The 144179-nt window shown below is 44.5% G+C and overlaps 2 protein-coding genes and 1 pseudogene across 2 annotated transcripts; 2 read left to right on the forward strand and 1 right to left on the reverse strand.

Annotated features, from left to right (window-relative positions):
* The first annotated feature begins 8822 nt into the window (after window positions 1-8822).
* On the forward strand, window positions 8823-13264 carry LOC136641846 (glycoprotein-N-acetylgalactosamine 3-beta-galactosyltransferase 1-A-like). The gene is made up of 3 exons (XM_066617932.1): window positions 8823-9030; window positions 10622-11286; window positions 12947-13264. Exons 1-3 carry the CDS (start codon window positions 8823-8825, stop codon window positions 13166-13168), a joined length of 1095 nt encoding a protein of 364 aa, XP_066474029.1. The 3' UTR covers window positions 13169-13264.
* Window positions 13265-19221: 5957 nt separating this feature from the next.
* Window positions 19222-116015, reverse strand: COL2A1 (collagen type II alpha 1 chain). Its single transcript, XM_066618472.1, has 53 exons — window positions 115922-116015; window positions 112056-112282; window positions 108550-108582; window positions 108407-108439; window positions 108158-108211; window positions 105557-105658; window positions 102507-102584; window positions 99792-99836; window positions 99624-99677; window positions 93662-93715; window positions 91200-91253; window positions 90174-90227; window positions 90024-90077; window positions 88126-88170; window positions 87300-87353; window positions 80181-80225; window positions 78663-78716; window positions 74966-75064; window positions 71170-71214; window positions 70856-70954; window positions 69787-69840; window positions 68297-68404; window positions 66219-66272; window positions 65088-65186; window positions 62474-62527; window positions 61752-61850; window positions 61308-61361; window positions 59648-59701; window positions 56349-56402; window positions 55560-55613; window positions 54907-54951; window positions 54663-54761; window positions 53652-53759; window positions 53223-53276; window positions 50341-50394; window positions 47307-47360; window positions 45352-45405; window positions 45130-45237; window positions 42846-42899; window positions 41326-41379; window positions 38488-38649; window positions 38280-38387; window positions 35826-35933; window positions 34101-34154; window positions 32254-32361; window positions 30492-30545; window positions 27424-27531; window positions 26903-26956; window positions 25831-25938; window positions 25032-25320; window positions 23642-23829; window positions 21372-21614; window positions 19222-19368 (listed from the first exon to the last, which is right to left on the reverse strand). Exons 1-53 carry the CDS (start codon window positions 116013-116015, stop codon window positions 19222-19224), a joined length of 4476 nt encoding a protein of 1491 aa, XP_066474569.1.
* Window positions 83681-83802, forward strand: LOC136642417 (5S ribosomal RNA; annotated as a pseudogene).
* Window positions 116016-144179: the final 28164 nt, after the last annotated feature.

The following is a 144179-nucleotide window of genomic DNA, read 5'->3' on the forward strand; positions in this document are numbered from 1 at the left end:
ACCTTTGTTGGCTCTCATCCTCTGAGGACTTAAATGCAATTTAAGTGCATTTGGGCAGGAGATCTGGTCTAGAGGGAGGAGCCTCCGTCTGCCTGAAGATAACATCCACAAGGTCGCCAGTTCGAGGCCACCGGCACCGTGCGACCTTGGAGCAGCTGACAAGCTGAAGCCGAGCTATTCCATCTGCTCTGAGCGTGGGAGGATGGAGGCCAGAATGTGCGACCAGATCAAGAAAGAAACATCTGAATGTTGTGGTTCTTGAAAGATAGAACCTTCTTTCAGTTGTGAAAAACCCTACAGGGATTTAAATAGCTTGCCTATGTAAACCGCCTTGAATAAAGTCTTGAATAAAGACCAAGAAAGGTTGTATATAAATACCTGTTATAATATTATTATTATTGAAGGTTGATGCAGTCTTCATTCATGCTGTTTTGTCATGCACCTGGGCATAATGGGTGGTCATCCTTGCAGGTCCCACTTTTTAGAATAACAATGTCAGGACCCACTGGAAATGATGTCATGGACTGAAGTGACATCATCCAGTTAGGCATCAAACCTAAGCCGTGATCAACCAAAGGACCCATTACACAGCGCACTCATGCTGTTATTTTGCATAGCTCGAAATTCAAACATTCCAGCTCACAAGTCAAAGCAGAATGCAGACTTGAGTCCTTCCACAACCACATAGCCCTTCCCCCTTTCTAGTGTCCCATCTTCCCACCTATACAGGGCAAAGCACCATGCCTGTCTCCCACCAGCAGCCTGCCCAGCAGCTCTGTACCCTGCTTTTTCAGTTCTGTATTTTCAATGGCGGCTGAGCTAGGTGTTATGCGACCCACCTGAAATTGGTTCACGACTCACCTAGTGGGTCCTGACCCATAGTTTGAGAAAAGCTGATCGAAACACCTTGGAGCCTTAAACTACTCATTTGTGCTCTCTTGTTTTTTGACAGATAGTTCAGGGCATTTACTTGAGTACAGAGCTTCCTTCATTTGGCCAAAAGGTGGCTATTGTATGTTTTAAATATGAGTAATTAAGTACCCATTTGGACTGCTGACAGTGTTTACTCCTGTTCTGGGGATTTGCTTGTGTTAACTGGGAAATGATTATGGGTGCAGGGCAGGCAGGCTAATACAAAATGATTCTTGACTCCAAGCATTCAACAATGTCTTATTTTGGGAAGCAAAAACAATACACAAATAGATGCTTCTGAAAGAAATGATGCTTTGTACAGGTATTCCACTGATGGTTTAGCAGATCTTTCTCTATAAGAGAGGGTGGGGTAGCATGAAAAGTCTCCTTTTAACCTTACATACTTGTTTCCCAGGAAAGTCTATCCATCATTCATTCAACCCTGACCCTGCCAGCTCCAGCGTTTGTGTAGAGGTGAGGTTTGGGGTAACTTCAAGCATTGACCAAGTTGGACACAGACAAAAGTTCACGACCATTAGAAGGTTCATCTGGTCAGGCTGACCCCTGAACGCTCTGTACCAGTGGTAATGCCCAATACACCATCTGGGAGTGGGGTGGGTGCTATGGAGGGGGGGAGGCTTGTGCAGGGCTTTCAGCAACCTGCTACTTACATTGGACAAAGATGACCTCCTCCCTGCGTGGACCCCCATCGTCACCTTCTCACTGCTGCCCATTCACTTGCCCCCTTCCTCTGCGGACAAACCACACAGCTACTCATATCCAGATTTGGAACTGCAGAGTTGGGGGAGAAAGGTAAACCCTTCTTCCCCCTCACCCCACTTTCTTAATGAAAATGCACAGGCTGCTGTTGGCACCAACAACAGCTTTCCTTCTAGGGCAAATAGTTTTAGCTGAACAATGACTTTCAACAAGAAAATGGTACTAGGGAAAAGTGCCTCAGAGAGGACTCAAGACAACAAAACACCCATATCCTGTTGCCACTCCCTCGCACCTGGTATTCAGAGATGGGTTACCTCTAAAACTCGCAAGATGCATATAGTCATCATGCCTTGGAACTAGTGATGGACTTTTCCTCCATAAATCCATCCAATCCCCCTTTAAAGGCACCTTGGCCAGGTACCATCCTGTAGCAAGGAGTTCCACAGATTAATCACACACTGGTTAAAGAAATACTGTATTTCCTTTTGTTTGTTCTAACCCTCCCATCAGACAATTTTCGTGGATGTTCCCTGATTCTGGTGCTGTGTGAGAGAGAAAAGAACTTCACTGTATCCATCCTATGCATAACTTTATATATCTTAAATGACCCCTTACCTTGAGAAAGTCTCTGTGACTGCCCCCACACTGCAGGATACAGTGCATACCCCATTGCCATGGCTGCATCAGTGCTGGAAAGTTGGATAGGACTGGGCCTTCAATCGCATCCACCACCACCACCCCAGAACCTTTCTTTCTAGACCAATGGTTCCCAACTTTTAGATGCCCATGGACCACTGAGGCAAAAATTAGAATAGTCATGGACCACATTCAATGCCAGCTATGGATAGTCTCCACCCAATCTGGTGGTCCATGAGGGAGTGCTTGTTCAGCAAGATGCTGGAAGTGATAAAAGGTTATTTTTTCTCCTGAGGCCTTACAGATCATTTCTCAGGGTCTTGCGGACCACCTCCAATCCACAGACCACAGCTTGGGAACCAGTGTTAGAGACTGAACAGCCCCTAACATAACCTTTCCTCGTCCACTAATCATTTTGGTCACTCTCTTCCGCACCTTTTCTGGTTCCACTATATGCTTTTTATAGCTATGGCGATAAAAATTTAACTAGCAACGTGCTCCCGTTTAACCCAGATAGGACACTCTGGTTACAAAAACAGGTAGTGCTAATGGAAAATCTAGAAAGGGGCACACCTTTGTTAACAACAACCAGCTTTGCACCACAGCTTTCTGGAAATCCCCTCTCACTATTCTTCCTTTAAACATGGAATTATTAGCTATTAATCAAATAGTTAAATCACATCAATTTATCTTAGGCATATTTGGCTACTTTTGTGAACTTTTTCGTTGAATAGCAAAATATAAATACTGTTGTTGATGATGATGATCTTGTATTTAGGTTTTTCCCAGTTTTGCTTCCACTCCCCCCCCCTTGCCAGATGTTTCTTTTCAAGTACAAAGCTGGGAAGGATGCTTTCCTTGCTCTCTTCCACCCTTTTCCAGGCAGAGATTCAACAGGAGAGTTCAAGGTTGCTCAGAAGTACCAGGCTGGAGTCTAACCCGGCCCCAAACTGTGCAAAGTGCGCTGCGACACGCCCATGTATAGGGAAAAGCACTCTGCACATGAGCAGGAGAACTCCGATTCTGATCACAGGGATGAGACTGGGCCCTGAGACTCCCGTTAAGCTCCCTGGCTCAGCTTCTCAAGCCTCGTGCCCATGCCTGCTGCTGCCTCCCCCTGGCTTGGCTACCTGCAACCACTGCCCTGAAGTTGATTGCAACAGTCTCCCAGCCTTGCCCTTTCATTGTCCCTCCGTCCAGACAAGCAGAACTCTTACCCCTCTGTCGGGGAAGGGGCGGGAGGAGCCCTCGCACCAATCGAGAGAGGGCATGCAATCTCCCAGCCAATGGGCGCGCTCATGCTGGCCCAGAATGGATACATCTTTAGCAGTTCCTTGTCTCCCGTGCAGAGGCTTAGTGGGGAAGAAGGTGTCTGGAGGAGGGTGAGCTGCTGTTTCCTACACGTTGCCTGGAGCATCCAAAAAGGTAACATAAAGGGGCTTCCTCTATAGTGGACCCTGATTGTGAGGGCTGCCCAAGCCACCAGTCCCTAGACAACCAGGGGGACACTTGATGGCCGTCCCATCCCTTTGCAATCACCATCCTTTCTCATACCTTGCAACTTTGTCCCTGCCTCCCTCCCAATCAGAGGTAAACTGAACTCTTCGGGGGACAGCCTGTCCCTCCCCCCCATCTAAACCTGCCGCCAGACCACGGTGCTCCCCACCCCCAATAACTAGCTCCCCATGATCTACTGTCTCTGGAATCTCCCTAACCTTTTACCCTCGTTGTCGCCTTCTGCCTCCCCCCCCCCCCGCAAGGCTGTAATCCTTTCACTGAACCACACTTACCAGAAAGGAAGTCCCACTGAACTCAATGGTGCTTATTTCGGAGTAGACAAGCATAGCATTGAGCTGAAAGATAAGTACTGTACATCTCTCCCCCCCCCCCCATCACACTGTTGCTTGGGAGAGAAAAAAACAAAACCCCAAACATCTGGATCTATCTTTCCCCAGGAGCATAACCCTTGGAGGCTTAAGCACACTGGAATTCATTCTCTCCTTCGCTCCTTCCCATCCCTGCCCTCTTTCTTTAGCAGCTGCCCTTAATAGCCCAGCCTGGTCATAACAGCAGAAAGCAAGGAGTGGGGATAGCAGTGGGCTTAGATGTTTCATCTCCCTAGTCTGGAACACTGGTTTTGCCCTCTTTTGCCTAAATCCTAGGAGATTGTATAAGATTATCTTTGTCTCAGCCTGCTTCTCTGGAAAAGGAAGGAGGTCCAATTCTGACTGATGTCCTCCATGAGACCCCCCACCCCACTCTGTTCCTTATCCACTCATCCCCAGTTGCTTCTACCTTCCAACTGTTTTGTAAAGGTACCTCTAAATATGTTACTGTAGTTAAAAAATAGGAGATTGACAGCACTATGCTATACATGTTTACTCAGAAGTAAGACCCATTTTGTTCAATGGTGCTTACTCCTAGGTAAGTGTGTTTAGGATTGCAACCTGAATGAGCTGTTCTCAGTGCATCTGATCTGTACTGTGCAAGGGGGAGGGTGCTTCAGTTTCTGCTGACCCATCTTGCGTGACCTGGACTGCTGCCAGAGCGTGCAGTCTGCATCACTGGCTTTTCAAAGTGAATGCAGCAGGAGCCTTCCTATAGCTTGCATTCCTATTCCCTGTAGTGCAGTGGTTCTCAAACATTTAGCACTGGGACCCACTTTTTAGAATCTGTCGGGGCCTACCGGAAGTGATGTCATGACATTATCAAGCAGGCAAATTTTTAACAATTCTAGGCTGCAGTCCTACCCACCCTTACCCAGGAGTAAGTCCCATTGTTAAAAGCATATACACAATAGCCTGTTAAAAATATAGATCTGTCACATTTCCCCAGATGAAGTCACATACCATGGTAACATCAAGTCTAATATATTAAAATTAAAATATTGAAATGAATGGGGACCCATCTGAAATTGGCTCATGACTTACCTAGTGGGTCCTGACCCACGGTTTGAGAAACACTGCTGTAGTGTGTCAGAATGCTGAATTGCGAATCATGGGAGGCATTTGGATGAACTGTCTCCATCAGGGTGCATTTCTGCAGGTAGGTTTAGTGCTGGCTGCCTATGGAGGTGCACGTGAAACCCACACCATGTGCTCTGCAGTCCAGTCTGGTGGCTGTTTCTGGCCCCTTCATGCCTCCAGAGGTGGTGTTTCTAGACAATGCTCTGCAACTTTTTCTTCTGCTTCCTTGATTTGCTGGGACAGTGCCAGTAGTAGGTGTGTCCTTAGAGCTATATTCTGGGTAGTTATATGTGACTTCAGCAAGGTGGCTCTATAAAGTGCCTCCCCCCCCCCCCACAATGTCCTTGTCTGTCACACGGAAGGGCTTGTAAGCTGCTGTAGTCCAAAGTACCCCAGTCTGTCTCTGGGTTAAGAGCCTATGGAGGACATCTATATGCTCAACACCAAAGAGCAAGTGCTAGAAAGGTGTGTTGTGGAACTGTGTGTACAGGAAGCAGTAGATTAGGAATTTTGCAGGGAAGTGGGCTAGGATTGCAGGGATCACTTCATGGACAAAGCTGCCTTGGAAGGGACAGTTGTGTCATGTGGTTGTGTGTTTCAGGGGTACACTCGTAAGACTGCTTTGGTTTTGGGGCTTACTTATCCCATGTGATCATTTCCTCCAATTTTTCAGTAGTGCTTGTAATTTTTAGGGAGCTGCCTTTTTATATGGAGTCAGGCCCCTGTTTTATCAAGCTCTATATTGCTGCTCTCCAGGGTTTCAGACAGGGCTCTTCTCCTGCCCTTCCCGGGGATGCCTTCTTTGTGCATAGCCCCTAACCCAGATTCAGACTCCTGACTCTGCTCATAAGCATTTGAAAGGCTAGAGGAAAAAATTCTGGAAGGGAAGATTGGGAAAGACTGAGGCTGCAATCCGATCCATGTTTTCCTGGGAGTAAGCTCCACTTGCTATAATGGGACTTACTTCTGAGTAGACAGGCATAGGTTTGGGCTCTAATTTGGCTGCAGAGTGTTCTGACTAGTGGCTCCCCTCCATTCTGTGTCGCTTTCTGTTGGGTTGAGTGATGTCCCCTCAGTTGCTATAGAAACCACTTCCAGTGTTATTGCCTTGGCAGCCAGCAGGCTGGGGCTCTCCCTAGCATTTCAATGCTGGGGGGGGAGGGTGCTGGGAAGGGGAATTCATCTGGGAGTGCAGTTCAAATCTAAGCGGTTACTAAACATTTCTCCCTTTTTTCTTTTCTGACGGCAGGATGTTCCAGTCTGATCGAGAGCTTCTCAGTTCCAGTAAGTGGTGGGTTCTCCATTTCAGGGGTTTTTGCCAGGCACTGAGCATGAGAGAGCATAGGGGTGAGTGGTGGCGTAGTTGGAGGGGGGCGGTGCACCTAGTCCTTCAGAATGTAGCTGTATGGCTCCGTTTTGCCCCCCCCGCCGGGAATGGCTCCAAAGGGAGGGGCCGTTTGCCCCCGCCAGACTGGGTGCTCCGCCCCCTCCAGCTACGCCTCCAGGGGTGGGGCAAATATGAGGGCATATGTGAGGCTTAGCAAATGCTGAAAACATGTGAGCTCACCTCCCCGTTGCCCTGCTGTGGAACTGAACAGCTTCTTTCTAAGTTCATGACTGTGTCCTCCCTGAAGAGACCCTTAGTTCTGGTCATGAGGGAAAATATCCAGCTGGCCCAAGTGGGACGCCTTTGCTTGTGTGGGGCAGCTGGCAACCAGCCACTAGTCACCCCACCATCACCCAAAGTGGCCCCCATCCATATTCCGTGGGGGCTTCAGCATAGGTTCCTGAGCATGCGGAGTGGTGTGTATAAACCTCTGGCTCTGCCCAAGTGCTTTCCTAGGGCAGGCCCTGCCCCCTTCTGATCCAGTGAAGCCGCAGGTGAGCAGGGCAGCAACTATGTTCTTAGAAAAGGCTCACTGTCAATATGGGGAAAGGAAGAGATTTCTCTCTGACTTACTCACTCCTGACCAGCTTAGAAGATCCTGCTGTGTCCAGTTGCACTTCATTCATTGCGTTCTCTGTCCCTTAATTAGTACTGTGCTTTGCTTTGGTGCTGGGGAAGGCAAATGAATCTGTGTGTCTAGCACTATCTTTCCCTGCTGCTCTTCCTGATTGCCACTTGCAGCTCTGATACACACCAAAGTGTACAAATAACATAGCATTCTTACTCTGTATCCAACCACAGTCTAGTCCTGCCCCTATTTGTCTCCCAGTGGGCTTGTGTGTTTTTTTCCAGTGGAACCTGCCTTTCCTGACCCTGAGGGCTCCTGTTTTGTCAACCTCTTGGGTTATTAGTTGTTGGAGCCCGGTGGGACTAAAGGATTAATTAGCAGGCGCTTTGATCTGATTAATAATAGATGGTGCTGGATCTTAAGCGCTGCTCTGCTGCTGGGAGAGGCTCACTTGGGCAAGACATCCTTCTGCCCGCCAAGATGGAAGCTGGACTGTGGAGCAGAAAACAACCTAGTGGCTTTAAACTCTTGAAATGTGCTGTGACTTCTGGTCCCTGCTTGCCAGGCATTCCTGCGCTATTGAGGAGCCTGAAGCAGGCTGCATTCAGTTCAAATACATCTGAAGGGGGGGGGGAGAAAAGAACATGAGGTGATATACTGGGTCAAGGCAACGCGGTGACTGGATTACAAGGCATAAAATAGATTTGCTGTCTTGGGTTGTAATTACTGTGAATGTTCAGGAGACCAAGTAAGTCAGGGTGCATCTCTACTGAGATGGAAAGCCTCTGCCCCCCCCCAATACTTGTAGAGTGAGCAAAAGGGAACTTTTAAAAATGATTAATAGCTTTGAGAGCCCTTTTGAGCCAATGTATACATTATAATCTGTGCCTAACGATATTTGTCTTTTGACTTTACTCCCAGTTTATCTAGTTTCTGTAGTGACTGAAGTAGCTTGAGCAGATTAACAATGAACTCCCTAGTTGTCACTGGGTGTGCAGCTGTGTGATCTTGAACCAAGGCTGCTCTACCTTGAATTTAGGAATTTATTGTATAACCATTGGTCATTACAATGTATAAAAGCACATACTACAGTATACACATATAAAACATGCAATAACGTTTCAGCCTTCCAGACACATAAAATGAGACAAAGAAAATTAATACTCAACATGGGTCAGAATCATAAACTATTTAAAATGATTCAAAAGTGAGAAAAGCTTCAACCTTCAGGATCTTACCAACTAGTAAAGAGGACAAGAAAATTTAAATTTAAGGCAACAAAAAATTAGCTTGTATTTTCTTTGCCACAAGGGCAAAGATAGCCACTTTATAGGTGACATCAGGGTCAGAGTCAGCAAGAAGCCAGCAAATCAGAGCTGAGGTGGATCTCTCTTGGAACAGAGCAATAATGTTAAATAAATATTTTGATCTAGGAAGCTCATATAAAGGGCACTTTAGTAAATAGTGAGAAATATCCTCTATTTTACCAGAGTTGCAAATGCAAGTCCTGAGATAATAGGGAGTATTTTTATATCTGCCTTCAGGCTGCTCTACCTTACTTTGCTCTCTTCCCACTTCAGGCCACGTGAAGTATCCTCTCTTTGCAGTTCTTGTCTCCTGACAACCAGGCAGGATGGGATACTTTGGTTCCAAGAGCTCCTTGTTGGCCTTCCACTTGGGCCTCATTGCAGGCTTCATCAGCACCTTCTACCTTGTGGGTAACCTGACACGAGAAGGGACTCCACGCCCAGGCACCCAGCCGCCACACGGCTTCCGAGTGGATACCGAATGGATTGTTGAAAGGTCGGCTCTTTTCAGTGTGGCACACCCACACCTGGCAGGTAAGGACTCGAGAGGGGAGACAGGATGTTGGGGAGAAATCCAAATAGGGCCTTGAGTTGGGCTAGGTCATTTCCCAGATCTGATTTTTGGTGGTGGTGAGCACAAATGTCTAACTATTGATGTTTGTGGACCAGTGGCATAGCTAACGATCGTGTGCCAAGCTCAAAATGTTGCCCCGGAAGTGATGTCACAACCGGAAGTGACATCACACCCAGGTTTTTTAAAAAGTGACAATTGGGAGGAACCCACCTCCTTGCCCCAGCAGCTCACCACCCATTTGCTCTGCTGCCTCCCCCCAGTTAGTGGCATAGCTAAGGTATCTATCTGCAGCCAAGAAGATTTTGTAGCCCCCCACATGACAAAATCAAATTTAATTAAGTTAATAAATAAGAAGTTATTGGTTCCATGCTGAATCATAATAACATCTCATTGGCACTCAGAACAAGCAGTCTCATAGGTCAGTTTGGAGTTAAGCAAATTCACGTTTTGTTCCACAAGTCAGTTGTGTTTTCATTTTCTGGTTAATTGGCCATAACTTTTGATAGAAAACAGATACGGGTTGAGCCTCATTATTCGAGTGGGTTCTGTTCCAAACACTCATGTGGATGGCAAAAAACACACTATAGCAAATCAATTCAAAAAAGTTTCTTTGCTCCGGTGATTTAAAAACAGCCTTGCTGACCGTTGTGATGTAAGGTAAGAGTCATTAAGAAGACAATCCATCAATCAGTTGTCCTCGAAGTGCTTAGAAAGGCCCTTCACTCAGTCCCTCCCTTCACTAATGCAAAGTGATCACCTTTCTTTCACGTGCTCAGGGGAAGGGAGGGGTCCGCTGGGGAGAGAAGCATTGATGGATTGTCAGCCAGCTGCCCTTTCTCTCTCTCTCTCTCTTTAAGGAGGCTGTTGTTAAAGGACTGTTCAGTTTTTTAAACTGATTTTAAAAGGATGCATTTTTCCCCTTCTCCAGGGATCAGCTCATTTGCAGTGGCCATTCAAGTTGAGTCAAATCTGTGTATAAAAAGGCTGGACGTGTATTCCAGTGCCATTTGTTTCATTGCACTCTGCATTGAATTACCTTTTCAATGATATATAACATGATGGTATTATTCATTCATATCAAGATTTACACAGTCTTGGTCACTAGCGTCAAGCTCAGCTTGTTGCCCCCCTAAAGCTTGATGCCCGGTGCAACTGCTACCCCTGCACCGCCTTAGCTACGCCACTGTTGTGGACCCCCTAGATTTTGTGGTAGAGCCTCTGGCAACAATTGACTGATCTGCTATAAAGCCAGAAAGAGCAGGACAGGCAGAAGGGCTTAGAGAAGAGAGGGAGAAGAAACATGGGCCTGGGAAAGCAGGAATAAGGCACACAACTAAGTAGCAGTCAACGGGAAAAGGGACTGGAAGTTAGGAAATTTGGATTTGAACTGGGACAAGGAAGTGGACCTGTGGAATTGCTGAAAACAATTGGAAATTGCCAAGGAACAAGTTGACTTGGTTGGAAATATTTTATGCATAATGAGCCACAAACCCTGTATTGGAAGGGCCTGTGGTGGAAAAGTTTCTAATTCTGGGTCTGTCTGTTCCTCAGGTGAGGAGAGCACTGTGGCTGATGAGCTATATGACAAGGTCCGGATCCTGTGCTGGGTGATGACGAGTCCCAAGAACTTGGAGACAAAGGCCCGTCACGTCAAGGCCACTTGGTCCCGCCACTGCAACGTTGTCCTTTTCATGAGCTCTGAGCAAGATGAGAACTTCCCCACAGTTGGGTTGGAAACCAAGGAAGGCCGGGATCAACTCTACTGGAAAACCATCCGAGCTTTCCAGTATGTGCAGCAGCACCACTTTGAGCAGGCAGATTGGTTCCTCAAGGCCGACGATGACACCTTTGTGGTGGTGGACAACCTCCGGTGGCTGCTCTCCAACTACACTCCTGACCGACCCATCTATTTTGGGAAGCGCTTCCGTCCCTTTGCCAAGCAGGGCTACATGAGCGGAGGTGCAGGCTATGTGCTTAGCAAAGAGGCCCTGCGGCGATTTGTGGCTGGTTTTGACTCCAAGGTGTGCAGCCACACAACCTCTGTGGAGGACCTTGCTCTGGGCCAGTGCATGGAGAAGATGGGTGTGGAGGCTGGAGACTCACGGGACACAGAGGGGAGAGAAACATTCCATCCTTTTGTGCCAGAATCCCATCTCACTGGGAAGTTTTCAAAAAGTTTCTGGTACTGGAACTATTGTTATTACCCCATTGTGGAGGTAAGGAGGCTGGTTCTTGAAGGGCATCATCCATCATAGCAGAGAGAGGGGCTGCTTTTTCCCATTCATATGAATGCAGCCCAGAGAGAGGAAATGCCAGAATATGCCCTCTTGAGAATGTGTGCGTGTCAGTTGCAATTGGCCGAGCAGGCACCTTCTCCACTGAAAGCATCTGTTTAATCCCTGAGCATCTGTTCAGTCTCTGACACACCTGAAGGCCCAGTTGCGGCACACCCATGTGCTGTGGCACACTGGTTGAAAATCTCTGTACTAGAGTAATGTAGCTTTGTAGAATGTCTACTCCTTCCCAGTGCTTTTCTCTATCATCCCAGCAATGGCTACACTTCTGTCCTGCCCCTCCTTCAGGGAACTCAGGAGAGCAAACATGATCCTTCTCCTGTTTTACAATGCTATTTTACAACACAGTTAGGCAGAGAGGGGAGGGAGAGAGAACATCATGGCGGAAGGGGGATTTGAAGCCAGGCCTTCTCTGCTAATCCAGCGTTCTAGCCACTACACTACACCTTGGCATGTGGCTCCTATATAACAGCTGAGGGGAGGCTTTTTCCTAGCTTGCCTGGTACTTTTCCATCCTGAGTTGGCAGTGGCTTGTAGTGCCCTGTGGATAAGCTGGTAAAGTTCACGGCATTGCCTGCCTTGAGCTGCTTTACTCAGAAGGATGCAAGGGGTGGAGCAAGGGGGCTTTTCCTCTTGGGCATATGAGTAAAAAAAAATTAGAGAGACTCGTGGATCATCTTACATGTCCCAAGCTCCTGTTGAAGGAAGTTGGGTCTAAGAAATGTGGAAGGAAAGGGTGCTGCTGCTGTGTTTGGCCTGAGAGCCAGAGCTGGGATTTGGCAACTTGAGGAGGGATTAAGTGATTAGATTAATTGGAGTTTAGCTAATGTTCGCGGTGAGCTGCTGTGGAAGAGAGCCAGCAGGATTGCTTCCAGTAGGGTGTTTGGGTCCCAGGTGACTTTGTTGTTTCTTTCTTGGGGCTTCCCCTGTATGTTGGGAGTTCATTCCTGCACTTAATTGAAAGGACCTACAACATAATTGCATCCATACACACACAGACCTGCTTAAGTTTATGGGTAGTGGTCAGGAAACCATGCTTGGTGCTCACAGCTCTGCCTTAAGCCTCCACCCCTCCACTTGTGTACTGTGTCATTCTAAGCCCATTCCTAGATCCTTTTCACTGTGACTTTTTTGCAATCCCTGGCCAATTTTGTTGAAAGCCTGCCAGAAGCTTCAGTCCCTTGTGTATCCACACACTGCACACTAGAAATCAGCAATATAGTCAGTACAACTCCAGAATGGCCGTCCAATAGTCTCTCCCCCTCTTTTCTGACTCCCATTTTGGTATTGGATCCAACACATGCTCCCTACTGATGGAGTAGTTTGGCAAACAGCTCTGCAAACTCAGTTGTGCTGTCTGGTGAGTCCTCTGTCACAGCATCCAGTCTGAGCCAGAGCATCTTCACTTTTGTCTTCCGCTTCTTCCCTTCTCTATGGTTTATTGCTTCTGCTTTCCATTGCACGTTGAAAAATACAGTAGTTATTTTACTGAGTGAAGTGGTGGTGAAGGGATAGCGTTCCTCAAAGCTAGGTCCCTGCCTTGGGGTTCTTCAGTTAACTTTGACCATCTTCTTCTCCTTAGGGACCTCAGTGCTGCTCTGACCTGGCTGTCTCCTTCCACTATGTGAGCTCTGAGTTGATGTACACCCTGGAATACCTGACCTATCACCTCCGTGCCTATGGCTACCACTATCGCTACCATCCACCTTTGCCTGAGAATGCTGCTCATCTCCAGCCTCACCCACAGGGAGTTCCTCTGGAGAGAACCAATGCTACAGTGCTGCAGGCTGAGAAGAATATGTAGCAACAGCCACCTGGCATGTGACTCTTGAGCAGAGTGGCGCGTGAATCTTGAGCCATCATTTGATGAGACTTGCTGTCAATCATTCCAGTGCCTCAGTACCCCAGGGTCCTGACTATTGACTTGAGCAATGGCCTGAGGACCACAACTAAATGAGAATCGTCTCTGCAGAAAAACAAGAGCTGAATTGGCCTTATTTATTTTCATCTGCCACCATTTGTACATATATGTGTGCTTACCAAACAAGGAGGTTGCATATGACAGAGAACTCATTTTAGATTATTGTGTACTGAGAGAAGTGTGAGATCAGGCCTAACATTGTGTTGCTTTTACCAAAGGAGCCCATTTCCATGTTTGCTCTCATTCCCTTGGCAAACTGGAGACCTGTGCTTAGAGAGTCTTTCTACTCCACTATCTCTGATGTTGAAGTCCCAAACTTTCTGCATGATGTGAGCTGGGCTTGCTACTTGGTATTTTCTCTGTGAGCACTGGAGCAAGGAAAGCTGGTTTTAAAATTATGGAAAGAATTTGGGGTTTGTTTTGACAAACACCTCTTGGAGAACCCAGCAGGCTGTAGAAGAACATGATTCATGCTATTCTTGGGTGAACTGGGCACAGAATGCAATGCATCATTTCAGCCTGAGCAAAAAGGGTCCCAGAGGGGCTTGGATTTTGCGACTTCAGCCAGGATTTTGACTATTCTGCCTTAACAGTGAATGGTTTTATTGTGGTAGAGGGAAACCAGGATCATACCACTGCAAAGAGAAAAGGGGGCACACAGGCTTCATTAATGGTACCTTTTGTAAACTGTTTTGGTTCCACAATGGAGAAGAGGTAATATCCCAATATGATAAACTCTTTGGTAGATCTAAGCTAGTATAGCTTTGTGGTTAAGAGATTGTGCTAATAAGAAGTTTCTGATTCAAGACCCACCTTTGTTATGAGGTCTCAGATGATCTGGGGTAAATCACTCCCTCTTAGCCTCAGCTGCAATATGGGGACAATAATACTTACCTTACAGGGTTGTTGTAAGGGTTACAGCAAGATAATGTATGCAAAGCACTTTGAACTTGCAAAGCAGTAGGCAAGCGTTAAGTGTTGTTTCCATTCCATCACTGTTCCTGTAATTCTTGCCACTGTTGGGCTGCATCTTCTCATGCCATCTACCATTTCAATATGTGCTGATTAGAGAAGGTGAGCTTGTGTAGTGGTGGGGAGAAGAGAAACTCTGTTACAGATTATGCAAATTTGTTACAGCAGAATATGGTTGCTGTGAGCTGTCTGTGTGAACGGCTTTGGACAACCCAGCTCTACATGGATGCTACTGTGTGATGGAAGTGGTGCTGAGGGCCTTGGGGCGAACCCTATCCAACTTTCCAGCCCTGGTGTAGCTGTGCCAACTGGGTTTGTGCTGCATCCTGTGGTGGGAGGGTAGTTATGGAGGCCTCCGCAAGGTAAGGGAACATTTGTTCCTTTGCCTAGGGGCTGCATTGCAGCTGCACCGGGGCTGAAACGTTGGATAGTACTGGGTCCTTGGTTATCTCCCAACTAAGAAAGTGATGATTTGTGCCAGGGTGTACATGTTTATTGACAGAAACACACTTGTTGTATGAGGATAAACAGCATCACTTACTATTGCTGTCTGATTGGATTTAAAGGATATGCAAGGTTTTCCCGCCTCTGGCCTGCAGGGCTAATTCCTTAAGATAATTTGGTGTTCCCAAGTGCCCCCTGGTGGCTCTTGACAGCCCATTATGGCTGCATTAATGCCTTTTTGATGCACAGCCTTTGTTGGTGAAGCTGCATGCTGCTATTTGGTTTTGTGTGCGTGTGTTTTGTTGGGGTTTTTTGAGCTGTTAGAGCTCTTTGTCAGCAGAATAGAAAAAAAAATGTTCAGCGTCATAGATCACAAGGTGAGACTCATATCATTGGCCAAAATACTACCTGTGTTTATAATGGCAGAAGCTGAACAATTCATATTGTTAGCAACTGGTCTTCTCCAAAAGGCAACAGACTTGGGTGAAAGCAATGAAGAAGTGTCCTTGGCATGGTTACAATGACGATGGAGTCTCTGACTTGTCCAGCAACTACGCTTCCCTCCTGATATTGTAGGCCGAACCTGGAGAAAGGGCAGTTGTCAATACATCTGGAGCCAACTTGGTTGTAGTAGGGATTTCCTGGTTGTGATATGGAGTGTCTGAATGTGGCCCCACTCCAATTGTTATGTTTCTTTTTGCCGGGGAAATGTTCCATCAAGTTTCCATAAGCTAAACAAAAGAAATTTGCTTTCCCACCTTCATGTTCACTTATTCACTATCCTCTTACGTGTAGATACTCTGACTCTAAAAAGGAGCAAGGGAGCAACAACAGTGTAACTATACCTGTGTAGCAATATTTGCACATTCTGTGAAGGCTCTAGCTATCATAATTACCCCCCACCCCCACCCCTGATTCTAAAGTCATCATGCTGAGAGTAAAATATCATCAGGACAAGCATTGTTAATCACCTGGATATGTGTGTTGTGGGGCTCCAGAGGTACTTTAAGAGGATTAAGTGCAGGAGATGAAGTGTTGGTTAGCACCCAGAAGAGCAAATATCAGAGGCTGGATGCAAGGTTGGTTAGAGCAGCCATTCTCCATGGGAACTATATAGCCCCCAGGGGAGCCCCGTCACATTTGAAGGGGACTACAGATTGCAAACTGTGAGAAGGGGTTTTATGTTTATCTGTCTGTACTGTATTTGTGTTTGACAGGGGGGCTCTAGAAACTGAGAAAAGCTTTTAAGGGGCTTTTAAGGGGCCATAGACCCTGCCTTCCAAAGATTGAGAATGGCTGGGTTAGAGCACCTGCAAAGGAAGTGGCTCCAGCAATTGTATGGAGCCAACTATGAGTCATGTAGTCAGGACTTTGTCTCTCAGTTCTCCCCCCCCCACCCCCGGCCCAAGATGTTGCAACTTCAAGGAGCCATTTAGTTTATTTTCTTTGCAATTTAATTTTAACCTTATTTATAGCAAAGGAATACTAAAAAAACTGCATTTGTGAAAAATAAAGTTTTATCTTAAATAGATGTGCATGTTTTCAATCCAATTTATAGAGACATTCTGTATCTTGTGATTCTGAAGTAACAGAAAATGTTCAGAAAATTCAAGCTTCCTGATCTCTTACAAAATGTGATTGGTTGAGAATGGTACAGGTTTAAAACCTCTAAAAAGGTTTAAAGTTTCATTTAGGACAGTGTTTCTCAAACTGTGGGTCGGGACCCTCTAGGTGGGTTGCAAACTAATTTCAGGTGGGTCCCCATTCATTTCAATATTTTATTTTTAATATATTAGACTTGATGCTACCATGGTATGTGAGTGCATTTGGGGAAATGTTACAGACCTGTACTGTTAACAAGCCACTATGTATATTATTTTAACAAAGAAAGTAAATGGGACTTACTCCTGGGTAAGTGTGAATAGGATTGTAGCCTAGGATGGTCAAAGAATTTTCTGTTTGATGTCACTTCCGGTCATGACATCACTTCTGGTGGGTCCCGACAGATTCTTATTCTAAAAAGTGGGTCTAGGTGCTAAATGTGTGAGAACCACTGATTTAGGACATTCATATCCCATCTTTCTTCCAAGGAACCTAGTCCAGTGGATGTAGTTAAGCAACTATATGCCAACACCGAAACACTGTAGAGCACATATTCTGCATGCAGAAGGTCCTAGCGTGATCCCTAGCAATACATTCAGGCTCTCAGGTAGGAGGGTAGCTGACCCAATGGTCTGGTTTACTAGAAGACAACTTCAAATGTACTGTACTCTGTACTAGAGGAACAATTCCCTTCTGAGTGGTATGATGTTAAAACTATGCTGGCCTTTGTGTTTTATAAACAATAAATCAGTCAGTTTTAATGTTGTAAACTGCTTTGGTTTTGGTCAACAGAAAAGCTGTATACTAAGCTCATTAGGATAACATGGTTAATCATCTGTGGCAAGGGAAAATTGCTTGTAGTAAGAAAGTAAGTTTTCAGGGATGTTTTGCTCCCTTCTTAGACCACAAAAGACTAAGGGTCCAATCCTATCCAATTTTCCAGTACTGGTGTGGGTGTGTGCTGCATCTTGTGGTAGGGAGGCAGTCAGAACATTTGTTCCCTTACCTTGGGGCTGCATTGCGATTGCACCGCTGCTGGAAAGTTGGATAGGATTGAGCCCAAACATGTGGATGTGAATTAGCAAAAATGTCCTGTGGGTTTCTAACTTTGGATAACTTATTTGAAGGGCTGCGATATGCAAATGCTTTGAAGAACTTGGGGCACAATCCATCCAAGATGAAGCATTCATACATTACTAATGATGTCAATGCAAAGCAACAGAATGCAAACATTCTAAACTCATGCAAGATTCTGCCCTTTAATTTTTATGTCTTTCAGCGTTATGAAAATGAGGCATTTGTTGCTAGAGTTAAAAAGAAAACTTCCTCCAATGCTGAGATGGTCTTGCCAGTTTGGAAGAAGAATTCTTTTGTTTCAAAATCACAAAATAAAAACCACTCTTTTCTCAAATTTTTTGTTTTATTTCTGGTGTTTCAGTTTTTTTTTCTTGAAAATGTTATCCCAGGTAAGATAAACATAATTCAACAAAGATTACATCATAGGGTGAGAATTAATACACATAGAACAAATTCAACAAAGTTGTATTTATTTGGAATAGGGAAAGCATTCTACCTTGAGTGCAAGGGTGAGTGGGTGGAGCAGGAATGAAGAAGAAAATGGCTGATATTGGGGGTGGTCAAGACAGTAGTGAGGCGTGTGTGTGAGTGAGTGATGGCATGGGCTTGACTATGTTTACAAAGGTATTTTACAAATTAACAACTAAGACATTGTTGGATTAAAAAAACAAACCCTACCTGCTCTTTTCCCTCTGCACCCCAAATGCTCTACTCTCCTTTCCCCCCCTCTTGGTTTACAGATTTAACAGTGAAGGAACAGGGAAAAAGAGGAATGAGAGAGAGAGAGAGAGAGAATGAATAAAGGTAGACAATGTGTGGGTTACTCTGCATGCCCAGATCTAGATTGCTAGTCATTGCTAAATTGGTCCCAAAGGAGATAAAACATTTATCTTCTTTCAGATCCATAGAGTTTTGTATTGCTTCACCTGATTTTTTTTTTTAAGTTCGGAACAATGGCTGAACAAACTTGTCAAAGATGTTTAGGAAGAAGCACTAGCTGTTGACCAAGTTCTGGCTCAGGTGAGGGAAACAAGAGCAATGTCTTGGCAGCTTTAGCACCACTGTGTTTGTGGGAGAGGAATGACAATATTTCCCCCCCCCCATCCCGCACCTCAGCTCTTCTATGTCTGGCAGTGCGATCACGTACAAGATCACGCTAAAACAAAAAACGCTTTTGCTTTTTTAGTGTGAGGTAGCTTAAAAACCAGGGAAGTTTGAGAGTTGACCCTATGACTTCATTTTGCTGATGGAAAAAAAGGGAAAAAAGAGGGGGGCGGGGATTAGAAGTCAGAATGATGGACAGAGGCACAATAATAAACAATGATCAACTTGTACTTTCCAATGTAGGCTTTTATATCAATTGATGTTAAAAAATACAGACTTGTTTTACAATAATAGCACCATCTTTAGTATTATACACAGTAATCTTGCTTGTGATACACACTGGGATGGGGCAAGGGGGAAGAATTGGCTACAACCTGTATTTGGGACATCAGCACCTTGGAGGGAAGGGCCCTTCATGCATGTTAATTAGCTTCCTACCTCCACCTGACCCAAGAAAGGTCTTACAGGAAGACAATAAATAAATAATACCATTTGTTGTTTCATTTTTTTTTTCCTTTGCTTGCTTCTTGGTCTGCCCAAGTGATGGCGGCCTCAGAAACTGATAGAAAGTCCAAAATGTAAGCATAAGGATGGGCAGAATTTTGGTAAGGGACGAGAGTTTGGTTCAACTGTTCAGTGCAGAAATCATACAAGTGATTGGGAAGTACTTGGGTCCTTGGGTTGGTTTTGTATGGTACTGTACTGGTTTTTTAAAAAAATAATTTGTTTTTATTATTTTACAAAAAGCACACTGGGCCAATGTCAACACCAAATTCCTGATCGGCTCCACCAATGTCCATAGGTGCAATGTCAATGATGGGCAGGCGTGAGGTTTTCTGAGATCTATATTCGATGATTGTCTTCCCCCATTTGCCAGTGTGTTTCTGGAACAAAGAAAGATGTTTCAGAGGAATTATTTTTTGCTTTACAAATCCAGCAAATTCCCATGTCCAGCACAGAAGGCTTGAAAGAACGAATGTGATTGTAAAACCAGGCAGCTTTAGTCATAAAGGTAAATTTAGAAAAGAGCAAGACCTTCAAAGAATCCATATCAGAGGAGAGTGAGTTATCCTGCCTTGTATATCACATACCTTTTGAACTTTAATCCCAACAACTCATCTGCTCACAGCAGTAAATTTTCTGTGGCTGCCTAATAATACAGTATAGTTTAGCAGAAGGTTTCCTTGCAGGGATGGCTCTAGTTTTTTTTTTATGGGGCCCTCAAACAGGATACCACTCTCACCCTTCTCTGCCCTCTCCCAGTAGCAGCCTACCAGCAGAGCTAATGGAGCCATTTGATGTGGGTCCCACCCTGATTTGAGCCAACACATCAGCGAAACTGTGCCCCAGAGTACCATGCACTGTAAAGGCTGGGGAAGGGTCTCAGGGTTCTCACTAGTCTGGGTATTGGCACCATACAACCTGGCAGATTACTAGTTCCAGCCCTGGTTCCATGGCCTTAAATGCAGCAAAAGCATCGTAGTGAACAGGCAGAAATACCACTGAATTTCCTAAATTATAATTCTATAAAATTAGGATCACCCCCTACTCTTGCACAAGCATTTCTGTATAAAACCTCAAATTCTTGGCTCAGCTGGACTGAGGTTGCAATCCTATCCACATTCCTGGGAGTAAGCTCCATTGACTATAATGGGACTTACTTCTGAGAAGATATGCCTAGGATTGGGCTCTTACTCTCAGAAGAGGGAAATCTGAGTTTTGTTTTAAGGATTTAAAGGGTATGCTCACACCATAAATGTGCACTTATTTAATACCAGCTTCAGTGTCATGGTTCCAGCTAAGGAATCCAGAACTGCAACAGCCAAATATCTCTGGGGAGAGGAAACAACTATGAAACCAGTTTAAGGCTGTAGCATACGTATGCCCCAGAGGAGAGTCGATTCCACCTCTGCAGTGCAGTGAATAAATAACTGCATGTGGATATGAATGAGCCAAATTCAATTCCTTGCATTGCCAGGAAGCATACTAGGTACTCTTCGGTATGTCTGTCCCCCCCTCGGCCTAACCTCTCTCACTAGTTTGAGAAGATATAATGAGAACAACAGATACATTGTAACTAATGCTGAGCTCCTTAAGTAAGACAGGAAAGAAGCCTCCCGTGGTCAGGCGAAAGATGTTGCAGTCTGACCATTATTTCTTGTGGTTGGCAACCTTCAGTCTCGAAAGACTATGGTATAAGCCTACAGCACCCGGTATCCCAGGCGGTCTCCCATCCAAGTACTAACCAGGCCTGACCCTGCTTAGCTTCCGAGATCAGACGAGATCAGACATGTGCAGGACAGCTGCTGTCCAAGTTTTTTTTCCCTCCAAGTTTTCTGTTTTGTTGGGTCTTATGTTAACAAGGAATTAACTCTGCACTGGAGAGCTAACATACCATAGTCTAAAGGGGCTTTGGATATCTTCACTGTGTCATGGTACAAGGACCCAGTTCTCCATGACTTATGTATAATTTAGAACAGTGGCTCCCTAAAGGCTCTCTAAAGTTTGGATCCTTGAGATAGGAATCCCAAAAAGCCAAGGGCACTGTAACAAAGATTGCAGAGATTTAAACCAACTTTGTTTTCTATTGGCTTCAATGTGAATATAGAAGTTGCATGAACTGCAATGTACATCTGGTTACCTGAACTGCCTCCTGAACAAAAATTTAATATACAGAGCAGGAGAGAAACTCAAAAGTGCTTTTCAGAGTAGTGTATGAAAGCATCCTAAGGGGCAGCCTCTATATTGGCAATATTTGATGCTGTCATCCACCAGGAATGGAGAGGTCTGTACATTTTGCACTCTCTAAGTCTCAGATATCATGCCAATTAGGCAGAATCTGCAATGGGCCCATCAACCCCTTGAACATCTGTCCCCACCTACTTACCGTGCAGCCATCCTGCAAGGCACTGTATGTAAACCTGCTATTGCCCTCGGCTCTGATTTCCACATCGTTGGAGCCCTGTATCAGGAGAGCTTTCTTAAGGTTCCCAGAAGCCTCATCCATGTAGGCAATGCTGTTCTTGCAGTGGTAGGTGAGGTTTTGTGAGCCTTCCGTTGACAAGAGGCGGAGGAAGGTCATCTGGATGTTGGCAGTGTTTGGAGCCAGGCTTTCTTCTCCGTAGCTAAACTACAAGGGGACATGGCAGAGATAGAGATGCCTTTAGAAAGTAAGAGTGGAAAGCAAAAAACAGTAGGCAAAAAGACAAAAGTGGGGGTAACAATCTTCAAAGGAAAGCTGAACATTTAGGCGCCAGGTGGATTAATTAAAGATAAGAGTAACTGCTCTGTTGGACTGAGCCAAAATCTATCTAGCCAAGTATTTTGTTTCCATCAGTGACTGCGCTGTGAGTTGCACCAACACGAAGAGGATGCACTTTCTTTACTGTCTGTTCCTAGCAGCTGGAATCTTTCAACTGCTATTTGTCATGATAGTTAAATACACGTTTTGAGGGCACAACATACCTCTGAAGATGAAAGTCTCATTTAGCTGACATGACTAATAGCTGGTGATGGATCTACCCTTCATGAATTCATTTATATATTTTTAATGTCATGTGGAAATCACTACATTGCCTAGCAGTGAATTCCAGACATCATTTATGTGCTGTGTAACACAGTACATCCTGTTGACAGAACTGAACAGATTACCAATCAGTTTCATTAAACGACCCTAACGTTATGAAGATGTCTCTCTTTCCACTCTCTGGGCCTACCACAACTTTAGGCATCATTTTGTTTCTCAATTCCCCCCCCCCCCTTCAAATTAGAGGTTGGAGAATAATCTTGAATCTTGAAATCAGTTGAAATCTTAAAAGGCAAAAATAACAAAATGTCCTAACCGTCCTTATGAGCACAAAAGGAGAGGTCCCCCAAAATGATTAGGGATCAGTGGCTGATCACTATGGGCAAACAAAGTTTGCACCAGGAACCCACTTAAAACCAAAATCAAATCTGGGAAGAGGAGGACTCTTTCCTAAAGTTACAACCTGCGAATCTGCATGCAGTAATGTTCACCATAAAGTCAAATTTGATTTTACATATGAACACAGGTGAAAATTCCCAAAATCAAAATTTGATATTAGAATTTAATGTTAATTAATTTTCAGTTAGTGGAGGGGAGAACAAGATTTTTGCTTTGAATCCATCTATGATAGTACTCAAATTGTGGTGAAAAATGATTCATCCAAAGAAAGTTTTCATTTAAAAAAAAAACTTTTCTTTGCTCTTAAATGCTCCTGGAAATATTTTGAGACCTTCCTTTAAAGGAAGAGATATTTAGGGGGGGGGGGGTTATGAATTTCAGTAATCCAAGTGAAACAAATTCTGGGACGGTCTCACTAAAATCTTCACTCCAAATCTGCAGAATTTCAATGACAGCACAATGTGACCCGGGCCTTGTGCTTACAGAACTCACGATCCATCAGGACAAGTTCCAGGCTGCTGTTATGGCAGTTGCTGTGATGGGGTTCAGGTTGCAGCTGCCAGCAGAATTGGCTGGTGACTGTGGGCACGTGCCAACCATCTCTGGAGCTTCTACTGGAGCAGGTAAATCAGCAGAGGGGGTGTTCCAGAGTCAGTTCGGGGAAGGTCAAGGGCAGGCCAGGAGTGTATATCCACAGCAATGCCAATATCTTATGCTCCCTAGGCTTGGCACACTCCCTTGGTTCCACTCAGATTTATGCCAGCCAAAGACCTAGTACAGATCTGAGTAGACTCATTGCGGACATGGTAGTTGCAGAGAAGGTAAGTAATTTTTTTTAAACTTGCCTCTCTGTCACTGCCTAGTCCCCAGCCAGCCTTTTGCACCCAGTAGAGGCTGTGCCAGCACCACTATACTCTTTGGTCTGGCCCAGGACAGGATTGGTCTGTAACTCTAGCTGGGCCTTTAACATGCATCTGAGTGGCTGAGTGGCATGTCTGAACACTATTATTTCTTCTGAATGTGACATATTCCTAGCATATCTGTTTCAAAATGTCATTGAGAAGTTGTGGTTACTAAGCAACAAGTGTATCTGGGGATAATTGCATTGGATGGGTAAAAAAACTGAAAGGGAAGGTCCTAAATCTAGACACTTGCACACAACTGGATGCTCATCTAGTATTCCATCCACAATTTCCCAGTTGATGGGCCTGGTTCCTTCTAAGGCCACTTACGTGGAAACCTCCATTGATGGTCTCTCCAAACCAGACATGCTTCTTCTCCTTGCTCTTGCTTGTCCACCAGTTCTTCTTGGGAATGCCACTAGGCTTGGGATAGACACAAGTTTCACCCGTTTCCATATTACAGAAAACTTTGATGGCATCCAAGGTGCAGCCCTGGTTCGGGTCAATCCAATAGTCACCTGCCCAATTAAGAAAACAGTAATCAGGATACTCTCTCTCTCTCTCTCTCTCTCTCTCTCTCTGTCTCTCTCTCGCCTATTGGTTTCACCAGGCTTCCTGCACAATGTGACCTCCTATCCTGTAGATACAGCATACCCATCAGATACATAGGCTGTGGACAGGCAAATGGTACATAAGGATCTACTGACAGATCTTTGGGTGTATTTGCAGTAGATTGGCAAGTAAAGAGTTGTGGACTCCAAACTGCTTAACAGAAGAAACAACAAAGAGGTTTCTCCCCTCCCAAATAAGCTGCTGAAACAAACTTGGGGGGGGGGGCAGGAGTAGTTTCTGTAAAAAGGCTGTGACCCAAGTTTAGAACTGAAACTAGATTCTTGATCAGCTGCTATGAAGTAGCCCTTTCCTTAATCAGAAATCCACTCCCCCTGCCACTATTTTGCCCCTTGCTTTGGAAGGTTGATCTTGGGGGTTCTAGGAAAAAACAAAGTCGATCCCACAAACCTGCCATCTGCCCACCCCCTGGCATAGGCAATTATACTATGTTAGAAAAATGGAACATGTAGTGCCTGACTGTAAACAGAAAGCTAATGATTCTGCTTTGCAATCTCTGAGGAATGGAAGTGTGAGTCTCTCAATTTTGCAGCTGTTGCTAGAGGCCAATCATGAACATGCATTCTGCCAATTGCTATTCTGCTTTACTGGTTTACAAGCATATGTTTTATTGATATGTAGACATATTGGTATGAACATAACTCCCATTTAGTTACTAGAGTCATATTTACAGTAAGCATGATAAATACTTTGATCTAGTCTAACTGGTTTTTGCTCTGTTGATATCTTTACAAAAGCAGCACGTTTGGTGCTATGGGAAAGGGATAGTTAGTGTCTCTTCTACCCTCAGTGCAGTGTGTGTCCACTGATTTTAGGGAGAAGCAATATGTTCACAGGCATCTGCTATATGGATTGAACAGTACATCTATGTGAGCCAGCTGATGCTAAAGTATCCTGCACATTTAAATAGTAGACATCAGAAAGGCTAAAACCATGGTCTCAGATCCTGCAATGAGCATCACTCGATATACACTTAGTGATATCAAGTTAGTGATATACACTGCTCCTCCCTGGCTAAGTTATTATGTCACTGAGCAGAAAGTCAGTCTCCCTTACACAGATCACAAATGGCATGCCTCAATACACTCACCACTCTTCCATTCAGGGTGGCAGAGTTTGAGGTCACGGCAGGTACGGGCTGGGTTCTTCTTACTGCCTTCAGGGCTTCGGATACTTTCAATCTGGTTGTTGAGTGACTTCAGGGTGGCGTCGACCTCAGCATCGTGTTGCCGCAAGTTGCCAGAAGCCTGGTCTGATCGCATGTAGCGCATAGGGTCGGGGCCTTTCTCAACCTGACCCAGGCCAGCAAAGGCTGACATGTCAATCCCAGGTCCAGGTGGGCCAGGAGGACCAGGGGGTCCAGGGTTTCCAGGGGGACCCTGTGGGGTTAGGGGAAAGGGGATAGTCCTGTCATCTTTGCTACCAAGTAAAAGCAATTCTCTGCCATGCCACTCTTGTCAGGTTCCACAAACCCTCTCTATGTACTATTCACTCTGCTGACTGCAAAATGGGATAGGCTAGGCAAGCATGGCTTATAACAACATTTCTAGGTTCAAGACCTGCTTTGGGGCCAAGATGTTAGAGTCAATTGCCACTTCATCCTTTCCAGCTCTTTTATTTTTATCCCACTAAAATAATTCAACAAAAATCTTATACTGGAACATGTCCATGGACCACCACCCCACACACAATTCCCACTGATGGAAAAACACAGTCCTCTCTCAGCACAGAGGGCTCTAGGTCATCCTCAAAAGGAAAAAAAAGTTTGGACCACCCTGACACTGAAATTTAAAATTAGCTCGATGGAGAGATTCAAGCCCCACTGCTAAAGCGCACGTGGAGAGTAGATAGCAAGTTGTTTTGTATTTGAAGATTCTCCAGTTACTTACAGCAGGACCAGTTTCTCCACTACGACCACGAGGACCAGGAGGACCAATGGGGCCAGGCATTCCATTAGAGCCATCTTTGCCAGAAGGGCCAACGGGGCCTGGGGGACCCTAAGAGAACAAACATGAGTGAGAACCAGGCTTCAAGTGAATGCAGGTATGCATTACATGGGCTTCTTGACATTACCATATGCAAAATTTCCCAGTATTATGAAGCTGTGAAAAACATAGCAGGTGCTGCCCAAGCCCTAAGCTACAACAACAGGACCCATATATCTTTTCCATCATTGACATTTTATTAAAGATATTTATATACCACTTTTCAATAAGAAGAAGTTTACACATTATGTTGCAGAATAAAAGAAAAAGTGGCCCTCTATCCCAGAGGACTCACAATTTCAGCATGAGTTTCTATGAAGAACATATATATATAGGAGCCCCGTTATAGTCATGTAGGATTCATAATGATAGACTTTCAAATTCCATCAGGCTGAAGTAAAACACAAACACCATCTGATTTTCAGATCTAATTTTCCTTAGAAGAGCTTGTGGTAATGTACAGAATCCAGCCCCCTCTTTACCCTTGTAACAACTTTAAGGGGGAGATTAAGCTGGTAGAACAAGGTCCTCAAGTTTGGGCCCAACATCACATTGTGAGTGAAGATATGAAACTGGAATTCCCCAGTACTTATCAGATACTCTACTACAAGCGTGTGAGGCTGCTGTCTTCTACAGAGTCAGACTGGTCCATTAAGATCAGTATTGTCTGCACTGATCTGCAGGAGCTCTCCAAGGTTTCAGAGAAGGGGGTCTTTTCTAGTCCTACCTGCAGGTGCCAAGGACTGGACCCAGGATGATCTGCATGCAAAGCAGGTGCTCCACCAGTGAGCTACACTCTCCCCACTACACTACACTCTATACAAATACATACAGCTTCTTTTACTGCACAACAGTAAAACTAGAACGCCTGAATACATTCGTTGATGCACCAGATCCAAACACCAGGCTGTAACACTGCCCTGCTTCTTCCCTAATGAAATGAGATTTTCTCATTGTGCCCTTGGGATGAACTTACCCTGGGACCAGAAGGACCTGCAGGGCCAGATGCACCTTGATCTCCAGAAGGACCCTAAGAAAGAGGGGGGAAAAATGGCATCATCATTTCTCAGTCCCTGTACACACTAATTTCATGTGTGATATTGGTCAAATTTGTTGGAGTCTCACCACTGCCCTGCATAAACTGAAGATGCACCCTAGAATACAGTGTATTTTAGGCAAAGACCCATAATGATGGGCAAGCTGTCTTTCTGGGAACTTTGTCCTTCATTCCTAATCTTCTCACTGAGAAACCCTTGATAAGATTCCCCCCAAACTCACAAGTTCTCAGGAACACAATTTGACAACCACTAGATTTATCAGATTCTACATAATAAGTTTTACTAGAGAGAAATATATATTCTTGCATTAAATGTTGATTCTTATTCCTGCTGCAAGTGGTAGGGAGAAAACCTGGAATACCCCTCTGATTGTGGCACTCCTAGAATCACACATCTTGGATTGTATCCTACCCTGTGATATGCTAACATCAAAACTTACAGGAGGTCCAGGGAGACCCTGCAGGCCAGTGAATCCTCTGTGACCCTTCAGACCTCTCTCTCCTGCCTCGCCAGCTTCACCCTTGTCACCACGAGGACCTTGTGGACCCTGGAAAGAGTACAGAAGAAACAATTGGGTCAAAATCATTAACAGAATAGACAGCAATCATATGTGACACATGCAGCAACCTAGGGAAACTTGGTCACATGATAGTGATGTTACTCTGTGCCTTGGTGCCTGTATATTTGATCACTAGCTGAGGATCATTCTGTACCACATGGCATGAATGTTGCTGAATTTCCCTTTGGGCAGCCCTATCCTCATGTTAGCTTGGACAGCATTTCTTGATCCTGTTGGCTTATGCTGATGTCACAATGGGCCTCTGTTACTTCTGCAACTGACTAAGCTGCCTTGCACAATGTTTCCATGGCTTCTATGACATCAGAATTACATGACCTCTGACTGCCTTTGGCTCATCTGCTCCAATGTTTTGCAAACCTTAGGATGAGGAGCTGACCATTTAGGGAACAGGAAAATTCCAGTTCCTATAGGCAACTTTAAACTGAGCATAATGGAGCTGGACCACATTTACTTCACTGGAACAAGATAACGCTGCCCATAAGGTAGGGGTACAGGGGCTCTGGTGCGAAGTCTTCCTTTACAGTTAGTGCAATGAGCTGGATCTTTTATAGTACCCACTATATATCTTGCAAAGTTTGTGGCTCTCTAGTACCTCTAGTGGATGCTGTGTGAAGGTAAAGAGCTTTCATGGGCCTCTAATGTCTAAGGCGATCAGGGCTTACCAACATTTTACAAGTGCTCTGTTCATTCTAATGCCTATGAGCAGGCATTGAAGTGATCAGGAAGAAGTAACATATAAACCACTTTGAATCAAACGATGCTACTTTTCAACTTGTTTGTGTGAGGATTGAACCCTCTTCATTCCATCCAAGAATGACTACATCAGGGGTGCTCAATACGTCCTTCGGGATCGACCGGTCGATCCCGAGGCAAAATCAGTCGATCACGGAGCCCTGTCTGTAGGCACTGACACACACACACACACACACACACACACACACACACACAGAGGGCTGGCAAGCCGGAGTCACCCAGCCGGGCTCCCTCCCCCGAACTCTGCCCCCTCACAGGAGCCCCCGAGCCTGCGAGGCGAGGCTGCTCAAGGCGCGTGAGGATCGCGCTGGCCGCAGGGCGGAGGATGGGGCCGAGGCTGGCCGGGCAGCTCCGGGCGCCTGGCAGGCCCCCTCCTCCGCCCCATGCTGCTGCGGGGCTTCCTTGGGGAGGAGGAGGAAGGAGCGGACCCGAAGGGAGGGGCTCCCCCGCCGCCCTGTCTGTAGGCACTCACACACACAGAGGGCTGGCAAGCCGCAGTCACCCAACCGGGCTCCCCCGCGAACTCTGCCCCCTCGCAGGAGCCTCCGAGCCTGCGAGGCGAGGCTGCTCAAGGCGCGCGAGGATCGCGCTGGCGGCAGGGCGGAGGATCGGGGCTGTGGCTGGCCGGGCAGCTCCGGGCGCCTGGCAGGCTCCCTCCTCCGCACCATGCTGGCTGAGGGGCTTCCTTGGGGGGCATCGGAGAAGGTGATGCCAGAGGAGGAAGAGAAGGAAGCCGCGGGAGTCTGCAGAGCCGAGGACAGCCGGGGAGGAGGGAGCGCAGCCCGGCAGCGGCGTGCCCGAGGAGGAGGAGGAGGAGGAGGAAGGAGCGGACCCGAGGGGAGGGGCTCCCCCCGCCGCCCACCCCCGTGGGGCTGTCACAGGAGGCGATTGTGAGCTGCGCGCTTGGGTCACTGAGGCCGGCGATCCATGTGCCGCTGAGCCGGGGGGCGCACGACACTGATCGGGCGGCGGCCAGGAGGCGCTGCCGGCCTGGGGGGAGGGAGCCGAGACCCAGAGAGAGGTGGGCACGCGTGGCAAACTTCGGGCACAAAGTTGGACCGGGGTGAGGATGAGGAAGATGGTGGTGGTGGGCTCCCAAATCAGACACTGGGGAGGAAAGTTCAATTGGGGGGGGGGGGGTCCTGGCTTGGAAAAGTCCCTATTCCCCTCTTGCCTTCTTGCCCCACTCACTCTACCCCCCACTTGTGCCCCCCCTGTACAGTGCCCCCCCCTTGTCCCATCCACTCAAGATCCATTCCCCTGGCCCTCACTCATCTATTCCCCCCCCAGCCACTTAAGCCTGAGTAAGAAGGATGGCTTGGCTAGACCACCCTAGTGTGCCACTAACGGTCCTCAGGTGTGCCCTGGGGGGTTTTGGGCAAGCTCAGGCATTACAAAGTAATTACAAGTTTAAAATAAATAAAATGTATTGTTATTGTAAAATAAATAAAATATATTGTTATAAAACAATAAAATATTGTTTATTTATAAACAATAAAAATGTTTATAGTTAATTATGTTGTGTTGTGCAATATTGGCTCATGCGGTTATGCAAGGTACACCAACATACATTGTACACATAAATGTTATATGTTATGATAGCACGAACATTGTAAAAAAACTCTGGTAGATCTCCAGGCCTTGCTGGGTTTCAAAGTAGCTCTCCAGCCAAAAAAGTGTGAGCACCCCTGGACTACATCATTGCAGGATATAATTACTTTCCTGCCTAGAAAGCAGGGCTGAAGAGCATGTTGGGAAACTCACATATCACTGAATTATGATGCTCCTTGGTAAGAAGTGAGCAAGATATTTCTGTAGGTGAATAGTACAGCAAGAGGCAATTACTCCTGAATGACCCTTCCCCTAAAAGTACTATACTTATTGTTGTTTGTCTCCATTCAAATGAACACAGGCTTTTTGTTTAAATGGCAGGCTTTCGTGTTGGAAGATCCAGATCTGTCTCTGGGATGGTCTTTGCTACATGTTAAGCATACTCAGTAACATACAATCATTGTAGTTATTAGCCCAAAATGAGAAAACAGACAGTCCTCCCTCTTTGGGCCTTTTATGACAATGCTATTAACTACTGTCTCAGGGATGCTAAAAATCTTCAGCTGAGCATCTATGGGAACTCAGGAAAAATTAAGTGAGACAAAGGAGAAGCAAATACTTACTGGCATGCCACGTGCACCTGCAGGACCAGATGGACCCATTGGACCTTGAGCACCCTGGAAAAACACATTGATGGGTTATGCATTATCCAAAAGGTTAAGGTGGATTTCTTCATCCACTCTGAGAGGAAATTGGAGTCAGCTAGAGGCATTTGAATATAGGTAGACACAGGGCTCATCTTCAGAGACTGAACCAAGGCAAATGACTTTTACCCAAGGAGGGAAAAGCAGCTTTGGATGCAGGGGAATTGTTAGTAGAAAAAACAATTTCCTTCCCTCCCCCTTCAATTGAAAATTGCAGTTTCTGTCATTACATTTATTTAAACAAAGAAAACTTCAGGAAAAACTATACTCTGCTATGTTTGGCATGACCCAGACTGAGAAAACCCAGAGGATCTATATACTTTAGAGTAGCAGTTCTTCAACTCACTGGGAGTTCGAGAACTGCTTGTAAGCGCTTGTGAGGACAGGGACTGGGAGGGTGTGTGTGTCTGGCAGCACCGCAGCAATTGCGGCACCATGGGCACCCAGAGGCTTGTCTCTCTACCTGGGGAGGTCAGCAAAATCGGAGAGGGTCTGGGAGGCCTGCAGCCTCCTTTGCGAGTCTCTCCTAAGTTTTGTCTCGCTCCACTCTGCGGGATGGAGCAACTTCTGGTTTACCAGGAGACAGGGTAAACTGGAAGTTCCTCCAACCTGCAGACTGCAGTGAAATGAAGCTTGGGGAAGACTGGCACAGGGGTCTGCGGGCCTCCCAGACCCTCTCCAAGGCTAGCTGACCAACCAGGTAGGGAGACAAGCCTCTGGGTGCTTGCAGCACTGCGATAGCTTTGGCGTTGCCAGGGCACCCATTCCTGGGCCATTCCTCTTAAGGGGAAATGGCCTGCTTTTTGCTCCTATGGTGGGTCACAACCCACCACTTTGAGCACCAGTGTTTTAGAGGAATAAAGTTTGGTTAAGCCAGAGATTGAGGCTACACTTAACAATTGAAAGTAACCTCCTACAGCATTTCATTGTCTTGCTGGGTGAGACCAAGGGTCCAATTATTCCAGCATTTTGTTTCAATAGCAGTTAGCCACAGGCCACCGGAAGCCCAAAAGCAGGACATGAAGGCAGTGGGATTTCCCTATTGTTTGTCTTCAGCAACAGATAATTAGGATTATACGTACTTCCTCTGTATATGAAGGTTTCATTTAGCTATCAGAGTTAACATTTGATAGACCACTTTCCATAACATTGACTAATTCCTTTTACACCTAATAAGCCACTGGTAATCACCTCATCTTGTGGCAGAGAATTCTATAATTTAATTAAGCATTATGCAAAGCACTACTTTCTTTTGTTAATCCTGAATCCACTTACAAGCAGCTTCATTGGTTGAACCCAACTTTGAATATTATAAGAAGGAGCAAAAAGTCCATGAAAAATCGAACCCATTTATGATAGTCAATCAAAATTTCTTTCAATCCGATGCTAACCCAGTGATAGTTTGTCATGGAGGACATTTCCCCTCCAAGTGAACTCCCTAAATGTCCCAGAATTCCTTGAGATGGGGAAAATTAACCCCTGATTTGGTTCTGGCGCTTTACATTGCTGACATTTCTCTATTTACTGTTGTTTTTGATAAACACATACAAGATGGTTTTGTTATTTTTAATGTATTTTAATTTTAATTGTACACCACTCGAGGGGCTTTTCTGAAAAGCAACCAACAATATTTAACAAGCACAACAAAATAAGTCCCACTGTGTGGTTTCTGGGTACTTACTGATTCGCCTCTGTCTCCCTGTTTGCCAGTTGGACCAACAGGGCCTGGAGAGCCAGGTGGGCCAGGAGCGCCAGGACCTCCAACAGGACCAGTCTCACCACGATCACCCTGTCAGGGAAAGAGTGTTGATGTATCAAAGACAAATTATGCAACTTTTGTATCCTGTTGAAGATCAGCAGCCCAACAGGTGTTTCATTTTTCTCTTTGGTTCCATATTATTAGAAGATGTAGCAGATACTAGGGATGAAACTTCGAGAAAGAGTTCAAGGAATATTTCAAGGGGAAGACTTCAAGGAGAAGAGGTACAGAACATCTTTTGTTGTTGAGCACCGTGCATGGGTATCGGGAACAAGTTACTGCCATGGAGCAGGGGAAACTCTCTTTCCCTTGGGGTCTAGGCATCCTGCCCACTTTGGTAAAGTTATATTCTATTATCAGAATAAATTATACGATTTGTTTATTTGCAGTAATTCAATTTGCACAAATGAATGTCCATAGTTTATTCTTCAAAACTTTATCTGCAGCATTCAGATTTTATGGCAGAAGTTGAGTGGTAGAAGAGAAGCATGAGAAAATGTGGAACTTTGGAGCATAGGTGTTGACAATACAAGTGGGCAGGGTAATATGAAGGGGCAGTGGCATTGCAAGGGGGGTGCGGGGGGTGGGCTGCACTGGGTGACACGCAAGGGGGGGTGACGTGCACTGGGGGTGACACGCTAAAATCACGGTGGTTAGGAGTAACCCCATCAAGTTATATACCGTTGGATGTGGAATTTCCAGCAGAATGCAATGGAAAAAACCAGAGTGAAATATCTCCTTTCTATCAAAAGCTATTGGCAAAAAACCAGAAAACAGCTCAATAAATGCTCCAGAAGGCAGCCCCTCCCATAAAAATTAAACAGAGGCTTGACATGGTAAGGTGAATTTTTTTCTGTTTTAGGCTGCAATTCTATCCACACTTTCCTGGGAGTAAGCCCCACTGACTATAATGGGACTTACTTCTGAGTAGATAGGCATAGGCTTGGGCTGTCAGACCTGTAAAGCCAGGTGGGTCCTGATTGTGATATGCTTGAAATATAATAACTTAAATTGAACTGGATACTGGGTAGGGGTGAAAATCTTACTGATTTTTTTTTTTTTGGAGGGGGGGTTATTGCAGGCAGGCTACAGAGAAAATTTGCTTGGTGGAACAGGGCTGGCTTCCCCTTATTTAATTATTTGTTTTACTTTAATTATTTATAATTATTTATTTTAATTTGCTTTATGATGGGTCCTGGTCAGATTGTCATTCTAAAAAGTGGGTCCCAGTGCTAAAAGTATAAGAACTGCTCCAATAAGGTATTAGTAAGTTGGCACCCTGGGGGGAGGTGACACCACTAGTGACCAAAATCACTAAAATCACAATTTGTAAAAATAATACCATCATGTTATAAATCAATCAATGTGTAATTTCATGCAGAATGCAATGAAACAAACTGTGTTGAAATATCTTTATTCTACCAAAAGGTACAGCCAAAAAACCAGAAGGGGCAGGGTGATGGTAGATCACCACGCCCATCACCTGGAGTGTTGCCCCATCCAATTCATGGGGGTGACGTGCTGGCCTCCCGCACTGGATGACGCGAACCCTAGTGACGCCACTGTGGAGGGGAGAGAGCCTATCCCAACCTGGAGCATGAGGTTGATGCTACATGTTTGTTTTTAATTTCCTTACGGGTACCACCAACTGGAATGTAATGCCTATACCTGCTTTAGATAATCACTGAACAAGTAAAAGGAGAGTGGGGAAGTGAACTAGCCACCTTCAAAACAACAATGATTAACACTACTTCGAGATGGACACTTACCTTCACTCCAGGGGAACCATCTCTGCCTGGGGGACCATCTGAACCAGGATTGCCCTGAAAATGAGAAGAATGGGTGATTATTTCTTAGGAGCAGCAGGATAGCAACAGCCCAGGGTAGTGAACCATATTCAGCCCAAACTATTCTTATCACATATCTTTCACTTGGTAGTTGCCTCTATCAATACCAATGATCTCAGACACTGAGCTCATTCCAGGAAGCTAGGGTCCTGAGGACAGTTCCTTTTATCATTTTCATATAAAGGAACTTCCCTCTCACTCTCTAATTCTGCAAGAAACTTACTATCTCCTCCTAGCCTACTTCCTTTAAGGTCAAACATGGGAATCAAGTTTGGTAGACACTGGTCCAGGTGTGTAGTTTTTAATCCTACATTCAAGAGCAACTCAGCAGCTCCTGCTGCCTCCAAACCAGAAGATATGCTTCCCAAATTGCTGATGAGGAGCCAGCCTTTAGCCTTCACTGAGGACTCCATGGTTCACTCCTCAAATTCACTTCTTCTAAATGTTAGTTAAGGTGCAATCATGTTCATATTTCTACTCCCACATGTAGCTAACACTGCCCTTCATTTTCAATCCAGTTTGAAAACATCCCACTCATAGAAAAACCCTGCCCACAACTTTGGAATTCTGCTTCTGGAACGGTTGGCATGTAAAAGTTCTAGAAATGTTGCAACTGACAATGAGTTCCTTTTCAGGATTGTGATTTGGATTTTTGAGAAAAACTGAAACACCCCATTCTTCAGAAAATCTACTTAGAATGAAGGCATTAAAATGATAAACATGTTATACAGAACGCAGATAATATAGGCAGTCGTCCTCCCCCTGTATCCACAGGGATCTGTTCCAGGGAGCCCCCACCCCATCCCGTGGCTACGTAAACTGCAGATATGTGTCCTCCACATTCATTCACACAGTGTGGAACCTTACTGGAGTGAAAAGGATCTTCCTTATACAGGTCACTATATGCATTCAAGCTTATAGTAACATTAAGGCAAGCTGACGGTAGCTTGAATGCTTGACAAGACTCTATCAAGGTTAACAGAAAACAGAATAGAGTCTTTTCAAGCATTCAAGCTGCCATCAGCCTGCCTTAATGTCACTATAAGTTTGGATGCTTATAGTGACCTGCATAAGGAAGATCATTTTCACTCCAATAAGGTTCCAAACTACATTAATGGGAGATGGGGCCCGGAGGGCCAGGGGGAGGGGCTGGCAGGGGCTCAGGCCCCACCATGGCTAATTGAATCTGTGTATGCCAGATCTATGGATATAGGGGCCCACCGATATTAATTGGAATAGTCCATGAAACATTTCTACCAAAAAAAAAATAAAAAAATTCAGCATGAGGTTGCTGCAGCATGACAAATTATTATCAAAACTAGCATCCAATGGAATAATATAAAGAAAACTGTTGGCTTTTCCAGTAATGCATTTGCAACAAAGTTTTTTTCCTTGTTTAATTAAAAACCACTGTTCATGCTGAGAGATAATATACTCAGATTTAAAAAAAAATATTACTCCATTGTGGAGCATCAGGGAAAAAAAGTTTGATTTTTGTTGTGGTCCTTCAAATTTTTTGCTGATGTTTAGGTCTCAGGTATACATGGCTAGTCAGGAGGAGGAGGGTAGGGACCTTCCTCCCTTGGATAGGGGACTTTCCCTTTCATTTCCATGTCACCTGTATGGAAAGTTGGCTATGTTGCTCACCTCACGTCCAGGCTCGCCAGAAGGACCGGTCAGACCTGGCGGACCAACAGGGCCAGGTGGGCCTCTGTCCCCAGGACCTCCAGGAGCTCCTTGTTTACCAGGCTCACCCTGAGGAGAGAAAAGGCAACAGAGACAGCTCAGCTCAGGAGAGAAAAGGCATTCAAGGCAGGCTATTTTATTAGTTAGGAGTAAGTTCAGAGGTTGGCCAGGTCAGGCAATAGCTGAGGACTCAAGCTGATGAGGCTCCACCCAGCTAAGCTGGCCTTTTGGACCCCTGCCTCAATAGATTTCCCCTTATTCCCTGATATATCTAGGAAGAGTTGCTGCTGTTGCTGGGAAGCTTGAGGGGATCCAGTACAGGGCTGTGAATTGATGCAGCTGTTTTAAAGCTGAGGCCCTGGGGCAGATTCTTCAACAGATATTGTATTACCAAGTTATTGTTGTTGGCTATTATTGATGACAGCCCCTGATTAATCCTTATAATACATAGCTTCCTCTTCATTTCTTTCCTGCTCATGCTAGCCATCCCACTTCTTGTTCCCTTACACAGCCAGCCTTGCATCTTCTTTTTCCTTCTCTGCACTTTTTGAGCCAGATCCTCCCTTTGCCTCTTGGAGGAACAAGCATGAAAATGGTCCAACTCCTAGGAGAAACAGGTAAAGGACTGTGCCCTGTCTAGAAGCATCTTCCAAGAATCCTCTTAATGTCTTTCTTTAATCAATAGGTCAGTTCAGACACACATAACACAGACAGCTCTGTCCTCATCTGGAAACTGTACCACCTCAAATTTATGTAGGGGGCTGTTTGCTTGAAAGTGTCCTTGTCAAACATGTTTCACATAAGGGGGGAGGGAATTCCTTGTCTCTTCACTATAATTTTTTCTGGTTGATCTTGTACATCTGCCTTTTCCCTCCATCCCCTTTCTTTGTATCTTGTCTTATTTAGGGCCCAATCCTTTCCCATTTTTCAATGCTGGTGCAGCTGTGCCAATGGGGCGTACACTGCATCTTGTGATGGGGACGCAGTCACAGAGGCATCCTCACGGTATGGGAACATTTGTTTCCTTACTTCAGGGTTGCACTGCAGCTGCACCAGTGCTGGAACATTGGATAGAACTGGGTCCTTAGACTGCAAACCTGTGCTTTTTGCTTTATTAATCTTTTTTAATGAAGTGCTTAAAATTTTCTAGGCATTATACATCGGTTTAAAAATTATGTAGGTCCGAACCACTGTCTTACAATCTAACAAAAACAATCCAAAATGAAAAAGGAATAAGGAAGAAAGAGAAATACAAACTAATTCAAGTACCATATAAAACTCTAAAATCAAAACTTCTCTTTGATGATACTATAGTGCTGGGCTTGGTAATAACCTAGGGTTGTTTTTCACAAAAACAACTTCCTATGTGAATGAACTCTGAGGAGGAATCATCTTCTGAAGACTGAAGTCTGAATTCCTATACACCTAGGAATTCCCTCTCACTCTATGCTTGCCTAGATCTTTTATTACTTTGTGCCGAAGTATGATAGCTCTGCTCAAACATTTCCACTTCTGTGGTAAGGTAAGGAGAAACATTTATGGCAAAAACAGAACTAATTTGACAGAACAAGTGTTCTATCAGTGGAAAGCCCACTCCATTAATGCTGGGGCTGTAGCAACAATGTGCAAAGCAGGGCTGCCAGAATGAAAGGCTGACAACCATGCATGCTACTGGATCATTCAGCCACCACTGGAGGAGGTGAGTTGGCATGGGGGCGCTTGGCTGTGGGCAAGGAGGGGGAGGATCAGAGTCACTGGGAGGTGTGTTGGGGTATGGCAGGGAGTTGATATTGGCAGCAATAGTGCTGCCAATATCCTATGCCACCTGACTAGCCTTGTTGCACCCTGTTGGGTCCACTTAGACTTGTGCCAGCCAAAGAGCTGGTAAAAATCTAAGCGGACCCCTTGGGAAACATGGCATGGCAGAGTGGGTAAGTAAGAATTTCATTTACTTACCTCTCTATCACATTGTGGTCTCTGGCTAGCCCACAGGGTGCAGTGGAGGCTGTGTCAGCACCACTGTGCCCTGCAGGATGGCTGAGAATAGGATTGGGCCATCATTGTTTCAAAATATAAACTTCTTATTTTATATATTTTATTTTATTTTTATTTTATACACACACAAAATTATAAATGTTCTTGATGCAGAATTAAGAACAGAACAAACATATGGAAACTTTGTTTAGCTCTGTAATTAAGGAGATGTTGATCAGGTTATGGGAAAAGGTTGGTCACCTCTTCTCCATGTGCCTTAATTTCAAGCTTAAGTTTAAGATGAAGCCTCCAGCTGAGAAAGCGAATCCATCAGAGTTTTAAATAATGATAGGAAACAAAAAACATTACACTATCAAAACCTTGAGATGGAAGCTACATCTCAGTATTTTTCTCCTAACTTTTATGCCCTGAAGTACTTACAGAAGGACCAGGCAGACCAGGGAATCCTCTCTCACCACGTTGACCAGGGAGACCAACAATTCCTCTCTGACCTGCCAAACCTTGAGGACCAGGGGGGCCATCAGCACCCTAGGAAGGAAAAAAAAGGCAGAGATGGGAGGTGTTTTCCAGATGCAGTAGCAGTAAGTCAGATAAAATGTGTACACAAAAAGACAGGATGAATACATACAGGAGGGCCATCTTCTCCAGAGTCTCCTTTTTCACCAGGGGGACCAGCTGGGCCTTGCAAACCAGGATCACCAGCACGCCCAGCTGGGCCTGCATCACCACGAGCACCCTTGGGACCATCTTTACCAGCAGCACCTGGAGGACCTGGGGGACCAGGATTGCCCTAGAAGAACACAAGGATCAGAGGGAGGAAGCGTACATGACATGAGTTTGTACAAGATACAATATCTCACTGCTGTATACAAATTCAAAAGAATTATCCTCTGCACAAAAACTATTGTGTGAGAATATGAATTCACAGTCACCCTGGGCACCCCATTGTTGGAGAGGAGGGGATATAAATATTTTTAATAAGGGCACAATTTTTAATTGGTGCCCTTGGACCAATGCAAGTCCCTTGCACCCAACTAATGTTGTCATAAAAGTGTTGTAAAGCACTTTTGTGCCAACATAAGGAGAGATCGGCTGGTGCACAGAGGTGCGCCTGCCTTTCTGGGCCGATGTGGGCCCTGGGGAAAGGTGAGTTGCGTCAGTTGAGCTTGGCCAGCACAGGGGTTGGGGGGCATGGGGAGGGCAGGGAGGAGGTGGGAGGGAGGTGTTTCGGGGCAGGGGAGGGCAGGCAGGGAGCAGGAGGCAAATTCTAATCCTGTTCCTGGGTAGCCCAGGGCAATCTTGGGCTGCTTGGACTTGCGCCACCTCCTGAGATGGCACAGATTAGAGTATCTCCATTGGGACTGCAGTGGCTCTCCCTGGGGTAAAGGAAAAAGTTTCCCCATGCCCCTGGCTGAGCCTCTGGCTGCCTGAAACCTGCGCTGGACACAGAGCAGGCCCAATTGACCTGCCTGTTCCAGTACAAGTTAGGATTGGGCTATAAATAAAATTTTATCCAGAAAGGAGTTGCCAGGCAGATTATTTTGGTCACACAGAGGTTTGCTTGTTTGTTTTTCAAAAAACAGGAAGGGAAAACTTTACTCTCTGTTCCCAAATCACTTAGTAGAAAGTAAAATATTTTGTAGACACATTAATAGTAAAAAGGTAGTCATATTAATAGTAATAATGCCTCTCAAATGTCTGAAACTCCCTGGATAGTTAAAGGTTACTCCAGGAAACATTTCTTCCAGAAACTCACAAAAGAGCCACATCTCAAAACAGTCACAAAGCCCATTCAGTCTACTTCCTCCCTGCAGTAAAACAGGACCTAACCCCATGGGCAGACTGCCCATTACCTGGATTGGACCAAGGACCTAACGTCTTATTTTCCACATGGTAGTTGTGAGCCAGCCACTTGAGGTGCTGGACTCAAAAGTGTTACCTGGTTCCAAAAGACACACCAATCACCAAGACTGGCTGAATTGTTTTACCTACCGATGTGTGTTTTAAGAGGCACAAAGAGATTTTAAGAGAATTTGTAAATTTTGGGGCTTGAAGGGTTTTTCTTTTTCTTTTCTTTTTTTAAAAAATTCTCCACCACTGCCTGGTCCCTGGCAGGATCACAGCATGCAGTGGAGGCTATGACAGCAATGCTGGGCTGGCCCAGGATAGGACTGGGCTGTTTGATTATCACTGATGTTTCTGGTTTTATTCTGACTGGCTGACTGCTGCGTTCATTTAAAAATGATGCATCTATTTTGATTTGGCAACAGCGTTCATATGCATTTCAACTGTACAGTAAGTCACTTTAAGGCTGAAATCCTATCCATACTTACCTGGGAGTAAGTTCCATTGGCTATAATGAGACTTACTTCTGAATATACATGCACAGGATTGGGCTTTACTTTGTCTAAGAGCCCTTACACAGCTAACAGACAGGATATAAATTTCTGAACAGTCTATTCTCCCAACAGTCTGATCAAGTGCATTAAGAGCCTCTCTGTTGTGTAAACAGACAATCTGCTGCAGGCTATGGGAGATGAGATTGCCTCATTAAGAGCATCTTTATTGTGCTTTGACCACCGTCATATATGCAGCCTGTCATTAAGCGAACAGTTGTTGAGTGGCAGACACCTGTATTTGGCATTTGTCTTTGTTGCATTTAATCTGATTCATCCCAAAACAGTTGTCAGATTTTTCAGAATAGTTCTGATTTCTATCTAATCTTATCCCCTAAGAGTGAGTGTACTTCATCCTATTTTGTTTCACAAACAGATTCACTCAGCACACATTTCAGGCGATTTACTGGTGCAGCCCAATCATATCTAAAACCCCCTGCTGCCAATGCAGTAGTGCCAAATTGGTGCACGCTGCATTCTGTGGGAGGGCAGTCCTAAAAGCCTCCTCAAGGTAAGGGAATGTTTATTCCCTTACATTCAGGATAGGCCTCTGCTTTCACAATTGGTCTACTTGGACCTGCTCCAGCTTTTTGGTTGGAGCAACCTCTGAGTGAACCTGTGGAGGTGGATCGAGGCTGGAAAGGGGGATAGGATATTGGTGAAGCTGCTGCCACCAATAACTGCCCCCTTCCTACCCTTGACATGCCCCCTCACCACCCTGGTCCCTGAGCCCAACCCTGTTCTTCCCCCTCGCTGCCCCATTTTGCACACACCAACTTAGCAGCACCAGGGCATTTTCAAAGGCCGCTGTCATGAGGCTGTTGCAATTCACCGTTTCCAGCAGTGGCTTTGTTCCATATGACAGCATGTCATGTTTTGCAATGCCGGAAATGCCACTGCACCACCGGAATGTGAGTTCCGATGATGCAGTGGCCTCTTAGGACTGGGCCCCAAGTCTTTGCAGTAAAGAGTTAAAGCCAGGAAAGAGTTAAAGCCCATTCAATACCACTACCCAGACAGTTAATAACCCAAACAAACAAAAAATCAGTACCAAGTGACCCAGGACTTACATTGGAGCCTGGTGGTCCAACTCGTCCTGCTGCACCAGGGAATCCAGTGGCACCCTAGAAAAGAGGAAGGAAAGAATAACCATGGAGAGTGCATCACAGAGGCTTGTCACATCACTACTACCCTCTTGGTTTTCGGCCTGATTTACTGGCTTATAAAAAGTCCCAAGTGCTTGTTGAAACATCACCGTGTTTACAAAGTACAAGTGAAACTATGTTTGGTCTCCAAATGACCATTTGAGGTCAATTAGAGGGCAGGCTGAATGAAGGAGTCCTACTTTTCTCATTCTCCATACCAGTGCCCTGCTGGCACTACGGGCAAGAATAGGGGATAATACATCTCCCTGGTTTCCCACAATGGAGGGTGGAGGGGTTCCCTCCACCAACACAATGATTGCTTGTAGGGCACTGATTCCATTGAACAGCCTATGTGCTCAAGCCAAATCCTAATTTACTACACGGTCACAGTTCAATCTAATTTGTGGCTGGCCATAATAACCGAGGTTGTTAAAAAAATATATTAGGCCAGGCAGTAAGCTCATAGGTTCCCAGGCAGCTGGGCTGCAGGTACCTATTCTCTAACATGCAATATAAAACATGCTGGTTCCTTGGAAAAGTCAGTTAAAACAGAACCCTCCTATTTAAAAGTGCTTCATCTTGGAATACATTTGTTAATGCCTACTAGGTTATTTAATAAGAGCACAAGGACTGTGTTATCAGCTAGCATACAGTGTCTGCTAACAGCATTCACACAAGGTCTGAGGCAGAAGTCCTTTCTGGTCCAGCTATCTAAGGGCCTTTTATCTAGAGAATGTCAAAGATTGAACATGCGAAGCATGTGTCACTGAGCTATGGTTCTTCTCTCCCCCCCCCCCCCAATCACACACACACGGTGCTTTCATCATTAGCCAGGCAGGGTCTCTACAGCAGGGTGTGGAAATTAAGTCTATTTTCTTCTGTTCTATCGTACACATTATTTCTCAAATACAAATGCATGCCTTTCTCTCTTAACCAAGTTGTAGGAATGCAGGCATGTGCAGAGCAAATACAAAGAGGAAGTAGCTGTGGGGAACTAAAAAACAGGTGCAGAAAATCCTTTTGCATCAGGAAATGCTGCCCCATGTCCCTCACAAAACCCCATCTGGTTGACATAGCCCCAAGAGATTGGAACGGGACCAAATATATATGTTTCAGGAAGTAGTTTTAAACATATCAGCTGGAAAGTTGAGAAGAGACAGGTTCCCTTTCACTGGTCTTCAGATATAAGTTACATAGTCAAGTGGAGTAATTGTTAACTGTTGCTCTCCAAGGTGCTGAACAATATGGTCTATACAGGAGGCTTTCTAACTGACAAACTAATCGAAATTATTATTAAGAAGAAAGCACGTCATAGCAGACAATCACTCTAAAGGAGGGGAAACATTTCTATCGCTGACAGCAGTGCCTGGAAGAGCAGGGAGACAGTCCAAGTAAATGGCATGCATATTGCAAAAATAACTTGAAATCATTCACAAAACACTTACTGGGGGTCCCTGCGCACCACGTGCTCCCTTTGGACCAGTCACACCAGTTGGACCCTAGGAGAGATGAAACAAAAACAAAGGTGGATGAAGATAATGATGAATCCTTGAACTCAGCCTCTGACAATTTTCTCAGTAAGAGAAGCAAACAGCCTTTCTCTGGCTCCAGCATCCTTCCTGACAGGCTGGCCCTCCCATCATCCTTCAAGTGACTAACCTCTGTCACTTTTTTGTCTATTGTTGAGACTGAAACTACATATTACATTTGCCATGTGGTGTGTCCTTAAAAGTTTGTTTTGACTCCCTTGCAACAGCCACATGGGGGCATATTTTGAATTGGGGCTGTGATGTTGTGATAGAAGGTATGTAACCTTTACCCTCATTGCCATTTTCCCAACAAATATTACACCAAGGAAGTGGCTATTTAACGCTTACTAGTGTTACTTGCTACAAAGGCATTTTAAGGGTTAATAGTTGCTTTGGGATACAATATTAGATAGAAAAATTGCACAGAGGTAAAGGGTTATATACTCTCCATCACTGCACCATAGCTCTGATCTGAACACTGAAATGGCTACAGAAAGTAATCATTAGCAGTTCTTGAAGTTTGTTTTATCTTAGAACTAGTTTTCACAAACAGCAGATGAAGCTGACTGAACCTCTTCAGACTGTACACAGGGCCTTGCAGGACAGAACATTCCTTCACAGAAAGAGATTCTGACTCACCAAAAAAATCAGCTGTCAGGAAGAAGTCTGGACTAAACAGTTTCCCTGATATCTCATTTTCTAAGCACAAGGAATGTATGTAAAAGCATTCAATGATTCAAACCCCTATCTGTACTTTGAGGTGCTACAGTCCAGTAGCAGTAACAAGCTTACTGCAAAGTGTGAGAACAAAGCCTTAATTATACTTCAGACGGCTTGCCTCTTTTTAAAAAAATTTGTTTTGATATCTACAAAGTCCAGGGGGTAATCTGGCAATGATTGCTGCTATCCTCTGTTAACAAACAGGCAATGCAAAGAGAAATCAGCACACCCCTTCCCAGCACTGAAACTATTTCTGCACTGAAACCAATTTTATCCCATGGGTATCAGACATCTGTGAACTTCATGACACCAGAGGCAAACCTAAGTGTTGGGAAGTGCCAGTCTGAAGACTCCACAGAGAGTCTGAAGAGAAGTCAATGGAGAAAGGCCAGCTTAATTCTGCTGAGAAACTGGACATAAGAATAACTTGCTGTATCAGGCCAAGTGCCGAACTAGTCTAACATCCTGCTTCTGACAGTGGCAGTGGTGTCACTAGGGTTTGCGTCACCTGGTATAGGAGGCCAGCATGTCACCCCCATGATGGACCTCCTCCCATGCAATGGGCGGGGCAAAAACCTGGTTGGTGGGCGAGGTGATGTAACATCACCCCACCTATGTTGGTTTTTTGGCCATAACTTTTGATAGAACACAGATATTTCAAAGTGGTTTGTTTCATTGTATTCTTCTGTAAATTACATATCAAACGTAGGTATTATTCCTACAAAGTGCAATTTTAGCAATTTTGGTCACTAGTGGTGTGTCGTCGTCCCCCCCCCCCCCCAAGGATATCACCTTACTAACATTGGTTCCATGCTGTCTCATAATAACTTCTCATGGGCTCTTTGAACAATCAGTCTCATTGGTCCATTTTGAATTAAGGAAATGTACTTTTTTGTTACATAAGACACTTGCATTCCCCCCCCCCCGGTTTTTTGACAATAACTTCTGATAGAATGGAGATATTTCACTCCAGTTCTTTCCATTGCATTCTGCTGTAAGTTACACATCGAATGGTATATAACATGATGGTATTATTCCTACAAACCACAATTTTAGCGTGTGACCCTCCAAGTGCATGCCCCCCCATGCTCATCACCCAGTGTGGGCCACACCCCCCACACCCCCTAGTGACGCCACTGGTAAGCCAGATGCTTTAGGGAAGTGCACAAGTACTGAACTGTGCCCCCTACCACTGTTTGTACATAGCAGAGATACATTGCATGTATACATGCAGATTCCATGAGGCTATCATGGTTAATATCTGTCGACAGACCTGTTCATCCAACCTGAAAATGCCCCCAGTCCCATATGAATTATTCCAGCTTATCATTCTGCTACACCATGTAAACAATAGGCCTCAACCTAGATTCTAAGTGCTGGCCATAGTGCCTAGATCTTATTTCAGACTCTCAAAGAGTTCCCTCCTAGATCTTCCTACTCACTGACTGCTAACCCTATATTAGGAATCAGATTTACCAACCTGTGGGCCAGGAGAACCAGATTGACCCTGTGGGCCTGGGGCCCCCGCATCTCCCTTCTGGCCAGATTCACCTTGTTCACCTTTAGCACCAGGTTGGCCATCAGCACCCTGCACAGAGAAGAGAAAGAAAAGTGTGCATGATAAGGCAGGTATACAGGGCTATGGGTGTGGTCATAAAAGGAAAGGGGTGTGAAGCATCTCGAAATACCATGCAGAACTTACAGGGGGGCCAGCAAATCCAGCAGGGCCAGGAGCACCAGGTTCACCACGGTCACCCTAAAATAGACAAAACATCAGACTTGGAAAGGGCCAAAGAAATCAAGACCCTCACCTAGTTCTCTGAATGCCAAATGCCAGAAACAGACAACTTTTGTATTCATGGGGGCAACTCTTTCCTCCAGATGTTGTTCTAGGGGATAAATACCCCCTCATGAATGGCCAGTTCTATAATGAAGTTGATTGTCAAGACACAGTCTCAGTTCCTTCTATCAGATTCACCCACTCTAATCCTCATTTATTTATTTTATTTAAAACATTTATATCCTAGACAGGATCACCTAATAACATTTAAAAACAACCCATCGATCAGTAAAACAAGGATAAAAGGACCATAACAGGAAGGCAACAGAAAAATATGAAACAAATCAACAAACCAACAAGCAGGAATCAACAACACCATACAGCATCAGTGGAATGCCAAATGAAACAAGTGAGTTTTCATTGCCTGCAGTGACTAAACCAGCTCCCTGTAGCCACTCCATTGCCTGGCCAACTGGATGACCCTCCCCTTGCCATGATGTTCATCCTGAGAGGTGGAAGCAACCTCCCAGGGTCCCATAATCCTGTGGCTGATTGCAGAGGCCAGAAGAGGCCTCCACTTACTTCTCCAATCTCTGAATGCGATGAACTGGCAGGCTCATGAGGAGGGGGGAGGGCGACCATGGGACATGCTCCCTATCTAATCAGATAATGGCTGCCTATTCTTCCCACAGTCTGATCAAGGCTTCTACTCAGACACTGTTGGTGATTGACTAGAGGCCCTAAGGAACAAATACATTTTCTGAAATATTCCCACAAGAAATAAAGAAACTAGCAGCTGTTAGAAAAATGCATGAGATAGAGAAGTAACAATATGGAATTACACACAAAGATTCATTGTTTCTTATAAATAACTGCATGAGTATGATGTGCTTTTTAACTGCAACTTGATTAAAATTTGGTAGGGCCAGTGGGGAAAAAATAAAACTGCTTCAGGGTTCTGTTCTAGCCTGTAGCCCAGTGATTCCCAAACTCCTGCAAGGGCGTTGGGATTGCTGTAAGTCTTAGTGGGAATAGGGCAGGGGTGAGGGAAGGCCTTGACAGCGCAGCAGCAATCACAGCGCCACCAGGAGCAATGAGTTTTCTCCCTTACCTGGGGGGTCACACTGGCCATCAGGAGGGTTTGGGAGGCTCAAAGTCCCCTCTGCAGGCCTTCCTGGTGCTCAATATCACTCCTATCAGTGATCGGAGTACACCTCCAGATTTTGAAAAACAGAAGTATGCTCTGATTGCTGATCAGAGAGATTTTGAGAGATTGGGGAGGCCCACAGAGGGGACAATTGCTGCAGAGCCATCAGGGCACTCATTTCTGGACCACTCCCCTTAAGGAGGAATGGCCCAATTCCAGTTCCCTTGGTGGGTCATGACCCACCAGTTTGGAAACCGCTGCTGTAAGCCATCAGTTTGCCATCCTTGCCCTATACCAGAAGTTCCATAGTCCTGCTGGGACTCAGGGAGCTACTGTCTTAGCACAGTGAGGCCTAGCCCTTCCAATACTGAGATTTTTTTCTCCTTTTAGTTAGCTACAATGAAACATCAAAGAATGGATGACTGTTCCAATAGAAAAAAACACAACTCAAGTGAAATGAATAGGTCTCTAATTGGCTTTGCTAGCCAAAACAATAAGAATTTCCCCTAAGATGATCCCTATGAAACCAGAGCAGCCCCACTCAGCATGAAACAATCTTAAGGAGCTGTAAGCATATTTATTCCCATACTATCAATATTTAAGACCCTGCGAAGGAGTGGGAGTTCCAAGGGTGCCACGCTATGTTCTCCATGATGTTATAAGCTAAGCTGAATTTCTCCTCTGTTCCAACATACTCCTTTAGAAGAATTCGTATTTACATCAAACTTACAGGGGCACCACGGGCACCAGCAGCACCAGATGGGCCAGGAGGACCAGATTCACCCTGGAGGGAGATAAAGAAAAAAGAGGTAAGCCTGTGGAGTCTCCAGTTCATGGTTCAAGGCTGACATAAAGATAGAGAAATTAACTTCAGTTTGTGGTCTCTTGGGAATGTGGATATGCCCTGATATAGTTAGAAGAGATAAAACAGGGTAAGAGGCAGGTTTAAGATTGTGGAGGTGCCAGTGAAACTTACAGTACAATCTGCACACTACAGAATTAGCTGCAGGAATGTGAGTAAACAAACAACAAGAATTACAACCCATTGGAATGTTTAACACCTCAGTAGACTGAGGGGCGCCTGATGAAGCGGAATGGAATGCAGCGATGGATCTCCAGTGGGGAGGGGTAAGAACTAGGAGGGCTAGCAACCAGACCCACTCCAAGAAGGTTCTGTCCTCAAAAGTTTCTGATTGGACAGTCTAAATAAGTATGAAGTCACCTCAGTACTATTAGCATAAGAAGTAAACTAACGAGTGCCCCAAGGGGTGTGCCCGGTCCTTCTAGGGCAGAGTTTTTGGGTGCAAAATCCTGTACGCTGGGAGCTCCATTGTCCATCATGGGCATCTGGCCTCACAGGTAGCCTGGAGCTAAGAGATCTACAAGAGTAACTGATCCAGGTGAGAGATAGGCATTAATAGAGATAGCCAGCTAGCTTTATTATTTTATTGCTGATATGTTTCCTGGATGTTTATGCCTCTAGTATTTGCCTTATGTAACCTTATGTACTTATTAAACTAAAATCTCTTTTACCAAGTTGTTTCATTGTGTTTGGGGCAAAGTTTCAGAATCCTGCCTAGCCATTCAGCAAGCTACCAAGTGCTCATTGAGGTCTAGTAACTTGAGGACTGAAGCTTTAATTGGAGAAGGAGCTCAGTGCCTGCAAGGGATAGAGTTAAGCCTAGAGGGTCTCAGTGTCCCTGGACTGAGGCACTGGCACATACAGGGTGGTGGCAGTACTACTGGACGGGAGGGGGGCCTTGAGGGCTTTAGGGTTTGAGAGCCAAGAACTCTGAGCGCCCCAAACCCCCCTAAGTTTACAACAACATACTATCCTATGATGCACTGGGTGAAACGCCTATTCTATGTGGACACCTATCTAGTTAACCTAGAGGGGATGTTGGAAGATAAAATATGTTAAAGACTATGACATCTGAGAAGAAACAAATAGGCCATGGAATCAATGGTCACTCAGCTGCTTCTACCAAACAATTCTTGCCAACTCTCCTATTAAACATTTCTTGAATCTACTGACGCCTACCTGAGTTACAGGAGAGGGTATCAAATACACAGGGATCAATAAAATGAAGAAGCTCAATATGACAGGGTCAATACTGCAGCTCCAAGACATACAATTGTTTCATTCAATTGTTTCATTTCCCATATGTCTTTCCATCAACCCTTTCAATATGTGTCAAGTAGCATAATTACTCTCACTGAGGGGTCACATCTTGCACACCAAGTCTGAGTACTACTACACATCATTCTGCACTATGTTGCTCATTAAGTTTCTTTCAAAATGTGAGTTATCTTCAGCTCCAGCTGAGGCATGCACAATGCTACCACCTCATCCAACTTCCTTACAGAATCTTAAAAGGATTGTAGGCATCAGAAGGTGTCCAGTCCCTGCACCAAGGCTGGATCCTCCACATACCAACCCTAAATAGGTTAGTCCACACAATCTAGGCTCTGTTGAGCCACAAGCAGAGAGTGAGAGCAGACAAGACATTCCACATTAAAGTGCCTGCATGGAGAGCCAATCAGGTCAGAGGGTTCAAGCTAGTAAGTCGTCACATGCTACATGGAAAGCAGGGGCTATATCACAGATCATCCAGGTCAGGCACTGGCCAAGGACCTATCGGAGGTCTCGACTAGCCAGGTTAACCCTTTTAGTACTAGTGGCAGTGATAGCTCCAAATGCACCACCAGGGGGCTCCAGTGCAGGACTCTGTTCCAGGTTCCCAACAACCAGATACTGCCACTGATGGGGAGGCTCAACTCACACTTATTCACATCTCTTGACTTCACTAGATCACTTGCCAGAACTGAATGCTTCAGAAGTCCTTGTTCATCTCAAGCAACTTTAAATAATATAGTTCTCTGTTTCATTGCCAAAGAACAAAAACCCCTCTGAATAAGCTACAGTTTTTCTAGGGTTTTCCAAGCAGCTTCAATCCACTCTTTTTCAGTGGATGCACCCTCTACACCAGGGTTGCCCAAACTCCGGCCTGGGGGCCACTTGCAGCCCTCGAGGACTTCTAATCTGGCCTGCAGGGAGCCCCCAGTCTCCAATGAGCCTCTGGCCCTCGGGAGACTTGCTAGAGCCTGCACTGGTCCAACGCAACTGCTCTCAGCATGAGGGCGACTGTTCAACCTCTCATGTGAACTGTGGGATGAGGGCTCCCTCCACTGCTTGCTGTTTCACATCTGTGATGCAGCAGTGGCAGTGAAATGCAGGGTCTTTTATAGGCCTTGAGCTATTGCAAGACCATTCATTCGTATAAGTTTGATCTCTAATATATTCATTTATGTAAATTTATTCAAAGTTGAAATGTAAATTAAATTTTTTCTGGCCCCTGACACAGTGTCAGTGAGATGATCTGGTCCTCCTGCCAAAAAGTTTGGACAGTCCTGCTCTACACTAATGCATATTTTTTTAATACTACTTTAACTGTCATGGCTTTCCCCAAAGAACCCTGATAATTGAAGGTTGATGAGGACACTCATCAGCTCAAGATCCCCAGTTACCCTGTCACAAAACTATAATTTCTAAAGTTCCCTATGGAGAGAAAATCACTATTAAACTGGTTTTAGTCTGCCGAAAGGATGCCCATATTCCTTTGTGATACATAGAAGAGACTGCTGCTGAGGGAAAGATGGAAGAAGCAAAAATAGTCACAGAACTTGCATACTCTCAAGACCTCTTCTCCCTGCCACACCATCTAGTCACGAGCAACCCAACTGGAAGAAACAGGTTATCTTACCTTCTCGCCGTTGGGACCAGCAGGGCCAGGAGGACCAATGGGACCAGTCAAACCCTGGCAAAAGAGAAGTAAGCATTTAGGTGTGCTAGTGAAAAGCAGCTGCTGCCTGCTTATATCAGAGGTACCCTGCTTTGCTGGAAAATTCAGAATAAGACATTGTTTCAGTGTTTCCCAACCTTTGGGTACCTGCTATACAATAATTAATCTCACACTAAAATAAACATGTTCTTCAATCACCTCTCGGACAAGCATCTTCCCTGCCACTGCAGGTTGACCCAGTTAACACCCCCTCCAGGCATCCTGTCTAATCTGCCCAATCAGAAAACAGAACTGGTACACTGCCTTATGAACAATGATTATTTTTCTTGGGCTCACTAGCAGCATTTATCTGAAGGTTCTCATTGTAACTTCTTTCTCTGTTCAACTGTCCCAAGTACTTTTTCTAATCATGGAATTGTCATTGAATGAACTGGTGCTGTAGAGCTGCTAAGGGTGCAAGATTCCCAGTACTTAGCTGTACTGCCTGGCAATTCCAGTCCTTCCAGCTATCCTTAATGACTCTCCCTCTTGAACAGAAACAAAGTCACATATAATGCTGCAAACATAGCTTCATTCCACCTTTCTGCTGCAGGAAGACAAACTGGGCCAACTTGCCTTTGACAAAGGAACATGAAAAAGATTATCCTAAATTGCCTACAATTTATTTTAAAGGAAAACACATTTATACAAACTAGAGTTTCCCAAAATTTGGATAGTTGAGGTCCATTTATGGATTAAACCTGACATTTACTTTAGTCTAAAACTTTAAAAGGTTTTTGTTAGAATACATATGAGTGAAGCACACTCTCAGGGGAATCCAGAGGCTCTGAGTATTGTCTCCTTCCAATCAGAGCCATGCCCAGATTAGTGACTCAGGCTGAGAAGCAAAGAGTATTGCCTTCATCTGAGGTAAGGCTGTGTAAGCTGCTGTGCTTGGAAGGTAATTCTGCTGTGTTGACTGTAAGGAGGTAAGTTGACTGTAAGTTAACATTTGACTGTAAGGAGGTGAGAACAATGACTCATGCAGAGACTCACTGGGCAGCTTCTCCAGAAGTAGATGATTCTAGATAATTCTGTTGCATCTCTGCACCAGGACTAATACAAAATGTTCAAAGATGCAAAAAGACGAACTACCCACATGGGAAGCTAATTGGAAGAGGGCAAAGTTAGAGCAGTAAGAGCCCAATCCTACATGTATCGCTTCTAAGTACATACATATAGGATTGAGTTCTTACTGCTCTAGCCTTGCCCTCTTCCAACTGCCCTCTTCCAACACTTAGCTGGAAGTAAGCTCCAGTGCCTATAATGGGAATTAGAGACGCTAACTTCCAGATAAGTGTTGATAGGATTGTAGTCGGGCAGCCCAATCCTGAGCTGCCCGGAGCTGCAGGACTCAGTGGCTCCACGGAGGGTTCCTACCAGATCCAGCACCTCCCATGCTACCACGGGAGGCTCCTCGGGAGACGGGGACGTTCATCCCCTTCCCCCGAGTAAGGGAAGCAGCCCTGCAACAGGGCTACTCACTTTAGCAGCGACTGTTTGGTCGCCACTAAAGTAAAGGCGCTCGTGTAGGGTGAGCAGCCCTGCCCGAGCGCCTTGGATCCTGTGGAGCTTGGCTCCGCAGATCCGCCTCTCCCCCTCTCCCTGACACGCCTCCCCCACACCCCCGACCACGCCCACATATCCCATTCCGCAGTCCAGCAGTCATGGAGAACACCAAACCCAGGCGCCCGCTACACGCTGGCTCAGTGCTGGCCAGAGCTGGGCTAGCTCCAGTGGGAGCCCAGTGGTAAGCCCCACAAATGCGCCTTATGGCACGTTTGTGACTGTGGTCCGTGCCGCGGAAGCACGGCATGGACCACAGGATCGGGCTCTAAATCCTGTAGAGATAACAGTCAAACACCTCTGTGGGTGAGTACTTTGAGCTTACAGAGCCTTTAATTGTTTGATTAATGTATTATACACAGTATGTTAGTGGTTTTCTCATGATTCTGGCACACCATTTGGCAATTATTTATATTGGTCAGCCGATTACGCAGTCATTGTACATTCCCATAATTATTCCATCACTTAATTGAGAATTTCCTCTTACATCCAGACTTCCCTCTTATATCCAGTACACTGGATATGGAAAGCTGGCATTAGCTAATCGTATTTCATCCAAACCAGTCTTTCAAAAAATCTAAGTGATTTGATATGAGCTGGACAAAAGGATCTCAAAATATGTCATTGTTCTTTCTGAAGCTCATATGGGATCTGATGCGCTAAGAACCTAAGAGCAGCTCTGATGGACCACACCAAAGGGCGATCATCCCAAGGGTGATCATGTTGCCTTAGGTGACTGACAAGATACCTCTAGGAAGACTACAAGTAGGATATGAAGGTAATCACCCTCTGCTGCTGTTTGTCCTCCAACATCCAATCTTCAGTGTCATACAGAATATGGATGTTCCATACAACCATCTTGGCTAATAGCCATTGAAAGAGCTCTCCTCCACAAATGTGTCCAATCCATTTTTAAAGCAACAAGATATCTAAACTCAAGTTGTGCCTTGGTAAGAATGGCCTGAAACACCTGGCAATTCTTCTTCATGCTGTGTTTAAGGTTTACCAATGACTCATGCAAAGTTTCAGGAGCCTAGTTAATTTTAACAAAAGGCCTCTCATCATAGCTTTTAAAAAGGAAAGAAAACACTGTGCATATGGGCATTCAGGGGCAGAGAGAGAGTATAGTTATACAAAGAGAAACATATAAAGACTGTGAGCGTAGTCTTCAACTTCAGTTCCTTGTTTCACTTATGTTGTCCTAAGGTAGGAAAAATTAGACTTTGACACACACTTACTCTGCCGCCATCTTTGCCAGGGGCACCTTCTGGACCCTTCTCACCAACATCACCCTGGTGGGGGACATCAAAGAAAGACTGTCAGTAAGTATCCCATATAAACTGATAATGCTGAAAGCCCACTTTGTTCATGGTAACCATCCCAAAGACAAAGGAGAAGATAAGCAGAGCAAAGTGCTTCTCTATTATTTTATTTTTCACATTTTTATACTGCCCTTCCTCCAAAGAGCTCAGGGCAGTGTACACAGCTGCTCCCCTCCTTTTATCCTCACAACAACCCTGTGAGGTAGGTGAGGCTGAGAGAAAGTGACTGGCCCAGGGCCACCCAGGAAGCTTCATGGCTGAGGGGGGATATTATACTTGGTATTGTAGGCGCCCATCCCCAGGGGAATTCTATGGGAAATTTGATGTAAAGAAACCATCACTTACCCTGTCTCCCTTTGGTCCAGAGATACCTGCTGCTCCTCTCTCACCAGGCATTCCCTGTAGACCAGGAGGCCCTTGGGCTCCAACAGCGCCAACAGGACCAGTTGCACCCTGGAAAAGCAAGACCACAATCACTATTTGCTTCATGGGTATGAATAACACCAAATTTTCAGAAATGAGATTGGTGACCTAGACCAGTGGTTCTCGCACATTTAGCACCAGGACCCACCGGGACAGAATGAGAATCTGCTGGGACCCACCGGAAGTGATGTCATGATCAGAAGTAACATCATCAAGCAGGAAAATTTTTAACTATCCTAGGCTGCAATCCTACCCACACTTACCCAAGAGTAAATTTCCTTTACTATCATTGTTAAAAGAATATACATAGTAGTTTGTTAAAAGTATAGGTCTATAACATTTCCCCAAATGCAGTCACATATCATGGTAGCATCAAATCTAATATATTAAAAATAAAATATTGAAATGAATGAGGACCCACCTGAAATTGTCTCACGACCCACCTAGTGGGTCCCAACCCACAGTTTGAGAAACACTGACCTAGACTTTTCTTAATGGGCTAACACATCATTATTAATCAAAATTAGCTTTAACAAGAGGTTGCACATATCCCTTCTCTAAGCAAAAATGTCCCTCACATGATAGATAATCTTCAACAATATATTTGTCAATCATGGCAGCTAAGATTTTAATATACATCAAAGGCTGTAGAAATCAGGGAAGAAGTTCTTGCCTTTTCACACCACATCTTGTTTTCACTAAGCAGCATGGTCCAAAGTCACTTGATAGGAACAGCACCTGATGGGGATGCTTAACATCCCTCTTTAAGTGGCTTCGCAGCTGCTTTTCCTTATATCTCTGAAACCAGCTGACCAAAGATGTCTGAAGGATTCAGAGATCATGAACTTTTTTGTGCCTTGTAGCTGCTAGAGAAGGAAAGGGAAAGCCTGAACTGCAAAATAGGAAGTAATGCAAAAAAGTAATGCAACTTACTTTGGGTCCATCAGTACCAGGAGTGCCAGGAAGCCCACGGGGACCCTGCAAGCCTTGGGAGCCTGGTGATCCACGCTCACCTGGGAAGCCACGTTCACCCTGGAAAAGAGAGAGATAGAGCTTGTAAGAGCTAGAGAAACTGCTCAAGGTGAGCAAAGGACCAGTAGCTGTTCCCTGAACATGGCTTTGCTCTAAAATAGTCTGTTTAAACAAAGATGCTACATTTTGATTGTACACTACTCACTCTGGGGCCAACAAGACCAGGAGTACCAGCCTCTCCAGGAACACCCTGAAAGCAAAAAAACATGAGAGTTAGAAGGGAAGGAGAAAGAGAGAGCCTACAAGCCTAACAACCAGATCTACTTTTCTATCTTTCCACATCTCCTGAGCAGACAGGAGTTAAACCAGCTAATCTGAGGGGTAGGCATGCACGCTGTGTTCACAATCCAGTACAGAGTTACAAGTCCACTGAAATCAATGGACTAAAAAATGTGTCACACTGAATTGTGACCTACGACAATAGCAAGACACGCACAAATGAGTACCACTGTAGAGTTTTATTGTGCCAAAGTTTTGTGAGTTTCCAATAATGGATAACCCATCTTTCCCCTAACAATTAGTCTGAATCATTAATTGCCCATTCTGGAAGCTTATTTAAAATTTAATATGTTTCTGCTATGCTTTCCTCTTTTATCTTACTGAACATTTAGCTAGTGCATCTGGAAGGGATGGCTCCAAAAAGAAACTTTTCGATACCTCAAACCAGTGGTCCCTGCCTGAGTATGTTCCTCCTTATTTAGGAACTACTTTAGAACTACATGAAACAGAAAAGGCTCCAGTCCAGGGTGAGATGCACCTGTGTGTGCAATGGGGGCTGCAATCCATTCTTTTACATACCTGGTCACCTGGCTTTCCACCTTCACCTGGAGGACCTGGGGGCCCTGGAAGTCCCTGAAAGCAAGATATATTTCAGTGTTAGCATAGTTCCTCTTGGGGAAGCAGCATCCTGCCAAATGACCAGAATGGTCAATACAATAAGGGAAACTTCCAGAACTAAATGGGTTATCACAAACTTCTTATTAAACATAAAATAAGTCTGGTATCAGGCACTTGGAAACACAGTATCACTGCTCAAATATTGGAGTTACTGGAGACAAATTCTTTGGAAGGACATACCGCTTCCCAGACATCCTGAACAAAGATATATCCACTCACCCAAGTCTCCTGTATAACCCCAGTACACCTGCTCTTATCCCCACAAACTCAGCTGAAATATTTTATTTCAGTGTTTCCAAAAATAAAGCACCTGACCCTGGGATGTACAGGGGATCTAATGAAATGAGGAGGTTGAACATAATGAAGAAAATTTAAGCTTCCTGGAGCTCTCTGTGATCTGGAAACCCAGATAACAGTGTGGCAAACAATTACTCAAGAGATATAAAAGTATGGAGGACATGGACTGATCTTTGGTAGATGGACAGAAAGACAACTCCATTATATGGCAATCTCAGATCATTCTGACAGAAATACATTATGATTAACTGTCTAATTAATTGTCCTCCCTCCAATTTAAGCTCACATGTCCACGCATGCTGCTCCTGCCCCAGCAGAGACAGTTGTCAGAGTTGGAGGACTGACTCTGTGGAGAATTATATATATATAGCACAAATGTTTTGCTCTGCTCACCTGGAATCCAGAAGGTCCTGGAGCACCTTGCTCACCTCTCTCACCTGCTGGCCCCTGAGAAAGAAAAAGAGATTCAGTGCAGGCCTAATGATGTGGTTGCAGCTCCTGAAAGATGAATTTCAGTCTGGCATTACCTAGACACAAGTTTAGTTTTCTTGGAGCGCAATCCTATGCATATCTACTCAGAAGTAAGTCCCACTGTATTCAGTGGGGCTTACTCTCAGAAAAGTGTGCATAAGATTGCAGACTTACATTTTAACTTTCCTCAGTTTTATTAATGGCAGACAAGATGTGACCTTAAAAAAAAAATCACATCCCATCATCTACGCAGCATGGGAAGGTCGTGTATTCCAATGTGTTCCAACCAAGTAGTGTAGAGATGCAAGGCAGTGTCAATTCACTCACTGCATTTTTCATGTGTTTTGGCAGCAGTCCTCTATCAAATGTAAGCTTCAGACATAAACCTTGGTTTTTGGTCATGTAAAATGTAGAACTGTGAGATACACTCACAGATATCTCACCACTATGAGATACAGGAAGCTGGACTAGATGGGCCCTTGGCCTGATCCAGCGGGGCTCTTCTTAAGTTATGTTTATGTTCTAGAAAGGTGCTCAGTGACAGGTATTCTAAGGAACTCTTCACGTAGGGACTGAAAAAAGGGATGGTGTATGTAGGTATGAGGTGAAAAGCGGTGTACCCCAAGGACCTGTCCTGGGACCAGTGCTCTTCATAAATGACCTGGAGACTGGGCTGAGCAGTGAGGTGGCTAAGTTTGCAGACGACACCAAACTTTTCCAAGTGGTGAAGACCAGAAGTGATTGTGAGGAGCTCCAGAAGGATCTCTCCAAACTGGCAGAATGGGCAGCAAAATGGCAGGTGTGTTTCAAGTGTAAAGTCATGCACATTGGGGCAAAAAATCAAAACTTCACATATAGGCTAATGGGTTCTGAGCTGTCTGTGACAGATCAGGAGAGAGATCTTGGGGTGGTGGTGGACAAGTCGATGAAAGTGTTGACCCAATGTGCGGAGGCAGTAAAGAAGGCCAATTCTATGCTTGGGATCATTAGAAAAGGTATTGAGAACAAAACTAATATTATAATGCCGTTTAAGGCTAATATTATAATGCCGTTGTACAAATCTGGAAGGTAAGAAATCTGGAATGGTAAGGCCACACCTGGAGTATTGTGTCCAGTTCTGGTCGCCACATCTCAAAAAGGATATAGTGGAAATGAAAAAGGTGCAAAAGAGAGTGACTAAGATGATTACTGGGCTGGGACACCTTCCTTATGAGGAAAGGCCTAGAAAAGAGGCTCAGATTTTTAAAGTTTTGGGCAGCCTAGAAAAGATGCTCCTGAGGGGGGACATGATTGAGACATACAAAATTATGCATGGGAGGGATAGAGTGGATAGGGAGATGCTCTTTACACTCTCACATAACACCAGAACCAGGGGATATCCACTAAAATTGAGTGTTGGGAGAGTTAGGACAGACAAAAGAAAATATTTCTTTACTCAGTGTGTGGTGGGTCTGTGGAACTCCTTGCCGCAGGATGTGGTGATGTAATCTGGCCTGGATGCCTTTAAAAGGGGATTGGACAAGTTTCTGGAGGAAAAATCCATTATGGGGTACAAGCCATGATGTGTATGTGCAACCTCCTGATTTTAGAAATGGGCTATGTCAGATGCAAGGGAGGGCAACAGGGTGCAGGTCTCTTGTTACCAGGTGTGCTCCCTGGGGCATTTGGTGGGGCCGCTGTGAAATACAGGAAGTTGGACTAGATGGGCCTATGGCCTGATCCAGTGGGGCTGTTCTTATGTTCTTAGGTAGATAAGATTGGTGGTTTATGGCATAGCAACATGTAGGACATACTAAGCCAAAATACAAATTGAAACATAAGTAGAAATATGTTAACACTTCAATCTTAAATATTTTCAGGTACATACAAGGCCATGGTTGGAAGTAAAAAGCATAAAAAACACATGTACAATATTATGCATGGAGATTTTGATGCATATATACAAACATTTTTGCATAGAACAAATGCAAATGCTGAAGCTGCCCAAAACTTTAAAAATCTTCTTAAAAGTTTCCAGTAAGATAAAAATTTCTATAAAAGTTGAGAAGATTTTAAAAAACAAAACAATCCCGGTCCGGCCATTTGCAGAAGGGAGAACATACACAAAAATTTCCCCATTAGCCAGAAATGGTTACTACATGGAATCCATGCTCTTGTGGTCTAAAAGTCTGACAATAGTTTTTCAGAGAATTTAAGGTACTATGTTAGAAGCACAATTTCCTCAAGGTGTACACATTCATTCCTTTCTTTCCACTGTCATCTCTAGCCAAGCAGGTTCTGCAGATTTTTGAATAGATACAAAATCTTGAACTCAGATAAAAGCAGACCTGTGTTCCATGAGGGATAAAGATGCTCCTACCATATTTACTTTCAACTCTCTGAACAGACAAGCAAGCCACAATCTCCATCTCTGCATCTCCATCTCATTCATTATTATTATTATTTATTATTAACAGCAGTATTTATATACCGCTTTTCAACTAAAAGTTCACGAAGTGGTTTACAGAGAAAAATCAAATGACTAATGGCTCCCTGTCCCAAAAGGGCTCACAATCTAAAAAGATGCAGAAGAACACCAGCAGACAGCCACTAGAAAAGACACTGCTGGGGTTAGGTGGGCCAATTACTCTTCCCCTGCTAAAAATAGGAGCATCCACTTGAAAAAGTGCCTCTTACCCAGTTAGCAGGGGTATTATAAATAGGTTAGGTTAGTCATTCCATTCATAATTCAGATTTCTTCCTGAAACAGTGCAGCAAAGTGCTGAAGCAGGGCATGGAAGATGGTTCTTTGGTCACAGAGAAGATTGGGAAACTTCACTGTTCACAAGAATGAGATAATGTGCCTTCAAGTCCTAGGGCTGAGGCTTCAGCATTAATAGTACAGAACTTTTCCATGTAAGGAGAATGAGCAGCAATGAGTTGTATTCCCAACAATCCCGTGCAACAGGACAGATACTTCCTTTTTATCCAAAAGGAAAATTTTATCCTTTTATCAGGATAAAATGTGTAAAGTCTCCTTATAAATAGGGTACTTATATCCTGCTTATTCCCGTTTATCCACCAACTATCTCATTGGTTATCAGCAGAACAGCCAAAAAAATGCAATTTTTTTGCCTAGCAAAATGCAGGTTTTCAGTTTTCCCACTTTTATGGAATGTTTTTATCTACCCAGTCTATAGACCACATATTCCAGAAAATCAGAAGAGACCACAAATACTCACAGCAGGTCCGGGTGGTCCACTTGCTCCCATTTCACCATCTTTGCCAGGAAGACCCTAATGATAAAAAGAAATGCATGCTACATTGAATATATATAAATATTGGATATGCCTTGGTTAACAATGTGTCCCACAAATAGAAATGTCCCACACTTTAAGGAGGTAGCAAGAGGATATGGTTGAGTAAAGCCATTTCTGCCCAATGTTGCATATGCGCAGTGGGGATCAAATGTGTACAGCTGTAGGCTGGGCAGAAATGGGTTAATTTCTGATGCTATTAGCAGAAATGGTAACGGCCCTAGGGCCCAATCCTATCCAACTTTCCAGGACCAGTGTAGCTGCAATGCAGCCGTGAGGTAAGGGAACAAATATTCCCTTACCTTGAGAAGACCTTGGCCACTGCCTCCCCACCACAGGATGCAGTGCACACCCCATGGACACAGCTGCACCAACGCTGGAAAACTGGATAGGATTGGGCTCATAGACCATTGCATATGAAATAATGTATATTGCTTCCATTCCTGCTTAGAGAGCACCCTGGCCCCAATTAACGAAGAGATCCTCCAACTTCACTATTTGCAATACAAACTCTTTGTAGAGCAATCTGTGCTAAAAGCCCTGAAAAAGAACAAGAATTTAGAAGCTTCCCAAACTGAATGAAAATGTCAGTCTACAATTCCTTCTGTTCCATCATATTCTGGTGGATACTTTCATCCCACTGAACTATTCACCCACTGCCCTGATGATTACAACAAAGCTACAAGAATGCACAGAATACTTCAAAATCATATCTGTGGGTACTGGAGTATCCTGTGCATGTGTGACACTTTCTACAGGGGAAGGGGACCCCAATGACTCATGCCATGTTATGTGGCTTCTGATGTATATGCATAGGTTTATTGAGGTTTCCTTTGTGTCTAGTAATTCTTGATCGGTTGTAGAAAAATATTGATCCTTCAATAGTTCAATACTCTGCACCCTTCTCTAAATATTTTTTACATTCTAATTGTTTAACAGGCATAACATATTTGATAGGAATGAGATTAGAAGTTTGTCAGATGTGTTTAAGATGAGCACACTGCAACAGCAGCATTTAATAAGAAAATTTTATGACCATAAAGTAAGCGCGTTTATTATCATCTTCATAAAGTATAAAGCTCATATGGTACATTTTTCTAGGTGCTGTACATGGATTAAAAAACAACACAGGCTCTACCAGCTGGCTAAAATCCAACAGATATGAAACAAAAGGGAAACATGACACCAGGGAGAGCAAATTCAGGTACCAAATCTTATCTTAACTGTTTTATTGAGATTAAGCCAGGCATTGGGCATTTGCAAAACTCCCTAGGAGAAGTGGTCCATTTGGGGGTAGACATTGCACTATATGTTTTGATGGGTTTACAGTACAATATGTACAATATGTCTGGGTTTAAGGCTGCATCTGCAGTAACTTTTTTGTTGTTGTGAGTACTGTATCCTCCTGCACACAGGCAAAGCTGCACATCATCTATCAGTAAGTAGCTGAGTGAGTGAGTGAGTGAGTGAGTTGGGTCTTTTTCAAGCAAGCAGGGAAAGACTGAGATATTTCTGTTAGGGGATGAGTTAACTTTATATACAGATCGGAATGGGAAGGAATAACTATATTCGAAGTCCCACTTACTCTTAGACCAGGAGCACCAGGAAGTCCCTTCTCACCTGCTTTACCTGCTTCACCCTAGATGGAAAGAAAACAAGAAAGGCAACCAATGAGCTTCAAGTAAAAAGGAAAACATTCCATCTAGTGAGGAGTGAAAGCTCTATTAGTCAGCCTTCCTCCATTCAACTCTCTCTATTGATATAAGCAGTGTGTATGGTTTGACAGGATCAGTGGCCCAGGGAGGGAGAGCAAGGGGCTTCAGGAGACATTAAGAGGAAAATAACAGACAATGAAGATAAGCAGAATAGTATAGGTTGGGCCATTTCCCTTTGACAGCATGCTTCCTACTGTGCCAGTTATCAAGGACAGCTATTCCATGGTATGCCCCTTTCCCATTTCCTTTCATAACTTTCCATGTACTATTGCTTAGGCATATTGTCAATAATTGTTGCATGCAAGTTTACTTACATTAGCACCTTTTGGGCCTGGGAAACCCATGACACCCGGCTGACCGCGAGCACCCTGAGGACCAGGTGGGCCAGGTCGTCCATCTTCACCAGGGGCACCCTGTAAAGAGGTTCAAAAACATACATGCCTTGTTACAAATGTTAGCAAGCCAAGGAATGTGCCCCTTGTGTAAGCCTACCTTGCTGAAAGTGCTTCACTAAGACAAGTGGGTGTCTGGCCTTGTCAGAGTTCCTTTGGAACCTAACTCATTGTTAGCCTCTGAGAAACCAACAAAAGCTTGGTATGTATTGTACTGTTTATTCAACTCTTGTGGCCTTTTCTATCAGAGGAGGCGACCTAATTCCTAGAAATTCTGAAAATTCCTAGAAATTCTGAAAAGCTATGCAGCATTAATACCCATCCATTACTCAGCAATATTCCTCATATAAATAGACTCAGCATTTTCCTCAACTCACAATATCCCAGATTTCATTTAGCATCTTTTGAAACTCCATACCCACTTTCTTTGCCCATACTATCTTTGAATCCAAATGCAACATTACTACTGCCCCCATAACTCTGTGCCCATCTATTTCTTGCAGTTCCTTATTCCATATTCACATACCAGTCTTCTCCTAAAATGGCTTACCAACCCACTGTTTCCTGCCTCCGCATTCCAGCTGTCACTCCTTTCCTGAAGACTAATTCCCCTATAGTGAGAAAAGATGAGGAAAAACACTTACAGATGGACCAACTTTGCCTTGAGGACCAGCATCACCAGGGCGACCAGTGAGACCCTAGGAGTATGGGAAAGAAGAAAAGCAGTTCATATGTTTCCTTAATCAGTTTCCTTGTTGTTGCTCAGGCATTTCTCCACAGAAGTTTGTGAATCTCTATATTCAGAATATAGAGAAATGGGAAAATTGCTGTTTAAAGTTATGCTGAAAGCAAAGAATGCAAAGTGTAACAGGCTGCCATCCTAACCACACTTTCCTGAGAGTAAACCCCACTCAACAAAATAGGATTTACTTCTGAGTAGACCTGGTTAGGATTGTGCCCACAATGAAGTGTGTATGAAATTTTAAATGAAAAACTAAAAACTAATGATGGTAACCAAAAATGACCAAAAAAGGATTCAGAGGATACCTTTTGCTTGACTCAATAATCAGTTCTGTTATTGGCTCAGCAAAGATATTGGCCAAACAAATTTTATATCCCAGTTTATTTTTTCTAGGATAAATTATTAGGAATTAGCTGACATTGCTGACTGGTTGTTTGTAATATACTGTTACACCACACAATCCCCACTTCCCTAAACAATGAGAAGTTCTAGGGCCCCATTAAGCAAATTCTACTAATCATTAAGGAATATTAACTAGCTACCTCACTATTAGTCAGGTTTTCATCTAACAAAAGAAATTGCTGTCAGCAGCCATTACAATACCATGAGATACCCATATTGAATTTGCTATGGCCAAAGTTCAATACTAGTGCTACCTGAGAATAATGAAAGAGGTAGCATGAAACCTGCTTCATACTTCTCATCAGACACTCTTAATCTGGGTTTAACTAATTTGAAACATGTCACCTTTAAACAGAATTAGAAATGCCCACACAATGCAGTTCGCCTGCTGACCCGACCCTGTAAACCTCCTGGATAAGGGCCATAAATAAGCCACACTGAACTCTTCAGAGAAAATGCAGAGTGTGTGATTTTAAAATAACAATAAAATTAGATTGTCTGTAAATTGCACTATGCTGCAGCAGTTGGAGTGCCCAAGCCTGCCATTCAAGAGAGGATTGGAAAACAGAGTCTGATCCCCTCCTTTTGCAGCTGCTGCAGTCAAGTTGCCCATCCTCCTTTTCTCACAGCATAACAGGACTCCAGCTCATTTCATAGCATGGGAATGAAGGAAATGCAGTCAATGGCAAGATCTCCTGTGTCATGAAAGGTAGCAGTCCTAATTGAAGAATGCCTGATAGAAAGGAATTGTCCATTATTGTCCTGGATGGAGGAGAGAGTGCTGAATTTTGTAAATGGGTGGATGGGAGATTATTATGCTCAATGTAAAGTTTCTCTGCTTTTACAGATGAGAGAAGCATTCAGCACATTATGCAAGGAACAAGAAATGCTAAATGCTATCCAGTCCTGCCAGTCCAAAGTTTGAAGGCATACTTGTATTCAATTGCTACTGCCATCTGCTGTTGTATGGGGAGACTTGCAAAAATAAAGTTTCATGTGGAATTAGGAGTAGTTTCCAAACTAAAGCATTTAAGCAATACTGAGGCTTTGCTTTTCAGCAATTAGCTGCAAGAGGAATTAAAATGCAGGTTCTATACTTAATGTAATATAATGCTAAATTAACAAGCACTATATTAATGACCTTCTCCATGGTCAATATCATTCCATAATGTCTATCACAGGGAAGTTCCATTCAACAAAAGACCCAGGCAACTTCAAAATTGTGTGTGTGCACATAATTTCTCTATGAATTCACTCATGTCAGGTTCTGTCCTCAAAGGGAAGGGGGGAATCTTTGATTCCTGATTTCTTCTCATTTTTCCCCCTTTTCTTTTGGAATAGCAAAATGGTGTAATTGAATTATACCTAATAACTGATTGATATTACAAACTCCCCCACCAGCCAGTGGGAACAGAAACTGGCAAGAGGCAATTCACAGAGAAGTTATTCAAGGGGCAATTATTTATAGATCCCTACAAAATAGCAAGCACATGTATAGCTTCGCCATCCCCCTGTCCCAATGCAACCGGGGCTTACTCATGACCCAACAACACACCATACTGTGTTTTCCCCACCCATAAGCAGTAGTAGCCAATGATGTAGAGCAGAGTTGGGAAAACCCAGAATATCATGGTATCAAGTCACATGTTGGTTCTGATAGATTACAGAGTGAGAAAGGAGCTAGACATGAAACTGTCCTTTTAGACGCAGATTGTACATTTTTGGTAACATTTACTGTGATCCTTGCAGTTTCTCCTCATCTCTGACTCTTTGAAAATAATCAGCAACAGATGGGAAACCCCTCTCCCACATTTTTTGTTGCAAGGGCATAAAATAAAAACATCACAGTTCAGACCCAACTCTTCAAGTGATCACACATGCAGTGCAGAAATGGTAAAGGATGGGCTTTCACTCAAAGAGAAGTCTTTCCATCAATAGATATATATTGTATGTCAGATGTACTATACATTTTACAATCTAGCTTAGCAAAATTATATAGATTGTCAATGCATTTGAAGGGCAGGTGAATAACATTCCCCCCCATGCTGAGGTGAGAGTTTGTAGCTTTGTCGTCTCTAGAATCACCCATATCAACATTCTGTTTTACATCTTACCCTAGCACCAGGTAGGCCAGGCTCTCCAGGACGTCCAGGATCTCCAGTGGCACCTTTGGGACCCCCAAGGCCAGGAGGTCCACGTTCCCCAGGAGCACCCTATTCAGGGAAGAGGAAGCAAGAAATACGTTAACTGAAGACTATTTGAGGGGATACTAGGAAAAGCGTTCCTTATTCTACTTGGACCCATTGTTTACCGTCCAATTCTAATCATGTCTACATTACAAATTTAAACTACTTCCCAACCTGTTTAGTTATCATGGCTTCATAAGAAACTTCACAACTCTACTTCTATGAAGGGCCTGAAGACATTCGCACAACCCTGGCGAAACTAACATTTCTCAAATTCTTTAAAGGAATTCATGACAGCTAAATGGATTTCAAAGCTAGTTTTAAGCCATTTCTGCCCAACATTGCATATATGCAACAGAGACCAAAGGTGTTCACCTGTGGACCGGACACAAATGGGTTAAATGTGTAGTGTATTTGTACCCTAAATCTGCAAAGAAGAGAAGCACTTTCGTTACAGAACTATCCACATCAGGCTGAAATCAATGGATTCTAATGTTGTTACTGACTTGCAGCCCAAGCCTATGCATGTCTACTCAGAAGTAAGTCCCATTAGAGTCAATGGGGCTTACTCCCAGGAAAGTGTGGATAGGATTGGGCTGTTAGATTCAGTTTCCTGAGAGCTAACTGGGTATTTTAACCGTTCAAAAACTACTGATATTAGCTTCTGTGAGGCATTCCTATTTAAGTCTGAAATCCTAGCCATTCTTAACTCAAGAGTAAACCCCACTGACAATAATTGGACTTACTTCTCAGTATACATGCATAGGAATGGGCTCTAATAGGGCTTAGGTGAAAGAACATTTGAGATTGGAAATTTTTAAACTCAACATTTCAAGCCTGTGAAAGAATGCTGTTTTTTTTCACTCAACAGGGACTGGAATACCATTTTCCTTTCAGTCTCTTTGAACTCCATTTGTCTTAGCTACTAAAATACCACAACCAACACAGTGAATGCAAATACAAAAATGAATTTAAAATTCCCCCCATACACACACACACCCTACCCCCTTAACATTTGTTACTTCATTTAATTTGGAAGGCAACAAATACACTATTCACCTTAGGACCAGCTAATCCATCCTGACCCGGAAAGCCACGATTTCCAGGAGAACCCTAAAGAGAAGACAAGAATTAGAACACAGCCTATGGCATCAGGGACTGCAACAGTTGAGTGAACCGAGTATGATACCAGGACAACATTATTCAGCATCAACTGCGGACCTTTAATATCTTCCATTTTAAATACAAATATACACAGCTTTTTCATCACTACAAAACACTGCATGGGCTAATACTACCACTAGATTAAAAGGTGGGGCAAATCCTGCACTGTTTCCTGAACTTCTGCATGGTTTGCTCTGAATGTAAATAAAAGAAAAAGACAATTTTTTAATTGAAATGAGTAATAATTTATCATCAGTCAAGATTTGATCTACACTTTTGCATAGCAAAACCCTGAATAGCTTAGGGGCCACTTCACATACCATGTTCTGTATGTGTACACTGAAGATGCTTTAAGTGCATCTCTAAAAATGTGAGTGCAACAAATGCATGCTTGCAAATGTGATGATCATATTCATTCAACAATCTGGGACTGGCTGCAGCTCCCTGTTGAGTACACACTATCTGCAAACTAAGGTTTGCCTATGCAGGTGTGAAATGGCCAGAGGTATATCTAGGCAAATGCCCTGGGTGCCACATGAAAGGGGTCACTATCCCCAGCACCTCCTTCTAGGAAGTGGAACTTGGAAGTAATGTCACAATATTGTGACCTCATGACATCATTGCCCTGGATGCTGCTTCCTCCAGTGACAGCTCTGGAAATTGCCTTAAAGCCTGTAAGCGTGTATAGTAAAAGATATTGTAACATTTGTTAGCTATGTCTGTATTTGTATCTTCTAATGTTTTGTAATTATGTGTAAGGATATAAATTACATTTTATATTTAAATAAAAAGATATGGTACTGGAAGTCCCAAGACGAATATGGCAAAAAATATGCTCAGTCATAGCTTATGTACCACAGTGGTTGCTGTCCCACAATCCCAAATGATGATGCCACTATGTCAGCCCTATTTGTGAGGTTACAACTCTCTGGCCTCAAGCAATTTGGTTACCTAGGCAAATCACTAAAATGCTAACTTCTCTTACCCTGCCCTTGAATCTACTGTTGCTCAACAAGCTACCTTCACCCACTTTTTGTCTTGTAGGTAAGACCTCCACAACCCCTTAGATTTCCAGAACCCAGCTGCAGTTCCTTGCCTTGCCTTTTCAGAATTCTGTGCTGAGTTGCTCTTGCCTTATCCATAGACTATCCACCTTTTTCCTTGCTTCTCTGTTCATATGGATACCAAGCACAGCGTCTAGATCTTTTTTTAATCTCCTCCTGGTTCTCTGGTCTCTCTAGCAAACTCCTCCTTGAAACTCTACACACTATTACTACTAGCCGCCTTGAGTCCCTCCGGGGAGAAAGGTGGGGTAAAAATAAAGTTGTTGTTGTTGTTGTTGTTGTTAATAATAATAATAATAATAATAATAATAATAATAATAATAATAATAATAATACAGCGAGTTGCCTTTTTGCTCCACCACACATGACCAGCCCATTCATAAGGCCATACTGAAGTAGTCACTTCATGCAGAAGATTGGGGGGGGGGGTGCCCATCTCTGTCTGCCTACTTGTCTCAATTGCTGCTGCCCCTCCTCCCACTCCCTGGATTAGAAAAAGAAGAGGGGGAGAGAAAGGAAGAGGAAATGTGGAGGGGAGGGGACACTGAGCTCAAACATAAGAGAGCAGGAGGAACAGAGGATGGCAGAACACTGAGTAAGGGGGAGGTCAGCATTTGGCCTGCTGCCTCAGGAGGTCTTGTGGTTGGCCCTGCCACACCTGTTCAGCCAGAGCAGAAGCAGCTGGTTGTGCATGGTACAAAAAGTGATGCCAGTAAAGCAAAATTTCTCCAGTATGGTTTGCCAAAAATGTTACCGATTGCAAAGTTGTGTCCTAGGCAGCTTCCCAAGTGAATCTAAGAGCAGGACTTGTCTTGATTGGGACTCATGCCATAGAGGCATTTTCCCCATATAGGGGAACGCTTTCTGCTGTTTGTTCAGGAAGGTTCCACGCCAAATGATGTTACTTACCCTCTCTCCAGGTGGCCCAATTGGCCCTGCAGCTCCTGGCTCACCACGGCCACCTCTTTTGCCTTCTTCACCAGCAGGTCCAGGAGGTCCTTGTGGTCCTGCAGGGCCCTGGAGAAAAAATATAACACAGAAACTTATGCCCCAATTAATATCCCAAGTTTTTCATCAGATCCAAGAAGGCTAATCAGATCACAAGGTTTTCTGCATGGCCCTAACCCACCCTTTTCCTACAAGTTTTCCTAAAAGTGTCCTTTGGGTGGGTCCAGGATGAAAGGTGAAGTATCCTTATTCATGGGTTTATTATGAATATTTGATAAGTGTAGTCAGAAGAGCACTTATTTCAGAGATTGGGATTACTGTGTGTGGTACCATCTCCATCTTGGCAGGATCTGTGTTAACACAGAGCACTCTAATGAGTTTCTATCACTACCAGCACTAAAAAAGGGAGCTAGTTCTTCTACTTCTGCTTCTTGCTGTGGTAAAGGAGCAATAACAGAAGTCCACGTGGGGCTCCTTTATGGAAGCGTAACTGGTTGATGTATGTACTACTGCCCTCTGCTGGATAAAATGTGCCAATTGCTCAATTAATGAGTTCAGGCAACTGAAGAGTTGCTAATGGTTGGCAACCTTCGGTCTCGAAAGACTATGGTATAAGCATACAGCACCCAGGATTCCCAGGCGGTCTCCCATCCAAGTATTAACCAGGCCTGACCATGCTTAGCTTCCAAGATCAGATGAGATCTGGCATGCACAGGGAAGAGTTGCTAACTGGACAAAGAAGCACCTCTTAAAGCAGTACATGTCTTATATTTAGCAGGGGGAGAGCAACTATCCCTATTCACCCCAGGGAAGAGGCTCTTCTGGGGTTGTTTACAAGTTTTTCTTCTGCTTCTTTTTTGATTATGAGTCCTCACAGGACAAAGGGCCATTTATGCTATGTAAATAGTGTTGTGAGTTTCGTTTTTTGTTGAAAAGAGATATATAAATGTTTGTAGTTGTAGTACTAGTACAGGTGGAGCCTCAGTATCTGCAAGGGATCCATTCTCAGACAGATAAGGAAATTCATGGTTTTTGGCCACTTAAGCCCTCCGAAGGGGACCGGAGGCATAAAAAGTCACTTCTGGTTTTCAGATAAAAACCGGAACTAGCTATTTTTGCACTATGGGGCCATTCTGAAGTCCACAGAGGGCGTGGGTGGACGCACACAGCCTCTGTGGGCTTCGGAAAGCCCTCCAGAGGGGACCAGAGAGCAGCTCCAGTCCCCTTTTGGAGGGTTCAGGTGAAGCCAAGTCTGGCTCAAGTTGGGTCCAGAGGAGCCAGATCCGCAGATGCAAAATTCACAGATAAACAGGCTCTAGCTGTAATGTTACTGCTGGCCAATAAGGGCCAGTGAATCCTGCTATAAAGACTGAACTTAAAAATAGGGCAAATTATACATGGTATAATTTCACATGCCAGGTTAGTATAAAATCACATCATTAGATACTTACATGTTCGCCCTTGGGGCCTTGTTCACCTTTGAAGCCTGCAATGCCGGGCTCTCCCTACACAGAGAGAAAGAGGAACATCTTAAGTATGGCAAATTCTGAATTTCTCAACCATTTCACATCAATTGCTGGTTTGAGACAGTATCAGCAGAATGTTCAAGACAGCATCCTTTCAACTTTCTGATCTGAAGGACGTTCAGTAGTAGGGGAGGTTTAAGGGTTTGTTCCCTTACAGATAGGTCAGGGTAGGTAAGAGGCAAGAGAACTAAGATTATGTGGAAAATGGAAAGGGAATCATCTCCATGGAACTGGAGGCCTAGAAGAGAGTAATTATGGAATACTAAACTCTGAAAGATACACTAAGGAGGTCTTCTGTTTACTTCTCTTCACTAAGGGGGACTTTTCCTCCATAAATCTGTCCAAACTCCTTTTAAAGGCATCTAGGCCAGGTGCCATCACCACATACTTCATCATCACTTGAGTTTTCTTGCTGGATCTTCATTACAAATCACTTCTAAACATATATATCTTTCTGAAAACCATCTAAACTTAATTGCCCAGTACAAAGTGAAAGACTCCCCTGTTTCTTCAAGTTCTTTACACATCACAGAGAACTCGGAGGTTAGAGAAATCTCTCTGTGCTGAGTAGGAAAGACAGATCCTGATGCTGTGTCTCTGGTATGCACAATGGAGTAAGGAGAAGGGAAGGACGGTTTCTCTTTTGCACCTTGCTTTGGATATGCTTAAGAAGCAATGAGAGGGATTCTTGTCACTCCCATGTCTGAAGTCCTGGATGGTGTAAGAAATGGATTCCACTTCTCTCCTGATACATCTGCATGTGCCTGGCGTATCAAGGGCAGCCAAAATTTCTAGACCCCTACAATCACCCTCTCCATTTATTCAAATATTTGTTAAAATGTGAATATGAGCAGAGAGAGAAATTATGTCCAGTACAATCTCAGGACATGACACTTAAGGTACAGGGCAGGTGACTGGGCCCTGGGTAGATCAGTCTGAAGAGTTGGATACTTACAAGTTTTAAATTACCCCCACATTTGCCTGAGTTTCTTACCGTCTGACCTTTGGGACCCAAAGGCCCAGTTGCACCTTGAGGCCCAGGTGGTCCACGTGGGCCTGGAAATCCAGGAGCACCAGCAATGCCAGCAGCACCCTGTTGATAGTATAAAAAACCCAAAAGGTTGAGTGAGACACCTAGGTTGCTTGAGACATAGGACAATTTACTCTATAGAATAGATCCATGCTCAATACTTTCATGTGTTTAGCTGAGACTAAGGGTTTTGGAAAGTTCTCAAGGTCTTCTGGAAACAACATCAGTTCCATCTATCATTCTTCTCTGTCTTTATACCAGAGTAATATAGTACTCACCGCAGATCCTTTGGCACCAGGGATTCCATCAGTTCCAGGATTACCCTAAAAGCAAGAAGAAGGTACTAAGCAAAACTCTTTCTGATGAAAGGCTGCTGTATCCCAACCCTCTTTTCTTGAAAGATGGCTGCCCTCAGGAGCAAGGTATCACAGGGAGAATCTTGGAACAAAATGGTGCAGCCTTCAGTAAAGAAACAGGAGTAATGGGTGATCTGGGAATGGTGATACTGGAAAAGAAGAAGTATGGGGGCTACATGACAAGCCTCAGTATGGTTAAGGTACCTCCAGACAAGCCAACTCTCATATGATTATGGAAATACTGGGAATTGTAGTGCAGTCTACACTTTTTTGCATAATCTGCCCCAATTCACTCCCCACATCCAGGTTCTTCTTAGGAGGAGGGGAAGTGAATGGTCTTACGTCATAATATGTCACAAAGATGGTACTAATGCCTACAATGCCCCCTGCTTATGTTTAGACAAGTATCTTGCATTTCCCTTATCCTAGCTTAGACACTTCTCAAGATTTTCCCCTTTGACATACAGTGAAAAAAATAAAAATTCACTTATCGAAATGATTATCATGCACATACGTGCACCATTTCTTGCAAGTATTTAGTATTTAAAAAACACACAACCCAAGTTCAATATCTTAAGAGAAGTAAGATTGTACGTACCACAAACAAGCAAAGAGGAGATGAGCAATAACAAGGGACTGACCAAACCCAAATAATAATGGACTTCCTCATTAGTAGGAATGCTCACCCAAGCAAAAGATGTTGCAGCACCATTAAAGGACAGAAAATTGTAAATCAATAGCAGCCCAATCCTATCCCCTACCATTCCATAGCATGCAGCCATGCCAATGGAACATGTGCTGCAGGTTATGGTGGGAGGAGCATCAGAAGGCCAAAACTTTACTTACCTCTTGGTAGGCCTTCTCATCACCTACTGGTCTCCTCAGAACCATGCCATCTAGGTAGCTGGTATAAGTGAACTTACGCCAGCTATACAGGTGGCATGGGCCTGAGGAGACCTGTAGGTGGCAGAGTCTGAGGACAGCATCTCCATCTTGGCAGGATACGTGTTAATACAGAGCATCTGTTTTAATACAGGAGAGGAAGGGGGTGATCCTAGCCTGGGAAAGAGGGATAGTACCTAGTGCACACTACCGCCACTGAGATCTACCCCTCCCACCCCTGGTTCCTCCCCAAACCACCACAGCCCGCTCCAGCCACCACCTTATCTGCTTTCGTATGGCCTGAGCGGGCTGTTGGTGTGAGCAGGCAGCTCCCAGCAGTTTCCTCTGGCAATTCCTTTGCACTTGGAAGCAGTGTGCCATTTGCAGCAGTGTCGCATTGTTTACAATGGCAGAACAAACATTCTGCCATCATAAACGGCAGACTGGATTGAGCTACTAGCTTACCACTATAATTTTACCACTGTATGCAATGCCCTGGGCCATCTCTAAGAGGTCAAACAAGTATCAGGACACTGGCAATTTTAACAATCAGCATTTGCAAATCACACCAAATAATATTCTCTCCTTCACTAGTGAAGGAAAAACAAAGAGGTCTAAGAGTCAGCTAAAGCCAGCTGTGGCAGGATCATTGGTGGATAGGACTTCCCCCACACCTTCCAATTTGGGAATGATTGGAAAAAATGAAAGCAGGAACATGTTGGAAATTGCAATTCTTCTGTAAATTTGCTTTCTCGACACAGTACACTAAATGTTGAAAAAGGTTAAGCAGTAAAGGACCCAGTCCTATCCAACTTTCCAGCACTGATGCAGCCTTGCCAATAGGATGCGTGCTTCAGTCACAGATACCTCCTCAAGGTAGGAATGGTTGCCCCCTTACCTCGGGGCTCCATTGCAGCTGCATCAGCGCTAGAAAGTTGGATAGGATTGGGTGCTAAATCACACTGTTGTAAAGGAGAAATGTAAGCCCACAAGGGTACTAGGATGAAATAACTTCTCTGCCATGCTTATCATGCCAGAATCTGGACCAGGGCTGAATTAATCATTATGTAAGATATCCCTGCTATCTGGGCAAGAGGCACTGTTTCAAGTGGGTGCTCCTCTTTTTTATAGGAGGAGAGTAACTGGCCCTCCTCACCCCAGCAGTGTCTTTACTAGTGGCTGTCTGCTGGTGTTCTTTTGCATCTTTTTAGATTGTGAGCCCTTTTGAGACAGGGAGCCAATGTTATTTGATTTTTCTCTGTAAACCACTTTACGAACTTTTTGTTGAAAAGCAGTATATAAATACTATTAATTAATTAATAATTGCAGAACAGACTCTTGAGGGACCTGTTTTGGTGTACTTGACTAGAATTTTCCACATGGGAAAAGATGGCTGTCTGCTCTGAACTTCCTGAAAATTCTTGCCACTCATAATAAAGGGAAGGACCATACCTCAGTGGTAGAGCACCATTGAAAGGACCAGGCTCAATCCCCAGCATCTCCAGGGAGGACAGAGGAAAAGCTGAAACCTTAGTGAGCTCTGCCAGTCAGTTTTTGTGATATCAAGCTAGACGGACTAAATGGTCTGATTAAGCAGAAAGTAGCTTTCTCTGTTACTAATACAGTGGCTGCCAACCTATGAGAGTCTAATGAGGAGGGGCACTTTTCCCAAACATAGACAAATTTTAAATTCTGGTAATCTGTCCAAGAGGAAACAGAAGTCTCGACTGTGTGCACGTACATACACTTTCTGTGTCCTCTGTTGCATGTGACTATGTAGATCAAGCCACAGGACTAGAGGTAGGGGAGCCTCATAACACAATTCATAAGAACTGCCCCAGTCCTTTTAGCTGCTTACCCAATTCTGGCTGATGGAAAAGTATTTAGTTAAAAAGAGGAAGGAACTAGCCACATTGTATGAATCCTCCCTTGACACTGCCATCCACTGGAGGCTTGTGTACTTACACCTAGCTCTACTCCTATTGATTGAGACCTAACTGGGTGTCTCCTGCAACAAAGCCACTGGAAGGAGAAGGAATATTTTGGTATCAATCTACTGAGGATGAAAAAGAGAGAGGTTGCAAGGCAGCAATCAAGTTGCCTTATTATCAAAAGGATATGCTTACTATGAACCAGTTACACTGAAACAGACCGACTGCCCAATCCTAACGGGATTGGGCATCACGCCGGCCTCCCCGCCCATCTCCCCACATCACACTGGACTCCCCCCTCCCTAGAACGCCCCCATTCCTGCCCCGTTTGCCATTCCGCAGCACAGCAGTGGCAGGCACCGCCGAGCTGTGGAATGCGGGCGCCCGCCGGGCGGTGGCTCAGCACTGGCTGGAGCTGAGCCACCTCCAGTGGAAGTCTGGGGGTAAGCCCCGCAAACGTGCCTTACAGCACATTTGCAACTGTGGTCCGCGCCGCGGAGGCACAGTGTGGACCATAGGATTGGGCCCCAAGTCTGACAGTACTTTGACGAACTTTTGTTTAGGTGGGGTAGACTATATATGTGGTTTCCTCTACTTGCCAAGGAGGATGTGTTAACCAGGCTAGTTCCAGACAAGATTCCAATGATCATGATGCCAGGTTTGAACTGTCACTATTCCACATCTCTACAGAACATGACCCAAACAAACTGGGGGCTTGCTGTGGTTTGATGGTGAAGAGTATTCCAGTAGAACTCTGCCCATCTTTGGAAAAAGTGATTATAAAATAGGGGATCTCAGACTAAAGTGCAGTAGATACTTGCTCTAATAAAGCCAAATAATCTTCCTACCTCCTGGAAGGGCCAAATACGTTCTCATTCTTTTCATTTGAAGAACAAGGTACTTACTGGAGGTCCTGCAGGTCCAGGAGCGCCGGGGCTTCCAGATTCACCTCGGGAGCCTTGGGCACCCTCAGGGCCACGGGCACCAGTGGGGCCAGCTTCACCCTGCAAATAGACAAGGAAAGGAACATTAGGATGAGAGATTATTAGCATTTTTTTCTGCTACAAGCAAGCAGGCTTGATTAACATCTGAAAACAGTGCAGGAAGCACAACTGGTCTCTTTGTAATCAATCACAGCCATTAATCTGGGTGACTCTGGGCTAGTAATTTCACTTCTAGCATTTTTGTAATTTCAGATCTTACGAAATTGGCCCAAATTAGCTATATCCTTGTTAAATTCAGCTCTGCTCTGGGCCACGTGATGTCTAAAAGCGTGGACAAGCATCCCTTACATACTATTTGGCCATGCCATCCAAGCATCCCAGGGTTCAGCACTTGTCTGAAGAGAATAGTGCTGACCCTAAGACTTCCTCCACATGACTTAGAAGCCTGAAATGCCCAGGGTTTGAAATCACATGGACAGAAGAGAAGCCTGTGCAGACATTACCGTAAGCATGGTGACTTTTCCACACTTACAATATATCCCGGAAGGTACTAGCAAACCATAACCACACCCCCAAGCTTATAGCATTTGTCTGAAGCAACTAGCACTGTATGCAGGAGGAGATTCTCCCTGTGATGAGGGATACTGGTCTTCTGGGTCTTTCCTCACACAGAGCATGAGTTGCTTCAGACAGAAGTGATAAGTACAGCTGTGAGGATTTGGAGTGCATCAGCACAGGGATGGGGCTTGGCTGGATGCTTTCACTCCCTGGCACTACACAATGATCCCCATGGATGCAGTAAAGCCTGCACAGGGCTAAATTCTCCCCAGGACACCAAGAAGGCATGCCTAAATGGCACATGAGGTGGGGTTTACACACCTTCACCTGGCTGGGGAGGGCAAAAAACTATGCTGATTCTGGGTATGTGACAAAGTGATCATGTGACTGCATCACCAGTATGATGGTTGGAACCAGTTTTTTTTTTTTGGGGGGGGGGGGGGTTTACAGCAAACAGTATTCATACTTTACCTCATGTAGCAAGTATTTCAGAAATATTTTAGTGGCAGTACCCAAAGTTACCCCAAATTTTACTGCTTTTTAGACACAACTTTCTGATGCTTTTAAAATGTCATCTTTCCTCAAAACATCTCTCCACACAGCTATCTACTGTACCACACTGAGGTTCCCATCAAAATTTCAAAACCAAGAGGCTCTCTGCACCTGTGAAATTTCTTCAACAGAATGCTGTGGAGTTGGGATGTACCAAAATGATTGTGAAAGGTCATTGCTTCAAAATAAAGTTCACTGAGCAACCGCGGAGCTTTCTCATCTCCCCCTTTTCCTGTTTCAGTGCCCTCCATCTTACTATTGAGTAGCCCTCCAACGCTGTAGACCCCCCATCTTTTCATAATGAGGACGCTGATTGCTATTGAAAGCCCATTGTCAATTCCTGTCAGACATTCCACAAAAGGCCACAGCTCTTGCCCCACACTGCCTCTTCACTATGTGGTAACCATAGAAACCAGGCCTCAGAGAGATTAGCAACCTGAAGCAGGACACATAGGCAGGGGAATTCCCAAAAGAGGGTCTCCCTGTTTGTACTTGCCCTAATAAGGCCCCATATTAAGGAAAGCAGATATGCTGAGCTGGGATGGAAGGGAAGGCAAGCACACACTGACACTGCACTAATGCCTCAGAAAGAAAAGAATTGCACTGTTCTCGTGGGCAGTTGATCATCCAATTGCCTTGACCCTCTGGACAAAACCCATTGGCCGGACATCATTCAGAATCTAACCACCTCCATTTTTGTTGTCTGGGAGACATTTTCACAGAAAAGGACTTTGGCTGCCACCAAAAAATGCACCACTAACTGAATGCTCAGTCATTTCCATAACCAGCTGGTGGTGCATCTTCTAAGGCAGTGGTTCTCACACATCTAGCACTGGGACCCACTTTTTAGAATGACAATCTGTCAGGACCCACCGGAACTGACGTCATGACCAGAAGTAACATCATCAAGCAGGAAAAATTTTAACAATCCTAGGCTGCAATCCTACCCACACTTACCCAGGAGTAAGTCCCATTGACTATCATTGTTAAAAGAATATACATAGCAGCTTGTTAAAAGTACAGGTCTGTAACATTTCTCCAAATGCAGTCATATACTATGGTAGCATCAAGTCTAATATATTAAAAATAAAATATTGAAAGGAATGGGGACCCACCTGAAATTGGTTTGCGACCTACCTAGTGGGTCCCGACCCACAGTTTGAGAAACACTGTTCTAAGGTGTTTCCACGTCACACACATTTTGTCTGTGCCAGTGCCCCTTCAAACATGAACAAAATCATGCCTGTTGGATACAGGAATGACTGTGCAGGGTTAGTAGTGTTTATTTTGTAACATTCAAGGTCAGAGACTTCCAGATTTCTTATATGTTCTCAAGTCAAACTGCAGTGGTGTGCGGGAGTAAGGCACCTGGTCAAGGCACCATTTAATGGTGGGGCTTTCCTTCTCCATACTACGTTACTCCTCAAGAGCATCTATATATTCGATCAACTCATTCTGCATCTTGACTGTTGTGATATAAACAACAGGCCTATGTTCAAAACATGCATGTCAAAGACAAAAGTCCCTTTGTTTTTGAAAAGGCATGGCTCTTTGGAGCTGCACTCTTCCAGCACACTGCTTTTTCGCCCTTAAATCATGAACATATCCATGACTAGGCCTTTCAGCCTTGCTGAGAATCTTGACCCTTCCCACAATGGAAAACTTTTCCGTCTCCAAGGGAATTCTGAAATGGTACCTCTGCCCCCAGCCAACGTAAGTGTGTCAGCATGTGTCTGTAAGAGTAATCCATGACTCTCACACTAGACCCAAGTAGTTTCCTATCCAATTTTCCAGTGCCGGTGCTGCTGTGCCAATGGGGCGTGTGCTGCATCCTGTGGTGGGGAGGTAATCACAGAGGCCTCCTCAAGGTAAGGGAACATTTGTTTCCTTACCTTGGGACTGCATTACAGCTATACCAGTGCTGGAAAGTTGGATAGGATTGGGTCCTCAGTCTCCTTTTGACATATGAGGCAGAAACAATAGTTAAGGTGCACTAAAGAACATAGTCGCAACAGGGATCATATGTGTACACCTGTGGACTGGGCAGAAATGGGTTAAATACAGCTTTAAACTGTGGTCTACAAATAATAATGATTTTAATGTCAAAATTTACAAGATCAGAGCAAACGCAAGTATTTTTAAGGACTGAAACTTCTGATACCCTCACTTCATAGATATGCTTGTCTCTCTCTCTCTTCCCCCACCTCCTGCTTTCATTTCCTATAGATTTTTTTTTCATATTTGCCATAACTTTCTCCAGTCCTTGTTCAGTCCCTTCGGTGCTTCCTTTCCTATAAAATCTCCCTCCCACACAGAGAAACATGAATGTGCAAGTTGCTTGTTCTTAATTGCTGTCAGTTTTTCCATTTTTTCCTTACTTTTAATGTAGGTAAATTTAGTGAAATGCTTCAGGCCTTCCCGTAACAGAAAAGGACCAAAAGTTCAGAGGGGAGGGGATATGGTTGCTCAGGAAATGCAAGGTGGGAGCGGAATCATGACAAGCTGGTCTGGTACAAAAGACTAATTTTGGTCTTCAAGCATTACTTACCTTTGCACCAGGTGCACCGGGGAAACCTGGGGCTCCTGCAGGGCCAACAGGTCCCTGAACAAAGGAAAAACATGGTATTAGTCAGAGATAAGCAGAACAGAATTCATATTATTCAAATTCTCTATGGCATATTTAGGGTGCCAAAGTCTTCCCAATCCTAAGGTACAACCATTGCAATTCTTGGAATCAAATTTTACAGACGGAAAAGAAAGGCAGAAAGTAGAACCCCAGTAAACCCAAGGGCAAGATAAGAACTGATCCATGTTTTTCTGGAGGAAATCCAAAATGCTAACCCTCAAAAATTAGTAAAGCACAAAGAATGCTGGTTACATTCTTGAACTAAAAATGATTTCTACTCTCAGCTTCCACGAAAAGAAGGAGTGGTATATGGTGTAACCCTAATCCTAACACATTAATAAATGAATAGATATTACTGTATAGTATAACCCAGAATAAAGGTTTTGGCTAATATAGGACTGTTCCTACAAACACGTGTCCAAAGAGTGCATAAACATTCTATAACAGGGCATGATTGGTACAATGGATAGACAATGGCACATATGTAGGATTCAGCCAAGTTGAAGGTTTGAGTCATGTGAGATCTCTATGGCCACTTCTTTCTGCTCACCAACTTAGATTAATATTGAATTGTCTACCTCCCCTTCTCAAAAGAGCCATTTCATCCCCTTCTCAAAAGTGCTCAACTTCCCTCACAAGCCTTCCTCTCCTCAATTACTCTCCAAAAGAAGGACTAAAAAGTCACAGCTTCATGCTTGTTGAAGAGTACAGACTGAGAAGTGGGACGTGCAGGGAAAAGGGAAAAAAAAACCCATAGCTATTTTATCTTGTTCTGAAGCACCACAGAAACGGAGGTATTCTCCAAGCAGGAAGGAAGGTGAAGGAGCTTGTGGGAGCCATAGTCTTTATGAGGACTACTGCTATGGAAGTAGTGTACTCCTCACAAAACCTATAACTTCCATAACGCCTTAACCTTTCTTTCTGTTTGGAGAATAGTTGCTTCAGAACAATTATTGGTAAGTCATTTTTCAGGCCTTGGGTAAAATCAGACAAAATTACTATACGTAATTCAAAGACTTTCATATACTCCTAAGTTTTACCCTTGGCTTATCCAGTTTAATTCATATTGAATTTTATTATTTTTGGATTAAAACTTGCCCTTGACTTATCCATGCGATCAACTTATACATGTGTATATATAGTATTTATGATGGGGAAAAAGTGAAGGAAGGGGCCAGGACACGCACATGCCATAAGCGCACATACCATTAAATGCATGGGGTCAGTTGGATGGGATAAATATCATATGAACCAATCCAGAGTCTAAAATCACATGACCGGAGGGGGGGAAGAATAGAATTTTTAAGAAATAAACATTTTTTGGGTTAGATCTGTTTGGCATTTGCATTAATAACATATCTAATTCATAAAACACAATCTTTAGTATGGAAGAAAATAGTCACTTTTAGAAACTCATTCCAAAAAAGAAAATTTACTTACAGGTGGACCAGCTGGGCCAGGAAGACCATCATTACCACGAGCACCCTGCAATGGACAAAAGACTGCGGGTCAGACAAGGAAGCATAATTAAACAGTAATATAGCTGTGTTCTCAGTTATGCCACTAAGGGCGCTATCCTAACCCCTTATGTCGGTGCTTTCCAGCACCGACATAAGGGCAATGCAGCTCCTCAAACATTCCCTTACTTTGAGGAGACCTCCATGAGTGACACCCAGCTGCAGGATGCAGCACATGTCCCATTGGCACTGCTATGTCAGTGCTGGAAAGCACTGATATAAGGGGTTAGGATTGCGCCCTAAACAAACAAAGATTTCCTCAAGTTATATGCTCCACACCATAGAGACAGATGGAAGCCACAGTATGATAAAGCCACACAAGGCTATCCTACTTCAAAATGCAATGTGTAAATGGGAGAAGTCAGACATAACTGAATGCTCCCCAGTGCTCCAATGCACACACATCTGAACCACCCCATCTCCAGAAAACCTGCACATCAGGGAGAAAGGTTCTAGGTCAGCTATCTCCATTGTACATTATTTTTCTAGGTTCAGGATGGTTTTCACAAGGGGAGCACCGAAACATATGATTCACCTACATTCTGATGTAGTACAGCTCCAAAAAAGTATTCTAGGCATGCATATAAGCTCTTAGTTTCTTCACTATTCAGACTGCATTCATAAGGCAAGAAGAGACAAAGTGAGGAAGAAATGTATTCATTCCACTCTTTGGGGTTCATCACAAGAATATGTAGATCAGGGTAACAGTACTGATTCCTGAGCAAGTTCCAGGAAGAGTAAACAAAGTTTGGCCTTGTTTTGTCAGAACATACTCTTAAATGACTAAACAAATCTTTTATAATAATTCTATTGCACTTAGACTATACAGAGGTATAATCAAACAGGTGGATACAACCCTTTCAGAGAAGGGTTATGTATTGAAGACATATAAGCAAAACCACATTCTAAGCATTTTTCTTTTCTTTTTTTAATACAAAAAGGTTAAATATAAGGTGAGATTAGATGAAACAGAGATTAGATAAAAGCAGACTAGAAAGGGAGTGTATGAAAACATAAAAATTATGTGTCACTAGAAGTTTAATAAAATTCAGCATAAAATAAAGGCGGAAAGGTATACAGACCCTGCAATTCACAAAAAGCTGCAGAACCAAAAGGTCTTTAGAAGCTACCTAAAAATCACAAGCGAAGACTGTGCCCGTAGGCTTCTCTGGGTAGCAGCTTCTAGAAAAGTCTTTTCTTTGTGCACTTGCAGTTCTAACACAAATTCAGAACCTGGCTTGAGCAGGGCCTCTTGTGAGGAACTCTGAGATGAAAAGCCTCTGCAGCTAATGGTTTGACACCCTTGCCCTCATGTAACTCAAGTCGAATTGCCTGGCTGCTCTCATTCACGTCCCAGGCAATGAGCCAAGCAGCTGAGCAGAAAAGTAATTTAGCAAGGACACATGAACCATGACAGCCTTCATGGCTGAAGGCCATCAAGGGAATGCCACCAAACCAACTAAAAATATAGGGCCATAGCTCAGTGGTAAAGTCAGGACCACTGGGGGGGGGAGGGGAGAACTGGGCCCGGGACATTTTTGGCTGCCAGATCAGGTTACCAAATTTTTTTAAAAAGCACTCACATTCCAACCTTCTCCTCACCACCGCCTTCACTGTCACAGCTACCTCTTCCAAACAAGAGAGTGCAGGGGCATGTTGAGAGCAGAAATGGATTCTGCCTCACCTGGCTTAAAGAAATAGCCAGGTAATGAAGAAAGAAAGAGGTGGTTGGAAGGGAAGGGTGCTAACCTCTTCTGATTACTATAGAACTGCAATCCAAACAGGATCACAGCAATCTATCTCTGCTGTCCCTATCACAACTGCAGTGCTACAGGATTTGGTAGAGGGTCACTGCTGCCCCTGAACCAGGCCTCCCATTGCATGGGGCCTGGGGCAGTGACATGGCTTCACCATACCCTAGGGACAGCTCTGGATGGAGCACATGTTTTGCAGGCAGATGGTTCCAAATTCAATCTCCAGTTTAAAAATATCCCAGGTATCAGAGTTGGGAAAGACCTTGAAAAACAGGTGCTAATATTGAGCTAGATGGACCAATGATCAGTATAAGATACTTTTTTCCCCATTGGGCTCTTGTACCACCAATCAATGCAAATGAAATGGCACAATAATAGGGAAGCAAGTGTGGGCCAACACTCTGTCTCAAAGCACATGCATTATTTGAGTGAACGCAGGCACAAGGAGGGGCTTGCAGTCCCCCTCACAAGATCAGCTTCTCACTTTCAGCTTCAGTCAAGGTTACTATTGCCAAGTTCATTTGGAGTTCCTCTTGTAAAGCAGTTTCATTATCCTCCTGCTCTGGTTGCTACAGTAATCCCACTACCCTTCACCCCCTTTTTTTCTGGCTTAGTGCAGCACTGAGCCAAGTCCTAGCACTCGGGGGGAGGGGGGGTCGCAAGCAATAAAACCGCTGCAGCGCTAGAGATTAGGACTCGGGTGCCCAAACCCCGGCCCTGGGGCCACATGGCTTCTCAATGCGGCCGTCAGGGAGCCCCCAGTCTCCAATGAGCTTCTGGCCCTCTGGAGATTTGTCGGAGCCCGCACTGGCCCAATGCAACTGCTCTCAGAGTGAGGGTGACTGTTTGACCTCTCACGTGAGCTGTGGGATGAGGGCTCCCTTCACTGCTTGCTGTTTCATGACTGTGATGCAGCGGAGGCAGCAAAGGAAAGGCCAGCCTTTTATAGGCCCTGTGCTATTGACAGACCTTCATTCATTCACATATGTTCATCTTTAATATATTCATTTATGTAAACTTATGCAAATTTATTCAAATTTTAAATGTAAATTAATTCTCCCCCCCCCCGGCCCCCAACACAGTGTCATTGTGTGGCAGAGAGATGATGTGGCCCTCCAGCCAAAAACTTTGGACACCCCTGGATTAGGGAGACAAACCCGGACATTATTGCCCTGCTTATTTTCTTCTTTATTCTGAAAAAGTCGCAGGACAGGCAGCCCAATCCCCAGTGCCAAGGGCTGCAGCGGCACCAAAATGGCTACCACTGCATCCCAAGGGGCTGAGAAGGACTGCCAGGGCTACTCGAAGTAAGGTAGCTTATGCTCCCTTATGCCGTGGAAACCTGAGGCAGACCCGATGGGTCTCCTTGTGCCTGCTATTGAGCGCACACAGATTTGAGGAGACCCATGTCAGGCCTCCCTGGCCTGGAGTGGGATCAGGATATGGTGGCAGGGCCTGCCACCATCTCTGTCCCTTCCTGCCCAGCTCCCTCTCCCCATCATGCCTTCTCCCTGACCTCCCTCCATTTTCCCCCACCCCAGAACACTTCTCCCTATGCTCCCACTCACCTCTCCACCGTCCTACACTTGCCTGGAGCTCAGGGCAGCATTCACCTGTCCTCAACCTGGCTCAGTGCAGGCCTGAGCTGGCCGGGCAGTAACTGTCACAGGCATGGAGTCCAACTGTTACCCTGCACATGCCCAATCCCGTCTGATCTTGGAAGCTAAGCAGGGTCAGGCCTGGTTAGTACTTGAATGGGAGACCGCCTGGGAATACCGGGTGCTGTAGGCTTATACCATAGTCCAGGGGTGCTCACACTTTTTTGGCTCGAGAGCTACTTTGAAACCCAGCAAGGCCCGGAGATCTACCAGAGTTTTTTTTACAATGTTCGCGCCATCATAACATATAACATTTATGTGTACAATGTATGTTGGTGTACCTTGAGCCCCACTGAGTATAACAGGACTTACTCCTGAGTAGACATGCCTAGGATTAGGCTGTGAGGCTGCAATCCTAGCCACACTTACCTGGGAGTAAGCCCCATTGAGTACAGTGGGCCTTACTCCCGGCGTTTCCTCCCAGAGGCACCTGAAGGGGGGGGGGGTCAGCACTCCGCGATCTACTCATTTTGCCTCGCGGTCTACCGGTAGATCGCGATCCACCTATTGAGCACCCCTGCCATAGTCTTTCGAGACTGAAGGTTGCCAACCATGCCTTATGGCACATTTGCAACACTGTGTGCTAGCGGTGAGCCAGCATGCAACGTTCAGGACCAGGCCCAAAGACCTCATCTAAGTATGACCAAACAAATTTGGTCATCCTTAATAGAATATCTTTTGACATGAACCATGGAATACGTAGGACTATAAGAATGAGGTGGTAGTGAGAGATGCTATGCAGTTACTTTTTTTGTTTGTTTTTAAGCTTACTGTATTTGGTCAATGCAAACTGGACTGCGTGTGGGAAACAACAGATGATAGTATATGCAAAAACGAAGGGATAAACTATTATTTTAAAAGAGATTCAGGATGAACAATTCTGAACATAGTCACTATGGAATGAACCTCTCTGAAGAAGGCACATGCTGCACAAATATAGCTAAGGGGAGGCCAAGGAGTACAGGGCCCCAGGTACCTCACCTGAGGAGGTCTCAGGGATGCCTTACCCCCTCACGGGCCTGCAGTCAGCTACAGGCCTGCATTGAGGTGAAGCATTGTGAAGTGTGGGTGCAGGAGAAGATACTGTGACGGCAAGGTCTCCTTGTTGCCACAGTACCTTCTCCTGCATTCCCCTGCCATGAGCTTCTCTGAGCAGCCATTTGCTTATTTCCAAGCAGAAGAAAAGCAGTAATGGCCCCAGGTTCCAGCTATGCCAGTAAACATTTTTACCTACCTTGAAGTAAGCCCCCAGGCCACTTATGAGTCTCCTTGGACATATGCCACCTATTTTGGTGGTGTACCTCGAAGGAGGGAAAAGGGGCCAAGAGGTTTTTGAAAGAGGCGGTAAGATCTGGCATGCACAATGTGCACAATCTACCCCCTCCCACCCCCACCCCCAATTACTTCCCCAACACTCCCTGTTCCCCCCTCCCTATCTACAATCCACCCCTGCCACCAGCTTAGTGGAACCTGCACTGGACCAGGTTGCCAGCTATGGCAGCAGGGTTAAGATGCTGCCAACCCTTTGCAACACCTGTTGAAAATGGCTGCTGGCAGTGACCACATAATCAGAAGCTGATCTACGGTAGCAGGATACTGTCCCCTGCTGTAAATAACAGGATAGGGTTGGGCCATCGGTTACTTACCTGTTTAGTTCCCTTAAGCATTCTAAAGTTGCACAGATACAAACACGAGAGTTCTCAGCTGAAATTCTCCTGCTGAGCTTCACAGTCAGCCCCACAGGGGCCTTGCCATGTGCTGAACAAATGGCCAGAGGGAATTTCACGCTACATTTATTGCAGTATCAGATGACGGGTTAAATCTTTGGAGATGTAGAATGGAATTCTGGAAACATGCCTGAGCATGGTGTATTTGGCCAACAGCTTTGCTAAACCATGCCTAGTTGTGCCTGAAACTACAGCTTTGTTTTATAGCATACAGATATGCCTGTCGCTGTAAGCTTCACTGAGGAGTGACATGTCTAAGTGCTACAGGCGATCGGCACCTGCATTTTTTCTATTATCCAGTCAATGCACTAGTCCCTACTGTTGTACCAAGCACAAGACAGTAGCAGCTTGAATTGCTTCCTACACTGGTATAGATCCTTTAAGAACCATTAACACTGCATATCATGATTACAAATTTACTGAACGTCTACTACAACATCTACTTTCTGTCTCAAGAACTGCTGGAAGCACCCCTATTTATATCTTTGCCACACTCTACAGAGCGTGTAACAACATTATACCTTATTTCATGAGGTCAGCTCTTCTGGAGTGCCAGTCACCATAGTGCACACACTATGCTTTAAAAACAATTTTCTTTCTCAAATCCCTGATTTAATGAGAGAGGGACGTCTTTCAATAGCAGAAGACAAGCATACAATAAATTCACTTTAAACTAGATGCTAGCTTCACTAAGAACTAGGCAGCAAAGCGCTTTCTCCTTGCCCTCTGTGGTCAACGCAAAAAAGCATGTCATGCTCCCCACTTTCAGAAAGACAATTCCCACTATAAAACAAAAATCTGCTGGTGGGCAGAAAGCCACTGTCATATATCTTAGGGCACAAGAACAGAAAGTCACCAGATTGCAAACAAGGCACACTTCAGGTCCAAAGTCAAGATTGTCAGGGGGGGAGGGGCATGCCTTCATTCAGGCAAACAACTTACTTTGTACTAACAACGGCTGGGAGAGCCACATGGTGGGAAAAGATAGACTGACAGAAGACTAGTTCCGAGGCCTCCAGAAACCTTATTAGCTATTAGGGGGAAGTAGAATCTCACAATCTGTGCCAGGCACCTACATTGCAGTTGTTTGTTCTACCCCCTTCCCTATTCTTGCACAACAGCTCCACTACTAGCACTTTTAGGCAAGTAAGTGGAATGAACCTGTGCCACAAATGTGGCTGGTTCAGTGTTGCTTTACTAGAGCACAGTCATGAGCCAGTAGCATGTTCTTGTTTTTCTCTTTTGTAGCTTTAAAGTCTAAGGCAGGGTGGTCCAACACACAGCCCATGGGCTGTGTGCAGCCTGCAAGGCCCTTTTTGGTGGCCTTCAAAAGCCCCACCACAGGCACCATCCACCTCTTCCTCCTGCTTTGGCGGCTTTTTGATCTCCCTGCTGTGCCATTCGAGCTTCTCCTTTAGAGAAGGAGAAGCAGAAACGGCACAGCATGGATATTGAAAAGCCGTGCCACAACCTCTGCCACCTCCTGCAGAATGAATCTGCCAAGTGACTTTGGCGGCTCAGAACCTGGAAGTTATTGGTGGTGACATCATCAAGTCACTGCCAATTACTTCTGTGTCTGCACAGTCAGAGGGGTGACATCAGGATTGTGGCCCACCCCCCAGTTGATAGAAGTTGGACCACTCTGGCCTAGGGAAAGAGACAGTGAAAGAGAGAGAGCTGAATATTGCAAACACCATATTGTTGCATTAACTCTGCTTAACTTTGCTCATTGGAAGTTTGAAAAGATCTCATTTCACCATTACTCCAGAAGAAAGGATAGGTCTGGGTGAATGAGGAGGGGATGCAGGCATGGGTACTTATATTTATTCTGCAGTAGCCACAAGAACCAAGCAACATTTCCAGGAGATAGGACTTGAAACATGCAAGCAACACTCATACTTACAGCAGCACCGGATGGGCCAGGACGTCCTCTCTCACCAGGAAGACCACGGGGACCCTGGAAAAGAAAGCGGACAAAATTTACACAGGCAATACATTCTTCAAGTCTCCTGAAGTGTGGCCTTCCATGTGCTAACAAACCACATTTCTCTGCATATCGGTAGACTAGCAAAATGCCCATCATTTTGATGAATTGGGAAGACATAGATGGGGAGACACTGAGGGAAGGCCTGCATACTGCAAGGATGGATAGCATTGGTTTGTGTACCCATGCAATTCCTGTTTGCGCAAAGAGGCACTGTGGGCATACACACATACCACTATCAGTGCCATCAGGCCACACATGGTCAGGGGTGGTGGGTATGTTTAGGTATGCATCTAAAAAAATATAGAATATGAAGAGGACTTCAGTTCTTAAAGAAACAGATGCAAACTCCAAGTATGAAGTTTAATCGAACAAGTTCTAGCCTCAGGTCTTCCAGTGACCTTTTGTGTGACCTTGGGCAAGACTCCTTTTATTTCTCTGGTTTCCCTTTTCAATCCTTATAATATCTATCCTATTCCATGCAAAGCCTGAAGATACACAAGGCAGCAATCTTGCAGAAGTCAAGCAAGTGTACGCTGTGAATGCCTGGTTGAGAGACCACACTGAGAATATTACAAAACTTCACCTTTGGTTCCATAGATGACAGAATATAAATATATTCTAGTTGTATACACTCTTGAAAAAAAGGGAAGGGCATTCTCTATGATTATGTACGGACATTGCCCAACCCATTATGAAGTGCCAAAGACCTTCTAAAGAGCAACACCGAGCAGCTCATACTCACCATGGGACCAGGAGAACCATTCTCACCCGGAGATCCAGCTTCGCCCTAGTAAAAGAAAGACAAAGGGTTACTAAAACTGCTGTTATGTCTTTGTCACCAAACACTGTACCCGAGACACAACACTTTATGGAAATGTGGCAAAAACAAGCAAGAGCCTTAAAGCAAGAGCACCTTAAAGACTAACCCATGCAGCAAAAGCTTTCATGAACTAGGGTTCACTTTGTCAGATGCATGGAGTGAAATCCGCCATGGTCAAATATACATATTTATTTTATTTGTTTAAAAGATTTATACCCCGCATTTCCCATGCCAATGGAAATGTCCAAGGCGATTTACACAATCCATACTAAAATATACAATATATGAGACAATAACTAAAATCATTAAATTCATTAACAATAACAGCAATAAATACATACATGGGGTGGAGAAACAAAGAGGAAACATGGTGAATGGTGGAATCAATGGGCTATGGATGGAGGATGTAAAGTCAATGACCCTCATTGTGTAAAGTACGATGATGACTCACAACAACAATAATCACCCTGGCTATGCTGAGTTAATTGGAGCATTGAGGAGCAACAATGATTAACTACTGGAACCTATCAAAAAATGCAGTGGATGTTTGTTTCTAAGTGAAGGAAAATGCATGAGATCTCGCCAAACTTGGCAATTCGCATAGGTTAAACACTAGAGGGCGCTCCACCAGCATGCAAGACCATATCAATGGTCCCCAGATGGCTATGTATTCCAACTAGTAATGCCATCTTTGGCTGGAAGACAGAAGTGGAGAAGAGGCAGGACCTGGGAATGGGTAAGAAAGGACACCATACAGCGTTCATTTGAAAGTGGCCTACAGCCCAATCCTAAGCTGCCCAGCACCCAGAGGAGCGGCGGCACTGAAATGGCTACTAGTGCAACCTATGGGCGCCATAGCAGTCTCCAGAGTCTCCTTGGGGGAAGGGAACATTCATCTCCTTCCCCTGGGTAAGGGCAAAGGCCCCTCAATGAGTCTCCTCAAATCTGAGCCAGCTATTTTGCCAGCGCAGACTTGAGGAGCTCCGCGTCAAGTTTTTCAGCCCAACACAGAGCACACGATCCAGGGGAGCAGGACTTTTGAGTAAGCCTGAATAGGACTGTGCTGTAAATTGCTTAAATCCTAACCAATTTTCCAGCACCAAGGTAAGGGCAATGCAGCTCTGAGGTAAGGGAACAAACATTCCATTACCTTGGGGAGGACTTCGTGACTGCCACCCAACTGCAGGATGCAGTACATGCCCCTTTGGTACAACTGTGTCAGTACTGGAAAGTTGATTAGGATCTGGGCCTTAATTACTAATCTACTTGTTATGTAGTTTAGTATCAAAGAACATGTTGATTTCCAGTAGTACAATAGCTTTCACTGAGCGCTGCTGCAAACAGACTTTTGCTTTATACATCTTGCCATCTTTGGTGTGCATCTCTGTGTCCCTGAGAAACTATTTCCTAATACCAATTAGCTTGGGGTCTAGCAGATGTGGTTAGACATGTGTGGCTAGATAAGTGGTTAGAATGTCTAGCCAAGTGGCTAGAATATGTTTCTTTTCTTGCCACATCAATGCCAATTTTTTTCTATGACTTCCTTGAAGAAGAGGACACCTTTTCCATGAAATGAAAGACTTTCAAACCACGCACATGTCTGAATGCATTAGTTGAAGAGCAGTTTAGAATATTTTATAAATAAATTGAAACATTCCATATAAGAGTGGCTAGCCCCTACTCTTCCAAGCATTTTACTATTTTCTTGGCTATTCGACTTTCAGAGCTATTAAGATACAGTTTGATATTTTGGGCGAAGGGGATTTATTTAGAAGAGTTTAATAACACCAAATACTGTATTTATCTAGTATATTTCTTACCTTAGCTCCTGCAGCACCAGCTTCACCCTTGGAGCCATCTAAGCCAGGATAACCCTAGGAAAACATTAGAATCACATTGGATCTCCTAGAAAACCAGCATAGAATGAAGCGTCTTTTTAAAACCGCTATACATAATTACTGTGTGCTTACCCTGTGACCTTTTACACCAGGGAGACCTGGGGTTCCAGGGAAACCTCGAGCACCCTAAAAGTAAATGAGAGATCAGCTAAGGTAAAAAGCACAGACATTTCAAACACGTGTTGATTCTCTTTAGGGTATAACTTCACAAAACCTGAAAAATTTATTATAGATGCACAGAGGAGAAGTTTCTGGACGAGCAGTTATTCACCCAGAGTGAGAACCTAGTCCACAAACATATACGGGACTGTATCCAACAGCACAATGTAGAAACAGAAAAACAGTCTTTCTGCGTTAAGCAGTGGCCTTTTCCTGACATCTAACAATAAATGCACAAGGCAGCAATGGAACCCTCTGCTTCATGTCATTCATATCCTGCTTTCAACAACCTATAATCTGGCAGCTCCCTTTAGCATGAAAAGGCAAGCAGAATGAGAATGTAATGTCAGCCACTGACATCATAACATCAGCTCATGATAATAAAAAATGCCCTAAGCTCTTCATTTTTTCACACAAACTGCTACTGACAAGTTGATGTGCACATTCTACAGTTCAACACAAAAGTGCCAAAAGTCACAGAATTTGGTGCTGCCTGCAGGATTCAGCATTCCTTCCCACTGTGTTTTTTTTAATGCAAACTTATCATGGCTACAAAGAAAGGTCTTCAAGTGTGTGGCCAATGACAGGTGAAATTTCCAACGCCCAAATAGGATTTCAGGATTTTTGTGAGCCTATCACAGCAACCTGTCCCTTCCCAAGGCTAAGAAAAACAAAATAAATTACACAAATTGAAAAAAGTAAAGCAATACAGATCTGCTTAACCTAAATTTTGGACCAACGGGGAAACCTGCAGCTTTAAATCTGTCCCCAGAAAGAGTAATGAGGTCATTGGTCAAAATCACAGAAGATATCCTACTTTTCCAAAACTGTACTTGTCTAGGTGGTGGCATCAGCAAAATTAGCTATCAGGTTTCCAGAGTGTTTCTGAATCTAGTTGTTTGCACTCTGATAGTGGTAACATGCTGGACATATCCATACCTGAGGCCCAGGTGGGCCACGCTCTCCAGGTTTGCCAGGTTTGCCTGATTCACCCTGAAAAGAGATGAGAAAAAAATCACATATTTTATTTAAAAGTAAAACATTTTTACAAAACCTAAAATCAGAAGAGAATATGAGAATAATAAAACAACTGTAGGTCCTATGGTGGGTCAGACTCACAGTCCAATCCCGTTCAGAATTCTATCACCAAACAAAATTATTACAAGGTATCTACTCTTTACCTTCTGAGGTTTTGAGCTTTCCTCTTCAGAGGTAGATCTAGAAGTATCTAGATCTAGAGTATGGTTTCCTTCTCTATGAGTTCTAGATTCTCTAGATTCTCAGCTCTAGTCCCAGTCTCAGAGGTGTATTTGGAAGATCTGAGCATGGTTTCTTTCTCTACCCATTCTTGGATCACAGCAACTTTCTCCATGAGTTTGGCTAAATCTTTTTTCCACACAGTTATTGTATGGGCTTTCCCCTCATGACAATGAGTTCCACAGGAAAATTGCACACTGTGAATAGGTCATCCTTACATTGGTTACTCTCTTGTTTCCTGTTAATTTATTTTAGCCACACTATGTATTAAGTAGGTGCCCTCTAGTTTTCTTATGAAAAAATAACAGGCAACTGTTCTTGTCTCTTGCCGTTCCCTTCATGATCACACTTGTCTCCTTCAACGTATTTCCCCCCCACCCAAGACACTGTTCTTATGCATTTTATTTAAATTCCCAGCCTGCCCTAATTATGTTGTATAGACACCTTGTAGTCTGCTTCCCTTCACATATCAACAGATTAGAACCATGCATTAAACAGCCAGTTCAAATAAATTTCACATACACACACACCCCAAATGTTACTGGCTCAGCATTAACAATCAGAATACCAATAACTCAGCACAAATGGTTCATACAAAAGAATCCCCATATTTTATAACTTCCTCCACACAGAAGTTGTATCATACCCCTCATCCCTTCAGCTGCCCTTCTAAATTCACATTTACATATCTTCAGGTCAGAACACTTTACATTCCTGGGAAAAATGTCCAAATCTTGCTGAACTATTATAAAAAACATATCTTCACTACTTCACTATCATGTTACATTAGTGTAATAGGCCTGAATTCACCCAAAGAATCCTGGGTATTGTAGTCTGGCAAGAGTGTTGAATGAATGCAAAATATTAGTCCCTCAAACCACTACAGGTCCCAGGGTTCCCCAGAGAGAAGAAATGACTATTAAACCCATTTAGAGTCTGTTGAACAGATACATTCAAAGAGAAAACTCTTGCTCATTTTAAATATATTTGACTATCAAATACATTGAGGGCATCTTCACACATTACAGAAAAGGTGAGTTTCTGCTGGTCCATGTCTGGCTATACGATGAACACCATAATATGTGGAGCAGAGACATTAATCTCAAAATGCAGTAAACACAATCACAAGAACCTTGATCAATTAGGACCCTCCATGATCCGACCTACCTCCATCATAATTTCCCCCACTTGTGTATTTACTGCATGCTTTCAGACATGCAGCTTCCCCTCACACATTACAGTGCTCACTGCAGGACATGAAAGACCAGAGTGGCCAACCTTTCAACTTCAGGGCTTCTGGACCTTTAACAATGGAAAGTTGCACTGGCTGAAATTCCCTCTTCGACACAATTGTTAAAGGTCTGGGAGCCCTAAAGTTGAAAGGTTTAGACAAACCTGTGATAGACAAACAACTCTTGTGGAATCTGTGTGGTGACACTCATATATTATCTCACCTTATTATTATTATTATTATTAAGAATATCCATACAAAGCTTTCTACAAAAAGTAGTTCACAAAGTGGTTTACAAATGTAAATAAGTGACTCCCTGCGCTCAGAGGATGTAGACCTGCCATCCAGGGCTGGAGTCAGTGAATACAGAGGCCCTGAGATTACTGGCAAGGACAAAGTACACGCCCTTCTCGTTTTCTTCAATTTACCTATTAAGTATATTAGTAATGAGTTTTTGTCCTCATTTGTATTGACTTACATCTCCTGCATCCTTCCCCCCCCCCACCCACAAACACACACTATACTAATAGACCAACCTCCACCACCACCACATTTCTGGCTGTAGTTTTACCTCACGGAGATACTTAGGCCCAAATTCTAACTCACTTTCCAGCACTGGCATTGCTGTGCTCATGAGACGTCTGCTGAATCCTGCACTTGGGGGGGGGGGCATTCACAGAGGCCTCCTCAAAGTAAGGGAATGTTTGTTTCCTTACCTAGGAGCTGCATTGCCCTTATGTCGGTGCCGGAAAATGGGTTAGGATTGCGCCCAAATACACACAATGCCTTAATTCTTCGATGGTCTTGCAATTCACATTAATGTGACTTTTGCAGCAAACTTCTCTTTCACTGTATATACCTCAGACTGGGCCAACTACTGTGATTCAGTCATGCCAACATAAAGAATACTCACATCATCGCCAGGTTTTCCAGCTGGCCCAGGTGGCCCACGAGGACCCATCGGACCCTGTGAAGGATAAGAAAATACTTGATGTGAATCAAACCCTACTAATCTCCAGACCGAACGACTGTATCGCACTCTTCATAAGGCTGGAGTTGAAGACAATGCACAGATTTCAGTTGGTTCAAAATGCAGTTGGTTCACAATTTTGGGGCCAGTAGGATGGACCAGATTATGCCAACTGTCTACCAGCTTTATTGGCTACCAATTTGTTTCTGGGCTCAGTTCAGGGGACTGGTTTTGACCTTCAGAGCCTTAAATTATCAACGACCAGAATATCTCAGGAATCAACCCAAGCCCCCTCCCCCACTGCAATATAAATCTGCCCAAAAACTTTGTTCTTCATCATCTGAGGCCTTTTGACTGTGGTGCTCAGAAGGTGTAACAGTCTCCCCAGAGGCACATCTAGCACCTTCATTGCTCAGCAAACTGTGAAGGCCATTTTGATTCAACAGATATTTTTAAGATAGGATCTCTTACAACGCAATCCAATGTGTCTGCTCAGAAGTTATTCACACTGTGTTTAATGGGGGTTGCTGCCTGGTAAGAATATATAGAAATGCAGTCTTACTTACTGCTGAACTCAACTTCTGCTTCTTTATTTTTACTTCTGACTTTCTTTTTAGACGTATTACTGTATTATTTTATTTTACATGCCAAGTCTCGAGTATACATCATACAGCAAGGCAGGATATACATTGCAGAATAAGCATATATCACAAAATCTCTTATAGATACTGTGCCTATAGTTACAACTGTATACTATTTTAGAAGCCACAAACACAAGGATAAATAAATCTTGCACCCTCTGCTGGGTCTGTATAATAGACCAGTACTTGGAATGAATTCAGGCCAACACTAAAATTAGGAAAACTGCTAATTGTGTCCAGACCCTGAGCAGAGATCCACAAGGTGAGACTAGGCTGGGACAGAATGGCAAGGCTGGTCAGGGTTGCAGGACCCTGGTCAGCTCCAAGGGAGCAAGTTCCTCCAAGAAAGTTAGGGTTAAGCTGAGATACTCCCCCACAGACTGGCTCTCCTGGTCTCCACTTCCCTGCTCGGAGGGTGGGAAAGGGGCAGCCTTCTGACTTCAAGTCATGCATTTCACCTCCTCTCAGTCCCATCCTGTCTTGCCCACTGCCAGTGCTGGCATGAAGTCTCTGCAGAGTGTAAGGTTCCTGGCACAGGAAGGATTGGTTCCTCTGGTAATTTGGAGAGTTAATCATGAGAGCTCAGGCTTGGGCTACTGGGGTCAAAAACTGGATCCACTGCAGGTTCCACCTAATCAAAGTGAGGGTTGTAATATTTCCACTTCATGCCCTTTTTATTATTACTTTTTTTTTAGTGTTACTGTATTTTTCAAATTTTAAAAAATATCATTTATACTTTTGAAACAGAAGAGGCCTCTTAAGATGGCTTCTGATAAAAAGCCATTAAAAACAGAGCTCACACCCAACCCAATTTAAAAATAATGAAATATTAAAAAGAGCCACAAACAGTAACACAAATTAAACCAGGAAAAGAAAAAGCAAATCAGTCAATAATTCCAAAAGGCCTCCAAAATACGTTTTCAAACTTTAGCCATCTTTCTCAATCCTATGAGGTAGCGAAACAGATAAGCCTTCCTAAGTAATAAATCCCAACAAGTAGGTGCCATTGTTGACAAGGCCCCACTCCTCATGATTTGGCCAGCCTCAACTCCATAGAACTCAGGGACTCAGAGCAGGGTCTCGTCAAATAAATTGACCATGCAGGACAGAACATATGGGTCCAGATAACTGCTAAGAAAGGTATTCATTACACAGTCAAACCAGTGTAGCTGAACTTCTATGCCAACAAGAGCCACTTCAGACTTTAAATGGGGACTGTATGGAGTGGGGTAGGGTGGGGGCACCAATATTTAACCTGTTTTTATCACAGTAAATACATAAAGAATGAAAAAGAAACATGTGCCCCCAAATTCTCAAACACTGAGAGATCTACGGTATCCTTTTTTAAATGGGTCTGAGATGGATGACCTTCCTGAGACAGGGCAATTGGTCTTAGGCCAGAATCCCAAACTCACGTACCTGGAGTAAGCTTCACTAAACAATATGAGACTTACTTCTGAGTAAACATGTACAAGATTGTACTGCTAGTCATGATTCACTCCCTTTGGATACAATCCATTACACCTCAATAATCCTAGTAAAATTATCCACAAACCGCAGGTGGCAGATTGAGGCTGAGATAACAAGTAATTTATCTACTAAGTTCATAATGAAGTTCAGGTTACCTCATGAACTTAGGGAATGTGCCCGTGACTAGATATTAATCTGCATGCTGTTTCCTACAAAGAAGTGTCTTTCATGTGAAATTTGGTCAACACAAAAAAGCAGCCCTGATTCAAATGTAAAACCTACACGGGTCAGTATGTGCGTTTAAAGTCTTCCTTCTACCAATGTCTATTCTGCATTAGCAACATTCTCTCGTGGTCTTCAGTCACCAGCTGAAAACTTTCCTTTTAAGCAGGTCTTTAACATATAATACAGTGGTTCCCAGACTTTACAGCACCAGGAACCACTTTTTAAACTGAAAATCTATTGGGACTCACCTAGCTTTATGGGACTAATTTAAAAAAAATTTCACTTTACCAGCAGCTCAAGCCTCTGTTTTTATCTTTTTTACTATGGTAGGGGAGACCACCTTCTGGAGTTTTTGTTGAGCTTCACAACACCTTGGCCTGCTCTTCAAGGTGGACTAACTCCCAGGTAAATGTGCACGTGCTTCTCTGTTTCAGCTTCCATACGGCTGAATACATTTTCCTTGTTAGCTATCAGCTTGCCAGTTTTGTGACCCACCAAAAAATTGGGTTGCGACCCACTGGTGGGTCCCAACTCACAGTTTGGGAACCACTGATATAGTAGATTCATCTCACTGCTAGTTGTGGTTTTATCTGCATCACTCTTTTTCTAATGTTTGCATTTTTATTTAATTACATGTTATTTTTAAGGTATATCTTTTACGTGAGCTGCGTATGTGAAAATGTGGGCTGGAAATCCCTTATCAAATAAATATATAAGCAACATTCATCACTGGCAAATTCCAGATAAAAAGGTGGTTCACAGTAGGGGAGGAAACAGCCCTCAACCAGCTGTCTTACAACTGCTTCTTGAATTGGAAGCACTTCACTTTAGTAAAGCCAGAATGGAACTAGATGCAACACTGAACAAAAGGTTGCTGCAGGGCATATTTTCTTATGCCTATGATCAAGTTCCTGTAACATTTAGACAGGCAGAGCAAACCTTTTCACCTAAAATTGTGGAAAGTCAACCTAAGGTCAGAAGTTTCTCTCTGCACAGGTTAGGCAAGCCTTACATGAAGCTGTATCGGGAATCTGTCAAGCACCCATCTATTGTAAATGTTATGTTGTTAATTTGTGTTGAGGACACCATGCACTAAAGAAAGGCTATCCTAGCTGTTCTTGCAGAAGTCAAAGCTTCCCTTTGTTCATGTATTGATCACAGGTAACTTTGGGAAAAAGCGTATATCCTCTAAGGCTTTCAGTGAGGGAGGTAGCCCAGGTTTCTTCCTCCACTTCCTCAATATTTAAAGATGCAAGCTCAGCAGAAAACATCAATTAGCTTTCTCCATCAAGAAGACCATTTTCAGCAGCGTCCCATATTTAATGTCACTTCTAGTTCCACTCTGAGACCCCAGTACACTTGGATATAACCCCAAGTTATTGTCCATGCATGACAGGCTTTTTGAAGAGACTGCAGTCCATTAAAGATCTTCCAGAAAACACCATCCTAGCAACAATGGATGTAAATGCTCTACATCCCACACAATGATGGACTACAAGTCATCCGAAATCTTATCCAAGTCAATACAGCCTCACTATGGCTACTCACATGAGACCACAATGCGCCAACATAATTTATAGCTGACTTGGAGCAACACCTCCTCCTCTCCTCTACCTGAGATACATCAATGACAACCCCTGATTTCATAGGAAGAAGGGCCCTGAACAATTCCACTGGGACCAGCTACTTCTGCACACACCCTTAACTTAAGCTTGGATCAATTCATGCAGGAAGCTCACTTTGGAATCACCACCAAGCAACAGTTGCTCAGCAACTCTGTGATGGACAAAACTCACTCATTGTTACATATCCATTTCCAGCTAATACACTGAGCATTCTACACAACTCATCATCATCCCAGCAAGACAACCAGATTTACTCCAGTTTTTTGGACAGGGAACCTCACCTGCTGGATTTATTTTGGCCCTTTTAATACAATAGCCATCCAGAGAAAGAGGAAAATGTTTTAAAAATGAAGACAAGTGTCCAGAAGCCCCCACTACAGGATTAGTCCAGCAGCAGGGAAAATGACAGAACATCCCTTTTCTCCAACTAAAACTTTTGGAATATCTCAAACAAAATATTTGAGGCCAATTTGAAACAGTGAAGGCAAATATTAACTGGTAGGGATGTGAAATAAGGGTACTTTTTTTTTTAAAGTTTTACTTTGGTTCTGTTGTGTTACTATAAGGGCGAAAATAGAAAGGACACACACAGAGCTCCCAACCCCATGTTTGTCTTATAATGCTATTTCAGGAGCAAAACACTTACAGGAAAGAATCAGCATTGGAGACTGGGAAGAACTCTTTCAATTGGGCATAGTTTAACCCATACTATACTGATTCTCTCAATTATAAAACTGAAAACACAACCAAACTAGATGTCACAGTAAAAATGAATCCTCATTGTCTATTTCAGGAGCTACACAGGGGGCCAATCCAGACAGGCACTGTGGTATGGAAGTACAAGTCATTTAACCTTTTAATTCCACATTGTTTTCCTGCCAGTGCCCTCCACCAGATTGCTACAGGGTCCCCAAAGGTGTTATTTGCTACAGTGATGCTTTTGGGACCCACAGCAGCCTTGAAGGCATGATTTTCAGTGGGAAAATGAAACAGAATCACATTGAATAAACACACTCTACTACCACATGACAGTGCTGATCCAGACCCTCAAATCGCTGCAATTTTTGATTTTCAACTCCCCAAGTAGACAGTTGATGTCTAGTTTGGCCATTAGGAAAGCTAACACATTTTGAGAATCCCTAGGCTAGATATGGAAGCTACAATGAATCCCCACTCCAGGAATGTGAATTTAGAGAAGGAAAGTTGTCCTTTAGACATTTCACAGTAGGAACAATATCCTGTTTCTTGCTGCCTGAAAGAAAGAGGAAGGAACTCTGTGGAGTTCTTTAGGCCATATCTAACATAAACATTTATACTCAGGAAGCATCCAATTACTTCAGGAGGGAGCAACGGGGTACAGTCCCGACACAATTTTTCTTGGCACTTCCAGGATTCAATTAAATTAAACTCACTTCACTGCCACATAAGGCTTTTGCCAGAGAAACACAAAGTGATACTCCTGTATTCACCCACAGAGAATCAGAACTTTCCATTTAAGACTGAAAATTCAGTTTGTATGCTTCTCTAGCCTTTTTCTACCTAGGGGAAGAAGGGAAATTTGGACCAGGCTGTAAAAATAGCCCTGTTTATATCAAACCCCATAAGGCTAAAGCAGTTCCTACATCTCTGAGTGGCTTGGCCATAATGCATATTGACCAAGGGTTGTATGCATATATTTATGGTTGCAATTATGCAACCAGCAACTTAGATGTAACTCCAACTACAGCTAAACTCTGCATAGGATGACCTCTAATCTGTCCAGTCATCAGCAATGGCTCTGTATATGACATGGCCAGTTACTCCCTCCAGGTTTTAGGTTCACAGAAAACAGGAGGCCTGTCGGAGATTTGCAGGCCCACTTGGCAAGGAAAAAAAGAAATGTTTGAATGTGTCAACTGCACTATAATGTAATCGACCTGCCTTTGGAAAAGACAAAATACTCACACTAGCGCCAGATTCTCCAGGTTCGCCAGGGCTGCCTTGAAATCCTTGAGGGCCCTGAAAGAAGATCACAGAGACATTCTCAATGGTTAACCTAGCAAAGGATGATTCTTCCCTTTCATTTCTTTTTCAAACAGATCATCCAACCAGAGTGAAGATGTTGGAACTTACGGGTGATCCTGGTGGTCCTGGAGGGCCTCGTGGTCCCATAGGTCCCTAGATTGGGAAATTAAAAACAAAACAGACCACAATCATTACACAAAAAAAGAAGTCTAATCCTTGCACAAAGGGGGCCATTTGGCCTAAGCTTAAAGGACATTAAAAACCAAGTACGGTTACTTCCATGCCTGCCACCTTAACACGGCTCCTTTCTCCTTCTCTCTAAGCACTATCCAGGACTATTTTTATTTATAGAAGTCATTCCAGGGCGAAAAACACACACGCACACACACATTTGCTTTCTCTTGGAAATGGGCCATGTTTACTAAGCCTGAATTTCATTTACAGCTTGCCAAGAAATGCTGGAGAGTAAAAATTTCCTGCTGGAAGCCTTGTGGGATCTTGAAGAACAGTAGCTGCTGTCTGCTTGCGCATACTCCAGCCCTTGATCCAGATGCAACAGCAACTCAGCCCCTTAAACAAATCTCTCTATTACTTCCCTGTCCATAATCATCTGTTTCAAGTCTTTTGGAACACAGCTCGGGACGTTCTGGCAAGGAATCTAAAGACGCAAAGAGCTGTCCCTAAGTCAGTGTTTGCATTAAGCAGCCTGCTAGAAGCGTCTGAGCCATCTTGGAAAGGCAAACTAATAAAGGTTAAAAGAAATTTTTAAAAACTGACCTAATTTATAATGAGACCTGGTTTGCTGTAATGTTAGGCACTAAGGAAGGTTAACTTAGATGAAGTCACTCTGGCTTGACACCTGAAACGGATCTTCCCTAACTGGCTTCATTAGAACACTGCTGGCTGACTTACTATCATTTATTAGGGATGTGGCTCCATTCAGTCCAATGGGGCTACATAGGGTGGGGCTTGGTCTACAAAATCAGTGTTACTGAAGGATGCTTTCACATGTGAGGCTTGAAGCAGTTCTTGTTCTAGTAACACAGATGTAAAACTCTTCATTGGATTTTCTCATTCAAATTAGAATGCTCTTTTGCATTCCAAATACTCCTTTGCTTTAGTCTCACATATGGCGACATTTCAAGTTTGCTTGGATTGTGGGTTGTTTTCTTTTATGCTTCTGGTTCAGCTCTGAGGACCACTTTATACATTGCATTCTCCCACATGGAGACCATTCAAACATACATAATGGTTGTGTGAAAATAAAACACTTGTGTGATCGTTCACATGATAGTGAACCCAAGCATACAACATTTTTCTCTACACTGATATGATTCCCAGATAAGAAGCAGCCCTACGAGTGGGGGAAATATTCCAGACATAAGACGAGTACCTCTTTCCATTAGCATGTCTCTGCAAGGATAACAATACGTCAGATAGCAGCCGTCAGCAAGACTCATCCCAGCAGCAAACCTAGTGCTGGGCAAACAGGGCAAATGCCCCAGGGGCTGTGTCCGCACACCTCTAGAACTGCATAGGAAGCCTCACTGAGGCTCTCAACGCAGTGGGAAACTGCATTCTGGTTTTCCGGACGTGCACTTTAAGATCACAGGGAAGACTCAGAAGGCTTTCCCAGGTTGGTCCTAAGGTTGAGCAAGGCTCTGTCATGCTCCAAAGATAGGAGGGGGGCAGCTTCATGCAGGGGGGCATCTCACAGGGGCAGCTTCGTGAACCTTTGCCCCGAGATCAGGAAGGGGTGCGTTCGCCACTGACTTATGCTAGTCCCAAGTTGCCTTTTGAGTCAAAACAGACAAGCAGAAGCCCCACATGACATATCATTTTCTGGTTGTACCATTTCGCGTTGCAAATGGGGGGGGGATCAAATGCTTGAATATTTCCACACATAAAATCTTCCTACGTAGTCCAATAAGAATTTTAGGCGAGCTTTTCCCTTCCATGTGCTAGTTTTGAATTGTATGTGAAAGAGCCCAGTGGTACAGCCCAACAACAGGTACACCATGTGTGACTTCCACTTGGCATGGACTAAATGAACTACAGTGTTCTGCATGTCCGAAAGGGGCAAGAAATGAAAAGCATACAAGGGTATGCTTTTATGGCCCAAATTTAGAGTCATCTTGATGACGTCAAATACATCATCCTGTAACTTTTACTTAAAAGTTTCACCAGTTTCAGTGGAACTTGTCTCCAAGTAAGTGCGCTCAGGATTGTAATCCAAGTGCACATTTGACCTAGTTCTTAAGGCAGCTGAACCACCAATTTAAATTGTTTTCTCAATCACCAATGAGAAAACACGCTCACTGACATCTACAAAGGTTGCAGGGTTGGCTAGTTTCTCAGTGCTTTTTTGCAAAATGCACAATATTCCAACGCAAAACGAAGGTGCAGGCCAATGCCAGGTTTCCTTGGGCATATCTAGTCCATGATTTTAGTGTAACAACAGTCCTTCCCCTTCTGCAAGAAGAGCTGGCTCCAAGGACAGCAAGGTCAGGCATTTGTCCAAGCAGCAAGACTAGTAAAGGGCCCTCATTTTGCATAAGGAGGACTAGGGAATCAGGGAACCCTTCTATGAGTGAATCAATGGAAGCTCCCCCCCCACCCCAAACAGGGAGAGAGCCTCAACTGAGATCAGAACCACACCAGGGCAAAGTCTTAAAGACTCATCTCCTCTCATGAGATATTTACCATAAAAGGAACAAGAAACACAGGACCACATTACACATTCAACACAGCAGGCACAAAATTGATATGCGCTTGTGGTATAGCCATGCTCTCAAGGGACTTGGCAACTTGTCCAGTTCTTACCATCGGTCCTTGCATCACCCCCATCTGAGCACCTCCTGCTTTCTCATCAAATCCTCCGGCCATCTGAGCAGCAAAGTTCTGCAAAGGTAAAACGGCAAGACGAAAATGCCCAGTCAACATCTCAGAAAAGCAATTTCAGTGGGATGCAGAACGTGATGAGATCAGATGGAGAACACCGGCACAATGGGGAACATGAGAGTGCTTTTCAAAAGCCCAGAGCGTACCTTAGTATCTGATGGGCAATCATACCCACGTCACAGAGGAAGAAATGAGGGCAAGCGGGTTCTCTTTTTACACTCTTACTCTCCTTGGGGCTACAGACCTCTGTGCAAAAGTTTTATTAGGTGGCATTTGTGGAAAGAATCTCATCAGGAAGGATTTCTCTAAGGTAGGTGTTTGCAGCAAATGTACTACTGCAAAGGCTTTGTTTCAGTGCTGGCCACCACAGAGAATGAGGGAAAAGGTCTACGATGATAGAAATCAGTCAAGGGAAGAAAGACAGATGGTAGACGCACTTTCCAATAGCTTCTTGTGACTACAAAAAGTGATTCATTACACCTGGAGACGGGAAGTCTGTACTGTACAGGTACATCAGGAAATCTCAAGATACTGAAGTACGCTTGGAATAATCAGGAAGGGTGGCTCAAAAATGGACACTGCCAAGTCAAACGTGGCTCCCCAAAAAAGTACATGTACGCAATCAATGGTGAACAGAAAGATTTCGCTTGGTTTCCCCTTCAGTTTTACTCAGAAACCTCCATCAGTAGGTTTAAAGGGTTCCTTGTCTAAAGATGCAACCTCAAGAACAGTTATTCTGTAACACATTCCCTTTGTCCAATCTGGCATGCACAAAAGGATGATTAAACCATGGCAAAAGTGGGTGTTTTCCACTGTTTTCAAGGCACGTTTAATACTTATTAGTGGATGTTAAGTACAGGTTTTGACATCATCCCATAGTAACCTGGAGTAAAGGGATATGATCTTGTGGCCTACCTGTGGAGCAACACATACAAATTGATGCTAGCTACTGCAACTATAGAACAAGAGATGGCACACACACAACATTATTCTTTTATATTGGTATTCTCTGTCTTTGACACTGTGTAAGTGCTACTAAGAAACACCATTTAGGTAAATCACAAAGGGCCCAATCCTATCCAACTTTCCAGCACTGATGCAGCCATTTCAATACGGTGTAAGTTGCAACCTGCGGTGGGGAGCCAGTCACAGAGGCCTCCTCAAGGTAGGGGAATGTTTGTTCAAGTCTGGATTGCAGCTACATCAACACTAGGATTGGGCCCAAAGTGGCTCACAGTCCAATCTTATTGAAATTCCCCTGCAGCGATGCAGCAAGGCCAAAGCAGCTTGTGCTGTATCCCATGGAGGAATTTAGCAGTCTGGGGGTCAACTCTAGGTAAGGTGACATTTGTTCTCTTGCCCTGGGGAAAGTGCCAGCTGCTGCAACAGGTCTACTCAGACCTGCGTCTGGCAATTCACCAACATAAGTCCAAGCAGATCAGTGTCAGCAGATGAGGCCAGAAAAGGGGGATAGCACTTGGTTGTCTGGGCCAGACCTTTGAGCTTGTACATGTGTAACTCCATAGTGAACTGAAGCCCAAGTCTGTATCCACCTGAATCATCATCTGCTCTCTTACAGTCTTTTTCAAACTTTTTTTTACTACAGAAACTCTTTCCGCCTCAACTTATATGTTGGAGAGCCCCTGTATGCGTGCCATGGAACCCAGTGCTTCACACTGGGTTCTGGGACATGGGGGACACAGAGTTTACACTTCCTGCATGAACTTACAAAGTATCCTGAAATATTCCCAACATATGCCTGCAGTTGCTGTTTGCAGGGTCTTGTTAGAGATGGGCAAACTGTGTTTCAAGGAAGGGTTCTGAGCTGTGACAGATCAGGAGAGAGATCTTGGGGTGGTGGTGTACAGGTCGATGCAAGTGTCGACCCAATGTGCGGCGGCAGTGAAGAAGGCCAATTCTATGCTTGGGATCATTAGGAAGGGTATTGAGAACAAAACGGCTAGTATTATAATGCCGTTGTACAAATCGATGGTAAGGCCACACCTGGAGTATTGTGTCCAGTTCTGGTAGCCGCATCTCAAAAAAGACATAGTGGAAATGGAAAAGGTGCAAAAGAGAGCGACTAAGATGATTACGGGGCTGGGGCACCTTCCTTATGAGGAAAGGCTACGGCATTTGGGCCTCTTCAGCCTAGAAAAGAGACGCCTGAGGGGGGACATGATTGAGACATACAAAATTATGTATGGGAAGGATAAAGTGGATAGAGAGATGCTCTTTACACTCTCACATAACACCAGAACCAGGGGACATCCACTAAAATTCAGTGTTGGGAGGGTTATGACAGACAAAAGAAAATATTTCTTTACTCAGTGTGTGGTCGGTCTGTGGAACTCCTTGCCGTAGGATGTGGTGACGGCATCTGGCCTGGATGCCTTTAAAAGGGGATTGGACTAGTTTCTGGAGGAAAAATCCATTATGGGTTACAAGCCAGGATGCGTATGTGCAACCTCCTGATTTTAGAAATGGGCTATGTCAGAATGCCAGATGCAAGGGAGGGCACCAGGATGCAGGTCTCTTGTTATCTGGTGTGCTCCCTGGGGCATTTGGTGGGCCGCTGTGAGATACAGGAAGTCAGACTAGATGGGCCTATGGCCTGATCCAGTGGGGCTGTTCTTATGTGTCCACCATTACTGGTTTTCTTGTTGTATAACTCCTGTTACATGCTTGAGGAATTCCAGTATTCCCCAGGGCAAAGTCTCTAAAGTACCACAACTTCACAAGTGACAAAGAATCCAGAAAGCAATTTAGGTTACTTACAGAAAATCACCACCAATATTTTGCACTCTGAATGATGGGCACTTTTAGGTAGTCTATCATACATGCCATATTTAATTCAGGCTTTGGCTGAGTTAGAACATCAGGAAATCCTGACGGGTAGCAAAGGCCTCTTTTCATCACTTGCTGTAACCACACCGAGATTGGAGAAAAAAGGCCAAGTTTAGGATACTCACTCCGCCAAGTCCAGGGGGACCAGGGGGACCTGGGGGTCCGGGAGGCCCAGGGTTTCCAGGTGTACCAGGTTCGCCATCTCTGCCACGTGGGCCAGGAGCACCCTGTTGAAACAAGGAAGAAAACAATCAACATACAAGGCTGCCTTCTACTGAGTTAGACTAATGGACCATCAAGCACAGTGTGCTACCGACACTGTCTGACAGAGGCTCTTCAGGGTTTCAGGCTCAGGGGTCTTCCCCTGCCAGGAAATGAACCTGGGCCCTTCTGCAGGCTAAGCAGGTCCTCTCCCACTGAGCTCTGGCCACTCCCCACTGCTTTGCAACATATGAAACTGAAGCCTTGTGCTGAGTCAGACCATTGCTTCACCTAAATAATTTATCATCTATACTGATCCACTCTCCAGGGATTCAGGCTCAGGGATCTTTCCCATTCCTACTTGGAGATGGCTGGGCCTGGACCTGGGACCTTCTCCATATGCAGCAGGTGCTCTACCAGTGAGCTAATGGCCCCTCTCCAAAGGAAGTCAGATTGTGATCTATGTCTTCTCTCCCAATACTTGGGGATATACCAACAACTATATGAATGCATCCCAATATGTGATGTTACATTCATGTAACAATCTTTAGCCTGCATCATTTCAGTGGCATTGAGGTCAGATAAGTTGAAAAGCATGTTTAGTATGGGGTGCAAGGACTGAAGTAAAGATGTTCATTCTCCAGTCCAGAACATGAAACACTCAGAAGTTTCTCTTGCACGTGCAAGGACTGCCCCGTTTCATCCAGTGGAGGGAGCAGAATTGTGTGTGCAAAAGAATGCAAATTAGAATCTACTTCCTCCATGGCAATGCAAAGGAAAAGCTCTGCAAAGATACAAGCACTATGGGAGTATCACACCCCACGTGCCTGGAATGGATAATCAAATCAGAGTGACAGTGTACCCATTGGAAAATACAACACTTGATTTGAATATATCTGTTCTTCTGGTCACCTGTGGTGAGCAAACATTGTTGCCAAGTGACCAGTATTATAATCTGTTTCAGTACAAAATGTGGTGCTGATTAACACCCAAGCCTATATATATCTACTCAGAAGTAAGTCCCATTAGTGTCAATGGTGCTTACTCCCAGGAAAGTGTGGATAGGATTGGGCTGTAAGGCTACAGTTGTTTATTAGTACTTAATACTGCACAGTTCCATATGTAATACAGAGTAATATTATTTATTATATGACATATTTATTCCACTTTTCTTCTGAGAAGTTCAGTGGGCATACATTTTCCTATCCTACCCCCTTTTATTCTCACCATAACCTTGTGACGTAGGTTAAACTCAAGACAGGGCTGGTTTTAGGGTGATTGGGCTGATTCGCCTGAGGAAGGCCCATGCTAGGGTGGTGAGCAGCTCACCCACAGCTAGCAACTTGCTGAAGCTCCAGCATGGAATCGTCTGAACCAAGGCGCCACAAGGCTGGTGCAGCAAGTGAAGCTTCGCCCTTGGTGGGCCTGCACACCCATTCCTGTGCCCGACTGGCCCAAAAGCAGCCCCCCAGAAGGGGTTGGTGGTGACATCATCACGTCACCACCATCTGCTTTTGAGAGGGCATGCTTCACGCCAGGCACCATCAGCCCCAGTCCATGGCTTGTTCTGGTGAATAGGAGAGGGTGTATAGCGAGAGGCCCGCCTGTCCTCTGAGCCCCACATAAAATGTTTTTAATTAGGTCCTGCAGCTCCTAAGGCCAGCCCTGAACTCAGAGACAGTGACTGGCCCAAGGTCACTGAGTGAGATTCACTGAGATTCCCTCACTCAGCAGAGATCTAAACCCAGATCTCTTCCAAGTATAACCACTACATAACCCTGGCTCTAACAGAAATATTGTTGAAACCTTATTCTCTTAGGGTGCAATCCTAACCAACTTTCCAGCACTGACATAGCTGTCCCAGTGGGTCATGTGCTGCATCCTGCAGTTGGGGGAGGGCAATCACAGAGGCCTCCTCAAGGTAAGGCAATGTTTGTTCCCTTACCTCAGAGATGCATTGCCCTTACCTCGATGCTGGAAATTTGGTTAGGATTGCGCACTTAGGGCCCAATCCTATTCAATTTTTTAGCACCGGTGTAGCCGCAATACCACCCCAAGGTAAGGGAACAAATGTCCCCATACCTTAAGGAGGCCTTTGTGACTGCCTCCCCATCACAGGATGCCATGTATGCCCCATTGGCATGGCTGCAATGGCACTGGAAAATTGGATAGGATTGGGCCCTTAGTTAGATAAATGCAAAAAGTCACAGATTATTTCAAATTACCAAATATTCAGCTTATAACCTTCATAACTGTTGAACTGACCTTCTGGAATCCTTGTGGCTAATATAATACCTTAATGTGAGCTGTATAATGCGTGCACCTGCCCTGAAGAATGGCAAGATATTTTAAAATCAGCAAAGCTAAGTGAGGGGAAATCTGATGATCTCAGAAGTTTCTTAGGCGGCAATCCTGTACACACTTTCCTGAGAGTTACGATAGCTCTGTTGAAAACAATGGGACTTACTTACTGAGCTGTTAGTTCCTCAGATGAGGTATGTATAATTGTGAATAGTTGTTCTTACCTTTTCTCCTTTCTCTCCACGCTCTCCCCTTGGTCCTTGTTCGCCGGAAGGCCCCTGAAACAGGTGATTACAGCAAAGGGTTCACATATGTTTTGCATTTCCACCACCCCATTTTCCAGAGTATTGAAACAATGTGGCAAATACAGTACAATCATATACATCTTTACTCAGAAGTAAGTCTCACTATATTCAGTGGGGCTTACTGCCTTGTAACTATGTTTAGAATTGCAGTCAAAGTCAGTTCCCTACCTGTGGTCCAGGTGGGCCTCTTGGTCCTACAACCTGGACAAGAAAGAGACACAGACACAAAACGTAAGTTCAATTAGAAACACACTTCATACAACTGGTTTTCAAGGCTTATGAAAGATGCACAGAGAAAACATGCAACTTACATCTTTAATATCGCCAGGTTCTCCTTTTTGTCCCTGCAAAATGCAAAGGGTGCACTCAGTAAAAATAAAAACCAAAAAACAGAAAGCCAGGAAATCAGGACACACACACACACAAAAGATACACTGTGTTGTGTGTCTCCACCTAGCACAATGTCAACCTCTGTTTAGAGCTACACTTAAAACACTGTGCAATTGCTGTCAGGCCTTTGGGGCTTGTATATTTAGAAGGGATGGAGAATATTTGGGTCTTGATTTTGCAAGACAGGTATGCATAATCTTAATCTAAAGTATGAATAGTCTTATTGAAATCAATGGAAGTATTCATCTGTCTGAAGCAAATGTTTCAGCTTTTTCACCAAGTCAGGTTATGAGACTGCAGTTCACATTTCATGCCCCAGAGACAGTAACTGCAGTAACTCAGGATAGCCATCTAATGGGGTAGTGCCATTGGCTTCTGCAAATTTTCTCCTTCACAAGGAATTGGACCCAACATAAGCATAGGAATGTGATGTGTGTGTAAAAAAGGCCAATATGGTTATCAGTGAGACAGCATAAAAAGAGAGAGGGAGTAAAAAAAAAGAAAAAAAAGCCCCAGTTCCCTCCTGAACTTTTGACTACAAAACTGACATACAAAAATCAGCAAGTGAAATTTCTCAAGCTATGGAAATTAGCATTTTCAGAAGCTAGTATCTGCAGAGCAAGTTACTGTTAAAGGGATAGGAACCAGAGAAAGTAAAAATTGCAACCATTAGAAGAACTAAAATAAAATTGTGGTTATAAGTATGATTCAGTTGTCTCACCTTGGGGCCAGGTTGCCCTGTTAGGAACAAGGGGGTAGGGGAGAGAAAGAAAGTATCAGAACCAAGTTGTATCATATATTTCAGGAAATAAAGTGAATTTATCTTTTCACAGAAGATGCATACAAAACAAGGGGATGGGAAAACAAGGTAGGGAGTGGTGAGGATTGGGGAAACCTTTGCTTTTCTAAACCCATCCACTAGGAATCATTGCTGTACCAGTGATGTTGCTGACCCAGGAAAATGACCTGTACAGAGCTGTATACGCCTGGACTGCAAAAGGTCCCATGCAAAATGCAAAAGCACAGAAAGAATAATGTAGGGTCCTGAAAAAATGATTGTATGTGCAAAGCCAAATTACAGGCTTGTTCCATTTCATTCCACATTACTTCACAGGAATTACAGCTGTGTACATTTTATTGCATCCTGTGCACGGATATGTGTGTCAAATGCTGCAATCCTATGCACACGTACTTCGAGCTAAATCCTTTTGAATTCAGTGGGAATTACTTCCAAATGAACATGCATGGGATTGGGTTGCCTATTCCAGTACATTAAATGGGACTTGAACTGCAAATCTGAGCCTGCAGTCCTGTACACATTTATGTAGGAGCAAGTCCCATGGAACTCAGTGGGACTTACAGCCCAATCCTATGCCTGCCTAATTAGAAGTAAGTCCCACTATAGTCAGTGGGGCTTACTCTCAGGTAAGTGTGGATAGGATTGCAGCCTTAATTCTCAGTAGACATGCCTACTCCTAGTTTGCTTTCTTAGAAGCAAGTCCACATTTTAATTACCTGGAGTTGCTGTCAATCACATATAGTTAGGATCAGCCTGCTAAGCTTAATAAAATGTGGGCAGAATAAGAGCTTTAGGGAAAAACAATGCGGTTTTTTTTTAAAGAGAAAGCAAGCATGGCGCAAAATACAGAGGTTAAAAGCCACATCCAGCGGAACTGCAAATAAACATTGCACAGGGAAGGATACGGTTAACTTTTGCTTGCAAGTTTCAACCCTTTATGCATACTGGCAGCCTTGGAATGTCATTTTTCAAATCAGAGAAACCTCCAAGGCAGCCAGCATAGGTAAGAGGGTTTTAAAAGGCCACTTCTAATATTAACATGACTTCTGGGCTACAATTAAGAAAGTAATTTAAGTTTGAGTTTGCATTTCTTGGACAGAAATTTTTAGAACTTGCATTGAATACTAAGATTCTTTTTCTGACACCCTTGACAATTGTCATCACTTTGCAGAACATTCCCCTTGAGGGTTTTGAGAGGTGGGGATTAGGGAAGCATTAAGCAACCCCAATATCTCAAGGATGATAGCTAGTCCTCAACTGCCATTTTTTTCACAAGGTGAAATCTTGACCTCTTGACCCTGACACCTGTATTTCAGTAAACTCAGGGACCCTTGAGACAGCAGCAGCAAATGGACTTTTAAATTAAAAAAAAAGAGGGAGCCAAACATTCTTTCAACAACATCTTCTACACTGCTGCCATGAAGGGGGCTCGCCATAAGAGAGGATGATCCTTTGTATCCCTGCTTCCTCCCACAGGTTCTAAAGTTTATAATTTGCCAAAAAAAAATTTCCCATTTCCTATACCCTGCTCTGCTTAAGTAGATGCAACTAAAGAATTATACACACAACTAGGAGTGATTCAGGGGGGAAAAATACATGTACCTAAATCACACTGACATTAATGGGACTTCAGAGGTTAACCAGTGGCTTAAATTCCACTGGTTTCAATAGGATTTAGGTACTGTGTTACTGAGATTACTCCACAAGGCACTTTGAAAAATTGAAAGCATCATATAAATGCTAGATTGATATCATCATCACCATCACTTAACTTTCTTTGGTTTGCAACAACTGGTAGTTAAGTTTGTGTAGTGCTACTGATTTCATCAGAGCTTCATTTCCATCTAATGTGTTTAGAATGGGATGGCTAATGCTTGAAAAAAATCCCATAAAGGAAGCAGTTTTGCACTTGATTATATTGCAATTAGAAGTTTTTCTTGACTCAGCAAGACTGTAAAGGAAATTTCCCTATTCAGACCACCCTGAGAGTGAAATCACAGTCAAACACTGTGCAGAGGGAACAAAAATCATCACAACATATAGTTAGCACTGTGAATATTCCCCTTTCATTTCCCAAGGGTTTCAGAAAAGATAGTAGGCAATGGTACAGTGCTGCCACATGGGGCCCAGAAAAGTTTGATTCATGGCCTGGATCGGAAAGCCTTGGCTACTTGAAAGCCTTGGGCTAGATTTGTCACTTGACTGTGGTTGGCAACCACTTGGAGGCAGATAAACTGGTAGATAAGCGTTCTTTTTTCTTTCAAGTCCTCACTGTGCCACAAATGGCTACTGTATACAGGTGACTAGTAAAAGTATTTGGTGGGCCAGTCACTTTGATGGATTTGTTAGCAGGACTGTCTTAGACAAGTCTGTCTTTTGCCAATAATGCTGACCACAATCCCCTTCCCTCACCCATGTGCAGCTCAATCAAACTGTCAATTGCAGGTTTTCCTGCATTTTCATGTACCAAAGGAGCACACCCAGCTCAATTAATCATGATGAGAAGTAGCCTTTCCTAGCAATAGCCTTCCCATGGATGCCAAAGGGCACAGGTCTGGCATCCATGGCTTTGCCATCAATCTTTCCTTTTGTTGCTATTATTTCTCGGGTAATTTATTTATATGGAACGGAAATAAATAAATTACGACCACTGGCGGCAGGCTGGTCAGTTGGGCAGATGGGACAACATTCTCCGAAGAGGATCTCGGGGGTGGGACACTCTCTCATGTCTTCGCAGGTTATGTCGTCGCAGAGGATATTCCCAGTGTCACAGACACAGATCCGACAGGCTTCAGGTTTCCACACATCTTTATCACTATACCTCTGCCCATCCTGTACACAGCTGCCTGCCTCCTCTGTGCCGGAAGCAAAAGGAAAGAACAGGGTCAGGGACCAAGGAGGCAAAAACCAGAGGAAAGGAAGAAAAGAAGAAACAGAGTCACAGCATCAGCATTTAGTAGAGCAACCTGGCATCACATGTGCAAAAGCGGCTTCCTCCTACATTCCAGGCCAGCAACCTTCGAGAACATCTTCCCTGGAGCAATGAGAACAATTTTGTAAAAAGTTACCCACAAGCATAGCACAGAGACCTTTAGAAAGATGTTTACCCCACCCAGCCCTCCGGTGTTGCACTCCTTCTGATGATGAGATTTGCGAACTCCACTTGGGTTACTAGATGCAAGAACACTGTAGAATTCTGAACAACTGATGTACATCTCCTTTCCACCAGATCTCTGCGACTCAGGGCAGGTATCGTTGTAAACCTTTACCTGACTTTATCCTCAAAGTAAAATAATACTTTGAGGCACAGGTAGAATGGCAGTTACTTGGGAGGTCCAAGTCACCAGTGAGATAAGATTTAGCTGCCACTCAGTGGGCTTCATTGCTGAGCAAGGACGTGAAGGTGAGTCTAGAACATCCAAAGACGTTTTGCTATCTTTGCCATCCTTTCTTCAGCACAGCATATAGAAGGCCACTTTCAAAACAGGCTCCTGGCAATTCTGGACCCAGGTCACAGGTTTTTAGCCCTATTGCCTAGGCTGATTGCCAGACCCTGATTGCCTATTGCCAGACCCTTGGTCCCAGCTTGTTTCTCAGTCTTCACCTCAGCGCATCTTTAACTTTTTCTGGACATACATCAGCCCACAAAAGCAAGTTTGCTGACTGAGCTTGAGTTTACAGGGAAGCCTGTGCTAAGTGGCTGATCAATCTGCTTGGCAAACTTCTCTGTCAAATCCCTCAGGGATGAAACTCCCCCCCCCCCATTTCTGCTCTGAAGGCCTATGTGTTCTTCCGGCCTCACCCTAGTTTCACATGTAACACACTTGAAAGATTCAAGCCCACAGACCATCACCCAGAGATGCCAGTCAAAAGAAGAGCATCCCGTCAGACCACACAGTTTGCCATGTCTGACCAATGGCGATAAGAACAACCTGGGAACACGGGGGAAGGGGCATGTTAGAGACCCTTGGAGAACACTCTTGCCAACCTGCCCACCCATTTCTGGAATACATGCAGCAGAGTGGATTCTGCATTTGATGCCAAGCGATGACCCTAACTGACTCCATACGTGTAAGGGAGAGAACGAAGGCTGTTTTTCTAATCAAAAGCACAGCTTAAAAAAAGAAGCACTAACAACAGTAGCAGACTTATGTCAGATCTGTGAAGCTTCTGGCAGGGCAGCAGGGGAGGAGAAAGGGGTCCAGTTTGGAAAGCTGAGCAAGCTGTAGACTGAGGTGCTCTAATCAGAAGAGCTGACAACATTTATCCCCCAGTTATGACAGTTAAATAGAAATGATTCTTGTTGGAGAAGAGGTCAGGAGAAACCCATTAAAAACATGCCCCTTTGGCATATGCTTTTTTAAAAATGTCCCAGTGAAGGCTTGATAGCAGCAGCAAGATGACAGGGGGGCTATTGTGCATGGGGCAGGGGAACCTGCAGGAGCCCAAGGGACCCATCCGCTCATGAATGGGCCTTTTCTCGAGCACACACAGAGCGCGATTCACATTGCTCCGTTAGGGATCCGTTTAAATAAATATGGGCAGCATTTCAGCATCTGGAAGCGATTGCTGCCAAATGCAAACAAAACGTTCACAGAGTGGGAACTGAGCTCTGCTCTCTCTGACCTGGGAGAATGCTTGCAAAAGAAATGAATTTTTGAAGACGTCAAAAAGTGTGCAAGGATCAAAGGCATCATAAGCAAAGATACGTATATATGCGCACCCTGTTCATGCTTTATCCAATAACATACCACAAGATGCTTTCAAAAAATTAGAAGGCATCCAGGTGATAAATTCCCTTCCCCCTTTGCTATACTTTGCCCTGAAATTCAAAGACACAACAGACGTTTTGGCCTAAATCACTCAAGACAAGGGGGGAGGAGTGTGCCAGGCTTAGGAATGAATCACACTGTGCTCTGCAAAGCCAGGCTGGCTGATCATAATCATTTAAAGAGAGCTGTGGAAGAAAAGCACCTGACTCTGTCTGCACAGGCACTGCAGAGGGCCTCCAAAGACACTAACTTTGAAAACTCAACTGCAGACTTCTGCACATGAGTGAAAGGAATTCAAGTCCTTTTTTACTGGAATCTGGGGCTGCTTGTGAGATAGAGACGTATGGCCTGGGATCGGGAGAAAAGAAAGGTCTTTTTCCCCCTTTTCTTTTCAAACTGTATTCCCTGCAATTGATTTACAGTCTGGAGCATATGGAGACAGGGATGGAATTTAAGCAATAGGAAACCTGCCCAAACATGTGAAAAAAGAAAAAAGAGAGACAGAGAAGTTTTTCTACCTAATAAAGTTTCCATCTTCCAACCCTGAATAAAATCCCAGACAACAGAAGCTCTCTGGGTAAGGGAGGAGGGACAGGCTGCCTATATGGCTGCCTTCTATATGAAACTTTGTCATTATTGGTGGAGAAATTCATTTGGTCAAATTTTCTTTTTGGGAGCAAATAACAAAAATGGACCTTTTAAGCCTGAAGAAGTTAATAAATCCTCCAGCACCCAATTTGGAAGGAGCATTCCACCTTGGTTGAAGGGTGCATGTCTAAGGGCATGCATGCACATATATGGGGTGAAGATGGAGTAAAACAAATGGACTGGTGTGCCTCTGGAATGCTTTGCACCCCTCAGATGGCCTCTTGAGTTGGGGAAAATTTCCCTTCTGCTCCTTCAACAACAACAAAAATCTGTTAGCTATCAAATTCCCTAGGACCTCCATCTGCACCTTACTTCACATCCCTAACTGAGTTAGGGGAGGGAAAGAGGAGGGTGGATTTGGTGCACAAAGGTCTTTCTTTGTAAAACCAAAAAAAAAAAAAAAGTCTCAAAGAGTCTTACTTGTCTGTCCCGGAATGTTCCCTTTTGTCTGGATCCCCCTTTGAAACCCCCACCTCACTCCATTAACTCTTTCGCTGCCACAGCACACATGCAAGCGAGTGCGATTTTTGCTCTCCCTTCTGTCCCTTTTGGGTGAGTTCAGAATCAGCCTCTGACTTTTGAGAGAATCTTGAATGGGAAGCACGTAGTGGTTTAGCCAGCTCTTTCAGAAAGCTGGTCCCCACCTCGCCTGACTCCTAGAAGGCCCACAGGAGATGAATAGGGCAGAAGGAATTGAGAGCCAGGGTGCCACCGCCTCTTCTCAAGCAGCAAGCCTGACAATGGCTCGAAAAGGGACTTCCCTGAGCACACAGCAGCATTTTATACTCATAGGGATGACGGGCAGCTGAGCTGCTTTTATTGGAGGGAAAGAATCTTGGGAGCTGAAGGAAGTCAAGTGCGGGAAGGAGGCGAAGAAGGCCAAGTCCTAAGCAAAAGTTGAGTTCTGCAAGCCCCAATGCTCTCTCCCCTGCCAACCCAAAAAGAATCCTCTCTCTCTCTCTCTGTCTATCTTGCGCTCTCTCGCTCTCTCTCCCCCCCCCCCCATTTCCCTTTCTCCCACTGGACATCCTTTGCACCCTCTTTCAGGAGAAGAAGAAGAAAGAGGCAACTTACGTATGTCCTCATCCTGACACTTGACAAGGGCTAATAAAATGACTTGAGTGGCTGCCAGTAGCACTAGCGTCCTTGAATCCACAAAGCTGAGCATGTCTAAATGTTAGACATGCAGGACCTTTGTGTGGAGGAGGAGGAGGTGGTGGTGGTGGTGGTAGTTTCCCCAGTGGCTACCGAGCCTTCATGCAGCCGGATCCTCCTTCCCTTTGCAACCCAGCAGGAGAATCCGAGGTGCCCACGGCCCAGCAGCAAGTCGGCGGCCGTCTAGTGCGCAGCGAGGCACGGCGGCTTTATGCTCCCCTCTGCCTCCCCGCAGCCCGCGTATATGGCCAGGTCCCAGTCCTCCCCTGCCCCCCAGCCGAGCTGAAACCTGAGCCCGGTCCCCGAAGTGAGAGACCCCTCCCTCCTGGCCCGTCTCGAGCGCGAGCCCTCCAGCCAAAACGGGTGGCGACCAGGCGAGGGCTGGCCCCATTCCCGCACACGCAGCCCCCCGAGCCCCTCCCACCTCGGGACCTCGACGGCGGGCAGCCGCGGGCCGATGAAGCCGCCCAGCCCGCGCCTCCTGCTCCACTCCCGCAAGCCGGCTGGGCGTCCCACCTGGCCCGCAAGCCCCATTCCCTCCACACACGCACCCCACCCCGGGGAGAAGTTGGGATGCAGGGAGGGAAGGCTGGTGGGAGAGGTCCCCGCCATCCCATTGACTCAGCCGGGATCCAGGGGGCAGGGCAGGCGCCACTTGATCGCATTCGCTACTCCGCTGCTGCCCCTCCGCACCTGCTCAGCAATCCGGAGCCAATCCGGGGTCACTTCGGTTCCTTCGACTTGACGCGCTATGCCTTGGAACCGGCTCCCCTCCCCTCGGCTGTTCCTTGGCCCGGACTACCAGGAGCCTCTGCTACCCAACACACCCCGCTTCGCCTCGGGGGGGGGGCTGCCTGGTTCTCTCGCTCCGGCCCCCAGGGGCTGAAGGGGTAAGGGGGGGCTCTCTGCTCCCATGTTTCAGATCCATTTCCAAGAAGATCCCTTCTTTAGATCCCTCCCTTCTTTGATTATTGGAAGATCCTTTCTGATTAGAAGATCCCTTCTTTTCTTATTGGAAGATCCCTTCTATTATTAGAAGATCTTTTCTTATTGGAAGATCCCTTTCTTGGAAGATCTATTCTTAGAAGATGTTTTCTGATTGGGAGATCCCTTCTAATTAGAAGATCCCTTCTTTGATTATTTCCCCCCTCCCCCCAGATTCTAGCCTGCTCTCCCCAAACACTTTGCATTCTTTGGGTTCTCCCATGATTAATTCGGGGTGACCCTTCCTTTCTCCCACGCTCAACCTCCTGAAAGCCCCCTCTTCTTGGCCTCTTGGCCCGGGAGCTTGGCTTGATGCACTGTGCATGGGGTAGCGAGCGGCGGGGGGGGGGGTTAGTCGGAAGGGTGCGAACCATTTGCAAGAAGTGGGGCGCGCAAGGGTCCCGAGTCAGCTCTTCCTATCCCCCCACCCTACCTATGGGGAATGGACACTACTGTGCGCTTGTGGGTGTCCCTGGCGCACGCGCAGCGCCACCCCCAGGCCAAGCAGGCGGATCTACCGCAGTGGGCAAAGCAAAGGGTCCACCGGCGAGAACTTTCCATTCATTCTCCCCCCACCCCCCTTTGGCCAAGGAGCGTCAGTGTGCGGAGCTACGGGGCAGCTTGTGGCCCGACGGCTACTGACGCCGCAGCCCTGCCCTTCCACCCCGCCCGCCACGATTCCTCCCGGTGCTCGATGGAATCTCCTGGACTGGGTCAGAGAGCCTTCGGTGCCTGATTTCCCCGGCATCCGGAAACGGGGGGTGGGGGAGGAAAGTGCAAGGATAAAGGACCACAGTCCTAGAGGGGAAGAAAGTGCCTGGGGTTATCAGAAGCAGACCTGGAGTGGAGCCCGATCGTCTAACACGCGTGTACAGTACTCAGAAATCAACCCCAATGTGCTGTGCTGACTGTAATGTAAATGACCATTAAGTGGAGGGTGGGTGGCTTCATCCTACCAGTGCCTGGAGCATCACAAGCCAGAGGGAACCAGGCGGCTTTGGTATGTGTTCTAGAGCCCAATCCTATGCATGTCTATTCAGAAGTGGTTGGTTGGCAACCTTCAGTCTCGAAAGACTATGGTATAAGCCTACAGCAGCCGGTATTCCCAGGCGGTCTCCCATCCAAGTACTAACCAGGCCTGCCCCTGCTTAGCTTCCAAGATCAGACAAGATTGGGCATGTGCAGGGTAACAGTAAATCCCATTATAGTCAATGAGGCTTACTCTAAGTGTGGATAGGATAAGAAAATAAGAACATCCCCACTGGATCAGGACATAGGCCCATCCACCCTGGTCACCCTGCATGCGGCAAGACCACAGGCTAAGGCTGCCATCCTGGCACCAGGATACAGGTCTCTTGTTGTCTTGTGTGCTCCCTGGGGCATTTGGTGGGAGCATTTCTTGTGAGATACAGGAAGCTGGACTAGATGGGCCTATGCCTGGGCCATGCCGCATGCAGGGTGACCAGATACAATGGAGGACAGAGTTCCTATATCTCTAACCATTGTACAGAAGAGGGAATGTTGGCAGGTGCAGCTCAACAGGAAGGTTTTGAAAAGCTGCACCTCCCAACATTCCCTCTTCTATACAATGGTTAAAGATATAGGAACTCTGTCCTCCATTGTATCTGGTCACCCTGCCATGCCAAAACAAACTATCGGGTACAAAAAAAAATTGTTACAAAATAAATGTGGGTGCCTCAATCTCGGCCTATCCAGTGCAGCGTTTTTGCTGCAGCTTTAATCCACTCTCGGTGCACTTCTATGACCGCAATGCATTCTGGAGATTTGTAGGAAAATTTAGGAAGGGGGGGCCTATCGGGCATCTTGCCCCTGGCCCAATGCCAGCTCTCAACGACTCTGTTGGTAGTAAAGGGGAGATGAGGGCAAGGCTTTAATGAGAAGTTTGCTAGATTAAAAAAAATAGGGAGGTCACAGCTTAGTTTGGCGGAGACGGCTATGCTTGCTGTCCCTGCATAGAGGCCCAAAAATATTCTGAAGCAATGGGTTCCAGTATCCAGGCATGATTTCTCTGGGGGCCTGTACAAACTTGTAACAGGGGCCTCCTCTTTTTGGCACCCTTTGTCTATAAGGAAAAGTTGGAAGATCTGTTGAAGTCCAGCAACTTTTGTTTCCTCTCTTTTTGTATCTGGCTGCTTGAGGGCCAAACTACATGTTTGCGTTTAGCCCTCTTTTTTTTTTTTTTAAATGTAAATATTGTAGTGGCAGGGAAATAGGGGTTCAGGATTAGAGCCCTTATGCACTAGGGGTGATATTTGGCTCCTTCTCCTGCTGCAGCCTCTACGAAAATTGAGGAAGAGGGAGGGAAGTTTCCATTGGTGCTTCCTTCAGATCATCCCATGGGGGTGTTGACAGCACAAAACATTTTGGTCACATTGCAACTTTCATTCCCTTTCATTGGGGAAATCCTCTGCTACCCTGGTGGGTCTCCTCAGATCTGTAATGCCCATCTTGCTGGAGTAAAGCCAAGGAAAGTAAGGGAGAGGGTTTGGACGAAGGAAGTCTTGGATGCCCCTATGCCGCCAGTAACTTCCTTCCCTCCCCCATTCCTCCCACCCCCACTGCCAGTGTACTTATGCTGCTCGAGGAGGCCTCCCTGCTGGTCCACCTGTGATACCACCTGTCACCCACACTGGTGGGCTGGCACTTCCTATCGGAGGAATATGCATTCCATTGGCTGGCTGGCCTATTTGGATCAAGTAGTTAATGTAACATCAACTGTATTATGTCTTTTGGGTAGCCCTTGGAAAAATTTAATGAATGCCCCTAGGCAGGTTTCTCAGCTTGCCTCCTGCTGAGCCTAATACTTCTTTTCAGCTAAAGTTTCTGAAAACAGTTTCATAGGCAACATCTGAGCATTCCTGCAGGTAACATCACCACTCCAGCTGTAGGAGACATCCTGGAGCTTAGCTCTCCCCATTCCTCCTCAACTACACCCCTGGGATGTGGATCTACCTTTTCTGTGCTGCCATCATGGTTCTGTGAAAGGACTGTGTGGTGCTCTGTTCCCTCACTCTCTTTTGATGACTCAGCCTAATTTTTGATGGGGGATATTACTTTAGGGCTGATCTTTCTCTCTTCTCAAGCAAGCCATGATATGCAGCAAGCAATCCTCTGTTCACCCCAGCCCACCCCCCAAAGAAGACTTGAAAAACTGAGTGTAGGAAGAAGGAAGGGCTACTCAACCCTTTGCGCTCCAGCTGCTTTTACTTTCAAATCACAAGATGTACATCTACACAGGATGGAAATTATATAGGCACCAGTATATTTTCTCCTGCAGGAAGAAAAGCAGCTGGGAAAATGATTTTCTGAGCTGAAAAATGGACAGAGAGGAAAGAGTTAAACAGCTTCCCTCTCACCCCCCCCCCCCCCATAATTGGAAGCTGTGACCAGGACAGGAATCCAGAAAATTCCAGTGTATTTGCACGGGAAACTTTGGGTTCCAGCTCTTGGATATATGGACCCACTAGTTATTCCAGACTGATTGATCAGTGTCAAATGGTACAATCTTGTGAATTTGGTATGAGTTGTGATTTAAACCCTGAACTCCTTGGTTTAAAACTAATATTCTCCTTATCAGATTGGGCTGCCAACTGATTTTTAAAAGCCAGCACGATCCACTTCTGAGACTTAAAAAGCAGCTTGAGCTGCCAAAAACCAGAAGGTGAGACTTTCCACAACATGTGAGTAAGCATTGCCACCTGTTAGCAAATCTTAAATGCACAAGAGCAGGGGCTGGTAAACAACTGGGCAACCCTTCTTGAGTTGTCTGTGGATAAAGGACTTTTTGACAAATAGGCCACAGTCAGATAGGATGGGCTCTTATCATTCTTCCACTCTGATATTAAATACAGGAGCTCCCCAAGGCTGTGTGCTGAGCCCCTTCCTCTATTCCCTGTATACACATGATTGTACCCCATCACATAACACCAATGAAATTATAAAATTTGCAGACGATACTACAGTGATGGGGCTTGTTAGCAGGAATGATGAGTCTGCTTATAGGAAGGAGGTACAGGAGTTGTTATTGTGGTGCAAAGAAAATAATCTCTCACTTAACATCAAAAAACTAAAGAACTTATAATTGACTTCCGGAAAAAGAGGGATGTACACACACCATTATACATAAATGGTGAGGAGGTGGAGAGGGTTGCTAGTTTCAAATTCCTAGGTATTTACATCACAGAAGACCTCTCATGAACTATTAACACCAGCATGTTGATAAAAAAGGCACAAAAGCGGTTATATTTTCTGAGGAAGCTTGGGAGGTTACATTTGTCACAGTAGCTGCTTGTGTCTTACTATCGTTGCACCATTGAGAGTGTCCTAACCTATGATATCTTGGTGTGTTATGGAAATTGCTCTGCAGGGGACAAAAATGCTCTGCAGAGAATTATTAAGATCGCGCAGCACATCATCAACCTTCATCTACCAGCTTTGGAGGACATCTATACATCTCGCTGTCTGCAGAAGTCACATAGTGTTCTGAGAGACCCCTTCCATCCAGCTCATAAGTTATTTGAACTGTTGCCTTCAGGTAGACGATACAGAACTATTAGAGCAGCACCACATGATTCCTGAATAGTTTTTATCCCACAGCCATAATTACGCTGAATAAGGCAATATAGTTGTTACCATGCTCCTAGGCATTATGGTCTGTTATACAGTTTTTGTATTATGATGCATGTTGTATAGAATGTGTAGTTGAGTGTGTAGAGTGTGATTGTTGGAACTGTAGTATATATTTATGCTTGTATCTCAAAGGTGCATAAATTTCGTTGTGCTGTAGCACAATGACAATGAAGTTACTACTACTTACTACTACTACTACTCTGGCTTTCTATGAAAAGCCAGTATCTTATTTCCTTGCTAGCTTGAGAAGAACTAGAAAGGAACCAAAAACATTCAGCCACCTTGTAGCAAAAACACGCTGGAAGGGACATTATTCAAAGCCATCCATATCATTCTGTCACATCTGTAGTATGTTTAGAGACAAAGGTATGACTTTGTTGCTTGCCTGATGCACTGGAAGTATGTTAGGTAGTCTTTGAACTGGCAAAAGCTTATGGAAAGCTGACTGGCATGCATGTGGCAAACATTGCTATGGAACACTGTGAACCTCCCACCAGGTCTTTTCATTAAAAGGCCCAGTGTGCTCTACCCTTGTTTGGTCATGGATGCTACAAACGTGCCCTGTCCAGAAACCATCAACAGAGCTGTCCCATTTTCTCCTGCACAGGACTGCATGGCTATACCCCACCCTGCTGAAGGTAAAACAGGGAAACCTTTCTGCCAAGACTTAGAAATAACTGCAATGCTTGCAGCTGACTTTTGATAGGACATCAAGCCTGTGTGGTTTTGTACCTCCTGTTTTTCCTTTTACCCTGTCATTAGGATGTCCCCATTTTATCCACTCTGTGTCCTGGCAGGGAGCTCCAAAATCTGCAACAAAGTTAAGTCTCTCAACCGGAAACGAATCTGTGCTGTGAGGGAGGGAGGCAGAGGTGAAAATAAAACGGCATCATATCACTCGTGAAAATGCCCCACAGCTCTCCAGAGCCTTGTGATGGTTCCTGCCAGAGCTTCAAGTGGTCAGGTTGTATACCTTAGTTCCAGGAGACGATTTGGAAGAGTTGGAAAGATGGAAGACCATGTGGCTCCTTGGGCAAAGACAGGCATTCAAATGCCATTTGTAGAGCAGCCGGTGTGGTTTGGAAGCGCTGTCACCACGCTCCATCCAAACATACCTTTTTCTGTCCTGGGGTGAGCTGTGAAAAAACAAAATCTGTTCCACAGCTTTCTGGAGTGGTTCAGTTTAAATGGATGAGTGCCAACTCAACATAGGAGTGCCAATATGTTTTTTTCCCCCAACTGTCTAGGGCCCTTAGCCAAACATTTTATGATGGGGGGGGGGGTCTAAGGGGAGAGTGAAACCTGGTAAAATAGCCAGCACGGAGGTACAGATAACCTGATACGTGAAACACTATTTGGTGGTATTATATATATACACGGAATTACAATTTAGAACTAAGGGCCTTGTGCTTCACAATTATATTCCAGCCTTTTTGCACTAACTGGCCAGAACATTAGAAGTAGGAGTAAGTATACTTTGTAGGGGCAAAGTACCATATTATAATAAACACATAATTTGGCCTTGTGGCTTTTTTAAAGGTATGAGGGGAGCTGATCAGGATGAGGACCGTGACACCCAGGAAGGGGATAATGTAATGGTTAATCCTTTCCTGCTGTGCTATGGTCACAATAAAAATTGTGCCCTTTAGTGGTGCCAATGGAAACCCCACCCTTTGAGGCTTATAGAAGCTTCAGACTATGATTTTCGCCAGGACCATCGTGCAAACAGAAAGGGTTTAACACCCCTCCCTGTGCACTGTGCTCCCAATCCTGATCACCTCTTTCAGGGCTGCTTAATGCTTGCTTTTCTGTAAGCCATCCTGGGAATCTTGTCAGCTGGAGAGTGGGGTAGGGGGACGTCCCCCATATTCACAGTTACGAGAGTATGCCTGTAGTTGAAAATAGCAGGGCAGCACAGGGCAGAGCAGGGCAGGGGAGCACAGGGTGACAGACAGACAGACAGACAGACAGACAGACCAGTATTTCTCAAACTATGGGTCGGGACCCACTAGATGGGTTGCGAGCCAATTTCAGGTGGGTCCCCATTCATTTCAATATTTTATTTTTAATATATTAGACTTGATGCTACCATGGTATGTGACTCAGTTTGGGGAAATGTTACAGACTTGTACTCTTAACAAGCTACTATGTATATTTTTTTAACAATGATAGTAAATGGGACTTACTCCTGGGTAAGTGTGGGTAGGATTGCAGCCTAGGATTGTTTAAAATGTTCCTACTTGATGATGTCACTTCTGGTCATGACATCACTACTGGTGGGTCCTGCCAGATTCTCATTCTAAAAAGTGGGTCCTGGTGCTAAATGTGTGAGAACCACTCAGACAGACAGACAGACAGACAGACAGACAGACAGACAGAAAGAAAGAAAGAAAGAAAGAAAGAAAGAAAGAAAGAAAGAAAGAAAGAAAGAAAGAAAGAAAGAAAGAGCAAGCATTGGGTATAAACAAAAAATACAGCCATCATAACTATATAAACCACCAACAGATTAAAGAGTTTGTGAAACAATTGTGTCTTTGCCAGGCAGTGGTCTAACAGATGGTTAAAGTCTTAAAAGTCCACTGAAACAACCCCACTGTGAGCCAGAGTGGAGCAACCGTGCTGGGGTTGAATAGATGCAGGAAAAGCATCTGGGTTTTTCATGGAGACATTCACCAGATGTGGCCACCTCATTGCAATGCTGCAGTGATAGTTGAAGCTACATCAGTTGGATCTTCCCTGCTGTGCTTCTATTAAATGCACAGAGGAAATCTTTACAGCCAGGCATTGGGTCACCCAAAAATATACCTGCCTTTCTTCACGCAGCAATTGAAAGAACACAGACACAAGTGAACAAGAGTATGGGAATGATTGTTAATGTAATTATAGTGTCTAACGTTGCACTGATCATTATTTAATTAATTTCCTCCTTAATTGTATCACTTTAACGAGTGATGTGCACAAATCATCCAGGATAGGGTTGCAAACTGGACATCAGTTGCAAAATTAATGAGGAACAATGTTGTGCTTTCTTTGCAATGAAGTATGTTTTCACGGTGATACAGCCAGACATCTGCTCACCCAGAGGCTTAGTGAGGACAGCAGACCAGGCTGCAATTTCTCATTGGCTCTCATTACTCAGTCTAACAGAGTAAAGCAGATTCAAACATTGAACCCTGTCAGCAGTGGAGAAGAAAATCAGAGGCATATGATTTTACCATTCATCCCCTGTAGGGGTCAGTCCAGTCTAAGAGCCATTTCTGGATTTAACTTATTTACCCACTGGTTCTCAAGCTTTTTAAGCACCGAGACCCACTTTTAAAAATGACACTCTAACAGGACCCACCTACATTTATGAGACCTAAAGAAGTGATTAGAGGAAATAAGATTTGTATTTACTTACAAGTAATGTTTTATTTTCCTGCCAACCTAACACTTCGAAAGCATGTAAAAATGCGAGTAGATAAATAGGTACCACCTCGGTGAGAAGTTAACGGTGTTCTGTGCGCTTGGGTGTCTAGTCATGCCGGCCACATGACCACAGAAACTGTCTATGTACAAATGCTGGCACTTTGGCTTAGAAAAGGAGATGAGCATTGCCCTTAGAGTTGGACAAGTTAAGACTAGAGTTAAGACTAGGCTTAACACCGGGGGGGGGGGGATTTACCTTTAATGTTTGTTTGTTTGTTTGTTTGTTTGTTTGTTTGTTTGTTTGAGGGGAAAACAAAATTCGATCAATTTCTTGTAATGAGGCAGCATTAATGAATAGCCACCAGCCTTGAGGGGCTTAGTTATGTGACCCTGCCTTTACCTGCCCCCACTACCTGTCATTTAGGGACTTGGAAGGATACACACCAGAAAAAAGATGCTCAGTCATTTATTTCATTTACACAAGCTTGCAAACTGCAAGAGCTCAGCTCCTTGCATACCGATGAAGCTCAGCTCTTTGCAGGACAGTTAGCAGCTGTCATGCAAACTGATGCTGTCTTGCAACTTTCCAATCCTATCCAGCACCGATGCAGCCACAGTGCAGCCCTGAGGTAAAGGAACAAATGTAAGGTAAATGTTCCTTTAACTTGAGGAGGTCTCTGTGACTCCCCCTCCCAGCCAAATGCAATGCACATACCATTGGCACTGTTGCATCAGCACTGGAGAGTTGGATAGGACTGGGCCCTGAATTGTGTGTGCTATCTAAATATTATTAGTAGCAGCAATCTGGTTTGTCACATAATGTGTAGAGCTGTCTTTAAGGTGCTGCTGCACAGCAATCTCAGGAGCTTCCTGCAGTATTATAATCTTGAAAGCTTGCAAATTTATACAGGTTGGGTTCCTTTATTGGCTTCATTACACACACCACCCAATCCTGGCACAGAAAACAAACCTCCTGCAGGCAACCTAAATATAAGCCCTATGCATACCAAATAGATCAATTAGAAAATACAGAAATTTCTGACCCAGGGGAATTGGATTGAAACAGGAACATGAAGTGGATTGTATTTAGCAGAATAAATCTTTTTTTTAAAGATGATGATGTCTCATAAATGATTAAAATAAAAAATGTTAAACCTGAAACAGAGGCATTTTTCATGGGAATGAAACCTCTGGGCATTGCTGAACAGGGCCTGACCTTTGTGATTAGAGAGTAAAGCTTGAAAGTGTAGCTGGAGTAGGATCAGATATCAAAAAAGCAAAGGAGCTATAAATCATGAAAAAAAAACTAACCAGTGATAAAGTCCCTGCTTTCGAAATCAATCTTCAATCCAAGGGTTGCTGGGAATTGATTTTTGGGCAATTGGCAACCTTGTGATATATTAAAAATGGGTTGCTTTTTTGGCCTTACCTGGATAGCTTAAAAAAGAAATCCAAACTCCAACATTGATTCTGCTGCAAGGTCTCCCAGCTCCAAGCTTCTGTGGGAAAATTTGTGTGCCTTAGACCTTTGCCCTTCTTAAGAAACATGAAAGCACCGGCAACAGAATGTGTTTTCCCAGCGCCTTCTTCTCTCTGATCTGCTGAGTTCATGCACACCTTGGGAATCTGGGGGGGGGGGTTATGCCCATCTGGATGTGCAGGATATTAATATGGAAAGCAACTGGAGTGAGGAAAGTAAGGAAGATACCCGTGACTGCTTATATCCATTAGATGTTTCTTGGGTGATCACACAATCCTACACAATCGCTGGACATCTGCAGTGCAACTTTTTGCAACTTGCAGGATTATCAATTGGTTTTTCTGCATAGGGTTTGTTTGTGCTATCTTAGAATCCCAAAAGCAAACACCACCTCTTGGACCTTAAGCAAAGCTAATTTAGGAATCTGACTGTTGCCACTTGTCTAGTGAAATTGTGATAAATCAGTCCCAGAGGTTCATTCCAAAAGGACCCTGATATTCATTTGGCTTTCATTTTGCCTTCTTCACTCTTTGACCTTTACACAGTACGCCCATTTTTCTTCTTCATTTTACAATCTTCACCTGGTGACTTAAGCAAATACCTTTTATCATTTTTAAAAAACAAAATCTGAGTGAAAATGGAGGATTTACAGCACAATCCTATGTGTGTGTCTAAGCAGAAGTCCAATTGAGTTCAATCAACTTCCTCCTAGGTAAGTGTGTGCATAGGATTATAGCCTTAATGTATGATTAGAATTCATGTGTAGCACAACTGTCAATTTCTCATGGATTTCTGAGATGACAAGTCTCTAGAGATCTGTTTTAAGTGCCAGAACATAGATGTAATAAATGGAATGCACAGGTCATGTCACATTATTCTCCAAGGTTCCATTTTGGAACCCCAGTGGATTAAAAAAAAATCAGTAGTTACCAAATCAGTGAAAAAAATAACATTAAAGACCCACTTCCAGGTTTCTTGCTCTTCTGTTGTCGCCCCAGAATGCATTGGTATAGACACTATACCACATTCCGCCGCTAGATGGGGTGAATAATGGAATCTAGTGGAATGAAATTATAATTATTTAACACCACAAAGGTAGGCAATTGGATTTTGGTGCTTTTTTCCCCTTGTTACAAGGCATTAAAAAGTATAACTCAGTATCAGTGGTGAGTCAAATCAGTGGATACCAAATAAACGGATATTGATGTCCTACCTGTAATCAGAAAGTGCCTTTGAACATATACAGAGTGCCTTTCTCAAAACCACCCCCCTATACCTAGGGTAAACATATGAGGCTTACACCCTAGCACTGGGTCATCTTATACCACATTGGCCATGATATACAGTTTATACTAGGGCTCCTAATGGTGTTGCTGGTTTTTCCACTAGCCATGTCACCTGGGCCTTGAACAAATAGCTTGATGTGCAGATATCAACAGTTGCTAATGCCTATTATCTATGTGCTGTAAAAAAGCTTTTCTGCACGTTTGATTGTTGCTAACAGGCAGGCCATTTTTCTGATCATTTGGCAACCCTAAGAGCCACAGTATAGCTCTAGCTCCAGGAATGTGCAGCCCAGGTGCATGGGGCTTACCTCCTCCAGACAGCAACTCCCTAGAGAAAGATCTGCCCATCAATAATAATTAACATCAATAATAATTAAAAACACAGACAGGCAAAGATGTTGAGGACCATCACATCTGACATAGGGGTCCAGGTGTAGAGCTGTTAGAGCCTTCTTGGCACATATCCAAAAGATGCAAGAAAGTGCAGGTTTAAACTTGCTTGGTTTTTGGTAAGGCTGTCAACCGATTTGAGAAACTTTAGTTGATTTTTAACTGATTACAGTACAGTATTTGATTAAATATGGAAGGAGGTGTACATTTTGAGATACTGAATTCTTGCAAACCCCCTGTTCCCCAGGTTGCCACCTCTGGCTGAATGATTGGCAACCTTCATTCCTCCCCCCCCCCCCAATCAAATGTAAGAGAGACCTCTGGTGATAGAAGCCTATAACTGTAGGATTTGAAGGAAGAAAACATTTATGGTGGGCAAAGGAAGGAATGAGAGAAGATACGTACTTGTTTAATATGGACATAACAAATGATGTCATGCAGAGGCATGACATCATCAAAAAGTCACTTTGGCATTAGAGCTATGACAATGAAGTAATTACAACTTATTCATATAGTGCTTAATTAAAGCATTAAAGTCAATTAAAAATATGATAAAAGCAGCCAATAAAAAACAGTCACACCCTAATTAAAAGTGCTGCAAAATAAAAATGTCTTCTGACCATAGCAGAAGGGCAGCAAGGAGGGGATAATCCTAAATTTGAGGGGGAAAGAGTTCCACAGGTACCACCACAGATAAGGTCCTGTTATGGGTTACATCAAAAGGAGATAGTGATGCCCTCAAGAGATTGACAGATTCATGCAGGAGGAGATGAGCCTTCAGGTATCTGGGTTATAAACTATTTAGGGCCTTATATTCCCCTGGGGGCTGGGGATAAGAATAGGCCCTCAGTTTGGCTGTACTTGTCCTAAGAGGCGACTAAGCCACCGGGTAGATGGAACTCGTCAGCCTGGGAAGGCAGCTCATCTGAGAGAAGGAAAACTCTGATCCCAAACCTCCACTGCCTTGTGGCTACATCCAGTTCTGGAAAAGGCTTCAGGAGTCAACCTCGAGGCAAAATCCAGAGCCGGAGTCCCTGAGGCAGTTCATGGCTGAACACAGTCACGTTCTGGCAACTCCTGCGACGCCGCTGGAACCAACCGTATTGGCCTCTGCCTTTCCATTGGACCATTTCAGTGACGTGGAGAGGGGGGATTTGCTGCATGGGTAACAGTCTATCCTCCATACCTACTTTACCCAGGCTTCGCGCACTGGAGAGGACACTCTGTTCCAGAACCACCATTCAGAGCGTGACACCATAGTGTTCCGAGACTGAAGGATGCCAACAAGGGCCTTATAGGTTATTACCAGCACTTTGTATTGTGCTCATACAGGCAGCCAGTGAAGATGAAGACTCCTGCAAGGAGTCTAGAGGCCCTGTTTTATACAAGTTGAAGTTTCCAAGTAATCTTCAGAGGTAGCCCCACACTGAGCACATTACAATGGTCAGATCTAGATGTTATCAGAGCATGCATAACCATACTCAGGACTTTGGAAGTTGTAGGTAAAAGAGAGGGGGGCTCTGTGCTCCATCTCATGGACCACTTGGCTGCTTTCTTAAACATCCAGGGGGGTGGACTGATGGAGAGACAGCTGTTGCTGGGTTTCCCCCCTTCTCCTGGCCTAGAGGAAAATGAGGTCTGTCACTACCCAGATTGTCTTCCCATCCACTTGAGTGAGCAGGAAGGGGATCAGAGTGTAAACAGGAGTGTCTCTGTCTGTGGCAGCATGGAGGGAGAAGCAAGAAGAAACAGAGTATGGGGTCCTTCTTCTCCCTTATTTGCAGCCTCCTTGAACTTGCCACTTCATGTAAAGGCTTCAGGCCCTGATTATGATGGTTGTGGTGTGTTTGGCTGTGGTTGTGGTGTGTTTGTATAAGACAGCATCTTATACAGTATATTGTATAACTATATGTATATTGTACAACTGTATGCAACTGTCTTATGGACGTGAACGATGTCTCTGTACATTCTGCGAAGTGGGACATATTTCATGGGTTCCCAATCTGAGATCACTGACCAGGCCTCCCAATATTAGAGATGGGGGCTGATTTTGCCCTCCACAGAACAGTGTTCCCAAATGTATTACTGTCCATTCCGACAAAAGTGAATGGTGACCATTTATGGATAGGGGAGAATCAAAAGGAGTAATTGAAGTACATTTTTGGGTGATGGCCAAGTCTTCTCCCTAGATTAGCAATTTTCAACATTGTTTATCTCACAGCACATTGATAAGGCACTAGAGTTGTCAAGGCACACAATCCGTTTTTTGACAATTGACAAAATGCACCATACTGCTGGTGGGGGGCTCACATCCCCCAATGGCCCTGCTAATAAATGATCCTCCCCCTACCTCCCATAGCATACATGTGAACCCTTCATGGCACACCAGTGGTAGGGCTCTATCTCTTAGCATGATAGAAGCTCAGTAGAGTGTGCTAGAATGTTGGGAGATTATGACAAAATGTTCAGAACTGGCTTTAATAGAAAGAGGTCCTATAAACTCACTGTTGTACTCTCAAGCGCCATCTACTGGCCTGGTGTCTGACAATCAAGATGCGTCCCATTCACTCTGAAATTTCAAGGCTATTTTTGTTTTTGTTTTTTCCATATTCTTAAAGCCTAATCGTGGGCGACCACAACTTCAGACATAATTTTGTAATGCATAGGGCATTATTGTTTAGAGTCCAAACTCCCCAGCCTCCTTTTCTTCTTCCTCTGTGTAGATGTTGCTGGATCCTTGGTCACTTGCTAGGATTTCAACCTCCAAATCCTGGTGAACAAACTGCTTGTTTCCGAACTTATTTTAAGTTACTCTTCTTGTTGCAGATACAAAATCTTTCTTTCCTGAGAACTGAGTGGAAGGGAGAGAAAGAGCAAGAGTTAAAGGGCCGTTGTGACACTGTATTTATTTATTTTTAAGAAAGGGATCTGGCATGAGTGTGGGACAAAAATAAGCTACTGAGAATAACTCCATTTTTGAGTGAAGCAGAGAAAAAGAGGTGCTATGCGTACAGAAGTGGTCGTTGTCTCTCCCGCCCACCCCCACCTTCTTAGTGGCAGGCAAATATCTGGAAAGCTAATCAAGTATGAAAGGGTGGGATGTACAGCTGTTTCTTTAAGGAATGCTAGCAAAAGCATTACTGGCAGAGTCTGGAATTTGACACAGTGACAATGGAAGAAATGACATCGAACAGGGCCTAACACAGATACCCATTGACTCCATCATTGGAGAGCCTAATATTGCTTTAAATAGGAGCTCTGCCAGATAACAGATTCTACTGTGTGGGTAGGTGACCAGACCTCTAGAAGGACAGGGCTCCTATGCCATTAATAGCAATGCAGGAAGTTACAGCTTTTCTCACTTCAGCAATGCAAACTGTTGGGACAAAACCTCCTTGTCTACACAAAAGCACAGACGCCCTTTGATGTATTCACCCTACTCTATGGCAGTCTTTTGTACAGTTAACCCAGGGCCAATCCAGCCATGAGGTCAGTTGAAGAGTAAGGCCAGTGTGGAAGGCTTTGCCAGCTGAGGCCAATGGAAGGCTTTGCCTTAGATGGCAGGCTGGGGCAGGCAGCAAACCAGCAGAGGTACCCCATATCCCCTGCCTGTCTGCCACTTCCTCAGCCCACCACCTGGCTGGCAGCTCCATTCCCTTCTTGTGCACTCAGAGAGGATGATGGGGAGAGCTTTCGTCCTCCAACTTCCAATTCTGCTTCTTGTAAAATGGCTAGCAGAGAGAATGGTGGGAGCAAAGAGGTTCCATTTCCTTGATTCTCCCATCTAAGCCAAATTACAAAAAGCAGCAGCAGTGGGGCAGAATGTGTAAAGTGCGTCCTCTGGGTGGTGCATGTGAGTGAACAATGGTGCACAGGAATTTGGAGATAAGGGACTGAATTTGGGAGTGTTCCGTTCAGTTGGCAACTTGCTTTGGACAGCCCCTCTGCTGATCTTTAATTGGTGCATGTAATTCCACAGCTCCATAGCCTCTGACTGTACTAATATAGTGTTGTGAGACTGGGATCTGATGTTGTGAGTGAATATAATACTATATCCAGGCCTTTAGGGAATGCTTAACCAGTTACCTGAAATGGACAAAAGAGGGATAAAAAATGTGAATGACCCAAGAATCTTCTTGAATGGGAAGCCTCCATTAGAGCCCTCAGGACATTTACCTAAGGGGAGAGGCTGAGGTATTTCAGGCAACTCACTTTTCCCTATGTGTGATCAGTGAGAAAGACAGGATCATCATCATCATCATCATCATCATCATCATCATCATCATCAAATATTTACTGCTTTTCCACAAAAAGTAGTTCACAAAGCAGTTTACAAAGCAAAATAAATTGATTAATGGTTCCTTATCCCCAAAGGGCTCACAGTCTAGAAGGAGATGCAGAAGAGAGACCATGCTGGGGTGAAGAGAGAGAGGCTGCAGTGGAATCAAAAGGTGGGATTTGATCCGGGATTGACTGCTGTGGAACCTAAGTGAAGGAACTGGCAGCTAGCAGCTGCAGACATGCTTAGACGACACATGTAAGTCAATGCTGCTTGCAGGAGCATGCTACCTAACTCCATCTAATGCTCAAACCTATATACAATATTTGTAAGTAAAGCAAAAATGACAAAGGTTTTGTAAACTTAGGGGGGTTTGGGGTGCTCAGAGTTCTTGGTTCTCGAACCCAATTTGCCCCTGCTAATTGGGTAAGAGGCACTTTTTCAAGTGGGTGCTCCTTTTTTTAGCAGGGGGAGAGTAACTGGCCCACCTCACCCCAGCACTGTCTGTTCTAGTGGCTGTCTGCTGGTATTCATTTGCATCTTTTTAGATTGTGAGCCCTTTTGGGACAGGGAGCCATTTAGTTATTTGATTTTTCTCTGTAAACCGCTTTGTGAACTTTTAGTTGAAAAATGGTATATAAATACTGTTAATAATAATAATAATAATAATAATAATAATAATAATAATAATAACCCTAAAGCCCTCAAGTTCCCCCTGTCTAGTAGTACTGCCACCACCCTGTATGTGCTAGTGCCTCAATCCAGGGACACTGAGACCCTCTAGGCTTAACTCTATCCCTTGCAGGCACTGAGTTCTTTCTCCAATTAAAGCTTCAGTCCTCAAGTTACTAGACCTCAATGAGCACTTGGTAGCTTGCTGAACGTCTAGGCAGGATTCTGAAACTTTGTCCCCAACAGACAATGAAACAACTTGGTAAAAGAGATTTTAGTTTATTAAATACATAAGGTTACATAAGGCCGCAAATGCTAGAGGAAACATCTAAGAAATGTATCAGCAATAAAATAATAAAGCTGGCTGGCTATCTCTATTAATACCTGAATCTCACCTGGGTCAGTTACTCTTGTGGATCTCTTAGCTCCAGGCTACCTGTGAGGCCAGATAACCATGTTGGACAATAGGGCTCTCAGCGTGCAGGATGTGCACCCACAACCTCTGCCCAAGAAGAACTGGCCACACCCCTTGGGGCACTCATTATTATCCTTCTTATGCTAATAGTACTGAGGTGACTTCATACTTATTTAGACTGTCCAATCTGAATCTTTTGAGGACAGGACCTGGTTGCTAGCCCTCCTAGTTCTTACCCCTCCCCATTGGAGATCCATCGCTGCATTCCATTCCGCTTGATCAGGCGCCCCTCAGTCTACTGAGGTGTTAAACATTCCAATGGGTTGTAATTCTTGGTGTCTGTCCTTTCTGGCCAGCAAAGGTGAGACAACAATCTTTTTGTTTGTTTACTCACATTCCTGCAGCTAGGAACTGCTAGGCCTAAACTGTACGTATTCATGACAAAAGGCACCCATAAGCCTCTCAATCCATAAGCCTCCAGTGATTTCTCCTCCAAAAGAAGGCTGAACCTGGGCTATATTGCAGTTCCTGGACATGGAAAAGTGGGGCAGCAGGAGCATGTAAAATTATAAAGAATATAGTCATTTCCCCCCGTTCATATCCACTACTGGTAGTGGATAAAGAGTCCAGTGGGCTTGAAAGGAAGTGTATCTAGGAGCACATTGGGGAAAAGCTGCCTACTCATCTGTGGAAATGCAAAAATGAAAGAGACCTTGTTGGGGACAGAAAATTACGCAGCCTGATGACAGTGGGGAGAGGCTCACTAGATCTCAAAGCAGCACGGATTTAGCAGAGACTGAAGGGAATTGGTACTTGGCAGAGGCTCTCAACTCAGTTGCAAAGTGGCTTGCCTTATTCTAGCAAGTTCAGTTCTTGCTTATTTATTAAGATAAAAACTTTACTGAATCTAAACTGTGAGACAACTTGACTGGAGACCTTGACTGGAAGTTATTATTTTCTTCTGTGGTGGCTAATTTATTTTTGCTAACTCTGTGTTCAAAATGAACAACCAGGTTCTGAAACTAGCGTTGGTCTTCAACTGGTGTGAACAAGCTCCAGAAAATTCTGAAGGAAACTATAGAAGCAAAGAGCAAATCAGGACCTTGTTCTACACGCAAAGCCCATCCTGATTGGTTCACTGCTTCTATTGTTTGCTTCAGAACTTTCTGGCATTTCATTCATGTCAGTTTCAAATCACAACTAGTTCTAGCCCAACACTCAATGCCACATGGTTGATCATCAGACTTTCTCCAATCACGGCACCATGGCTAATGCCAAGCCTTATGGAGGGACATCTCTCAGGTCATTGGGAGTGGGTACTTGCTGATGGAGGAGGAGACATAGAGAGGAATGATTTTATCAGGTAACCCAGGGGACACTGACTGAGATAGTCGCTTTTGGTGGCAGATTGGTGGGGACAGATTGGTGGCTGAGGGTATCCAAGAGGCTGCCCCAAAATGGTGGCAGTGGCAGGGGTATACCTGATTTATAAATGCCAAGGAGATTGGATAGTAGTGCTCCCCCACACAAGTAGCAGCTAGTTTAACCCTTCATCAAGGTGACCAGATGCACTGGAGGATACAATGCCTACACCTTTAACCACTGTATAGGAGAGGGAATTTTGGAAGGTGCAGCTTTTTAAACCCTTCCATGTTGAGCTGCACCTGCCAATATTCCCTCTTCTCTACAATAGTTAAAGGTAGAGGCACTCTATCCTCCATTGTAGCTTGACAACCTGTCCTTGATGCACATAGCCTAACCTGCCCTGTCAGTTTCACAAACCACCAGAAATTGGGTCATGACCCATTACTGGGTCCTGGACCCACAGTTTGAGTACCGCTGTTATACATGGAGTTACAAAAGAAATCTACAAATATAAATATATAAACTTGCAAAGTTTGTAACTTACTTTCACACACACATGCACACACACAAACTTACATAAAGTTCGATAAAAGAAGATATTCACTGTCTGCACTTCTTCTCTGGCCATTATTATTATTCATTTCATGTCATGACTATGACTGAAAATGATTTTGTCATGGGGGGGTGGCAAACATTTATGGGCCCCAGCTGCCAAATTTCACTGGTGGGGCACTTGTGTTTGTTCATCTCCACTTCCCTGGGGTTGAGAAGATGCAGTATGCTACAGGGTAAGGGAGTAGCATATGGCTCTCCCTCCTGCCCTGTGCAAAATCTGTTCAAATAAAGCATTTATTGAAATGAAGTAGCCTCACCTAGCAAGCAGGTTGCGTGCACTGGGTTGACATGAAGATTGGATTAATTTTCCCACCACTGCAAAACGTGGTGAGGGGAGGGAGGTTTGGGTATCATGGTGAAAATCTCCCTATTTGCATGGGAGCCACATGGAAGACAGCACCTGCAGTTTAAAGCCAATCCACACCTTGGTGGCTGTTTTGTGCACACCAGTCATGACTCAGAAGTGGCAAGTCAGCTCTCTACGGAGCGGCCCTCAGGGATGGGGGGTAGAGCCCATTTCGCCTTCTCTCCCTGCCTCCCAGCTGGAGTGATAATACACTCTTGTGTTGGTTTTAGCTGCATATATACAGAGGGCAGGAAACGGGCCGTCTGGCTGACTGACTGCCTTGAGTGTTCGGGCAGGCGCCTCCGCTTCTGCAGGCTGCTTTTGAAAGATAAAGCTGCTATGGAGGAGTGTGTGAAACAGGCGCATGAACTCTACTACCCAGAAAAATCCCATAAATATTAACAAGCACCATGTGCGGCTGGCTCGCTAGACCCCAATAAAATGGGCCTTGAAACTTGACTCTTGCTATTCTCAGGAGGAGGGGAAGTTGGCATTTGGTGAGATGGGGCAGACTAACTTCCCCAAGCCAGATTCATGAGCATTGGGTGTTTTTTTTTGTTTGTATTACTGGGCTATTTAAGACTGTTTTTCAGGCAGCCTTTGCAACCATGCCTTGAGCAGCAGCTAGATGTACAGCCGCTAGGGGAAATGTATCTACTGATTGCTGCATACCAAACTGCTGCTAAAAGCACAAGAACAGACCAAGTTCTTTCACTGCCAGTAAACTGGCAACCCTATTGAAGAATGGTCAGGACTCCAATATAAATTGGGTTGTAGTTCCACACTGAGGACCCAATCCTATCCAACTTTCCAGCACCAGTGCAGCTGCAGTGCAGCCCTGTGGTAAGGGAGCAAATGTTCCAGTACATTGAGGAGGCCTCTGTGACTGCCTCCCCACCATAGGATGCAGTGCACACCCCACTGGTATGGCTGCACCTGCACAGGAAAATTGGATAGGATTGGGCCCACAGTCTCCCCACAAAAGAAGCAATGAAAGGTACAGTACGTTCTTCCTTTCTCCTTGTTCCCAAGCTAGGATTCTAGCTCAGCTGTAGAGCAACTGCTTCAGATGCAGAATCCCTGGCATCTCTAGGTAGGGCAAACCAGGCAGTTTAGACAACACTGAGCTTGATTGATCAACGGTCTGACTGAGGCGAAGGCAGCTTCCTCTAAGAGATATTGGAGTGTTGTTGGGGCAAAGCCCCCAGCGTAAACCTGGACATTCTACTATCTTCTCACAAATCCTATGTAAGGCTGCTGAAACTTTTCACTGTGTCCTGAGCCTCCCCTCCCCCAAAGGCAAAATCTTCCAGCCTAGGCAAAATCCAGCGTGCAGTGAAGAACTTGTATTTGAGTGATAGGTGGACAAATAGGAAGAAAGTTTAAACATTTCATCAAGCGCAAAACTGTCTCCTCTCCCCCGCTGACCCAAGCTACACAAGTCCAAAATGACATGTTCAATTAACCTCAGACTTTCCCCAAAATATTTCCTCTGGCTGAACAGGCAGGCATGAGAAACGTCTAGCAGAACGGATCCTTGTCAGAAAGCAAGGCTCTGAAGAAAGCTGTCTCATGGTCTCAGAGCATGGTCCCCACAGCTCTGTAAATAAGCATTCGGAGCAGATGTCCAAGAAATCCCATTGCAACACTTCTGGAGCAGCAGAATGGAATGTGCTTCTGGATCCGTGGTGCAGTCTAATTTCAGAGCAAAGAACATGAAATGAGGAAATAAGCAGGATGAATATCTTTTGGACGGGAAAATGCCTGGCAGCTCATCTCCTCATCTGATCTCCACTGGTAGAACCAAAAGTTTCCACTTTCTCCTAGCCTATTTCTCCATTGCCTCAACCAAGAACTTCTATGTTTGTTTAAGTCATTCTTCAGAAACACAGGAGGCATTTTCAAGCAATTCTCAAGCCTTCCATAAACATATCTTTTTAACTGGGCAATTTTGCACATTCCATTTTATCTTCTTATTTTATTTTGCAATCCGCTTCTTCTTTAAGTAAAGGGTCGACAACTAGCTTGGCACACCACCAAGCTAGTTGTACACCATGCCCTTGTACACCCCCTCCTGTTCTGCCCTCTTGCCAGTCTGAAAAGCCTACCTGCTGTGGTGGGTGCAGGCCCTCAACTGGTGCTGGCAGGCTGGTACAGGCCTTAGTACCGGCACAGCAATTGTCTGTGCTGCTGCAACATGCTGGTTAGGATTGCGCCGTTAATTGTGTTATCCCCACATTGCATCTGGTTTGTCGAGGCTGGGAGGGAATGAATTGCCTAAAGACACCCAGTGAGTTCCTCATACTGGTGAGGTTCAAATCAGAAAGCTCTTGATTCCCAGTTCAGTTTCTTAGCCATTTTGCTGTCCCAGTTCACTGCTTCTGCTATACGTGGAAGGTCTATGTTAAGGTCTGTACAGGCCATGGAAGCTTTGACTCTGATCTCTAGAAGTCGTACTTAATGTCATTTGATTTCTCCAGAAGTTGACCACAAACTTTCAGTCTTATATTTGTAGCTACACAACCTAGAAACCTTTTATTTTAAATAAGGGGAAAACTGAATTTTGTGGCCAGAATCACTTTATATACATGATTCTTAATTGGTTGGTTTCAGTATAATCCATTGTGATGCAAATAGGTTTACCCCTTCATGAATCACTGCCTTGTCATGGTGAAAGGGCTTGAGTGAGCCTATGATCTATGCTGTGTAGGGACACCCAAGATGGACAGGTCACCCAGTTGCTGGGAAAAATTGCTGATGCTGGGAAAAATTGAAGGCAAATGGAGAAGGGGACAGCAGAGGATGAGATGGTTGGATAGTGTCATGGAGGCATCTATGAGTTCCAATTCATATCACCATGCCAATTTGCATGGCAGGGTCAAACAAGTTCATCGGCCTTATTTGTTACAACCAATCATAAGACAATAAGAAGAGCCCTGCTGGATCAGGTCAAGGGCCCATCTAGTCCAGTTTCCTGTATCTCACAGTGGCCCACCAGATGACTCAGGGAGCCACACAGGACAAGAGACCTGTACCCTGTTGTCACCCCCCCCACACACACACACACATCTAACACTCAGAGATAGGTGATCTCTAAAACTCAGAGGTTGCCGTTTTATACATTCTTCTTTCAGAAAAGGGTTATTTCGAGTAAACCTTCATAGGACCATAGCAAATCTGAATGGGATGTCAGCCCCCTTAAATACTATGAAACATGCAGGTGATAAAAATAATTAGGATGCTTAACAGAATGTGAACATTAATTTGAGCTATTCAGTGCAAATGGGTGCCAGTGGGAGCTTTGGTGACATCAGCAGCCATTATACCAATCCCCCTCAGACCTATTTGCATACCTAATAATAACTAATGTACCTCATACTTCACTAGGCATGGCAAGATAGCCATCCACAGACCTGGCTTCACAGGAATGCAATGGGAGGGAAGACAACCTCTCCATCCCCACCCTGCCTTTCCTGGCCTGAAACAGTTAAGTAAGAGCATAAGAAGAGCCCCGCTGGATCAGGCCATAGGCCCACCTAGTCCAGCTTCCTGTATCTCACAGCAGCCCACCAAATGCCCCAGGAAACACACCAGATAACCAGAGACCTGCATCCTGGTGCCCTCCCTTGCATCTGGCATTCTGACATAGCCCGTTTCTAAAATCAGGAGGTTGCACAAATACATCACGGCTTGTAACCCGTAATGGATTTTTCCTCCAGAAATTGGTCCAATTCCCCTTTAAAGGCATCTAGGCCTGATGCCATCACCACATCCTGTGGCAAGGAGTTCCACAGACCAACCACACTCTGAGTAAAGAAATACCGTAGATACTCCTGAGAGTATGAGGGCTGAGAGATGAGGCTGAGAGATGAGGTCCTGAGAGATGGGGCTAAAGGCAAAATTATGAATGGGAGTTCTGTGATTGGAGCTCTTACCCCCCCCCTCCGTCCGGAAAAAGCAGTCTGGGGGTTTTGGGATTAGGACAATGATGCAGGGAGGGAGTCTAGTCCTTTTGCCTAGCACTGGGGCCCTGATTCAAAACACTCCTTCCATGGCTAATAGCAGCTTTGAGGGCAATTTAAGTGAGGGAACAAAAGATTAGACCCCCCCACTTTCCTCTATTTCACAGCCCCACTACAAATCTCTCTCTCTCTCTCTCTCTCTCTCTCTCTCTCACACACACACACACACACACACAGGGTTTTGCAAAAAGAAAAAGATGTTGGAAATTCCATTTCACATGTCACATCTGGTTCAGCCCAGAGGCTGCCATGCTTAGCTGAGTTGGTAGCAACAAGGTCAAGAAAAAAATGTAGGAAATTATGCAGAAGGGGAGCAACAACCAGCACAAGTACTGTACAACTGGAAAACCAGCTACGGAGCCACAGAGCAAGACTTGTGGAAGCAGGAATATGTTGCTCCAGGTTTGGAGCATCCCCCTAAAAAGTCATTCTGTAAAGCTCATTATTTTATGTATGTATTCCTTATAAACCCCACTTTTCAACTGCACAGATGCCCAAAGCACCTATTCTGTAAGCCCACCCATCACTAAGCTTTGTTCCATACATCCCTCTGCTATTTCATGGGCATTGTGTAATAAAAACCATTATGGAGATCTTCATGTTGTGATGGGCATGGATATTTTCATTTCTTTCCTGAAGGAGTGTGTTACGCCCATGTTGATTCAGCTGCCAATTTGTTTCTGGGCACAATTCAAGGTGCTAGAAGTTACCTTTGAGTTTAGGATCCAGATACTTGAAGGAACACCTCTCCGTGCATGGAGCCTGCCCCTCCCTTAAGGCCATCAGGATGCTCTTCTTCACATGCCATCATTTATGAATGTATAGGAGAGCCTTTTCTGTTGTGGCACCCACATTCTCACTGGAAGTGACGATCTTTGACCTCCAGAAGGCTTTACAAGGTCTTTAAGGGCCGGGAGGCTGCATGTGGTCTCCTAGCCCCTCAGAATACCAGGGAGGGCAGCGGGCACAGTGGGTAGCACCTCCAGGTTGATGCGGCACTTCTGGGGATGTGCCCTGGGTGGGGCAGTTGCCAGGAATACCACTGGTTTGCCCTGCTTGGTGCCCTGTGTGTGTGTTGATTTTTTTTTAATTGTTGTGACATTTCATTGGAATTTGCAAGCTGCTTTAGGTCCCCTTGAAGGAGGAGAAAGACAACATATACATATTTTAATTACATAAACAAGGACTAGATGCTACCTCTACATTTCCTGCTAACCTTTCTGACCTCTGTTCTAAATACCTCACCAAGCTACTGTTGTTTCTTTGTCAGTTTCATTGATGGATGTCTGATGGGAAGAAGCAGCAGAGTTCATGTAATCACCAAAGAGCAATGGGGTAATTCAGTATCTGACTGTTTCAGGGTTTTATTTGTTCATGCCTTAGGCCAGTAATTGTCAACATTTTCATGCCATGACCCAAATAAATAAGTAAATAAATAAATAAGGCTGGGGGCCCACCACCAATCCTGCTTCCTCCCGGGACCTGATCTGCCCACCACCCCATCCCATTTCCCTTAACTCTTGTGTCTTTACAACAACCCTGTGAGGTAACAGCCTTAGCAGGGCTGGCCTTAGGAGCTGCAGGGCAAGACAGCAAGAAGAGACTATGCAGGCTTATATCAAGAACTCAGTTTTGATAAGGCAGTACCGTTATTGAGTTGGATCCAAGTCCTCTCTGCACATGCTTTGAAAGGTTGTCGTGACCCCCCAAATGAGGCTTCACGATCCCATTGGGGTCACGACCGACAGGTTGAAGAACACTGCCTTCGGCTGAGGAAAAGTACCAAATCATATGACCAGTCTCTGTTCTGATATTCTCTCCAGTGCAACCAGCAGATTGATCGGGGTGGTGGTGGAGGGAGATGGGGGACTGCTATGTGGTGATGGGCAGACTTGTCCATGCAGTATATTTCAAGTATCTTCCAGTTCAAACTTCCCCTTGCTGGTAGTTTAGGCAAGACCTAATTTAATCTCCTGCCCTGAAGCAACTAAAATGCGATGTGAGACCTGTCAGCACAGCATTCATCACCTGCCTACGTACCTGAAGCCAGGGCCCTCTGGAGGTTAAGGCACAGGACTCTACACTGCAGACAGACAGAACACTAGGCTGAAGTTGTGATACACTCCCCCAACAAGATTAATTGCATATCAAATAACATCATGCCAGTTTTACAATATACCCAGGGATATGTATACTACGTTATATTAAAACAAATTCTGAACTCAGATAACTCAAATTATGTGTCATGAAAACCAGAATTCTGCAACCTGTAAAATTTCTGCAATTTTTGCAGACATTTATTTACTATTATGCATAATTTATTCAGGGTCTGTTATTCCTGACTAGGATAAGGAGATATGCAGGGCATGGAAGCCTCACCCCCTAACTTCTGGAAATCTTGCAGCATAATCTGATACAAGTTCAGAAATTAACAGGGATGGGCAAATTCAGCACGGCTTGACTCGAGTCGAGTCCCAAGTCTCCGCAACCCTGCAACTTGACTCAAAAACAAGTCTTAATGGGGGCACTTTCCGAGTTGCCAAGTTGCCGTTTTTTTACTCTAAAGGACTGGAGTTGAGTTGCCCCCTTTAAAAAACCAGTCATGGGGGGAAAATGGGGCTTTTGCCTGGTGTGCGTGTGTGAGTTCTCTTTAACCAAGCCCCTGCTGTCCCCATCCCATCTGTAAACAAAGCGGGATGGGTTGGGAGGGACTGCCTGAGAGTGGGGACAGAAGTGGCAAGAGGGAGGACAGTCACATGCAGCAGCTGTGAGGCTTACCAGGATGACCCAATCCTTGGCAGCTCTACTCAAAAGTAGTCCCACCGTGGCCAGTTATTCAATGGGGCTTCTTCCCCCCAAGTAACAATGGAGCTCACAGCAGCCATGTGGTGGAAAGCATGATCGCTATGAACTGCCTCCCCCCCCCAGCTTCCCTGTCTCCGTCCCCTCCCTGGACTTCTCCAGCCAATCGTAAGGCAAGAACCCTCCTTAGGCTGCTCCTTCTGCCCTCCCTCAGTCAACGAAACAAGTCAGACCACCCATCCTTTATCCAATGATTATTGGTTCCTTCCTTCCTATCAGTGGGCAAAAGAGCTCACTCTCACCTTCCCCCTCCTGCTCAGACACAAAAGCAAAACATTAACCCTTCCCTGCCTCCTGGCTGGAACTTCCCTGCTGCTCGCCTGGTCTAAATGGTGACTCCATGAGGTTTTTTGCACCATGAAAACAGTATGCAAGCACACCCAGACACAGACAGACTCGAGATTGCATGCATGGGGACAAGTGCCGAGTCAGGGGCCCTTGACTTGAGTGTTTTTCTGAGTCTTCCACGCACACAACTCAAGTATATGAGTCAGCGAAAAACGTGCATTTTCACAACTCTGAGTCGAGTCACCTGACTCGAATTCCCATCCCTGAAATTAAACAAGTAACAGATTGTGCTGAAAGATGAGAGTAAGATGTATGAAGGCCCCACTGAACACAAGTCAGTCCCACTTTGTTCAGTGGGTCTTCTTACTCTCATAAAAGTGTGCATAAGATCGCATCCTTAGTCATCATCCTGCTGCCCTGCTTTGAAAATTTCACCAGGTGTGGCCCACATACTTTCAAGTACAACTTCACAATCATAACGGCTAGAAACATTTTTTAAAAGCTAATATTCTCAAGAAACTGCCCATGCACCTAGTTCTACATCTTGCTCATTTTGTGCATTTGCCCCAAATTATGAGCTACACACATAGCCCTGAATACAGCTCAGGAGCGTTCCTGCTTCATGCTCACTGATACAGGAGCATGAAGCACAGATCCAGGCATGGAATGAGCAAATCTCCAGGGCAGCCTTCTCTGTCTACAGGCCGAACCCACAAAATACTTTCGAAGGCCTGTTAATTCAGCAGCGAGCCCTTTCATGCCACTGTAGTGATGTGATGCTTTGTTGGGGGAGGGGGGCGGGAGGAATGAATGGTCCAGTTCAGGGCTTGCAATGCCTTTTTCTGACTTTGGATGTGTCATCACCCATATCCCTCCCAAGTTTGGAAAAGGGCCATGGCTTTTGCTGGGTGAAATGCCTCTTTATTCGCAAGTCCTGCTGAAAGGCACCCCCTTTAGAGCAACAGAATGAAATCTCCCAATTCCCTCTGCATGTTTCTCCATCACTTTTGTGGCTGGCTTTTACTCCCCACTCTCAGTTTCTTTATTCTTTGCATTATTTTGGTGTTATATAGGCAGAGGCATACTATAGGTGAAAGGAGTCAAGTGACACTCAA

Source organism: Tiliqua scincoides, chromosome 2, assembly GCF_035046505.1.
Source record: "Tiliqua scincoides isolate rTilSci1 chromosome 2, rTilSci1.hap2, whole genome shotgun sequence".
Lineage (NCBI taxonomy): Eukaryota > Metazoa > Chordata > Lepidosauria > Squamata > Scincidae > Tiliqua > Tiliqua scincoides.

Excerpts from the sequence above, each read along its gene's own strand:
- COL2A1 (XM_066618472.1), bottom strand. The coding sequence starts at position 116,015 with ATGCTCAGCTTTGTGGATTCAAGGACGCTAGTGCTACTGGCAGCCACT. Across the intron at positions 34,155-35,825 it reads CTGGCGAGCCTGGACGTGAG|GGCAATCCTGGTTCAGATGG; the intron begins GTGAGCAACATA and ends TCTCATTTTCAG. Across the intron at positions 23,830-25,031 it reads CCACCCTGAATGGAAGAGTG|GTGACTATTGGATTGACCCG; the intron begins GTGAGTGTATTG and ends TTAATTGGGCAG.
- LOC136641846 (XM_066617932.1), top strand. The coding sequence starts at position 8,823 with ATGGGATACTTTGGTTCCAAGAGCTCCTTGTTGGCCTTCCACTTGGGC. Across the intron at positions 9,031-10,621 it reads GGCACACCCACACCTGGCAG|GTGAGGAGAGCACTGTGGCT; the intron begins GTAAGGACTCGA and ends TCTGTTCCTCAG. Across the intron at positions 11,287-12,946 it reads GTTATTACCCCATTGTGGAG|GGACCTCAGTGCTGCTCTGA; the intron begins GTAAGGAGGCTG and ends TCTTCTCCTTAG.